Source organism: Ambystoma mexicanum, chromosome 5q, assembly GCF_040938575.1.
Source record: "Ambystoma mexicanum isolate Mex_15411 chromosome 5q, UKY_AmexF1_1, whole genome shotgun sequence".
NCBI classification, from domain to species: Eukaryota; Metazoa; Chordata; class Amphibia; order Caudata; family Ambystomatidae; genus Ambystoma; species Ambystoma mexicanum.
In genome coordinates this window covers 1,364,205,149-1,364,349,327 of record NC_090933.1, presented here as the reverse complement: position 1 = coordinate 1,364,349,327, position 144,179 = coordinate 1,364,205,149, and positions in this window count along the sequence as shown.

The following is a 144,179-nucleotide window of genomic DNA, read 5'->3' as shown; positions in this document are numbered from 1 at the left end:
GGTAGCATTGTAGAGCTATGCTGCGGTGGTTGTAGCCAGGGCCTTCGGCCATGTACCCAAAACTCTAGGCCCTGGCCACAATTACCGCAGCAGAACACACCCATAGAAACAAACACCTACCAAATGACCACAACCCAAAAACATAATACATCCACCTCAAAACTATCCACTTCAATTAACATTCTAAAAAATAATTACAACCAATGTACAAACTCTTCAATACATACCCTCTTCACCCAATGCTCGTCTAACGACCCAAAACCAACATCATACTAAAGTAAAATATCCAGTAGTGTGCCCAGTGTTAAGTATGTCCGCAGACAACTGCAGTGACCACGGACACTGCAAACACATCACACCCCAAACAAATACAGCATTTGACCCATCTCTTGCTCCCCCACCCGCTCCAAACAGTCATACACACCAACACACTCCCCAAAATTGGATTCATGCGCACTTCCAGCGCATGTCCATGCATCCAATATGGCGGGTGCATCAAAACAATTTGATGCACCTCACACCTTATCCCAGCCAATCAGAGAACACGTCACGTGTCGTGGACATGACGCAAGCCGATTATCGACTCTGTGTCCTGTCAAGGAGCAAACAGGGGAAGTGTGTCTATGAAGCGGACATAGATATCACACATTTTTTTGCCTTACGTTTTGGTTGTTTTAAAAAAAATACCATATGGATTTACACCAAATTGACAAATGCATGCTTTCAGGACCAAGCCACCGCTCCTGCCGCAAATTTGGTGAAAATCCATCCAGCGGTTTGGGCTGTAGGCGCGACAGAAATTCTTTCCCATTATGTCTATGGGAAAAAAATAAATTTTGGGACCCCCCTATAACTTTGCCCCCCTTGACCAAACCTCACCAACTTTGCAAAGACATTCAGAGTGGGCCATATACATTCTTTGCAAAGTTTGGTGAGGATTTGTCCAGGGAGAGCGAAGTTATAAGCCACCCAATAAGTGCTCTTCCTATGGGTTAAGCAACTTAACCATAACTACATGGCCTCTACCGCAGGCCATGTAATGTGTTGAAAACTTACCATATATCATTCCCAATCCATATTATTCTCGAATTTTTAATTTGTCATGGGTCAAATCCCTGTTGTAATTAAAGACATATGTAGAGGTGGTCATCTTATTATTGTGACATGCATAACATGTTGGCATTCACCTACTCCAATAACATATCTACTTGTTATATATTGCGCTCCTTAAAATGAGTGGGTCATTGTTGCCCTTTAGAACTCTAAATATTGTGCTCACATGGTTCGCTCGAGTCGTGCATTCTTTGTCATGTATTTAATATATTTCACTCAACCACATATTCTCGGAACGCCCTTGTACAAGATTCTGACATTTCTTACATTTTCGCAAATTAGAGGTATTCCGCATTTTTATTTTTATTGCGGTGCAGATATATATCAAAATTAGCCTTACACATCACATATTATCGTTGAAACGTATAATCAAGCACATCATCTTACATAACTACTCAAGTTGTCATACGCGCTGGCTCTTTCCTCGTTGGACGCTGCCGCCATGCTGACATTGTATATATCCGTTGTCATGGTGATTACTCCGTGTTACAACTGGTCGTCATAGGAACCACACGGGTCGCTTGCCGTCGACAATTTCTATTATAAAATAACACTGCCATCTTGGAATGTTCTGTTTATCATTACAAATCGTACACAGTGTTTGTGTTACCTGTTCTAATGTGTTGTAATTAGTCTTTTTAGCATTTGTTTATATATTATGTGTAATCTCTAATTTCCCCATATATTGTATTGAATTAAGTTACTATATTGACCTATGATCGTATCACATATAGCTTGATTAAAAATCCCTTCCCAATTCAATATAAAAAAGTGTCCATTGTATTTTCTCTACACTGAAGGTGCTAACTCTTATTTTAGAATACTTGATCTCCATAAATTGATAACTAGTCTTATGTATGCATAATACCTATATCTCGAGGTTTTTCTATCCATTAACTTCAGACATAATATTTATAACATCACATTGATTTAACCATTTGTACAGTTCCTTATATCTCTGCGTTACATGCATAACAATTTTATACTATTCTAATTAGAAAAATAACATGTACCAAGAAACAAAGTTCATAAACTGCTTCAGAAAAATAGAGGATTAGTGTTCTCATACACGCATGGTTTTTACTGTTCATATTTCAGCATACTTTTACAACATATTTTGCCACTAGGATGAATATCCGTTCTATCAATTCTTTCTTTCTTGGCAGTTACAGTTAGTCATACTCGTGTGCAAATAGGGTAGTCATTTGCTAGTTTACTATCTTCTTCTCTTGATGTTGCTTACTCAGAGCACATAACTGTTGTTTTCAATTGTTTTCAATTGACAAATATGTATTGCCTCTGCACAACACAAACCTGCACCTCTCCTTGGGGCCATACCCACTCCAAAGATCAGGCAGGATTCTGCAACAACGGCTCCTGGGGATTCCGCGTTCATGGGGCTGGTCGCTGTAGGTGGGACGCGGCCCTTCCAGAGATGTTGCCTGGATACCTCCGAATGTAGGGGGGTACTTGGATCACATCAGCAGGGTCACCAAAGGAAGGCAAGTCCCTGCTAACTCACACCAGAAAGAATACAACCCTATAGGGAAAAAGGCCAAGAGATTGCTTGCAAGGATAATAAGGTTAAATTGTACAAAAAGTAAAGATGTCAGCAGAGGACTCTGCTGCTCGAGAACGTTCTGGTTCCGTCCTCATGTACAGGGTATTATGAAAGTTCACAGAATCCCTAATGACGTCCCCCATAGGTCTAAACCCACACGGCTGATTGGTAAAACAGTATACATGGTCCTGCTCCATAGGTTTATGATTGGTTCTCATCTTTGTCCTCAGTCTTTCTCCACGTGGGTCAGCTGGGCTCATCTCTACAGGGACTGAAGGTCAGGTGCTACACATGTTACTTTTCCAAGGCTACTCTTGTGAGCTAATGCTACTACTGCATCATTATGGCATGCACCTGGGAAGCCCAGGGACTGGCAGGGGGGAGGGAAGGAAGACAATCATGCTGACCCACACATTCTGTGCTCTGTCTATATCACACTCCTTGCACCCAAGACTTCCACCCTTGTATGATCTATAATGTATACCTCCCTGTACCTCGTACTACAAAGGGTGTTTTTATGGGACAAGGTGAAACGGTTGCACATATTCAGTACTTTTAGGACCATATGGCTGATGGGCTGAGATCACTCACTATTGTGGAATGAAGGGATTCTTGGACTGGGTCAGTGGTGGGTGCTATCATTACTGGTGGGCTGGGTGGGGGTTTGAGGTCTGCCGTTGGCCTGGTTGTTATGAATGGGCCTGGTGATGTCTCCTGGCCTTGCAGGGCACATTCCTCTATGTGATCCTAACAATTGTAACAGTCAGGGAACAAGGGGAAGTTTGTGTGGGAATTAGCAGCGCAGACTCATCTGTCCTCTGCGTTTGGCCTGTTCATTTATCTCCATCGGGCCTACGTTTACCGTGCAGTCATGGAGGGTTGCATGTGTTTTTCAAAACTATTAAATGGCATCTCTTTATATGTGCACACTAAGTCGATGTTCTATAATTCCAGTGATAGTGTAGCTGTGTCGGGGTTCTTAACACAGTACTTTCCCCCTAGCACCTTGCACGGCTACCTATGGGATTTGCCTTACATTAAAGTGCCTAGGAGGTGGGACAGACTAATTTCCATTCCAACAAACCCATTTATTTTGGTAAAGATCCCACTGCCATCATGCTATTCAGGGCAGGCAGCAGAGCCTGTAGCAATAATGACATTAGAAATATTCAAGGGGACATTGGCCACCATCTGATCAGATTCAGCTTGTGTCATACCCAGGCTTATCAAAGTGGCAAATCGGAAGGTTCAATAATCAGATCGGGAGACCTGTTCAGCATGCCTCCCTACTCTCTAGACTGATTGATGCATTAGCACTTCCAAGAGCAGTAGCAATAGTAAAACACACAGCCCACACAGATCCATTTGCTTTTGGCATTTGTGCAGATGATTTGTCTGTGAAAGAATCAGCATTTTTACTGGAAAAGGAGGTCTCAATTCCCACTGAATTATCATGTCAAATGGTCATCCAAATTAAAGGTCCCTATACTGTTCTTCCTCTGGACCAACTTATTGATTTACAAGCACACGCTCCTCTGCAGAAGAACACATTTTTGACCAAAACAGGATGTTTTCTCTCTCCCACTGACTTCATATGGTGACAAAATGTTTCTGGGAAACCAGTAATGCCACAAGAGCTGCTCATGGTAGCACTCAAGCAATTGCACTACCCAATGTACACTTCAAGAGAATAAATTGTAGCAGACATGCAGGAGAACTGTTTTATCCCAAACCTCCATGAAAATGTTGAGAATTTCATAAGTAATTGCATCACATGTCAACACTGTACCACTACTAGTACCCTTAATGCACTTAGAGCAACATTCCCCCATCCCTCGGGGCCCTTTCATCATTTGCATATAGACTACGTGGACATGATTAACAGGTGTAGTAACTATTGTTACCTTATTGCTGTGGTTTGTTCTTTTTCATGATGGTTCGAAGTGGGTTCCTGTTTCAGCCCGATGCTAAATCTGCGGCCAGAATTTTTGTGCACAAAGTTGTTCTCCAATGGGGTATTTGTGATGTTCCCTGGATGGACAACAGGACCTAGTTCTTTAACAAGATGTTTCAAGAAATGCCCCTGTTTTTGGGAATTAAACAAAAATTATGTTCTGTTAACCATCTCCAGGCCAATGGAATTGTAGAGAGAAAGAAGGGCATCCTTAAACAAAGGCATGTCAAGCTGTGTGAAACAATTTAAAAAATGGTGGTTATATGTGTCCCAATTGCCCTTTGTGTGCTCTGCAATCAGCCAGGTACAGACTACAACCCACTCCCCACTAAATAATAACAGGAAGAAGGATGTATACACCACTCACACCTGTACACCCAGCCTCAAATGCACACAAATCTGCAGGCATTTTGGGTGAAGAGTTTCAGGGATATCTTAGGCAGTTAACAAGATCTGACACAGAACACCAGATTGACACACACCGCCAAGAACTGGTTCCACCACCACCATATACATCATCTCCAACACAGCTACAGAAACATTTTCCTGGCAAGAAGGTCTTTGCAAGGAACTTTGTCAGGAAGTGGAAAGAGTCGAGCTTTGAGGGCCTATTTGAAATTATCTATGCTAATCCTACTGATGTCAAGGTATTGAGGAAGAAGCCATGGATCCACGTGACCAACATCAGAAAATCCAAGATCCCCATCTCCCCCCACTAACAAAAGGTTTCATAAGAGGAGGGAATTGGAGTTGTGATAATCCTTCTGATAGTGTCATTTTTCCACATGGGTTAAACACCTTTCCATGAATCTAAGCAGGTGTGGCCGCTAACCAATAGTCCCGCTAGGGGTAGTAAAATGCCGGAGGACCTCATGGGCAGGAGCTCCTCTCATGGGGACAAGGGCATAAGTTGGGGACACAGCCCCTGTAATTCCTAGCCCCCTGAGGTAGGAACATCACCCCAAATTTTGGTTCCTAGACTAAGTTAAGAAACCATTTGTTGCTGTACAGCGTCTGAAAATCTAGACATTGAATTAACATTATGCCACGGCGGGCCTGGCTCTATCAAGGCCCCGAAAACAAATGACAGCGATATAGAAGAGACAGAGACAGAGAAGAAGATAACATTGGAAAGGATGGTCCAGGTTGAAGGAGATGTAGAAGCAGAAGGAAGAATCGAGAAGTATGAGAGCAGGACATTGAGGGTGTGGTTCAAGTTGGCAATAGTAGAAGCAAGAGCAGAGGTTGTAGAAAGCACCCCACATGAAGGCAGAACACCAAGCGTTACAGAAATAAAACTTGGAGGCCTGGGAGCAAAGGTGAGAGTGAGACAGAGAAGAGGTGGTTCCACACCCGGAACCAGAGGGAGAGAGAGAGAGAGACTAGACATGGTTTCAAGTTTCCAGGCAGAACAAGTGAATATCCCATCTCCAAGAGCAGGTAACAAGAGTCTTTTAAAAGTCTGAAGCAGAGCCAAGGCAAACTGGGGGTTCCCCAGTTTGCTTTAATGCAAGTAGCAATACCCAGGAGATGGATGGGGATGCACATTTTTATTCATACATCAATAATCGAAATGACTTAGGTAATTTGGCAAAGGGAAACTGTTTTATTTTCAATGATCTAAAACAGGGAGAACAACGAACATCAACACACTCGCTCGATCCACTTACTCAAAGCATTTAGAAAAAAACTGAGATCTCATACGCAAAACTCATCATCAATGACATCAAACCTGCCTACTACCAACGTCATCCTATGTGACAAACTACAAAAAACCTATGCGCAGTAATGATAGGTTCTTGAGTATACATTCTATACTAGCATGTGTTAGTGAATGAAAGCGAAAGGTTACATAACATCGCCCCTAAAATGAAACCTATGAATGTCACTAAATGTACGATGTCCCATTGGCTACAAAACTATAGGACCCATAATGACGTGGCTGCTAACCTCTGCCAGTACTTTTCCACAATATGTCTAGCAGCAGGCAGGCTGAACATCCAAGTGCTGGTGAGCTCGTCTTAACACCAGCTTCCCACCAATTAGCTTATCAATTCATCATCACCTAATTGTCCACTTTGAAGTTCGGCCTTAAGAGTGTTCTTAGCTCTGAGAAATTCAGGGAATGAAAGCACGGTCTGCTCTCATGCGTAGGTGTGACCACCTTGTTCGTGCAACGTCATCCTTCCACGTGATTGGAGACCATGGAATCGAGCTTCTGGTGCATTTAAAATTCTATTTTCTAATAGACCTGATGTCTTTCTTGTTCTACTCATGCCTTTGGAACAGGAGTTCTCTGCTTTCACACGATTTGTATCCAATGTCAGTTTGCTCCGGTTTGATAAGAACTTGGCTTCTTTAGCAAACTCAAACTCCCCTTTCTGAGATTCATTTTATGAATTCAAGTGTTTTTTAACTGTTCAGCACTGCTATAATGCCTAGTGTAAACATCCATCCTTTACTTCATCAATTTGCATGTATGTATCTATATGTTAGGCAGAACACTTTCAGTACTCTTTGGGAACACCACAAACAATAAAGACTACAAGCAACCGTACAAATTCACCTTTGGTACAAGCCTGTACTACATAGTAATGTGGTAGCGATGGCTGAGCAGCCAGACTTATCTCAAGAGTAAAGTGAGCAGTATCACACGTTACACAAAGGACAGCAATTGCTATGGTTCAATCAAACACTGACTCTAGGTTTCTAAGTAAAAGAATATACATGTATTTACACAATCATTTGTAAAACAGTTCACTAATGTAAAGCAGCAGAAAATCACAATCTGAATACACTACATACCACCCAATGAATTCTGGACAATTTAAGCTCAAAATAAAGTGTGAGCAAAATGGCACTCCACCAATTTAAAAAGGGTTGGAAAGACAAAGTTATTGAAAATCAAGCAGCACCAACAAGTAAGTAGGCATGGCAATCTAGAAAAGGCTTACTACACCTAGTATTCAAATCAATAGGCCTGGGCCAATGTTTATGGTTCAGAGTAGTTTGCGGTTAAGTCTTTGCCAAGAGTTGAAAACGAATTGGTCGGAAGAAAAGTTATTTAAATGAGAACAGATGGACAAGCCCTTGGATTAGCGAAAGATTTCAAACACTTTCACTGTGGATGGATGGAACGAACAACCGTATTTGAACAGTCCCTTAATAGAAGATTAATGCTGTATCTGAGGCTGAAGTTCCTGGCAGATCCTGCAGGCTCATGGTTCCTGAAATGACTGTGGGACTGACAAAAAGGAGGAAGACTGGAGGGTCCTGTACTGTCCAGGGAAGAAACCAGCAGCTGAGCAAAGCGACGAATAAAAGGTGCGCTTGTTAAAACCCAAACAGGGTCTGGCCCTCCTAGCTATCCGGTTCACTGCAGCTATGCACAGCAAATTCGACAAGGGGAGGGAGGCCTTGCTTGGTGTTTGTGGAACTGGTTGGTCCCACCAGTTGAGGGGAAGAAGATCACTTGCAGATCTTCTCTGTCGTCGAAGTGTAGGAGATTCGGAACCACAGCAGGGCTTCACTGGGAGGTTCAGTAGTTGCAGTAGTCCTCTTCGTACAGCTTCTTTTTGGTTCTCTCGATCCAGTGGTGACTCTGCCTTCCAAGTTCCAGAGACCTGCTTTTTATGCAATTTACCCCCATTCACCCACCCTGGCTGTCAATCACACAGCAGGGTGGTTGTCCTGGTAGAATAGTCACCTAGCCAATCAAACAAGAGTGTGACTTGGGTCTAAAAGGAGACCATGTGCAGGGGGCCTAAAACCTCTCCCTCACATCCTGTCTATCTAGACTCTCAGGCACCTAATGAGGGCTTCTGTGCAGAAGCCCGCCAAAGGATGGCAAACATAGGAACCAAACCTGGTTTGGCGCACAGAGTAAAACACGAGAAAGACCTTTACAAAAAGAAATGGCAAATAAACCCAGCCAGAACCAAATAAAATTAAAAGTGGTCCAGCAGATTAAAGTTCGAGGCTACTAACTTAGCCTAAAACAGTACCAAGGGTATATTCATAGTCTGCCATAGGGAAAAAATGATAGATACCACTGCCACCAGCCAAATCTTAAAGAAAGGGGAACAAAATAATGTTCCATGGGAGACAGACAAAAAGGGATAATTATTAACCCTTTCCAGTACTCTATGGAAGATAGTTTGTAATGGGACTGTGGATTTAAAAAGACTAATAAAGTCAATGGCAACTTTACATGTTCTGGGAGACAGTAGTCAGTCCCAAATAAATGGAGTTTAAAGTGGTAAGTCTGAAAAAAGCCACCCTGTGCCACTGCACGAAAGGTGCCGTGTGACATACAGTAAAAAGATGCTGCCTATGGAGTAGGTGAGGCTCCACAGTCTATGAACACAAACACATTTAAAACACACAGCAAAACACATGTACGAGTGGGAAACAAATGCTTACACTCTTACCAGGTGAAAAAAATATATCCTAGAAATCCAGCAAAGCTGCTGAGGGACTCAGTCGGTAAGGGAAATTAGCCATCTGGAGAATTCTCCCTAACAATATATTGGCGCTTTCCGCAATCTATTCACTATTAAGCATATGCTAGCTTCATGATTACTTTGCTGCTTGCGTTTCTTGCATCTGTATACGTGTAACCGAACTTGAGGTTTTCATCATCTCTGTGGCATAAGTTTCTTCATCTTGATCCCAAGATGTCACTTATCCTTGATACGTTCCTGAAGCCTTATATAACATTTTCATTCTTTTATATGTCTGCATCGTTTCTATCTGTCAGCTCAACTCAATATGACGTCACCACTCATCTTTACCGTTTATCTGCTCTGCTTCTTCAGGAATCTCATTTAAACGATCATCACACTTTTTCGTATGCAAATACGGCTTTTTCAATGGGAATCTTGCTTTTAAGAATCTCGTAGGTTTCAAAATATTTAAAGTTGGTGCACGATTTTCATACTCTGTCTTTTGTCGTCTTAACTGCTCCGTATACATCACATACTCCAATTTCCAATCCATGGGTAGCAGAGGCAATGTAGGTGTAGTTGAGGTGGGGGTACTTGGGTCCTGCTCTACAAAGGTAAAACAAGTGAGTGTGAATGAAACTTGGAATCAGCAAGTTAAACCCAAACTTCCCGAAATCATGTTCAAGGGTTAATCTATTCGAACTCTGACAAGGGAACAGAAACCCTTTGGAGGGTCTTCAGAAGCAACATTGGTAAGAACAAAGTTTGGCAGTGGGAACTTTTGAGAACATTCCTTGACAAAGACATAACACCCTGAACATGGGGGAGATTGAAGGCCCTCACACACACCCTTAAATGTTCTTCAGTTGCTCTATGGAGTGAGAGCCAATCACCATCTTTTAAAAAACTGTTTGAACTTGTTAGTGGTCGATACCTAACTCCCGTTAAGAGTAAAATCCATGCGTTTTTGAAATAAAGAGAAAATCATACATTACTCTTTGTGAATTAATTTCTTTTGGAGAAAGCTAATAATCAAACCCATCTTCTTGTTTGAAAGTAATCCGGGAACAACCGACAAGTTGAAAATACTTAAGCCTCTAAAGTACAAAGAAGCACAAGAACGTAGTGAACCACAAGACGTTGGTGCTGAAGAGTTGAGAGGGACTCAAGGAGCATCTTCTTGTTGCTGTGAGCACAAAAGCACTGGTACCAGGATCTACATGTGACATACATGCAGCCAATATGGAGACAATGCACCTCATATAAAAAAAAAACGCACTGTGCAGGACACAATTGACAAGTGAGACAATAACACACCCAAATGGACACAGTCACAGATGCAGCAAGTAACGTAGACTATTAGACAATCCATAGCAAAATCAAAAGTGAATCATAACAGTAAGCAGCATGGCACTGCACCATTCACCAACACAGTCACATTAACTGCAAAGAACAGTGTACATGTAGCACACCAAAAACAACACATCACAATAGACAAACTACCTGACAACTGGAACATGGACAACAACTGTACTGCATGTAGACACCAAACCTGACACATGAGTCCACAAGTAGTAAGGCACAGTACTATCTTGAAGCCAATTAACCCATGCAAGGAAAGCCCTAGACCCACAATACGTGACATGCCAAAAATACATACACTGCTCTATCCATTCCCTGACTGCAACAATGCACACAATACTCAGTGACATCAAAGTAGTCCTTTTTATTATTAACAACGAAAGAGGAACAAAAGTGCACTGCAAGAGAAATGCATGTCTTACCTGTTTCCTGTGCATGCATACGACTGCAAGTATCCCCTCAACCTCATCACCCATCACATCATGATGAATGGATCTACAGAGAAAGACAAATCAATGTGAGTGCAGCCAACACATCCATGCACTCAAACACACAGCCATATGTGCCCCCCCCGAGTGACATCCAAAAAATGCAAACAACTCTCATGCCGACCTTCACATGTGTCCTGGCACACATGCCGCCAGATCTGCATACTGCCTGCAAATCCAACACACAAAGCACACACACTTCCTCAACCCCCAAGTGCCTTGCAGTGAATTTCCATGTCACACCCCGCCCCCATTATCAAGCTGATGGCACATACTCAACACACACATCTGGCAACAGTCAGCATGACAATGATCGGACCCACATAAAGGACATCACTGAGATAAATAAAAGGCTGGATCATCCTGGCAGTATATCCCATGCCATGACATGGCATGCCATCATCAGCGTAGCACTGGGACAGTGCAGTGAACACTGGCAGGGGAGCCGATGATGCGAAGCCCAAGAATGGCTGAACACAAATACTCACCAATTGTACTGAAGACAGGATCTTGCAGAAGGCAGCACTTCACAGAGGCAAATGTCAGAGAGGAAAGCTTCCCACCGAGGTAACTGACATCAGAGGCGTTGCTAGGGGGGGCTAAGGGAGCTATAGCCCCTGGTCTTTTAGTTGTAGCCCCGGACAGAATCTCAGGAGCTACAATCAAAAGGCTAGCTAGCCCCGAGTTCTGACAGTCCCAACATTAGCATAGCCCCAGGTCTTTTCCAGACCTAGCAACACCCCTGACTGACATGAAACACACAAGCAGACATGACAAAGCAATGTGAAACAGAGACAAAAGACAAATGCACACAAAAGGGAGCAGGCTACTGGAAAATATGAGGCACTGCAGACTTCACTCCGACTCAATTGCATTGGGTCAAATGTGCATTGAATGGAAGGTAGCATTGACATGCAGCCAGCAGCTGTCAACATGCTACTGCAATCCTCATGGTGCACTATGCATGGCACATGCATGGCAAATAAAAAACACTGCTCAATGTAGTGTGCTTGGTTTCTGTTGACAACATAGCATCCTAAACCTGTGCATCAATGGTGTCATATGTTTGGATTATTCTTAGGACTGCACAACAAGAATGGTGAACTCTGATCAAGAAAGGCTAAATAGTGTCTTCCGTGTACATGAATCAATATTAGTTCATCATTGTATGGGATGCCGTGTGTCAGGCAATACACATGTGAAAAGTTCAAGGGAACACACACCACCATCAACATATGTCACAGCCCACAAAGAGCTGGCTCTGCCACCCTTCTGACAACTCAACAAGAAAGGCCCTACAGAGATCGCCCACCCACAACTACGATCCTGCAACCTGTTGCATCATGATATGAGCGTGAAAACAGCATGCACAGACACATGACCATAAGAACACCATGTGACACATACACCCACGAACTTGGAACCATGCCCCACAAAACAAGTTAAACAAAAGTGAATGCACACAGTGCCAGACTCCCTGCTAAACACCACACCACAAGTGACACCCTAAGTACCCTTACTTTACCTGCACAGGGTACTCACCTGGCCTGCATACACTGCATCCCAAAGGTAAACACATACTCAAAATGTAAAGGCATGCATTGCAACAACTTAAAGACAGTGGAGATCCGTGACAACCATTTATGGAATCAGAAAACAGGCATAGACCACCCAGTGCAAGAGGGAGACAGGACACCGATTGAAGATTGCCCAGGAGTGGAGAGAAGCACCACAGAGAGAGTGAGGTAGAGAGTTTGAGAGAGGGAGAGACAGAGAGAGAGACAGAGTGGGGGACAAGTGAAAACCATAGCAAGGAGTGCACTTTCTGTAGTGGAGACGGGGATGGACATGCCCAACATCACTGTGGGTGAGGACACATAGAAGTTGACCCAGGGAGGATGAAAGTGATATCAATACCTTCGGACGTACCATCATGCCATGAGATCACGGAAGGGACATAGAAGGAAAATATCCACATGTAGATTACAAAAGTGGTGTGCGGTGAAGGACAGACTGGCAAATAATAGGCACATGTGGAGGGTCAATCAGTAGCCCTATCCCACACAAACCAAGGCAAAAACCCACCATGGCATGCATTACACAACAAGACACATATACCCCACTTCCACGCAACTATGGAACTGAAAGCATGTACCCCTACCCTAGGCTTTGAACTGTGGAATCATGCTGGCACCTTTCTCCACAGAACTTTTGCTGTTTATTACTGGGCTCTGAGAGCATTGCGAGCGTTCTGCTCTTGCTGTTTTCCGGAGGCGGGCCCTTGCTTGATCACGTGACTGGGTCACGTGACTTCATAAGGAAGCTTAAATTGAGCACACAGTCCCCCTTGTGGTATTATGCCCTGGAGCTGTAAGGGCTGGAGCCGCTGTTTAGCTGTTTGGCTGTGACCTGTGCACTTGTCCTGTGGGCAGTTTCTCGTTCACCTGTGGTTTTGTGAGTACCTGAAGACTGGGAATTCAGTTTGCCCTATTGATGCTCTAAGTTATACTAGTCATCAGGGTGAGGGAGGAGAGTCGAACTCTGGCAGCCCTCAAGCTGTCTGTCATTCCTTACCCTGTGACTGTGACTTTGGTTAACGTACTACCTACTCGAATAAATGTTGATGTGTGGGACTCTTGCTCTCTTATAAGGTTTATATATTACTACCTAATTGATATCTAATATTACAGCTCTGCCTTTGCATTTACAAATGTTTACGAATTATATCTGCTTGTTTCTATGTATTTTAGAGTTAGCACTTATTGGGCCTCATTACAAGTCCGGCGGTAACCTGCCGGTTTTTCCGGCTCGGTTACCGCCGGACTCATTTTACCATTCCGCCTCCGTGATTCCCAGAATTACTGGAGCATTACGACCCCGGTAACCCGGGAATTCCGCGGCGGAATTTGGTAAATCCCCATTCCCTTTGAGTCCCATAGGACTCAATGGGAATGGGGACCATGGAAACACCGGCACCATCTCGTGATGGTGCCGGTGTTTCCACGTCTGCCTGCAGGCAGGCGGTGTTAAACCCACCAGGTCAGACCTGGCGGGAATGCCACCTCCCACCTGCAGGACTCGAGATCGGGCGGTCCAGAAATAACAGTGGCGGCGGGTTTACCACCACTGTTATTTCCGGACCGCCCGACCCATAATGAGGCCCATTGACTTTTATCTTTTGATTGAATTTTAGCTACCACCTATAATCAGTGCATTTTTAAAGTTCCTATTTTTTATATTGCTTTTTATTGCTTGTGACATTGATATTATGTATATACTGGTGAGATCTCGACTTTGTTAACTAGGGAATTGTCTCCTCTGCTGGTACCCATTTCTACTGGCCCTTTAGTTCTTAGTGCAGTCCTCTTTTTTGGATGACTCGTAAGTGTCTCATGAGTCAGTCAGTTATGGAGGCAGCTCTGGACTCTTTGCAATCTGTCGTGGAGGTCCATTCACCTGATTTTAAAGAACCCATTCTCCCTTTGAATCTCCCTTCTGTTTCTCTGGGTAAGCCCCCTTTCACACAACTGCTTGACTCTTTGAACCCTACTGTTATGAAAAGTACTGTTCATGCTCAAATTCACTCTTAAGATAGGAGTGAGGTTTTTAATACAATGGGCACCAGTCCACGCATTTTAACTGCTAATAACTGTACCTTCAATGGAATCCACAATATTTCCATTGATGCTCGGGAAGAACGTTTAGCAGCTACTCTAGCTATGAACTTGGATGATGGCGGCAGCCCTTTAAGTTTGAGACGTTGTTGTGATCAATGGAATAATTATATGTTGAATACTATCCATTTGACTCCCATTCCTGCACATTCAAAATTGCTTTTGTCTGGCTCCATGGCAGATGGCTTTGGTCCTAAGTCTATAAAACTATCTGTTGCCCCCAATGCTGCTATTGCCCCACAATGCCCCTTATTAGAGGGTAATATTAATCAGACTATCCCTCCCTCTAAGTTATCTGGGGTGGTGCCCTCTTCTGGTGGGGTAGTTAAACATACCTCTTATATCCATTTCAATCTCTCTGTTTGTTCTGTTGGGAATTCTGCCTCTCCTACTATGAAATCCATAGTTTAATATTCCCAAAATAAAATCTAAGCTGGGTACGTTAGGTGAACCAATCCATGGGAAAAAAATCTCCAAATATTTTGGGGAAAGAACAGCGACTAGTACCATTATTAAACCAGCTCACTCAGCTTTAACAGTGCCCACCTTAGATCATTTGCACTTGGCAGACGTAGCAAAGAAATTAGATACAGATGATCCTGCAGACAATGATATTGATGATATCAGTATTATTGAATGTGCAGATAAGGCAATAGCTGAGAGTGAGTTGGAATCCAATCAGACCGATACTAATAATGTAACCCAACAAACTTGTGATGCTTCTTTTGTGTGCTCTCCTTCTGAACTCACAAAGTTCATGGATGAATACCTGAGAAGCAAAATTGGCTAAGAGAAAGCGGTCTATTGCCGGACTTGAAAGAAGAATATGCACCATACTCTTATAGAGGCTGATGTTAGGATAATACTGACTCAAACTACAGTCTCTGCTCTGAATATGGTGCTAAGCTCTTTTGTTAGTCTCTATGACAATATCTGGGCAGAGCTTAAATCTCATTCTCTTCTCCTCTCTGAAATGTATGCCAGACTAGAGGGGCTTGATATGTTTGAAGAGTTGGTAAAGATCATTAGGGAAGATAATCCTTCCATAACTAAGCTATGCCCTGAAACTGCCGTGCCGTTTCAAACAATTTTGGAAGGGGGTGTAATTAAGAGGGTCCCCAATCTAGAAATGGCTAGTGCCTCCGGGGAAGATTTAAATAAGAAGCAATCACAGTGAAACCTCGGGAGAGATAAATGCGACGTTTGCTATTGAATGGCTTTCAGACTTACGTCAGGTAAGCATTTAGTGCGGTCGAGGGGGTCGTTATTGGGGGGATGGGTGGGGGTTGGACGTACAACAGTTGGTATAGGGTAGGATAGCACTTGTTGACCCGTGTTCGGAGGGCCGTGCTCTTAGGATAGTTGTAAGTCGAGCGGGTGTTGCAGCGCCACACAGAGCTTAGAGGGTTGCAGAACTCTCTGGGCGTGCTATGTGGCAGCGACTTACCCTGATAGCGCCATGTTGTAAGGTCCGACTGGGCAGGGGTCCGGGCGATGGTGTTTGGAAGGGCTGGACAGGGACGGACAGGCAGTTGTCCTTGTCCCTGTGGTCCTTCGATCCTGTGGGCCGGCTCACGCCTTGCTGGCGTGCTGTTGGCTAAGGTAATTGCACCAGCAGCCAATCCGCGTCAGCAAAGACCTGGAGGGGGGTTTGCAATCATGGGCAAACCTATGGTCATGGGGCAGCCATCTTTAAGTGGATGTCGACCTTGTGTGCATCAATGGTTTCCCAATGGAAACAGCTCCAGCTATATGATTGTTGGCACGGTCTTTCGTCGTCTCTTACTTTCAGGGCAGCCAGTGCATCGGGGAGAGATTGGAAGCCAAATCCTGCAGGCTTTGTTATTTCAGCAGCATGGAGGTCGACCAAAGAAAGGTACTCTGAGGGCTTACCTCAGAGCATGGGTGTGCTGCATGTGCAGCCACTGCTCCGGCAGTGGTATAGGAGCTCCTGCTCCTCTACTGGACAGCGTGGGATAGTGTAGGAAGGGCGACAGGGATGGACAGGCAGTTGTCCTTGTCCCTGTGGTCCTTCGCTCCTGTGGGCCGGCTCACTCCTTTCCGGCGTGCTGTTGGCTAGGGTAACTGCACCAGCAGCCACTCCGCGTCGGCGAAGACCTGGAGGTGGGGCTTGCAATCACGGGCAAACAGATGGTCATGGGGCGGCCATCTTGAAGTGGATGACGGTCTAATGTGCATCAATGGTTTCCCAAAGGAAACAACTCCAGCTATATGATTGTTGGCACAGTCTTTCGTCATCTAGTACTTTCAGGGCAGCCAGTGCATAGGGGAGAGATTGAGAGCCAAATCCTGTGGGCTTCGTTATTTCAGCAGCATGGAGGTGGACCCTAGAAAGGTGCTCTGAGGGCTTACCTCAGAGAGTGGACATGCTGCATGCTATCATTCACATTTTATCTAGATTTGATGCAGGCCAAAGTTCCCAATTTCATCTAAGTGTGGTACATGTTATCATTCACATTCTATCTAGATGTGACTCAGGCAAAGTTCATAGTTTTGTCTAAGCCTAGTATATGCTATCATTCACATTCAATCTAGAGGTGACAGAGGCTGGACGTCACAATTTCATCTAAGTTTTATACATGCTATCATTCACAATTCTAACTAGATTCGACACAGGCTAAAGTTCACAATTTCATCTAAGTGTGGCAAATGCTATTATTCACATTCTATCTAGATGCGACGCAGGCACATTTCATAGTTTTATCTAATTGTGGTAAAAGTTATCATTCACATTCTATCTAGATTTGATGAAGGCCAAAGTTCACAATTTCATCTATGTGTGGTACATGCTATCATTCACAATTCTGAGTAGATTTGACGCAGGCAAAGTTTATAGTTTTATCTAAGCGTAGTACATGCTATCATTCACATTCAATCTAGATGTGACAGAGGCTGGACGTCACAATTTCATCTAAGTGTGGCACATGCTATCATTCACATTTCTAACTAGATTTGACACAGGCCAAAGTTCACAATTTCATCTAAGGGTGGCACATGCTATCATTCATATTCTATCTAGATTCGATGCAGGCCAAAGTTCACAATTTCAACCAAGTGTGGTAAATGTTATCATTCACATTATATCTAGATTCGATGCAGGCCAAAGTTCACAATTTCATCTAAGTGTGGTACATGCTATCATTCACATTCTATCTAGATGCAACAGAGGCTGAACTTCACAATTTTATCTCAGTGTGGTACATGCTATCATTCACATTTCTAACTAGATTTGACGCAGGCCAAAGTTCACAATTTCATCTAAGGGTGGCAGATGCTATCATTCACATTCTATCTAGATTCGACACAGGCCAAAGTTCACAATTTCATCTAAGTATGGCAAATTCTATCATTCACATTCTATCTATATGCGACAGAGGCTGGACTCCACAATTTCATCTCAGTGTGGTACATGGTATCATGCACAATTCTAACTAGATGCAACACAGGCAGAGATCAACATTTCTTCTAAATGGGGCACATGCTATCATTCACATTTCTAACTACATTTGATGCAGGCCAAAGTTCACAATTTCCTATAAGGGTTGCACATGCTATCATTCACATTCTATCTAGATTTGATGCAGGCCAAAGTTCACAATTTTATCTAAGTGTGGTAAATTCTATCATCCACATTCTATCTAGATTCGACGCAGGCCAAAGTTCACAATTTCATCTAAGTGTGGTACATGCCATGATTCACATTATATCTAGATGCGACAGAGGCTGAACTTCACAATTTCATCTCAGTATGGTACATGTTATCATTCACAATTCTAACTAGATTCGACGCCGGCCAAAGTTCACAATTTCATCTAAGGGCAGCACATGCTATCATTCACATTCTATCTAGATTCGACGCAGGCCAAAGTTCACAATTTCATCTAAGTGTGGTAAATGCTATCATTCATTTTCTATCTAGATTTGGCACAGGCCAAAGTTCACAATTTCATCTAAGTCTGGTACATGCTATCATTCACAATTCTGAGTAGATTTGACGCAGGCAAAGTTTATAGTTTTATCTAAGCGTAGTACGTGCTATCATTCACATTCAATCTAGATGTGACAGAGGCTGGACGTCACAATTTCATCTAAGTGTGGCACATGCTATCATTCACATTTGTAACTAGATTTGACACAGGCCAACGTTCACAATTTCAACTGAGGGTGGCACATGCTGTCATTCACATTCTATCTAGATTCGATGCAGGCCAAAGTTCACAATTTCATCCAAGTGTGGTAAATGTTATCATTCACATTCTATCTAGATTCGACGCAAGCCAAAGTTCACAATTTCATCCAAGTGTGGTACATGCCAGCACCCCTGCCAGAAGCACTAGGATGGAGAGCTCATCATTCACATTTACCAGGTGAGCCTTATGGGCTGGTACGTGCCCACTAAAATCGCACCTTTGCGTCGAAGAGGAGATACGATAGTCACCTATCACTGCACTCACATTTCCCCATATCCACACAGGATCAGTGTCACTGATTTCTGCCACCCACAGCTGATTCGCAGGGGATGAAACCTGAAGAGGGTGATCTAATTCCAGGGAGGGCTGCATATGTGCCCCAATGCCTCCGCAGAGACCAGGTGAGAGTAACAGAACGCAAAGCCTTAACAACTCTCTGCCTGGGTGTTATGGAAACTTCTGAGACAGATCGGTTATGATATGATATGATATGATATGGTATTTGTAACGCGCCTATACACAAGTGTTTCAAGGCGCGACGAGGCAGGGAGGGAGGGAAACAAGGGTAAGACAGACAAACGATCCTACTAGGCCAGGTGTCATTCAGATCGGGCAAGTGCAGAGGTAAGGGGAAAAGGGGAAAGTGCAGGGGGAGGAGGTGGGGGGGAAAGTGCAGTACACGGTAAGTAGCCTAATAAAATAATAAATAATAAATAAAAGGGCCAGCTGGTGGCAAGTGCGAGGTAAGTGCAGAGCAAGTGCTAGGAGGGGGGCTGTAGGGATACAGTGACAGTCCCACAGTGCAGGGGGAGCCAGGGAGGCAGTGCAAGTGGAGAATGGCTGGGCCCTGGACCGAGGTCGCTGAGAGTGGCCAAGATGCAGGTTTAGTGCAGAATTTCAGTGGGGAACTACTAGGGGAGTTATGGGCCGAAGTACACGCCTCACGACAGGTGACTAGTGCATTAAGACAGGATCTTATTGTAACTCGGGAAAGAACTGACTAGTTAGCCAGACAGGTGCTACAGGCACAAGCAGGACAGGTTCCCTTGCCTGGAATAAGCCAAGCTACACCGCCACAACAATCCACACTGGTTCAAGTAGTCCTTCCAGGGGCAGTGCCCTTAGCTCCGCCTGAACGCTTCAATGGCGGCCCAAACAAATTTGCCATATTAATGAACCAATGACGCCTACATTTCTTATGCAGACCAGTTGCCTTTCCTAATGATCAAGCAAAGTGGCATTTGTACTCTCATAACTAGTGGGTAATGCGGTGGACTGGTCAATACCATTGGTAACCCAAGATGATTCTTTTCTTCAGAACTTTGGGGGCTTCCAACATGAGATGGAGAAATTGTTTGCCCGGCATGCTCAGGGATAAGGCCAGGAAAACGAGCTACTGTCACTCAGACAATGAAATCAAGATCTATTAACCTACATTGCAGCTTTCAATCGTCTCATAGCTCAAACCAACTGGCCAGAAGAGAAAAGGACTACACTCTTCTATCGATGGCTACGTGGGGAACTTCAGGATGTGTTGGCTCAAATTGTGACTACATTGACATCACAGTGCAACTCGACCATAGGTTACAGAATAGGAAAATGGATCGACCCAGGACAGAAGGTAGGACAGTTTTTGTGCAACCCCACGAAACCCACACCAAACCACATGAACACTCAGAACCAATGCAAATCGGTGGGCTACGGAGCCCTTTGACCAAGGCAGAAAGAGAAAAAAGAAGACAACAACAACTCTGTCTATATAGTGGGAAAGCAGGCCATTTCCTCCGAGACGGAGGAGGAGGAGGAGGAGGAGGAGAAGGAGAAGGAGAAGGAGAAGGATAAGGAGAAGGAGAACCAGACTCAGGAAACGCCAATGCACGGCAAGCATAGGGGTCCACATACATTGACAGTGGAGCAGTAGGAAACTACATTGACCAAGATCTGGCAACACAAATAGGCCTTCCTCTTCAACAAAAGCAGAAATCGGAAAATGTCAACTCAGTGGATGGATCACAGTTATCATCCGGCCCAGTGACACAATGTACCGAGAAAGTCAAGCTTCTATTGCAGGATGGGCATCAAGAAGACATCACCTTTGATCTCATCAGTGCTCCTCAGTTCCAGATGATTTTGGGAATGCCCTGGCTTGAGACCCATAATCCTAACATCGACTGGCGAAAATGGATTTTGACCTTTTCTCAAGACTGCGCCGACACTTGTTACAACAAAGACATTGGCCCTCATTACGACTCCGGCGTTAACCAATGGCGCTAATAGCGCCATGGTTAACGCTGGTAACTTACTGATTCCGCCAATGGTGAATGGGGAATTACCACCCCATTCCGAGGTTGGCGGGGCGGTAATTCCCCATTCACCATTGGCCCTTCGCCATTCCCATTTTTGCCCCATAGGGCTCAATTGGACTGGGGAAGGCAGTAATTATGGTACCGCAAATTGCAGTACCGTAATTACCTCGAAAGTCCCTTTGCGGGTCCCTACTTTAACGGCTGGTCCAGACCAGCTGTTAAGCTCGGGAGCCGCAAAGGGACCTCGTAATCAGGCGTTAAGGGTTTAACAGCGCCGACACCTTTTATGGCACCATTAACCCCTTAGCGCCAGGGTCGTAATGAGGGCCATTATCAACCAAAAACCCAAGAAAAGTATTGTGCTGGCCCTCACTGGCACTATTCCACCTGAATATCACTGTTACTAGGATGTCTTTCAAAAGCAACAAGCTAATGTTTTGCCCCTGCATAGTCCCTGCGATTGCCAAATAAACCTCGTGCCCGGAGCCCAAATATCGTGCAGCCGGATTTACGCCCTAACGGAGCAAGAAATCCAACATCTTAAAACTTACTTGGATCAATATCTGGCAATTGGTTTTATCCGGCCATCTAAGTCTCCTGCCTCCTCGGCCCTCTTCTTCGTACCTAAGAAGTAGGGAGACGTGAGGACCTGTATTGACTACAGAGTGATCAACCAGATTAAGGTAAAAAAGATACCCTTTACAACTTATACCTGAGCTTCTGGACCAAGTCAAACATGGCAAAAACAAAGAGGTGATGGCTGGAAGGTTTAGAATTAATCTTAACCACTGGCAATGCTCTGGGCAACCCTCCAGACCACCGTTCTTCGCCTGCTAAGCCATTACAGAAGGGAAAGACCATATGCAAATCAGGCTTGGCCCCACCCCTAGCAGTTCGGGCTGGACTTCCCCTTTTGGGGTGGGGCCAAGCCTGATTTGCATATGGTTTTTCCCCGTCTGTAATGGCTTGGCAGGCGAACAACGATGGTCTGGAGGTTTGCCCCGAGCAATGCCAGTGGTCAAGATTCAGTCTAAACCTTCCAGCCATCCCCTCTTTGTTTTTGCCAAGTCAAACATGCCCAGATTTACACCAAGTTGGATTTGCGAGGGGCCTCCCACCTTGTGAGGGTAACAAAAGGGAGACGAATGGAAGACGGCATTCCGCACGAAGTATGGCCTCTTAGAATACCAAATCATGCCTTTTGGGGTATGTAATGCCCCTGCAGCGTTTCAGTTCTTTATGAACGATGTACTCTGTAAGTTGTAGGACATTTGTGCACTTGTCTACATAGATGACAATCTCATCTACTCTAATTCCAAGGAAGAACATGTCGGTCACGTCCGAGCAGTTCTGGAAAAACTGCGACAACACCAATTATATTCCAAGCTGGAAAAATGTTTCTTCAATGTGACCGAAGTCAAATTCCTCGGTTTCATGCTCACACCGCAGGGCGAGCATATGGACGCACGAAATGTTGACGCGATCCTCCAGTGGCCCTCACCAACCTACATGAAACGAATACAAAGTGTGCTCGGCTTCACACATTCTACCATTGATTCATTCCTGGATTCCCGCAAATTGTTCATCCAATCACTTCTTTGCTAAAAAAATCCATTGGTCCACATAGGCGGAAGAAGCCTCCCAGAAACTAAAGTTAGCATTTACTACAGCACCGGTTCTTTGACATGCCCGTCCAGACCTACCATATGTAGTGGAGACAGACGCTTCAAACATAGCCATGGGAGCGGTGCTATCCCAAAGAGACCCAGAAACCGGACAGTTACATCCCGTCGCTTTCTGGTCCCGCAAATTCTCTGCCCCCAAACTAATCTACGCAATCACGGAAAAGGAACTACTGGCAATTAGGCTGTAGTTAAGGCATGGAGACATTACCATCTTGGGGCACGACACACGGTCACCGTGATCACAGATCATCATAACTTACAGTATTTAAAGACCGTCAAAGCGCGATCCTCATGCCAACTTCGTTGGGCACTCTTTTTTGCTGAATATGACTTTTTTATTGCATACAGACATGGAGTGCGGAATGGAAAAGCAGACGCATTATCACGCATGAGTGAGGAAAAAAACGCCTTTACAGCATCTGATCCCGTGGCCATAATTCCGAAAGAACAAATCCAAACCACGATTGCTGCTACCACGTGTTTAGATGGCTTAAAAATCAGCTTACAGTCCCAGATGGATCAGGTTAAACAACAGGAATTGCTTTTAAAGGGAGACTGGTACACAATCGATAACAACCTACCATAGTTCCAAGGACGGTTATATATCCCAGACAAGAAACTGCTGTTAGGCAGAATCCTGTACAGTTCCCTTAGGGAGCACTACAGAAGATTAAGACTACAGGTATATGCAAGAAATCCCCTTTGGTATCAGTCCGCACCACAAAGATTTAGTTGGTAGCTGTGGCTAAGCAGTCAGACTTATCTCAAGAGATGAGCAGCATTCAGGGTTTACACATTAGGACTACAATACTATGGAACAAGGAAACACTGACCAAAGCTTTGTATCAAAAAGAATATATATATATATATATTTTATACACTCTGATGTTCACACACAAATCACCATTATTAAAGTAAGTTAAACAGTCTGGAAAAAGTATACACACTCATTTTTTAAATTGTAGACAAGTTTGAGCAAGAGTGAAAACTGAGCAAAACGGCACAGTGTAAACTAAGCAGACATGGCACTCTAACAATTTTTTCAGAGGGAGGGAAAGGACAAGTCATACAGAGTTAGACTCCAAAACACACCAGCAACACTTCCCAATTAGATTGTGAACAAGTTATGCAAGGAAATACTTTAGTATCAGCAATAATTTGATGAAAACCGAGCAAAATGGCACTTCAGCAATATAGAAAGGGGAAGGAAAGGTGGTTATAAGAGTTTAGGTGCACACACACATTTCTTAGTGAGAATCAATTTAGAGAAGGCAGTTGTAACAGATTTAGCCAGAGTCAATGGTACAAGGCAAGTGCCCAGCATCAAACTGTTCTAGTAGCTGCAGTCAAGTCTTTGGTTAACAAGTTGAAATGTTAGACAAAAGGGGCAGCCAACCCAGAAGGTAAGTTTAAAACACCTTTAGCAGTACCCACCGAACCAGGAGGCCTGGCGGAACAATGTACTTTCAAAGTGGAAAAGCCTCCTGCGGTGGCGGTAGTTCCTGGCAGCTCCTGCAGTTCGGGAGATCCAGCAGAGAAAGAGAGGCTCTTGTCGTGGAGGAAGGTTTGAGTTACTGCACTGCCCAGGGATGAAACCAGCTGTGGTGATGCCAAGATGAATAAAAGGTACGCTCCTTTAAATCGCGGTCATGCTGGATGGGTGCCTGGCTATCCGGTCTCCTAGTGCTTGGCACTGGTGATTCAACCGAGGCAGGTCCTGGAAGGTGATTGTCGAACTGGTTGGCTCCACCAGCTCAAGGAAAGAAGACTCTTGCAGAGGAAGATCTTCTCGGGTCGTTGGAGAAAAGTGGTGAGGATCTGCAGCAGGGCTTCACCAGTGGTTCAGTCGTTGCAGATGTCTTTGGCTTCTCTCCTGATCAGCTTATTAGTTCCAGTGGCGATGTCTTGTCCTCCTGTCCTCAGGACCCTGCTGTTATGGAGCAAGACCCCCATTCATACAGCCTAGCTGTCACTCACACAGTGGGGTGGCTATCCTGGCGAGATAACCCCCTAGCCTATCAGGGCAGTGTGCGACTTGGGTTGCCTAGGTAACCCTGTCCATGGTGCCTATTCCTCCTCCCACACATCCTGTTTACCCCAGACTCAGTGCCGCTGAGAGGAGGGCTTCTGTGCAGAAGCCCACCAAAGGACGAACAAATGATCCCCGACCCGGGTTAGGATTTCAGAGAAAGACACGAGAAAGAAATATTAACAAAGATCTACCAATAAAAACCTACCGGAGTAAAGTTAATATTAAAATAAACCAGCGGTATGTTAGGCGCTGTCAGTAAAAGTGGTATCCTCGAACAATGGGAAAATCCGATAGGAAAATATTTGCGGTCGAATATTTACAGTAGTAACCACTGCCACCAGCCAGAAACTTTGGAGAGAGGGACTGTACGTACCCTCTCGAAAATGAACACCAGGGAAAAACTATTAACCCTTTCCAGTACTTCCATATTAAGATGGGTTGTACTGGTTTTGTTCATAATTATTGACTAGTAAAGTCAATGGGGACTTTACATGCCCTGGGAGACAGTAGTCAGTCCCATGGTGTGGAGTATATGTTTGGGGGTCACTATGACACTCCAATGTCACTGCACTGAGTGTGCTGTGTAACACACATGTTAAAAAGATGATTCCTATGAGCGTGAGAAAAACCCCATAGGCCATAAGCACACAAGATAGCCTAATACACACACTAGCAAACTGTCTAAGAGTGGGAAAAAGAGTCTCCCTCGTAGAAGGAGAAAAAAAAATAAACCATTCAAATCCAGCAAAGCTGCTGGGGGACTCTATAGGTAAGGGAAATTAGCCCTAGAAGAGAATCTCCCTAACATTTGTCCCCCCTACAGACAAAGGGACAGGAGGATCTATTCCACTCCTGGATGAGTCTCTGACCTTTAGTTGGTTAGAAACATCCTAGAGAGAGCATCAGCATTTTGCTGGTAACATCCTGACCTGTGCTCAATGGTAAAATCAATCCCTTGGAGGCAGATTGACCATCTTAACAGTTTTGGGTTTTCCCGTTCACTTGGATCAACCATCTTAAGATTTGGTGGTCAGTCTGAATAGTGAAAGTAGAACCATACAAGTATGGCCTACATTTCTTCAAAGACCACACAATGGCAAAACATTTTCTCTCAATAGTTGCCCACCTTGTTTGGGGTTCATTCAGTTTTCTACTGATGAAGCAAATGGGGTGTTCCCTACCTTTCTCATCCAGTTGACTAAGGACTGCACCTATACCTGTATTGGAAGCATCTGTTTGCACAATGAAGGGTTGGTGGTAGTCAGGAGCTCTTAGAACTGGAGCTTGAAAAAGGTCTCTTTTCAGGCTTTCAAAGACCTGATTGCACCCCTCATTCTCTTTGACCTTTTGGGGGAATTTCAGAGAGGAGATTACATTCAGTGGAGAAGTTATGGTCCCACAGTTCTCAATGAAATTCCTGTAATACCCAGTGAGGCCTAGGAAGGTTCTCACCTGGGTTTGAGAAGTAGGTGTTGTCCAATTTTGCACAGCTTTCTACTTCCTTATTTCACCACCTCCTACCTCATGTCCAAGGTAGACCACTTTACTCTGACCAATTTAACATTTGCTTGCCTTTATGGTCAGTTGGGCCTGCTCAAGAGCCTGCAAAACATATCCTAGGTGGTCAACATGTTCTTTCCAAGTAGGGCTGAACACTGCAATGTCATCCAAGTATGCCATGCAGAAGTCCTCCATCCCATTCAGAACCTGATTAACCATCCTTTGGAATGTAACAGGTGCATACTTTAATCCAAAAGGCATAACCTTGAATTGGTATAAGCCAACTGGGGTGGAGAATGCAGTTTTCTCATTGGCATGGTCTGTCAGGGATATTTGCCAATAGCCTGATGTGAGATCAAATGTGCTGAGGAACTTGGCTGAACCAAGTCTATCCACCAGCTCATCTGTCCTTGGTAAAGGATGGGCATCAGTCTTAGGAACTGCATTTAGAGCTCTATAGTCCACACAGAATCTCAACTCTTGGATCCTGCCTTTGGTACTAACTCAACTGGGCTAGACTATGGGCTAGCAAAGCCTCTCCTTTGATGTGGGTTCTTACATTCTCTGGCATTCTGTAACCCCTGCTTTTGACAGGTAAACAGTCACCAGTGTTGATATTATGTTGGCCCCAAGGGGTCAAGCCTGGTGAAAGTGAAAACAAGGGGGTAAATTGATTTAACAAAACTTTGCGCTCCTCCTGTTGTTCAGAAGTCAGATTAGAAGAGAGATTAACTCCTTCTATTTGCTCATCTAAAGGTCAGGCAGAGGTTCAAGCTCCTCCTCCTCTTGAGCTTTAGCTAGAATCAAAGCTCCCAGTTCTTGTCTCGAGTCATAACCTTTTAGACGGTTGGTGTGAAAGACTCTGGGAGCCTCCTTAGGATTGCCTAAATCCACCCGATAGTTCACCTCTCCAAGTTTTCCCACAATCTTAAAGGGTACTATCCACATGTCCTGCAAGGCCCTCTGCCTTGCTGGCACCATAACAAGAACTAGGTGGTCTTGAGCAAGCTCAACCATGTTGGCCTTCTGGTTATGCCAATGCTTAACAAGATCCTGACCTGCTTTCAAGTTATCACTTGCCTCAGCCATCATGTGTGACATTCTCCTCCGGAGTCCTATCACATAGTCAGTCACTCTTACTGGCTTGGGGGAAGGAACACTCTCCAACCCCTCCTTAATCCGGGCCAATGGACCGCTGACTGGATGGCCATAGAGAAGTTCAAAGGGACTGTAGCCCACTCCCTCCTGAGGGACTTCTCTATATGCAAAGAGAAGGCATGGCAGTAGAAGTTCCCACTTTTTCTTAAGAGGGTCTTCTAAAGCTCCTATCATGCTCTTCATGGTTCTGTTGAACCTTTCTACCAGTCCATTTGTCTGAGGGTGATATGCAGTTGAGAACTTGTAGGCAACTCCACAGTTTTTCCACATGGCCTTCATGTAGTGGGACAAAAAAATTGACCCCCTGTCGGATATTACCTCCTTAGGAAACCCAACCCTGGTAAAAATACCAAGAAGGGCCTTAGCCACAGCCTGAGCTGTAACAGTCCTCTTGGGATTTGCTTCAGGGTACCTAGTAGCATGGTCTACTACAAGGATAAACTTGTTGCCTGAAGAGATTGGAGGGTCAAGAGGACGACAATGTCGATTCCCACCCTCTCAAATGGGACTCCCGCCACAGGGAGAGGCACAAAATCACTCTTGGAAGCACTATTACCGGATGTTTGGCAGGTGTGGTAACTCTCGCAATACTTATCTTCCTCAGCCCCCATTGTAGGCCAATAAAAGTAGAGAGAGAGCCTTTCCTTGGTCTTCTTGAAACTCAAGTGACCAGCCAAAGGTATCTCATGGACTAGTTGCAAGAATTGGAGTCTGTTCTCTTGGGGCACTACAAGTCTTTTGTAGTCTCCAGGGATTGACTCAGTTGGTTCACTGTAGAAGAGGCCATCTTCCCAGTGCAACCTATACTTCCCAGGCTCTTGCCCTTCAAGATGAGAAGCTGCCTGGTAGCGAAGACCTTCCAGAGTTGGACATCTGTTTGCCCCTTACTGAAGTCTGCCCTGTTGGGGACACCTTCTGCCAGTAAAGACTGCAGCTCAGGTTGGTCCAAAGGGTCCAGATCTCTAATAAGATCCTGGCCTTCTACTAGATCTGAATCCTCAGGCTCTAGTTCAACCACACAGCGTTGTACCTCACTCTCAGCCTCAGCTGGAGGAGGAATCACAGGTGTGATTTTGGACAACCTAGGCGATTTCCTGGTTGGAAGCACAGGAGTGCTTTCTGCTGGTTTCTTCTTAGAAGTCTTGGGTTTCCCCTTTGCTTCTGGTTGCTTAGAAATTGCAGTTAGTAACTCCAGTTGAGTAGGAGTGATTTATTATTCTATGATCTCCTCAGGAGAGCCTCTCAAGGTCCTCTCCCTTTCAGGTCTGGTGAGCTTCTTTAATCTTTTACTAGGAGGTCTGGGAGTACTTGACACTGCTCCAAGATCTTTAAGATCATTGCCCAACAACACCCTTCCAGGTACTTCAGATTGCACACTAACAGGTATCCTGACAGTCATTTCATTGCACTGGATGAGAGCTGGTAACTGGGGAAACATCTGCACAGGCCCTCCAGCTAACTTGGTGAGGCATTTGGTTCCCTTAGCAACATCCTCCACCTTGAAAAAAGATTCATCCTCCACAGTTATGCTGGCTCCAGTGTCTCTAATGGCAGGGGTCTCCTGACCATTAACTATGACACTGTCTTTATAATACTCTTTAGTATTATTTGGGATATAATTATACACATCTAAATTCTGTTTGTTCCCACAACCCCAAGGATACTAAAAATACACTAGCTGAGACTCATATGGGGTCTTCAGCCAGTAGTTGAAAGTTTCCACTGACCAATTGTACATCCTCCTCTGGAGCAAAGGCTAAGGAGACAGTGTGGACCCTGAAGGTTTACCCTTACATCTGGGATCCCCTTTCACATGGTCAGTTGAGCCACAAACATAACATTTTCCAAATGTCTTTATGAATGGTGGTTTGTTCAGACCTTCCTCTGGTCTGGGACCAGAAGGTGCACTAGCCTGATTTGGTTTCCCTTTTGTTTTTCCCTTAGAATTTTGTTTGTGGCCCTCTTTGGAATTGGAATTATTTGAATTCTCTTTGTTGTCTTTCTTAGGCTGCTTTCCCTCATCCTTTTTCTGAGTGACCCTTGAATCTTGTGAGTGGCCCTGTTGGCACCTACAAGTCAGCAGCCTTAGCTAGTTTCTTGGTATCTATTTCCTTTGAATCACCCAAATGATGTCTGAGCTCAGGAGAGCAGGCATCATAGATAGACTCCAACATGACAAGATTTCTCATTCCTTCATAAGTGGTCATTCTGTAACCCTTAATCCATCGCTCTCAGTTTTTCAAACATTCATTCACCCAAGTTGTCATGAACCGTCAGACGCGTCCCTTTTGGACTTCCTTGTCCCTGACACATCGGGGCTTGCACTCTTCAATACTCCCAACATGGCTGTCATACACGGAACGTTGTTTACCAGCTTCCGTGTCTGACGTAGCATGTTCTATAAATAAGCCACGCCCCTGCGGCTCGCACATCTCAACGCTACCGCTTGCAGTGGCTAGACGTGTGCTGCCGTAGTTTGCTCTCGCTGACTTTTTGTTTCCTGGCCCCTATTTGTCCCTTCCTCATTCATTCCCTTCTTTTCATTACCTCCTGTATCCTGGACCTCTCTGTACCCGTTTCCGAGTACATTTCATAATTTCCTGGATTTCCAAGACATTCTGAACGTTCCAGGAGTCAGAACGCTGAACGCACCCTGGAACCCGAAGACGCTCACACGGGGTTATACAAGACCCGGACTGTGTGCAAGAAGACTCCTTCAAAGAGCTCCAGTACACTACTTAGACAGGTGAGAAGGGGTGAAACCTGCAACAGATTGAGACACCAACAAACTGAAATTAATACGGACATGGAGGCGGCACTTCAAGATCTCATGTGCGGCATGCAGGAGTTAACAACTGAAGTACAGAATCTTAAAACCGAGAATGCCGCATTAAAATAATTAATCTTGTCCCGGGATTCCGCTACCAAGGAAAGCGTATTGTTGGGCGGAGTAGTTGATAAATACGATGGTTCTTCAAAAACCTTGCACGGATACCTTGGCTCGTGTTTAGTCCACTTTACCTTTAAGCCCTACTACTTCTCTACCCCCAGGGCAAAGGTGGGCTTTATGATTTCGCATCTTTCCGGGAATGCATTGACTTGGGCCACGCCTTTGGTTAATTCTGTAGATGCCCTCCTGGATGACTACGACGGATTCGTACAGGCTCTAAAGACCATGTTTGACCACCCAGAACAGGTCTATAGTGCCTAGGAACGCCTACTGGATTTCCAACAAGGTTCCCAAGATATGCTTACATACATGACATGCTTTAAACAATTGGCTAAAGAAGCAGATTGGTCCTCAGAAGCCTGCTTTACCCATTTTCGAAGAGGACTAAATAAGAAATAAAAGATGAGCTAGCCAGAGTGGCCCGCCCAGGTTCATTCCAGGCTCTTATGGACCTCTCTCTACAGATAGACTTCGTATCCAGGAAAGGAAGGCAAAAAAGAAGAAGACCAGAATGCCTTTCCAAAAAACCTCCATAGAAATATCCTCGAAGGCTGAGCACACTCCTGCCCCAGCTAATGAACCTGAACCCATGCAACTCGGGGCCTTCCGTGGACCCATATCCCCGCAAGAAAGAATGCGACAGATTCTCACTGGGCTTCGTATGCATTGTGCCTCAGATAAACATCAAGTGTGGGAGTGTTCTTTAGCTCATCCACAGCGTTTGGGAAACGCCAGCTCCCGATCCTAGATGGAGCACAGTGTCGGGAAAGAGACGTTTGCTCCACATCTATTCCATCCTTGAACTCCCCTGGACAAAACAATCTTGTGATTTTATAGGCCTTTCTATCGCCATCTAAGAACGAAACCTACCCCATTTTGGCATTGGTGGATTGTGGAGCAATGCAGATATTTATCGATCAAGATTGGTTCAAGAACCACCACATTTCATGTGAAACTCAAGGCATCAAGCAACCTGTAGAGGCTATCGATGGAAGACCTCTCTCCTCACGACCCATGACCCTACAAACCAAGGAGTTGCAATTCTCGATAAATCACCATCGAGAGGTGATCAAATTTTACATCATAAAGCCAATGCCCTGGTTACAAAAGCATAACCCATACATCAACTGGGCAGCAGGATCCTTGATCCTCGGTTCTGAGCATTGTATGTCTCATTGCCTATTCCTGGATTCCTCACCGAGATCTTCTGGGGGTACGTTGTCAGACCAGCAAGGCCCATTCATGGTCTCGAATATCATCCAGGTTCCTAGGGCCTATCAGGATTACACCAATGTGTTCTCAACTGCCATAGTTCAGGCCCTACCACCTCACAGACCTGAAGACTGCGCTATTGACACTGAACCCTCAGACGTGATTTCTTTTGGAAGAATGTTCATTTTGTCCGAACCAGAGAAAAGAGTCCTCCATGAAAACCTGGATCCCAACCTTGAAAATGGCACTATACGACCGTCCAAATCACCAGCAGGAGCTTTGTTGTTTTTTGTTACTAAAAAAGATACCAAAGAGCTTATGCCTTGTCTTGATTACCGTGGGTTGAATCAGTGCACCATGAAGGACCGCTATCCATTGCCCTTAATCTCAGATATCCTGGAAGCAGTGAGAGGAGCTGTAGTCTTCACAAAATTGGATCTCCGAGGTGCCTACCATCTGATCCGTATTACGGAAGGTGACGAATGGAAAACGGCCTTTAGAACACCCTTTGGTCACTTTGAATACCTGGTCATGCCCTTCGGACTCTCCAATGCCCCAGCGGTCTTCCAACATTTCATGGATCGGGTGTTCTCTGATATGCTGTTCCTTTTCATCATAGTATACCTGCACGATATCCTAATATTCTCTAAAGATCATCTTAAGCATGAAGAGCATTCTAAGGCAGTGTTACAGCGGCTACATGAACACAAGCTCCTGGCTAAACCCGAGAAATGCCTGTTCCACATCTCTACTGTTCACTATCTAGGATTTGTGCTTAGCCCTGAAGGAATCGGAATGGACCACTCAAAGGTAAAAGCCCTACTATCCTGGCCTGTTCCAACTACCGTGAAACAGATCCATTCCTTGCTGGGGCTTGCCAACTTCTACCGGAAATGCATACCCTCCTTTTCTGAGATAGTTCAACTAATCATCACATTGTTAAAAAAAGATACTCCCTTTCTCTGGACAGCACCCCAGGATGAGGCATTCCAACGGTTAAAGGCAGAGTTTACACAAGCCCCCATTCTGGCTCAACCTGACATCAATCGACCTTTCCTAGTGAAAACGGATGCCTCTAACTACACCATTGGAGCAGTTCTAAAACAGGAATTCAAGGATAAGCTAGAACATCCCATTGCTTATCTTTCATGAACTCCCAGCGAAACCCAGTATTCAGTCTTGGAAAAGGAACTGTTAGCCATCCCTCAAGCCTTCACAGAGTGGCGTCATCTACTTCTGGGAGCAAAACATCCTGTTCAGGTCCGCAAGGACCATCGGAATCTTCAGGTCTTACCGTCTCTGGAATGTAGAAATAGCCGTCAAGCCCGCTGGGGCTTCAACTTTGCCCAGTACCAATTCCAGATCCATCATGTCCCTGGAACACAAAATATAATTGCTGACGCCTTATCCCAGCGTCCCGACTAGGAAACTCTTGAGGATCGGTCCTTCCCAAAGATGTTTCCCCACACAATTTTTGTAGCCTAAGCAATCAGCCTCCTGGAAGACGTTCAGATACAAACCCACTCCTCCGACCTCTGGAAGGAATTTACAGGGAAGAATCGATGGAATCTAAAGACAAAGGAATGATATCTGTTCAGGAGGAGCAGGTGAGTGTGCCACCCATAGGCGACCCCATTTCTGTGGTTATTTTTGTTGAAAATGCACCCCAGGCTCTGTGTTGCCCCATGTCCCCCAGCCTCCCCTTCCTGGTCTGCTGTCGCCCTCCTGCCTCCCAGCCCACCCCTGATTGGCTGCTAACAACAGCCTGCCTGGGTCTAGCGACCCGTTCGTTGCACCTGCTCCCCTTTTCCATCCGAGGAGCAGGTGAGTGTGCCACCCATAGGCAACCCCATTCCTGTGGTTCTTTCTGTTGAAAATGCACCCCAGGCCCTGCGTTGCCCTGTGTCCCCCAGCCTCCCCTTCCTGGTCGCCCTCCCGCCTCCCAGAACGCCCCCCACCCCTGATTGGCTGCTAACAACAGCGTGCCTGGGTCTAGTGACCCGTTCGTTGCACCTGCTCCCCTTTTCCATCCGAGGAGCAGGTGAGTGTGCCACCCATAGGCGACCCCATTTCTGTGGTTCTTTCTGTTGAAAATGCACCCCAGGCCCTGCGTTGCCCCATGTCCCCCAGCCTCCCCTTCCTGGTCTGCTGTCGCCCTCCCACCTCCCAGCCCACCCCCCACCCCTGATTGGCTGCTAACAACAGCCTGCCTGGGTCTAGCGACCCGTTCATTGCACCTCCTCCCCTTTTCCATCCGAGGAGCAGGTGAGTGTGCCACCAATAGGTGACCCCATTTCTGTGGTTCTTTTTGTTGAAAATGTGCCCCAGGCCCTGCGTTGCCCCGTGTCCCCCAGCCTCCCCTTCCTGGTCTGCCATCGCCCTCCCGCCTCCCAGCCCACCCCCCACCCCTATTGGTCCATCAAGGCTCCTAAGCCACCTTCCCAGGGCAGCCCCTGCCCGGCAGCCCCTACGCTAAGGACCCCGAGGCGAAGGACGGCTACACGAAGTGTCTGCAGGTGTCCGCAGAGGGTGCAAAAGAAGCAAACAGACACCAACTAAATTGTAAGTATGGCATGGGTGGGGAGTAGAGCAATACTCAACTCCAGAAAGCCCTGGTCATTTTACCTTACCTCTCCTGAACGCATACTGCCATAGAATCACAACATGCATACCTAGAGAGATTTGTCATCTCCAGCCTAACTCCATTATTCTCCTGACGGTAAATGTTGTAATACATTACGCACTAACACACAAGCCAATGTTAATTAGCACCATATCGATAGAGAAATGTCATGATTAGCCTGCATCTCCTTTAGACAGGTGTAACAATATTAGCACGTACCACACTTAGCCGGAAATTCTCAATTTAGCCTGCGCCGCATCTATATAGAAATGCGATTGTTAGCATATGCCACACTTAGATGTAATTCTCAATTTAGCCTGCGCCGCATCTAGATAGAAATGTGATTGTCAGCATAGACCACACTTAGATGGAATTCTTAATTTAGCCTGCACCGCATCTATATAGAAATGTGATTGTTAGCATATGCCACACTTAGATGGAATTCTCAAGCTTAGCCCATGTCGCATCCAGATAGAAATGTGATTGTTAGCATATGCCACACTTAGATGGAATTCTCAATTTAGCCTGTGCCACATCTAGACAAATCTGATTTTTAGCATATGCCCGTGCTGCATCTAGATAGAAATGTGATTGTTAGCATATGCCACACTTAGAGGGAATTCTCAAGTTTAGTCTGCGCTAATAGCGTGCCCTGGTTGAATTTAGAAGTGTGCCTAATATCCTCTCTGGGTAAAGTTGAATCTAGAACTCTGCCTACTAGCCTGATTTTAGAAGTGTGCCTAATAGCGTGCCCTGGATGATTTTAGAAGTGGGCCTAATTTCCTCTGTGTGTAAAGTTGCATTTAGAAGTGGGCCTAATATCCTCCATGTGTAAAGTTGAATTTAGAAGTGTGCCTAATAGCGTGCACTGGTTGAATTTAGAAGTGTGCCTAATATCATATGTGTGTGCCTAATAGCGTGCCCTGGTTGAACCTAGAACTCTGCCTAATAGCCTCTCTGTGTAAATTTGAATTTAGAAGTGCGCCTAAGTGCGTGCCCTGGTTGAATTTTGAAGTGTGCCTAATAGCGTGACCTGGTTGAATTTAGAAGTGTGCCTAATATCATCTATGTGTGCCTAATAGCGTGCCCTTGTTGAACCTAGAACTCTGCATAATAGCCTCTCTGTGTAAAGTTCAATTTAGAAGTGCACCTAATTGCGTGCCCTGGTTGAATTTTGAAGTGTGCCTAATATCATATGTGTGTGCCTAATAGCGTGCCCTGGTTGAACCTAGAACTCTACCTAATAGCCTCTCTGTGTAAAGTTGAATTTAGAAGTGCGCCTAAGTGCGTGCCCTGGTTGAATTTTGAAGTGTGCCTAATAGCATGACCTGGTTGAATTTAGAAGTGTGCCTAATATCATCTATGTGTGCCTAATAGTGTGCCCTTGTTGAACCTAGAATTCTGCCTAATATCTCTCTGTGTAAAGTTGAATTTAGAAGCGTGCCAAATAGTGTGCCCTGGTCGAATCTAGAAGTGTGGCTAATAGCGTGCCCTGGTCGAATTTAGAAGTGTGTCTAATAACGTGCCCTGGTTGAATTTAGAAGTGTGCCTAAGTATCCTCTGTGTGCCTAATAGTTTGCCCTTGTGAAAATCGAATTTAGAAGCGTGCCCAATAGCCGCTCATTGAAAGGTGCATTTAGAAATGTGCCCAATAGCCTCCTGTGAAAATCAAATTTAGATGTGTGCCAAATAGCCCCTCTGCGAACTTAGAAGTGAGCTCTGTAATACCTCTGGCCAAACTTGAATTTTGAAGTGTGCCCAATAGCCCATCTGTGAATTTAGAAGTGTGCCCTGTAACACCTCTGTGAAAAGTTGAATTTTGAAGTGTACCGAATACCATCCCTGTGAAAGTTGAATCTAGAATCGTACCCAATAGCCTCTCTGTGAAAGTTGAATTTAAAAGTGTGACCAATAGCCTCTCTGTGGAAAGTTGAATTTCGAAGTGTGCTCAATAAACTCTATGTGAAAGTTGAATTCAGAAGTGCATTTGGACGTTGAATTTAGAAGTGCGCCCAATAGACTCTCTGTGAAAGTTGAATTTAGAAGTGCATTAGAAGTTGAATTTAGAAGTGTGCCCAATAACCTCTCTGTGAATCTAGAAGTGTCCCAATTGGCCCTCTGTGAAAATTGAACTTAGAAATGTACCCAATAGCCTCTCTGTGAAAGTTGTATTTAGAATTATACCCAATAGCCGCTCATGGAAAGTTGTATTGAGAAGTATGCCCAATATCCCCTCTGTGAAAAGCTGAATCTGGAAGTGCATTTAGAAGTCGATTTTTGAAATATACCCAATAGCACCTCTGTGAAAGTCGAATCTAAAAATGTGCCCAATAACATCTCTGTGAAAGTCGAATCTAGAAGTCCGTAGAGTGGACGAGACAGATTGCATCCAGTACTGATGAGTGCGTAGAATAGATGAGTACGTAGAAGTGCTGAATGCGGAGAGCATGGGGCAGACAGGAGCCCATGCGTGGGACAGACAAGAGTGCATACGTGGGGCAGACAAGAGTGCATGTGTGGGGCAGACAAGAATGCATGCGCAAGGCAGACTGGAGCGCGCGGGGTGGACTAGAGCGTGCAGTGTGGGCTAGAATGCATGAGTGGACCGGAGTGAACGGAGCATACTCGGGTACATGGAGTGGATAGGAGTGCATGGAATGGACTGGAGCGCATAGAATTGCATGAGGTATATAGTATGGAATTTGGTTTGGAATGCAGAGAACGTTTGAAAGAGCATATAACCCATCATATCAGACCGCCAGGCTTACTCTCTCCTGTACATCACCACTCAACTAGAACACAGGGATCCTATGACACCATTCGGTATAACTGTTCTCATACCAACATCCGCCGCTCACTCCATATCATTCTAACTAAACACTGCTGGTTTCACACCCCCCAGCCAGGAGTTCTCTTCAGGCCTAACACAGCCACATCCGGTCTGGATAAATCCTGCCAGAATGAACACATACTCTTGATCTCTCAACCACCACACCTATCGCTAAGAAGCAGCTATTACACAAATACTGCACAAGCTGCACACATACCCGGTGCTCACACGCACCTTTTGACTCCCTCTACTCTCTCTACTGATCTGAACCTCGGATCCCAAGGGCGTTCAACCTACCAGAGCCTTCAGACTATACCAATGGTATATAAGGCGCTATATACATGCAAAATAACAATAACAAGGACAATGGCCGGTCACTCCTACACAGAGACTACAACAAAGGATTATAAACCTCTGTCATGATACCCTTCACTCAGGACATTGTGGAATCACCAACACCCTCCGTCTAATACAAAGACAATTTTGGTGGCCAAGAATGAAGACTGATGTTCAACTGTATTTCCAAGCCTGTGCAGTCTGCAATCAAAACAAACATGATAACAAGAGACCAGCGGGTCTCTTACTTCAACCTATGCTACCAACAAGACCCTGGGAATTCATTGCTACGGACTTCATTGTGGAATTGCCCCCTTCCAGGGGATACACGACTATCATGGTCACCATTCACTTATTCACTCATTCACTTATTCACTCATATGGCTCATTTTACACCATTGTATAAATTGCCATCTTCATCAGAACTTGCTCGAATATTCCTGGAACACATATTCCGACTTCATGGACTCCCTTCCATGACTATATCAGACAGAGGACCTCAATACATTTCCCATTTTTGGAAACACGTATGCCGAATACTAGGGATCCAAAGCGCCCTCTCCTCAGGTTATCATCCACAGACCAACGGATCTACGGAGCGTGTGAACCAAACCCTGGAGCAGTATCTTCATTGTTTCACCACCAAGGTCCAGGACGATTGGTCACTTTTAATACCTGTGGCTGAATTTGCCTACAACAATTCGGATCACTTGGCTGTCAAGACCAGCCCTTTCTTCTGTAGCCAAGGATTCCACCCTTCGGTTCTACTATCCATTCTCCCACATCCCACACCAATTCCTACCGTCGATTCCTGGATTGAAACCCTCATCAATGTACACAAAGAAGCCAAAGAACACCTTGAAAGGGCCAGAACTAACACCAAGCACTATGCGGACTCCAAAAGAAGACCAGGGCCTTCCAATGCAGTGGGTGATAAGGTCTGGCTATCCTCGAAACTACTGCCTCGACACTTACGACCTAATAAGTTGGCTCCTCAGTACTATGGCCCCTTTTACATAAAGGAAATCATTAACCCAGTGGCCTTCCAACTCAAACTACCAGATTCCTGGAAGAGGATCCACCCAGTGTTTCACACGTCTTTAATGAAACCATACATCCAGTCCTCACGGACTGCCCTCAGGCCTAACCCTGTAATTATCAATGATCAGCTGGAATACAAAGTATCCAGAATATGTGACTTCAGGTACAAACGTGGTCAACTACAATACTTGGTTGAATGGAAAGTGAACGCACCTGGGAACCGATCTCAAACCTAAATGCCCACAGATTACTTAGAAGGTATCATCTCATACAACCTGGCAAACCCAGAGGGACAAGTCTTTGCAGGAGGCATGCTGTCATGAACCGTCGGACGCGTCCCCTTTGGACTTTCTGGTCCCTGACACATTGGGGCTTGCACTCTGCAATACTCCGAACATGGCCATCAAACACGGAACATTGATTACTAGCTTCCATGTCTGACATAGCACGTTCTATAAATAAGCCACGCCCACGCAGCCCCGCACGTCTCAACGCTACCGCTTGCAGTGGCTAGACGTGTGCTGCCGTAGTTCGCTCTCGCTGACTTTCTGTTTCCTGGTTCCTGGCCCCTATTTGTCCCTTCCTCATTCATTCCCTTCCTTTCATTACCTCCTGCATCCCGGACCTCCGTGTGCCCATCTCCGAGTACATTTCATCATTTCCTGGATTTCTGGGACATTCTGAACGCTCCTGGAGTCGGAACGCTGAACGCACGCTGGAACCCGCAGACGCTTGCACAGGGTTATACAAGACCCGGACTGTGCACAAGAAAACTCCTTCAAAGAACACCAGTACACAACTTAGACAGGTGCGAAGGGGGGATACCTGTGACACAAGTAGCCCAAGGGGTACTATCATGCTTTTTGAGGGTCCTAAACCACTTAAGGTACTGAGAAGGGGTCTTCCCAAATCTAGCAATTAAAGCTAGCTTCACACACTCATAATCCATCCTATCCACCTCGCCCAACTCCATTACCACATCAGATGCAACAGGAGGGAGCCTAGAGAATAACCAGGGGATCAACTGATTCCCTGTGATTTCCTGGAGCCCATGATTGTATTCAAACATAGCGAGCCATTCTAATACATCCAACTTAGGTTCATACATACCCACAATCTCTTTAGGCATCTGGGGTCTTTTTGGACTGGAAGATCTAGAGGATTCGGGAAGAGAAGCATTTTCCATAGACGATTTCTTCATCTCTAGCTCATGATTGAGCTCCATTTCTTTGAGCCTTAGTTCCTGATGTTTCTGTTCAGTTTGGGCATTAATTCATTTGAATTCAAGTTCAAGCCTCATTTTTTCTAGTGAGATAAATTCAGGACTTAATGTGGGACCTGACAATGGTCCAGTAGCCAAAGGTTGAGGCCTTTGAGCAGGCAGAGGGCCAGACGGGGTTAGATTGTTCATCTCCTCTTCGTCATCTGTTTCAACAATAACATCATCAACATTATCATCCTCAATGTTTGCTACATTTGCTACATTTGCTGGAGGGGTAGGCACTACAGCCCCACTCTCCAGTCTTTGTTTTTCTAACAATCTAACAATCTTTCAATCATTTCTGATTTCTTGCATTTGATAGGAAGACTTTTCTGTCTGCACAGATCCCTTAAATAATCAGCAGTATTTACAAGGAAGGTCTCCTGGCTATAGCTTTCCATTTTTGGTGATTGCTAAGCCCTGTGGTTAATTGAACCAAGGTACTAGCAGCACTCTAAAATGTAAATCCAATACTTTTATCCCACCGCTGCCACCAGTGTTAGGAAGAATCCTGTGCAGTTCCCTTAGGGAGCACTACAGAAGATTAAGACTTCAGGTGAGAGCAATAAATTCCCTTTAGTATCAGTCTGTACCACAAATATTTAGTTGTTAGCTGTTGCTGAGCAGTCAGACGTATCTCAAGAGGGAGATGATCAGTATTCAGGGTTTACACATTAGTACTAAAACAATATGGAACAAGGAAACACTGAACAAAGCTTTGTATCAAAAAGAATATATATATATTTATTGTATACACTCTGATGTTCACACAGAAATTACTATTATTAAAGTAAGTTAAACAGTCTGGAAAAAGTATACACACTCCCTTTTTAAATTGTAGACAAGTTTGAGCAAGAGTGAAAACAGAGCAAAACGGAACAGTGTAAACCATTTCTTCAAGGGAGGGAAAGGACAAGTCATACAGAGTTAGACTCCAAAACATACCAGCAACACTTCCCAATTGGATTGTGAACAAGTTAGGCAAGGCAATACTTTGATAAAAACTGAGCAAAATGGCACTTCAGCAATATAGAAAGGGGAAGGAAAGGTGACTATAAGAGTTTAGGTGCACCCACACATTTCTTAGTGAGAATCAATCTAGAGAAGGCAGTTGTAACAGATTTAGACAGAGTCAATAGGCCTGAGCCAGAGTCAATGGTACAAGGCAAGTGCCCATGATCAAACTGTTCTAGTAGCTGCAGTCAAGTCTTTGGTTAACGAGTTAAAAAGGTGGTTGCAGATGTAAAAAGAGTGGGAAAAAGAGTCTCACTCTTAGCAGGAGAAAAAAAAAAAAAAACCCTTCAAATCCAGCAAAGCTGCTGGGGGACTCTATAGGTAAGGGAAATTAGTCCTAGAAGAGAATTCTCCCTAACACTTGCCCCCCCCCCCCCACAGACTAAGGGACAGGAGGATCTATTCCACTCCTGGATGAGTCTCTGACCTCTAGTCGGTTAGAAACATCCTAGAGAGACCATCAGCATTTTGGTGGTGACATCCTGACCTGTGCTCAATGGTAAAATCAATCCCTTGGAGGCAGATTGACCATCTTAACAGTTTTGGGTTTTTCCCGTTCACTTGGATCAAGCATCTAAGATTTGGTGGTCAGTCTGAATAGTGAAAGTAGAACCATTCAAAACATTTTCTCTCAATAGTTCCCCACCTTGTTTGGGGTTCATTCAGTTTTCTCCTGATGAAGCAAATGGGGTGCTCCCTACCTTTCTCATCCAGTTGACTAAGGACTGCACCTATACCTGTATTGGAGGCATCTGTTTGCACAATGAAGGGTTGGTGGTAGTCAGGAGCTCTTAGAACTGGAGCTTGACAAAGGGCTCTTTTCAGGCTTTCAATCAGACTCATAATGTCTTTAAATAATCCTGTATATAAAAGTGTTGCAACCGCTATTATTTTTTATGCTATATTGCTGTACTTGACAGTGAGAATACAATCAAATAAATGATATGTGCAAAAATAAGGAGCTATCAAAGACGTGGTACACACAGAAAGTCAAGGCACATTTAAAGATGGTGGTCATTTATGACTAGATGCAGGTGAGCGTTGGTTTGATTCAATTGAATAGTATTGATTATTAAATTTGGGGTGCAAACAAACTAAAAAGAGTGCCTCTGTGATGTAGCACTGTGTAATCAATGAAAAAAGGACCTTGGCCGTGAGGCCAGCGGTGTGGGCTGCACACCCTAGAACCACAGTCATGTGGTGTAATTGAGTAATTCTTGTTACTCAAATGTGAATGTCGTTTTCAAAGATGTTCTTTTTATTTCCACACATTCTTTCAATATAATTCCTTTCGACTAACATTAAGTGTTGCTTCATATGGCAGATATGTCACATAATTGGCCTATGCATTTCGGGCAATCGTGTCCTTCCTCAGGGCTTGTGATCATATATCTTTATGTACAATTAGTGAAATCATCATAAATATATATATGAGAGTCCATAAACAAACAAACAGTGTTTCAACAAGATATCCCATCCGGATTATGCATTTGTAAATGTTACAAGTGGACACATCATTTTCAAAACATCAACAGTTCCTGTAACATCATTTGTTGCGCATAAGGAGATTTCCAAAGTATGCATGCATTGAATAAGCATCATGGTATACATTACCGAGAGTCCAGTCGCATGATAGGTTATGGAACCGAAAGTCCCCAGAGCTGAAAAGGTGGGAAAGGGGAGGAAGAGAATGTAAAAGAATAGTGAGCGAGATGTATAGACGCTGGGCTCTGTTTAATATACTTCATTAGAAGTTCAATGTTCATATATTTGGGTCTCACTAACCTGTGGGTAGCGTTCGTATTGTGCTGTATACTGTGAGTATCGCAGACGGAAAATGCCGCACAACTCTAAACAATCAGCATCATGATCTAGAAGAAATATACACAAGTTCACTAACTGTGCTGCTCGATTAAAGCTAATCATAGATCGTCTGATGCCGGACGTTTCTCAAAACGTTCTCTTACCTATTAGATGATTCTTTAGAGAATGCAGCTGCAGAATGCCGTCAAGCGCATGCACAGCATTGCTCCTGCTTTGTGGTTTTAGGCTGCCTAGGTGACCGTTGGGACTACGTGGCAGCCATGTTCGAGAGTGTCTCATACTGATGTTTGCGTTCTGGTGGCATGGAGACGACTGCAGATCTCCAGGCGGCCATACTGAAATGAATTTAGGTAAAAATGCAAATGTGCACTTGCTAGGGTAGAACCTAGCTACGGAGGTATGCTTGTGCTGCAGATAACGCTATGTACGTGAATGAAATAGAAAGTGAAAAAAAGTAATAAACACCTACATATGTAATCCATGAATACAGAATTACTGTGAGTGTGTGTGTTAAAATGAAGAAAGAAAAAGAAGGAGGAGAAAAAAAACTAGAAATCCAAAATCTGTGATAGAAACATAAAGCCTTAGGAGCATTAAATCAGATAAATCTATTGTGTGGATTATTTCTAGAATCCACTTCATGTTGCTGGCACGTGTGGCCGGCACATTTTGCATAGCAGACGACAGACTATTTGCCTGATGTATACGGCTGTGCACGTCTGCAAAACCTTTGAGCTAACACGTGTATATACAATGGTACATATACACTCTAAAAATGTTCTCATTGCATTTTGTATGATGAATAAAAGACCATATACTAAGCGCCAGTGAATACACCACCGGCAATGTCAGGGTTCAGCGTTGGCTACCGACTGCTCTTGTAATGTTTTGAATCCTCTGGAATCATAATAATGTTGCTGAATGTAATATTTTTCCAACTAATAAATGCATATGTATTCCTGATGTATCATTGCTTTGATTTATTGATTGAGAACATTCTGAGTCAGCTGTGTCCACCACATGCGCCTTCCATTTGGCGGTGGAGGTGGCATCGTCCAGACGCAAGGGGCGCCAGAGTCGCAGAACATCCTCTAGGGTCTGGAAATGACTGCTATAGATTGAAATTGATTTGGAAAGAAAAGGATATTAGTGAAATGTTCCAGGGCAAATTGAAGCAGCTGCAGAATTCTAACTAAAGGTGATATTGCAATGTATGAGTTGTATTTGTGGCAAGGTTCACTGTTACTCCTTATTGTTTCTATCTTGACAGGTCCTAATGACATCAGATTAGTGAATGGACCTTCGCTTTGCTCTGGGAGAGTGGAGGTCAGAATCAACGGACTCTGGGGGACAGTGTGCGATGATTCCTGGGATCAGAAGGACGCCTCAGTTGTCTGCAGATATCTCAGATGTGGATTTGTGGAAAGATTCACAGACAATTCAACATTCGGCACCAGTTCTTTGCCAGTCCTGATGAATAATGTACATTGCATGGGAGATGAGGCTGATCTATGGAACTGTGCACAAGGAGGCCTGGAACACAAAATCTGCCCTACAGGGAGGCTCGCTGGAGTGACCTGCACAGGTAAGAGAGAAATCTCATCTCCAATAATCCTTCACTCATGATAAAAAGAAATCTGTAAGGGTGCTATATATCGGGAGTATTTGTAATAAAATAAACTTCAAGATATGAGCTTCAAGCAAACAAGAAACTCCCAAATTTCTGCTTTAAGGCACTGCAATGAAATCATGTGCAATGCCACGACACATGACAATGGTTATGGCGGGCATGGCCACCCATCTACAGTAATGTGATTAGGGTGCAGGGAAATCACAAGGGATACAATAAGCAGTGGTGCATAGCAATTTGCTATGCAATTCTGTATGTTTGCTAATTAAATTGAAACTTATGAGCACAGCTAGCTATTAAATTTCCCTGTTCAATGAAAGCACAGCTCATCCTGCATTCCTCTTTTGCCCTCAGTGCTCCCTTCACACTCTTTTCTGTACTCACTGCAAGTAAATGGCTAATAGAAAGAGAGTGCAGCAGTAATCATCTCCTCCTCTCTCAAATGTGCCAAATGTTTGCGGGGGAGTTCTAAGCAAGAAAAGTTCTTTCTTTTTAAGTTGTTCCATAATGTATAATTAGAGTATTGCCACTATAACCCATTGGATTGTCTCCATGTGTTTCAGTAAAGTGCAGGTCAGTGCTTCTAAATCTCATAGTGTCTTCTATATTTTTGGGGGGACTGAACACTTTTCAAAATGTCCACGATCACGCGGCCAAATGCTTTTGATGGCAAACCTACTTCTGTGACCTGCTGCTGCCTTCATCTGTGCAAGTGATGCTGAATCCATGCGCTGATCCCATACTCCTTCACATTCTAATAGATGGCAGCTCCCATTGCTAATATTGATAAATACTGCTTTCATGGGGGGCCAGGGCTGCAATGAATGGTGTGGTTAAACCTACCTAGCTTGGGCTTGAGGACTGTTATCAGCCCTGCCCTCCCCAAAAAGTGGGATTTAATGCTAAATTGAAAACATTGATATCATCAAAGACAGACAAGGCCCACCATTAGTTGACACTGACCCTGCCTGTGGCAACATCATACTACATACTAGCTTCATGCTATGACTTGCCTTTAACACTGTGAACTTTCTGATTTATGAAACCTCTGATCTTTTCCTTGCACATCAAATGATGGGTCATGCATACAATATACCGGGCACTGCTTTGTACGACCTCAAATGCACAAAGCTGCTCAGAGCATTGCACCAAGAACTGTTTTCAGAGCCTTTTAATCATGCCTATATATTTGAGTCCATTCATGCAGCTAACCTTTACATTTTACACACACTCATCTCACCAATAGTAAACTCTGCTAATCAAATTTTGAAAAACAAATCTATGCCTTTAATTGTCAAAGACTGCAAATTAACAACCATGATTCTCAATTCCTATCTTGCAATCCCTTTTCAGAGACAAGTGGCAGTATGCCTAATATTCCGGGCCCATGAAATTGATTGATCAATGATCTGAAAATATATTAAATACGGCTGAGGAAAAAGCAAACAGGCATGTATATTGCGATGTAGCCCCAATGCACGTCTGTAGTGTTTGGAGCCAAAGGTTTAAGTTTACTACTAGGTAGCGTGCATGCACACAGGAGTTAACAACCTACATCTAAGAACTCCAGGAAATGCACATCAAATTCCAAACAAACCATGCAGTAATTACGTACCTCAAAGCCACAGTGTACCTGTTGTTGACATCACCCTTGGCATGTATGATTCTGCCCTTCATGCTACTCCTTAGGAGGTTATAGGGGCAAAGGGAAAGATTGGCTCTATACGTTCTGTTTTTACTTCATGAGTTCCACTCCTTTCCCCAACCCTAGGACATCAGATGTTTCTACATCAGTGGTGAAGGATTAGAAGAAGGGAAATGAGAGGACAATAGTCTCTGCATTGTGATGGAAACAAGAGAAAACGTCTCCATGCTGACTGCATTGTGCATTCTGTGTTCTGTGCACTTTCCTTTAAATACATATCATATTTTGGAATTTGCATTATTTTCAAATATGTGGCTACTGAGAGTACTGACGTCAGCTACAGGCAAGTGATTAGTTGGGGAAAGTGTAATAGAAATGCACTTGACAGCTACGCCCCAAACTCTGACTGGCTAAAGTGTGACCCCAGTGTAGAAATGGTTTGTGTTATGTCATATCTGGTGTCATTGTCCTGGCAGCCTCAGTGTTGGATGCCGGGCACATATAAATACACAGCAGCTCATGTCCACAATATTTTGCTACCATGTGCACAGGACTAATGTAAATACTGAACCTTCCCTTTCAGTGCCTGGAGCTGAGTTAGTCTGAATATTAGTCATGTTGCCCCTGCTTCTCACAGACTTTCTTCAAGCTATCCAGGATACCCTGTGCTTCCTAGTAAGTCATTTTCACAATTCATCTATATGTGAAGGGGAGACAGATAGGGCCAGCACTGGACTACTGGGCAATTGTGACCCACAGACCACCTGTGGGTTATTATGCAAAGTTGTTTCAATTGGAATCAGAATGTTTTGTTCTTTTAAGAGCAGGATATGGTCGGAGGTAGGACAGTGTGGTTGCTTTTCGCATCCTTTGCTAGAGTATTTCTAGGAAAAAAGGCAATCTGCATTTCTACATACGAAGGATTTATTTGTTTATTAATATTAGTATTATTATTAATGATTATTTTATAAATTTGGCAAACAAATGCATACAGAATTTACCATAGATAACAGAGCGGGGGACATGGGTCCTTTACAATGGGATGAGAGCATGGAACTTGAAGACCAGATGTTGCAGGGGAAGGGGGAATAATAAACCAGGGCCGAGGACAGGACAGAATTACATAGGAACAGGAGGGAGGAGAAAATGCAGAATTAAAGATGTGGGGTGACAGAAAAGTGCTATATAGTTGTCCATGATGGGTAGGGGGAAAGGAAACAGGGTGATGCAGTAGCACAGCGTGCAATGAAATAGGTTTTTTGGAAAGAAGGAGAGCTTTAAGTTAGGATTTAATTAGTGGTAGAGTTGGAGTAGTACAGAGATGGAAGGGAAAAACATTCCAGAGAAGGGGAGTGGGGAGAGAAGGAGAGAGCATACACCCCAGGGAGCATGGAATGCCTAAGTGGTGGCAAGGAGGTGAGCTGAGGATGAATTTAATAAGGGAGGAGGAGAGTAGGCAGTGTGATGCGCAGATAGGTGGGGTGAATAGTGGATAGCTTTGAAGCTGAGAAGAAGTTTATCCTTAGCCCTTTGTTTCATAGATAGTGAATCAACCTGACGATGCACAGAGGAGGCAGAGGTAAAGCAAGACAGGCTGAAAAGTGTGCAGACTGCGCATTTGTGGAATCTGTCTAGAGGGGAAAAAGCAGAGTTAGGAATCCCATATAGGAGACTGGCAAGGATTAAGAAGGAGATTTGCGGGTTAATAATACTGAAAGCAAGATGACAGATTCACCTGATATTGTGTTACACTCAGCTTGTCGCTGCGTGGCGTTGGAGCACGGTTGCAGCCCTCCCTGAACTTGAATCACCCCCTTCAGGCCTCTCCATCAGTAGAAAAGCTGTGAGTGGTGATACGTGGTGATACTGCTCCTGCGTGGAGATAAGAGTGGGTGAGTGCGCCAATCGGTGATTGCTGTAACTCTCAAACCCTTCACCCCAAAGTACGGTTTCTGTGAGCATACGCCGGCCCATAAAGCTCACCTGTGAATTATTGAAGATAAGCTCTCCGTCCTGCTACTACTGGCAGGGGCACGTCAAATGGAATCTAGTTCCTTCACTGATCCCTGATAAGGATTAGTCCAATCCAGCGGCGTCTATGCTTCTCCTTATGATTGGTAAGTTTTTCTTGAGCTCTTTTTCAAGATCCCTAGCTGCGCACGCTCTGGACATTGCTGATCTTATCAAAACTCAGGAACTCGACTTCAACGCCATCACCGAGACCTGGCTGCACGCGGCTTCCGGCCCGGCACTCTCATTGGCCATCCCCACTGATTACTCCATCATCAGATGTGATCGCACCTCGAGAGGTGGAGGAATTGCTTTCATCGCTAGAAACTCATTAGGACTTAGAACCATCCCAAGCACTAAGGTGGAAACTGCAGAGTTACTCTGTGTCAAGCTTGGACTCTCAGCTAACCAAACGGCTACCATCCACCTAATATACAGACCCCCTGGTCCACCCACATCCTTTGTGGATGATATCTCTACGTTAGTACTCAACAATGCTAAATCCAACTCCCAAACCATCATTCTCGGCAACCTCAATCTAGGACACCAAGACCCTAATGATCCTGCGGCCCTCGACCTAGCTAATACCCTAACAGATTTAGGTTTCACTCACCACATACAGGAACCCACCCACATTAAAGGGCGATCCCTTGACTGGCTTAGTGACACCAATTGCAATATTAGCGTAATCTCCAATGCCCCTTGCTCGTGGTCTGACCACCATGTTATCACTTTCAGCATTGAAGCAGCCCCACCACCCAGGCCTTTGGTCGCCCCAGCCACCCTCACTAGAAATAAAAAGAACATTACGACAGAAAAAATACTCCCCCTTATCCTTCCCACACTAAATAACGCTCCTGACACTTGCTCAGACCCCAACCTAGCTGACATGTATAACCAGTCACTGCTTGCAGCCATCAACTCTATCGCCCCGCTCAAACTGAGGAAACCCAAACAACGAGCACACCTTAACTCATGGTTTACTCCCCAGCTTAGAGTGTTACGCAAAGAGAAACGCTCAGCAGAGTCACGCTGGAGAAGTCACCACTCTGACGCCCACAAGGACAGTCTTCTGATAGCCACCCTTAACTATAAAGAAGCTGTACTCCAGGCAAAAAAAGATTCTTATAATAACCGCATTATGTCAGCCCAGTCCAATACTAAGGAACTCTTTAATATCCTTAAGGAACTCGAGATACCTGCAGCCCCCCTGACTCTTGCTCCAAAGACAACACTTGGTGCACCAATATTCAGTCAGCACTCCTGGGTAAAATTGCTACCCTCCAATCTAAAATCAGGGACAAACAGAAATCCCTACAGCCTGACCAACCACCGACCACACCTACACTTAATACACATTTAACCTATCTGCATAAACCTTTCTCCTTCTCCCCACTCACTACTCTCGAAGTAGAAAACATCATAAACAATTTAAAACCTTCCAATTGCCAAGGCGACCCCTGCCCAGCACCTATTATCAAGGAAGCATCTCATGAGCTAGCCCCGTTTATTACAGCATTCATAAATGCTTCTTTCAAGAAGGGTATTGTCCCCAACAACCTAAAGGATGCATGGGTTATCCCACTCCTCAAAAAACCCTCCCTTGACCCTAATATCCCAACTAACTTCAGACCTATCACTACAGTCCCATTCCTGCTCAAGATCCTGGACCGCGCAGCCTACCTGCAGATTCAGGATTACCTCGAACTAAACAATCTCCTGGGCTTAAGACAATCAGGGTTCCGCCCTAAACATGGCACAGAGTCAGCTCTGATCGACTTGAAAACTCAGATGGAGTCACTGAAGGACAATGGGAAACTATCTCTTCTCCTTCTCCTCGATCTCTCCGCGGCTTTTGATCTGGTCAACCACCAAATACTCTGCCAGCATTTCAAATCCGCAGCCCACTTCTCCGACTCTGCCAATGCCTGGATCCACTCATTCCTGAGCAATAGATCCATGAGGGTCTTCTCACCGCTGGCATCAGCGGATCCCTCCCCCAGTCACTGTGGCGTTCCTCAAGGCTCGTGTGTATCCCCTACGTTGTATAACGTATTCACCAAGCCCCTCTTCGATGTGCTTGACTATCTGGGTGTCTCCTACACTAACTACGCGGACGACACCCAGATACTCATCCCTATCACAGGAGTCTACACAGCTGACACCAAAGCCCTTAACGATGTTTACTCGGTCATCCAGGCCTGGATGGCACAGCACGAACTTTGCCTTAATCATGATAAGACTGAGCTCTTACTTTTAGGATCAAATCATCGGCTCAACAAACTAGACCAAACCTACAAGTCCTTCATTATTGACGGCAATGACATTAAAGTCTCCAAAGATACTAAGACGCTAGGGGTCTATCTTGACTCCTCGCTTTCTCTGAACAGACAAATAAATGCAGTTAGGTCAGCTTCGGCCTATACCTGCAAACTTATCACTGCCTGTAGACCCTTCCTAAACCCCACCAACTGTATCACACTCATCAGACCTCTTGTTATGGCCAAAATCGACTACTGTAGTGCTCTCTACCTAGGGACCAGTCAGTCTAACCTTAATAAATTGCAAACTGTACAAAATAATGCCTTAAGGGCAGCCTTAAACATCCCGAGACGCTCTCATATCTCCTCCGTCAGATTGGACTTACGCTGGCTCCCAGCAAAATGGAGAATTGCCCTGAAAACCCTAGCTTTGACCCACAAATGTCTGAACAACAACGCCCCACCTTACCTGTCCACTCGCTTCTCATGCCACACCTCCACTCGACCTACCAGAGCAGCCCAAACTCACAGCCTCATCGTGCCTAGATGCAAACTCCAAAAAGCTGGTGGGGTGAGCTTCCCCCTCCTGGCCTCCAAACTCTGGAACACCTTGCCCACACCTATCAGAATTGAACCATCATTCCACTCCTTCAAGAACAATGCTAAAACATGGCTGCTCTCCCAAGACTCATGAGACCTTGACACAGTCCAGACTCCATGTGGGGTACAGAACTGAATATACATTTTCTCTCTGCTCTGTCCCTGTATTATACGCTGTTAATGGTACCCTTCGGTACATGTATATATGCTTTATATTTTTGTAACTCACTGTAACTACTGCTTTTTGTAACATGTTTAAGAGTATGTACATGTATATATGCTGTATATTTCTGTAACTTCTGTAACTACTGCTTTTTGTAACATGTTTAAGAGTATGCGCCCAGTTGCCCCTGGGCCTGGTTTTTGGCGCTTTATAAATAAAATCAAAATCGAATCTTGTGATGCTCTTTGTTCTTTTATATGTTGCTCCCGCAATGCCCGCAATAATGTCTCTCTTCTGTTTTCTTCGCTTAGATGGAAATGCGGCCTCAATGCAGCTGTGAGACGTGAGACGGGCCCGGATGAAAGATGGAGGCTACCGCAATGTTCAACAGCAGGTAAGTGATGGTTTAAGGAAAGCACGAAGTATGGCGAAGCACAACCACAAACTGACTGTTTTTTCTATGTCTAACCTTGTCTTCTGTTTTTCCTTGCAGGCGCTGCTGTCGACGATGGAGCGTGTCATGCTACGGTGCCACAATGAAGATTTTGGCATTCCGGAAAGTGTAAAGATGAATACTTGGTTTGCCGAAGAGATGTACAGGTAAGAACAGCTTTCCCCAGTTGGTAAGTATGCTGGCAGGAAGCAGGATGTCCATGAAGCAGGATCGTCAAAGGTAAGTCTGACCTCAGGCGACGGTGAATTTTACACTGCTTGCAAGTGCAGAATAACGTGAAGCGTCTGTCTTGAGTATCGGGGCAGCTTATATGGCTGACATTGTTGACACACCCATTAGGGCCGGCTTACCAGCCACACCTGGCACTCCTAGACAGTGAGCACGTGCAAAGGCAATCCATTAGCAGCCACACCCAAGAAAAAACTTGGGGCTGCTTAATGGATGGAATGTTCAAGGTGAATGTATCTGAAGTGCTATATCCATAATGAAAGCTTTTTGGTGTTAAATGGATGTTCTTGTTTACTTTTGTTTATGAGCGTGGTCCAAAGGCACCAGAACAGTGTCTACCCAGGTCTCCTGCGCATGCGACCCCTGCATGCCTGTGACCCTGACTTCATGACCCATGACAGACAGTCTTCAAGCCCCACACACAGCTGTTCCTGTGAAGGAGGAAGATGGGACTAGAAGACACAGGTCTGGAGGAAGGGAAGACAAAGGCTTTCCTGATGGTGGCGGGAGCAACTCTCTCTTTTTTCTTTTTCTGAATGTTAAAGCCATGAAATTGGATTCTGGCCATTTTTAAGCATTTTGAGTCACAAAAGGACTCTACCTATTGACGTCTGAGCAGAACTTGGATTTAGTTTGAGATGCTTGGGGAACACCTGTTTTTTTTCTCCCACAAGGCAAATCAGCTCACCACCTAAGAGCAGCCATCTTATTTTTTTATTTACTTGTATGTAATCATATTAGATTTTTACAAGGACGTTTTCAACAGCAGAGAAAGAGGAAAAAAAATCATAAAGTACAACAGCATCCATTGTTCAAGACTGAAAAGAAAGGAACGCACAAAAAGTAGGAGAAGAAGATCTTCCATTCTACTATGTTTTCAGGTGGGAGTTGTAGGGAAATCAGACATAATTTGGTCTTATCCATAGCAAAGTTCGGGTGTTTTGCCGTCACTATAGACCATCTGGTTTGAGCTCCTGTAATGAGACGGTTCCACCATGTTTCTTTGTCATTGACAAAAGAGTTTAAGAACAGAGGGCTGAAAACCCTTTCCTTTCTTAGTTCAGTGCAGGGCAATTCATCAGAAGATGCCTGATTAATTCTGTCTTTTGTGAGTCTTTGCAAAGTCTACACATTTTCTCTTCACTAGCTGTCCTGATTGCTAAAATTTCCTGAGTAGGGAGCAGGTTGAGACACGCATTCAATAAAGTTTTCATTAGAGGTTTGCTCTGTTATTTTGCACAGTATGCCATAGGTTCCTTCAGTTTGTTAAAGGTCTTTGGCAGATGACTTAGTAGTTTGTTTGAGACTGCTTTCTCGTTTGTGTCGATCCAATCTTGACATTCCATTTTTGTTTTAATTCTTAATGGGTTTTGCAGTAGCTCTTCTTCTGAGCAAGCAATCTCCCATAGTTTGTGTTTTTGGGCATTAGCCCAATCATTGAGGAAATTGTTGCTTCCTTTGATAATTTCTTCTGCAATCATTCGGTAAATTGGGAGGCTCTGTGGGTGCTGGATTTTTCTAAACAGTTGCATAGTGCTTTGGTCCACGACTGCATTTAGTGTGAGTAGACATAGTTCTCTTCTTATCGCAGCGAGGGATGTAGAGTTAGAAAGCCCTAGTACTGATCTCCCGATTAAACATTCAAGTTTTAACCACAGTGAAGGCGGGATTGCCGGAGTTGCGTCTAACCCGTAGGTCAATGACCGCATGACTTTTGCCTTATAAAACTGGATAGCTGGTAGTAGGGCGAACTTACTGTACTTTCTATCAACTGCTCGTAATTGGGCCGTTAGGTTCTTTGTCTTTGCCAGAGTGTTTGCTGCATGCTCAGTGCTTTCTTGGTGCTGTCAATTTGGACTCCCAGATACTTGAATGTTGGAACAATTTTAATTTTGGTCTGGTGTAGATACCACTGTAGGTGCTCTTTCTTTTTGTTCCCCGGTTTTTGAAAAATCCGGATTTTGGTTTTTGTTGTATTGATCTCCAGTGTATTGTGTGAGATTGGCAAGTTGGCGCTGGAGACCAATCTGGGTGTGGTCCAACAGTATCAGGTCGTCTACGTATAGAAGTCTTGGAACTGTCTCCTTTCCTATTTTGGGTGCAAAAGACATGATCTTGACTTGACTACCTTTGAAGTCACCAAGGAAGGATATGAAAATTGCGGGTGCCAAAGGGCAACCTTGCTTCACTCCGCAATGAGAAGGTATTGGATCTGAGAGTAGGCTTTGGTGGTTTAAACAAACAGTAAAGTTGGTGTTGGAATGAAGGGCAATTATGGGGTCCAGGTTTGCTTCAGGACAGTTTCACGCCTTTAATTTAACCCATAGTTTTTGTCTGTCGTCTATGTCAAAGGCTTGGGATAGGTTGACACATGCTAAAAAAACCCGCGGTACTCCTGACAGAACTTTTTCCTTGATTATGTTCAATAGCATTATGTTGGCTTCTGTGCTGGCGTTCTTCTGAAACCCCGTTTGAAGTGGGTCAGCGCTCTGGGATGTAAGTGCCCATTTATGGAAGTGGCTCAGAAGTATCTTTGCGAAGACCTTACCAATGATATCATGAAGGGCAATAGGCCGGTAATCGGAAGGCTCTTCTCTGATGCCCTTGTTGAAAATCGGGACAATTACTGCTCTGGTCAAGGAATCTGGGATTAATATTCTTTTTTGCAGTCTTTAAAGATCGTGCTGATTAAAGTTGACCAGTCATCTGTATGTTATTTTAAGTTGAAGTTAGCTAGGCCATCAGGTCCTGGTACTCTCGATAACTTCAGCCTTAGTATGACTTTCTTTATCTCTTCTTTGTCTGAGAGGTCCACCCAGTTTCCGTCTGTTGATCGGTTGGTTGGATTATTGTTCTCTGTGGGGAACTCAAAGAGTTGAGAGAAGTGCTTGATCCAATTTGCTTCTGAGACTGAGTTGATCATTGGGGTATTAGGGTGTTTGTTTGATTTATTAATGAGTGACCAAAACTCACAGGATTTTTTGTTGGTTAGTGCTTTGAGCATGTCTTCTGCGTCTGACTGTTATAGGGCAAATATTGTGTTTCTGAGCCACTGTTTGTATTTTCTTGTCTCTGTGTGGAAAGTTTCCCACAGTGTTGTTGTGTTCAGGGTAACTGCTTTTCTCTTTGATTTCCTCAAATATCTTCGTTTAGCTACCAAATTCGTGTTGTACGTATGGTTGTGCTTGGAAGTGATTTTATGAGGATTCCTCCTGGGCTTTTTGAAGGCGAGGAGCAGGGGTATGTAGCTAGCCCTGAAGGTTGCCTCTTGAGCTTCAGTGTCAGACGTTAAGCTTTTATATTTGTTTGAAAGCTTTTCAATGTCTGTGATGGTCATGGGCAGACGAGTTTGTTGGGAGTTAGTTTCAATAGATGCTTTGTAGATTTGGTGAGATTGTTCGCTAGTGCTGCAAGTAAGATTCAGCAAATTATGATCACTCTCCCTAGTACTGATTACCTCAAAGGAGTTTATGCGAAGATGCACAGTTTCAGACTTAAAAATTTAGTCAAGCGTGGCTGATGATCTGTCACGCTCCCACGTAGGTATGAAGGTGTGGTTGCTGCTTACGGTTGCTGCATTAAGGAGGGTCCTAGATTTCATTAGGTTTAACCATGCCAATCCCCTGACTTCCATCAGAGTGGTTGGAGTGATTTTGTCATAGGCAGATTGGGCTCAGTACATTTTGAGTTGAGGTCTCCACAGATAAGGATATTTGAGGTCTGATGTTTAATCGCAATTTCGTCAATGATGTTGGCTACTGTGTCACAGAAATTCACTGTTGACATTTTTGGGGGATTCCAATACATTTTGATGATAGCCAAGGAGTCAGAAGGAGAAGTCCTTTCAGCTGAAGTTGCATGAATCTACGTAGTAAGGACATCCAAGAGTTCATAGCATTCTGCTATTTTCTTTGTGATGGTTATACCTGATCCTAGGTGGGTATCTATCAGTAGTCCAGATGAAGGGTGGCCTAGCGGCCCTTTAGATGGCGGTGAGATTTTGATAGTGAAGCCGTCAAGTGCCGATTTTCCAGCAACCAAGTTTCCTGGAAGCATAGAACATCATAGGCTCCCAGTTCGTGACTGTCAGGTTTAGTTAGGTGAACGTGGCCTCTGGTGTTCCATGAGGCTATGCTCAGGACAGTTTTTGGGTGATCATCATGATTTGGTGGTTGCTATCTTTTGGAGCCGGATGTCAGGGCATTGCGAATCCATGACCATCTTCCCTTTTTCAGTGCTTCTTCTGAACGGATTGTAGGCGGCTCTGGTGTTTTTTTTCTATCTCTTGCGTGTTTCAGTGATCTTCTATGTTCTTGATGCCGAAATGGAGGTGAGTTTAAGTGGGCCTGATGTCTCCTGGAATCGTTGTATTTTCTGTTTTCTCATTTTGATTGATCTCTTCCGTTTTCAGTTAAAGCGTGTTTCGATCGATTGGTCGAGTTTGTCCATTCCAAAGCTGGTCTGTTGTATCTGTAGACAGGTTTTCCTGGTGGTTATGGACTTCTTCCCCTTCTGTTGGATCTATATAGGTCCTCCGTTCGTGATTTGAGGTCTTGAATATAGGGCTGTCTAAGAGCCGCTGGAGATACTGGTTTTGTTTGTGAGGATGAATTTTCTTTTGGTTTGTTCAAATTATTAGGCGGTGGGAGGGTCTCCCTCACCTTTAATTTGTTTGATGTTGTGGTTTTGTTGGGTTGCTCCATACGCGTTTTCTCTTCGGGGCACTCTGAACCTGCTTTGAAGTGCTCTACTTGGATCATCATATGGTATACCATCATTTCATTGCCGCACTTTTCGTCGCAGGTTTTTTTGCCGCAATGTTTTTTTTCAGAAAAAAAAACATCTAATTTTTTGGGGGGGATACATTTTTTAAAAAATCGGTTTGGGTGTTCGGGATGTAAAAAAAAAGAAAGGGGGTTTGCATTTTTGGTAGCATGAAGTGGCTCTTTAAGGTTTGAGCGACTTGCAGTGTCTATTGGTGCTGCAGGATCAGAAACATGATGATTTTCCAGAATATCTCTGTTTAAAAAAAATAAAATAGACGAGTTGGAGCCAGTGTTGTTCCGAGTTGGAGATTCCATTACAGCGTGGATTTGAGCTGAGACCTGCATTGTCACTGGTTTCAGGTCAGTCGCTGTACCCCCTTGGGAGCCCCCCAGCTGGGCCACAGCCAGGTCTGTGTTTGGCAAAGGCTGATGGAAGGGGTTTGGCTCCTGGGTGATGCGAGGGGAACACACAGCCTCAAGGGGTGTGTCCAGCTGCCGCTGATCCTCAAGACCCATCTCCAGGTCTCCAGCGCCCCCACCGCACCCACTCACCCAAGTCTGTGGGGGCCACTGCCCAGCATTGCCAGCACAGGGGCCGAGGCCAGCGGTCCTCCGACAGCCGAGACCTGGGCGCCCCTCGCCACTGCGAGGATCTGGCATGATGGCTGAGCAGACTGGGCAGAAGGCGCGTCGCACGGGGAGGAGGAGAAAATTGCTGATACCAAAGCCCCCCCGGTGAAGACAGCACAGGAGGCGAGAGGGAGGCCTCTAGGTCAATGACCTGCGGCACAGGGGAGATGGGCATGGCAGGGGGCAGGGCGGGCTGGATTGTGTCAGGTCCATTTGTTGGCCGCGTGAAGGCTGAGTTGTTTGAGGGGATTGTAGAGGGAAAGATATTGACGTCTATAGAGTCGTATTGATATTTGTCACTTATACTCTCTGAAAGTGGTTTCATTGCAAAAGTAAAAGGTGATTGTTGATTAGTGTCAAAAGGGTTTTCAGGATCATGCAGTACGTTTTTGGATGTTTTGATTGTAGAAGTGTTGGTGGTTGGTCTTACCTCCTTTACTCTTTTGGATGGCGGTTTCTGTGGTTTCAGTTCAGATACTTTGCAATTACTCCCTAGTCTCCGGACCTCTGTGGTCGATTCTGGAGAGGTTTTGGAGAGGTATGATGGGATGCTTTCGGCAGACTACATCCGGGTCCTGCCAGGTCCTGCCCTGGACTGCTGTAGACTGCTCAACCTCTGCTCACAGCTCTGCTCACCGCTCCACTGTGTACACAGACATATGTGGGTCCTCCCACAAAGAAAAGAGTAGAAACACTGCAGCCTGCTGTAGACTGCTCAACCTCTGCTCACAGCTGCGCAATGTTGTATTGGATACATGCTGGCACCATTAATTCCATTGGACATTCAATTCAATTTTTTAAGAATGATATCCTATTTTGGATAATGTTTTGATGAAAATATCATGGTGCCTTAATGGGTGGCTTTACACTATTTTTGGGCATCACGTCTTCTCCAGCCCTCTCACCTTCGTACCCTATACAGGTAGTGAGTATGAGAGGCCTTTTACCCTTCATTGATATCACTTTGAGAAAGCTATTGCAGTATTCATTCAGGCAGATGCTTCTAAGAGGTTGCCTAGCACCACCTGGTGAGGCAGGTAGTTGGTTTCTAAGGTGGCTATGATTTCTTGGATAAGGTTGACCAGTCTTAGACTTGATTTGAGGTATAGGCGATGCCAATGATTTCATTTTTTTCATTAATGACATTTTTCATTTTAAATGTTTTGTGTATAGTGACAATAATCTGATGTTTCTCTATTTTACATGTCTTATAATAAAAAGATGCATTTACATGACAGTTTAAGAAGCATTAATTGAGTGTTTATTACTGAGTATTTCAACATCACCTTAAAGAATGGGTCATTTATCTAAATGCACGTGTTACATATGGCATATGTCTTTTTATACACATATGAATGGTTACTGGATGGTGAGAGCAGTGGATGATCAGTACAAATTATATGTGAATTTGGTAAACCTATCCTGTGCCAATGAATGGGTAGCAGCCCCCACTGGAGGGGGCTGATCGGCTGCTCACATTACTGATGCGATTGACAGGTGAATGATTTTCCTTACCTTTTCTTTGACCCCAGCCCCTGCTGGTGGGGTCTGGGGTTTTGGACACTCCCTTAGGAGTGGAGGGAAGTTTCTGGAGGTAGGGGTGATAAAATAACATAACTTTGGTGTCCACGGCAGGACATTCCTCACCTTTCTTGCACCCTATTATTATTCTCCCCACCTGGCTACTGAGGATGGGTCAGTGGGGTTGCTACAGGCTGGCAAAACATAGAATATAATACATGCTAGTGACAAGCATGGTGACATTTCAAGCAAATATTCTTGACAGCTATCTGGCATTACTCTTGGCAGCTGTCTAGCATTACTCTTGACAGCTATCTAGCATTACTCTTGACAGCTATCCAGCTTTAAGGTATTAGAATGGCTAAACCACATGAATACAAACCTATACCTGTGACCTATCCCCGTGCAGAAACCTGATTGTTACAGGGAGGCTGTGTTAGGAATATCTTCACACGGTTCACAGTGGCAGTGTTAGTGCTTGGATGATTTCCAGAGAAAATCCTATTCACATATTTGAAAACAACTGGTACCAAACCAGGAGGTGTGTTTGAGACCCTACCCATTAGGAGGGCTGTAAATCAAATATAATACACACCATATGGGTATCCTGAATTAGTCTTGCAGCAGGTAGAGCACCAGAACTGGTTTCAAAAGCGCTTGAAATACCCCACCTAGGGCTAGACATGATCCTTGTGCAATGAAAGAGTTACCCTTAGAACATAACCTTTGGCTCCACAAACATAGAGAGGGAAATGACCCAGATACAAGGGAACACAATGGCATTTGGATGAAACAAGTTGACACTGTCTGGGCTCCAGCTGTACAATATAGAGCATTGGGAGCTCCTCCAGCAGCACCCAGACAAATAAATGACTAATAACTATGACTAAAATTCCAAAAGATTGGTTAGTGTTCCAAGTGGACTCTGGCACAAGTCTCCATTTTCAAAGAAGGACACAAGATGCTTTTACACCATATACCTACTACCAAAACGTAGAGGTTATAACTGCCACACGAGAAATGGTTGAGGACAATTATGTGTATATAGTTACAATTCACCTTGAGTGGGAACACCTAAAGGAGATAGAGGTGCTGTTCTGAACTAACTTTCATATAACACTTGACATCTTTTTAGCAGACCATGATGGTCCCAGGCTATATGTTAGGGAAAGTTCTAGAGGGGAAGAGGTAGTTAAATCAGCTTCTTCTGATGAAGTTGAAAAGAATGTATTGAGCTCCCTTGCTGCCTCATGGGCTATTTAGGGGCAGCACAATGATGCAAGAATCATGTAGGACATGACATAGACTGTCCTCCACAAAAAGTTCCATTGTTTGCAGCCCCAAAGCCTCAGATACAATATCCAATAAAGGCACAGGCAATATCATGTTTGAATGTAACCGTGGATCACTTATTAGATGAAGTGTTCCAATACAAGAGGCAAGCCCATACAATACAGCAGTACTTCTCAAACCAGATGGCTCATATTGGTTAGTTTTTGAGTTAGACTCTTACATAATAATACAAGCACAGAGTCTGTACAGCAGAGCATGCATATCTCAGGCCTTTAAGAAATATATAGAGATACAGATATAAGACTGTATAGGATCTGAGTAATGTTTTTTTTTTTTGCACAACCTTTGTATTCAGAGAGCTAAATGTACACAGCTATAACCTTTTGTAGAAACCCACAGAGGTACCAGAGCAGTCCCAGACTATTTGCTAGTAGAATACACTCCCTCTTAGAAGGCATACAGGACATATGCTGCACAGATGATGACTTAGATGAACACTAAGCAAAGGTGGGCCAGATCATTTGGATGTGCAGAAGGTTGGCAGAGAAGGGACAGCAAGGTTCAGCGCAAGGACTAAAGAATTTGGTGTGGTTCGGATGGGCTGCAGGCGAATGCAGTAGTGGAAACCTGCCACGTTGCCACTAAATGATTATTGCAAGGAGGGTTGGTTGCAAACACACTGCACACACAAACAATGTAAAGGTAAATTAATTAGTAATTTAATCAGAAAGGTAATGCAGCCTGACACTTATTTCGAGAAACTAGCTCTTCTACGGAGGCTGCGTGTGAAATATACAGGCAACGAATCAAGTGAAATTATAGCCATGGTGAGTAAAACAAACCCAACCGTGGAACAAACAAAATAGATGGACTAATCCGACCAATACAAAACACCAATAAAACATGATTTGACAACACATAGTGCAGTTAAATGCATTGCAACAGTTCAACCAATTTTTAGGAAAAGGATATGCAAACCATGTGGTATAAATGTTTCCAATACGGGCATTGCCACAATTTGAGAAGAAGAAAGGAGCAATGTTGGCCATACAGTTAGTCAAATGGAAATCAAAAACTTAATGACGTACCTGAAATCTGGACTTCCCTTTGTGATCACTACAGAAGAAACAATATATTTGCGAAAACAATTGATTTTTAAATTTGGTGGCAAAGGGAACAGTAAAGACATGTCGGTTTTCTGAAATTTAATAAAGTGTAACAGCAAAACTGAGCACACTTATCCATTAATTGGTGTGGGATTGAATTAAAGTTTTTAAGTGTGGGCTCCTAAGAAAATAAAGCATGAGTTGCCTTAACGTTGTGTCCAAGTTGAATAAATAGATTTGTGCCACAGAAATTGTACTTAATTGATAATGTGGGCTACGAGAGTTCGTAACCACATACCTGTAATTTGCAGTTGCAAGGCTGGCGTTAAGTGTAAGAAGTTTCAATGGATCCGCTGAGGTGGATGTGTATGTCGAAAGATGGGTAGCCATTGTGCAAAGAAAAGGAAAAAAGAACAGACACACTAATTAGCTGATCTGAAAGACCGTCTAGACGGTCAGCTGTACACGCGTAGACCCTCTGAGCACTCTAGGGGTCTATGCGAAAGTGCTACAGCTTACCAGCGTTTCCGCTGTGTCCGAGGAGCAGGAGCCAGCCGTCTGTGGCTCCTGCTGTGTGTTTTGAATAGCAGCGCTACATTAGCCCGGAGCCTTGCGCGGCTGTGCGTCTAAACATGGGCGCCATCTTGAGTGTACTGTTATTGCGGTGAGGTTGGGAGAGGAACCACTAGGGTCAAGAATGAATGGTGCCAAATTCAATTATGCTATAAAAAGGGGCACCTGAGTCAATTGTATATAAAATTAAGATAATATAATTGCGGAATGGAAATCTCAGATAATTCTTTCGCATGTGGGACAATTATCCTGATATTAATGACGGACATGGACTTAGAGTTATGTTTAGAATCAATTCATTGAGACGAATGCATAACGGCCTGGATTTGGTGACATGAAGGTATGGAGTTCACTAGAACTAGTCAATGTATACGTGATTCTAAGAGTTGTGTATATAACTGGACAGATCAATGAATCAATACCCAGAATTAGGGTAGTGATATGACCTGATGGTATCGTCGTGTTGTCCATAAGCTAAGAGCAAATTAGTCTGTGCTGGTAAAGTAAAAAACTTAACTGGAGTCAATTGAACTAAATGCGTTGCCAACATTAGGTGAAAAAGGAAATTGCATGTTTGAAGACACAAAACGAACATATTGTTGAAATTGCATGCTATGCATGATAACAAAAATACAGATAGTTCGTGGTCCGTATTGAGACCATGTGCGATAGTGTGGTATTGGCAGATAAGACAGGCTTCCAATTGCCTTAAATTGAGAACTAGGTTGCCACCTCGTTGGGGTAAGGTGACTTTAGCCATTCCAGCAAATTGAATCAATGCTTTATCGTCCATTTGGTGGACTTGTTGCCAATGTACAGACAATGGGTATTTAGAATCAATCTGAGAGATGGATGGCAAGTGCTCCCTTATTCTTTTTCCAAGGACGGATGGTACTGCCAATATAGCACTGCCCACATATACATAAGATGCAACATACACAATATTTTGTGGTACAGTTGATAAAGGCATTCATTTTGTGCGTACCCAAGGGCCAAATCCAATTTTGGAAGTTTCATATGGATAGGTACACATTGAACACCCTCCACATTTATGAAAGCCTTTATTAGGTGGTTGATATAGCCAAGTATGTTTGTGTTTTTGAATAGACATAAAGGAGGGTGAAAGAATGTTTTTGAGGTGGTTGGCTTTGGTGTAGATAAAGTTAGGTCCAGTATCTAACCATGGACTGATATCTCTGTCCAACTGGAGAAGGTGCCAGTGTCTTTTGACTGTATTATACAGACTAAAACTATCTGAATTGTATCTAGTAATACATTTAAGTTTGTTACTGTGTGTACTATGTGAACATACTTTGTGAGTAAGCAAATCCCTTCTCTTCATCCATTTAACTTCTAGTTCAGCTTTGTCAAGGAGGCTTTGAACATATCCTCTTGCCAGGAATCTTTATTGTATTAATGCACATTGTGTGACAAAGTCCTCATTTGATGAGCAAATCTGTCTGGCACTGACAAATTCGCCTTTAGGTCTGTTAGTTGTAACTGATTTTTTGTGACAACTAGACGCATGTAATACTGCGTTAACTGATGAAGACTTCTGGTAAGTCTTGATTACAAATTTATTGTCAGAAATGCTGATCGTAAGATCAAAAAAGTCAATGCTAGTATAACTGAAGGTGTGCGTGAATTGTATGCCCCAATTGTTAGTATTTAAATAAAGTACAAACTCATTAAGACAATCAATAGGATCTTTCCAAATCACAATCACATCGTCTATATATCTTGTCCACATATAGATATGCAGCAGAAATGTAGCATTAGAAAAGACAATCTGCTGCTCAAAATGGTGCATGAATATATTGGCGAGAGCTGGAGCGTAGCTAGCTCCCATCGCTATGCCTATTAGTTTTTTGTAATAGGTGTTATTAAATAAAAACACATTGTTAGAGAGTGCACATGATAAAAAATCTTTAACCAACTCAATGTGTTCAAAGAATGAAGCCGAATGTTCGCGAAAAATATAATCAACACTGGCAAATGCCTGCTGGTGATCGATTGAGGTAGATAAGGCTTTCACATCAAGCATCACTAATAACAGATTTGGCAACACTGAAAGCTGGTCCAGTATATGTAAGATATGCATGGTATCACAAATGCAAGTAGGAATGGTATTTACCAGGGGTGCAAGACATTCATTAATATAAATTGAGATAGGCTCAGAAATTCCACCACAACCACTCAATATCGGTCTCCCTTCTGGTATTTGTGTGAAAGATTTGTATATCTTGGGTAAAAAGTAGGCTGTCGGCATGACTGGGCCATCGACAATTAAGAATTGTTTCTCCACATCGGTTATCAGACCTCTAGTATACCATTTGGACACTAATGTGTGGACTGTAGATTGTAAGTGAGGTGTAGAGTTGGATGCCATTTTCTCATAGAATCCAGGGGAGTTCAGATGTTCCTTACCCAAGGCAATGTAGTCAGCTTTAGCCATAATAACCATATTGCCACCCTAGTCTGCCTCCTTGATGATTAAGTTATCATTAGATGCTAGCTTGCGCAAGGCCTTTTGCTTTTTGTCTGATAAGTTGTGTTTACATGTATTCTTCCTCTTGGAGGTGTCTTGCAATTTGTGAATGTCATTAAGGACCGCTTGGTGAAATGTGTCAATGAGGTTATCTTTAGGAAACACAGGTACAAATTTCGATTTGGTTGATAACTCTTTTATTTTCAAGCTTTGCTGTTGGATGTTCAAATCTTGGAGTAGGTCAAAGACATTAATACTCGGGTCATGCTAACATTCATCAAGGGATATGAGCAGGTGTGTGCTGAGCATGGTCTGTAATGTAATGTCTGAAAGGACAGGTGGTTGGGGCTTTGTTTTGAAGTACTTAACTTGAGTTGCAAACATTTTTTTTAATTTTATTTTGCAAATACATTTGAACAGGTCTATCTAGATCTGAACATATTTGTTGGTTCCAGTTGGAGCGAACGACAATCCTTTGTTCAGGACAGAGCGTTCATCAGGGGAGAGAGGGTAGCTATTCAAATTGTGTATCAGATCTATCTTGTCTGATTCCTCAATTTTTGCTGAAAGGATGCCCTGGTTACTCTGCGTTGCATGGGAGGGGCATTTGCGTTGGTAGGATTGACCGCCCTTTGTGCCCCAAGGCTTGGGTCTGGGGTTGTATCTGTGACCAGAGGTATCTGGAACCTGACTTTTTTCATAGCCGCTATCGCAGATTGGCGGTTGCCTTATTTGTATCTTCAAATCTGTTCTAAAAAAGGGGTGGATTGAGTAGTTATGGCATGTTCACCTGGTCATCCAGAGTCATCAGAGGGATTCAAATCTGTACCAGTTGAGGCATTGGTAGGGTCTCCATCATTGTCTGGTCTTTAACCATCACAATCTACTTCTGAGCAGATCATTTGGACACTAGCAGCTAAATGTGATATGTTCAAGTTTAAGAAGTCTTAAATAAGGGATATAGAAATCATATTTCTGGTGTTGTCATTATCTGATGAGGGAAAGGGACTTGGCCCACAGAATTTCTAGAGAAACGTGCACAATTGCAAAGCCCTCAAATGCTTAAGCAGTTTCAGGCCACACTTGGCCTTTTGAACTTTGGGCAATCATATGTGACAGACTACGCAGCATTAGTGAAACCACAGTATGATTTGTTGAAGCCCACCTTCCATCCAACTGACTGGAAAGGAGAGCACACATGCATCTGCACCATGTCTACCAACAAATGACTCAAAGTAGTCGTCTTCAGGACGGGAACACAGACATGGACATAAGTACTGACAATATTTCAAAGTCCAAAGCCTTTTACATATGTAGCATGTAACTATGGGGAGACAAAACCATAGCATACCGTTGAGGTACAAATTATAGTGCAAAAGGAATGTGCAGTAGCTGCAAACAAAATCATGCCCATAAACACACCATTACTGCTACATATTCTAGTATTAGGAATGTCAAGACACTACACACCAGACGTAAAGTACCACTATAAAGCATACTGCTACAAATGTATGATCTGGAATGGTCTCTACAATAAGAAGCAGAAGCATCAGTACCAGACATCCCACTTTGGATGTTTGCAAACGTACTGTACTGTATTGGGAGTGCTGTTCCTGCAGTTGGGACACACTCTAAGTATTCTATTGCCTGTGCTGCTGTGAAAGGGTGATTCAGCCATAGCAATGTGTTTGGACACCAGGAGGCACAAATAAAACATTTAGGAGATACATCAGCTCAGATTGGTGAGTTACAAGGACTCCTCAATGCACTGAAACACATTGTGTATGATTCAGACTATATAGTATGAGGTTTTACACTTGTCCTACAATGGTTGCACTCCAATTCATTCAGAGATTCTAAAGGCAAGCCAATATTGTCAAAGCAAGTTTGGGAAAAAAATATAGGACGTCAAGAAGACTGGACCTCTGGGCTATGCATGCAAAAGCACACACAATTCTGTGTACAGTGCAGGCAATGCACTTGATGACAGAATGCAAGACAGCAGACTGTACAAAAGGTGATAGTGGCTTTAACATGCTCTGCCACAAACATAGATCTGGACATAAAATAATGTCTTGATGCAAATAATCCTAACCCTCTAGGGTTCCACACTACTTATACCTATGCTGTAGAAGAGAATTCAGTGCTCGTCTCTAAACCGAGGTCAAAAGAGGCCCCGCTGACAGGGTAGTACCGAACCAACAAGATACATTAAAAGTAATCTCCTCACCACATGCAAGTGTAGCCTCAACACACATTGGGATTTCAGCTACTGCTTGACTCTTGCAGGAGAGACACTGGTGTTCAGGGCTTAGAAAATAAAGTATGACAAAACATAACAAATTACGGAGTGCGTACCAAGTGTTGTGCAGTCGAGCAGTTGGAACTGCATTGTCTTGGACATTGTTGGACCTTGGAGCCCTGAATCAATAGCACCACCATTGTTAAAACACCCCCATTCATACATCATGCAGTGTGGAGTGTTGTGCAGTCAAGCAGTATGGCAGGTTGGCAGCCGGGTGGGTGAACGATCCCTGCAGGATAATGTTTGCATGTTTCTGGGGCATTCACAGAAGGAAGGAAATTAGCCTTTCCCAACCCCCTAGGCACTTTAGAGTGACGCGAGTCCCATAGATAGACGTGCAATGTGCCAGGTGAGGAAGGGCTGTGCTTAGAAACCCGGCACAAACACAATATTGCAGGAATTATAGATGTATAGACTTAGTGCACACATGGAAAGAGATACCATTTTATAGTTATGGTAGATGCATTCAGTCTTACATGGCTACACGATAAACATAGGTCTGGCGGAGAATCTTGAACAGGCCCAAAACCCTGTGGGCAGATGAACCTTCACTGCTAATTCCCATAGAAACTTCCCTTTGTTACTTAACTGTTGCAATTACTTGTTATCCCAGAGAGGATTGTACCCTGAAAGGCCATGCCATATCACCAGGCTCCTTGCAGTGCACATTCATCACAGCCAGGCAGGCAGCAGACATCCAACCCCCACCCAGCCCACCAGGAGTAATGGCACCCACCACTAACCCAGTCCAAGAACCCCTGCATTCTGCGATAGTGGGTGACCTCAGACCACCACCCATAAAACCAATGGTCATACAAGATCTAAACAAACATGACCATTTCACCTTATTCCATAAATACACCCTTTGTAATACGAGGCACAGGGAGGAGTACATTATAGTTCAAAACGAGAGTGGAAGCCCTGGGTGCGGAGAGTGCGATATGAACTGAGTAAAGAATGTCTGGGTCAGCATGATCGTGTTACTTCCCCTGTACCAGTCCCAAATGTTCAAAGGTGCATGCCATAATGATGTAGAAGTATTATCTTGCAATAGTTAATCTGTAATAGCAACATGTGAAGTGCCTGACCTTTGGTACCTGGACAGATGAGCCCAGCCAACCCCATGTGAGAGAAAGCAAAGGGGCAATACTGGAACCAATCGAAGCCTGGCATCCCCTCTGGGCAAGGCCCATGTGTATGGTCTCACCAACCAGCCACGTGGATTTCTACTATATGGTGATGATGCTTATGTTTGTATCACTTGATCCCAGAATGTTCTCTTGCAGCAGAGTTCTTTGCCTGCACCCTTACATTTTGTACGATTAAAACGTGTTATCCTTGCAAGAAATCTCTTGGTTGTATTTTTTCTGGTGTGAGCATACAGGGGCATGCTTTCATTTGGTGACCCCGACATGATCTCAATGCCGCCTGTACCTGTGAGGTTTCTAGGCTACCTCTCCAGAAGGGCCATGCCCACCTACAGCGACCAGCCCAAAATCGTGTAGTTCCCAGTGGACTTGCAGGAGCCGTCAGGGACAGATGTATGGGGCAGTGTGAACACACAGAGATTGAAAATGAGAGTGTGGAAAGCCTGTGGCTTGTTTTGTTTTTTGTTTTTATTAATTTTTTAAGGAGAATAATAAGGAAAACTGGGAAGAGTGAGGGGGGAAGGTGGCGCCACAACTATTGTTTAATGAAGAAGTAAAGAGGATATACGTAGGAGCTCCATATAATTAGAAAGCTCGGGAATAGTAGTTTGACTTATTCATGCATTTTTATTGTGTAGGTAGGAGGCCCAGGAGGGGAGTTGTGTGGTTGCCATGCGTGTGAGGAGAGTGTGGTGTGTGTGACTAAGGAGACAGAAAGAGTTAACAGGGGCAGTGGGGGAAGAAAAAAAGAGTATTTTAGATTTTTTGTGTTGACAAAGAGGGGGCAGGATGGACATTTAACTGTGTATTAACAGTATCTCCATAACTGTGTGGCACATTAGCAAAGGCATATCATTACTAGCAGGCACACAGGAGACGCAACCATGGGGGGGAGAAACATTGATAGAGTACACGTGCAAGACTCTTCCATTGTACTGTGACAGGATCAAGAAGTATCACAACCAGTGGGTGACTGAGACTAGTGGAGGAGGGATGCCCTGCTCCTGGCCAGAGCAGGGCTCTTTGACAGAAGAATGCTAGAACACATGTCCATCTTTTTGACAGCGAAGTACAAAGGGAAACAATTACAGAATAGAAGTAATATATTGAACCTCTGGAAGATGTTCAAGGATACAGAGGAGCGCAAGGGGGAACGAGGGGTATGCAACATTATTAAAGGCGCGGGCCCAAGTGAATATGGACAGGCCTCAATGGAAAACAAGAGAATATATCCTTTAGCAGCCTGTCCTGCAGTAGGAAACACAAACCCAATGTATGTGTCAACAGTTTCATAATGACTACAACCGGAGGGAATAGTTTCCCCGTCAAAACAGCCCAACTGGTGAACTCCCTCCTGCCCACCTTAAGGACTGACCAATCCAACCCACACTTTAGATTAAACATCATCAAGTGGTTTAAAGAAAACTGCCTCGATTTCTAGCTATATAGAGTTAATTGACTAAGTAACCAAACTGGACCCTGCTTTTCTATTGTGAATCCATACTTGTAAATGCATATGTACTACCTGCTGTATTCATATTGATCTGTATTTATGTGACTGTGTAACCCTGTAACTTGTAAGCCTAAAGTATTCTTGCTCTCACGCCCTGGTACCCTCGGGTCTGGCGTGTGCTACAAATAAAGAAACAAACAAACAAACATCGCAGTACACGCAGATGTTAGGCCAAGAGATCTAGAAATAGCACTGGGTCGACACAAACAGAACTAGCCAGACTGTGGGTGGCACGTGATGTAACAAAGTCATATCCGCCCGTGCAACAGGGGATGGATAAATGGAAGTCAGGAGATTTTTTATTCAGAATAGACATCGCTCCCATAAAAGTCCTATACATTGAGTGTGACAGCGACAAGGAAAACTTGGGTTATTAGAATGTTGAGTTCCGTAGGGGAAACGAAGATGAGTGAAGCGAGTTTGATGAGGTTGAGGATGGTGAGGTTGGAGAGGCAGAGCAAGCGCCTCAACACACCCCGAGGTTGGAAAGCTTATGGGACGGCAGGTTGAGGGAGAGGTTTGGCCGGATGGCAGTAGCAAGAAAAAAGGGAAGTGCAACAAAGGGCAGAAAGAACAGACTGAAACGTAATGTCCCTAATATACAAGGGGGCAGAGAGGCCGCACTATGTACCATGGGCACAGATAGACAAGAATAAACTACTAAAGGCGCTTTTGGCCCTTACGGCGGACACAGGTAAATGGATATATGCTTTTTAAAAGCACACAGCAGGACTTCCACTAGCAAAAGGAGAAATGAAATGTTTATTGGTGGCTGTGATTAGGGATTAGTCTGCAGATGTGTGGGTGAAGCCGGGGTGCTCAGGAGTAACTGTGAGTAACGATGCTCATGATGAAGCATCATTTAACAACATCAGAGCAAAAGTATGGGATGCGCTGCAGAGAGCATTCCCAGACATGCCAGATTTGCAGTCCATCATGCAATGCACAATGGGCAATGATGAGGACACCGCACAATTCATTCTCAAGGTCCAAAAGATGCAGAGGTCAGAAACAGGTAATGCCTGGGGACCAGTCAATACCCTTTTTCTATTTTATAGTAAAACAAGGCCTGCCCAAAGAATTGCAAAAAGCGCTCAACAAAACTGTGGGGGTCGAGGCGAATGGGTGGCCTGAAATTCAAAGCATTATAGTGCATCATTGTAGGAGAATGAAAGAGCGTGAGAAAGAAACCCTTCATAGGCGACAGTCAGAGGAAGTGAATCTGGTGCAGAATAAATTAGCCTAAGTGGGACTGATGCCAACACAGATAGAGAAGGGAGGATATATCCCTAGCTTTGCAAATGCCAGAATAGCCCCAGTCTGGGCTGAAGGAGGACAAGGACAGTGGGGCGGAAACCCACCAGCAGCGAGTATGATGTGGGTTCAGAGGATCAAGCGGAGGAGGGTTCATGGGAATGGGACCCAGTGGAGGAGGAATGGGGCAATGTTGGAACTGTGGGAAGTGGGGGCACTTTTCGAGGGAGTGCTGGAGAAGACAAGGTATAGGATATAGCTATAGCCAGCAAAACTATGGCCCACCACCCCAAGGGGCCCCTCAAGGAATGACCGCTAGAATGACCTCAATACCATGTGATATACACCAAACTTACACTCAGTTACCTCCACAGATCCCAGGCCCAGCTGTGACACCCCCATCAGGCAATACAACTAAACCAGCCTAACACCAACATGCAGCAGGCGGGGAACGTGAACGCCTTCTGTGGCTTGCCCAATGGTACAGTGGCCCTGTTTCAAGGCGCTACAGTGGTAGGGGAATCCCTTTCTCGTTCCCAGGAACAGACACCTATCATGACTAGGACAGCCCACAGAGAGCACTTGCGTGTCCAGTCTTGTCGATAACCATAAACCCAGAAGAGGAAACCTTGGTGGGGGCATAAATGGGAAACAAACAATTCATATTTATGGTAGATTCAGGAGCAGAGAAATTGTGCATCAATAAAGTTGACTTCCTGCTATCTGGCACAACTTTCGACAGGCAGGGATTCTCTGGGGATATTTTAACAGTTCCATATACAAAACATTTAGATATAAAGGTGAGAGAAAGGGTAGTACCTGCTCTCCTTCTTCATTCTGAGCACTCTCCTGTCAACTTGCTCGAAAGGGATCAGTTAGCAAGTTGAACATGACGATCTCATTCATGGACAATGGCATTGTCAGTGCAGTGCTGCAAATTACCAAAGCCTGCTGAAGAGTGTCAACTGATTTCATTTTCCGCCCTGTAGTGTCCCCAGAGTTAGTGGATGGAACCAAACTGTCCCTAGATCTGCAAGGGTTGTTGGTGCCAGCAAAAAGAATTGTCGTCCTCGGCACAGACAGCCATGGATACGAGTGACGCATTGGATTGTGCATTGATCTCACTGTACCGCTCGAACATTTTGAAGACAATGATGATGATGGAAAGATAATGCTTGAGCTATGCATCCCCTGCAACATTATGGTGCAGTACAGGAGAGTGCAGAGCCCCCTAATGGCCGTTGTCACACCCCCTTGTTTCACCCAGGGTGACACAAAACATGTAGCAACACACTTATGGACAACTAACCCACATGATGTAGGGCTACTAAAGGAGTGATCCCAGTGCAGATCACACTAAAACATGGAGCAGTACTACCCTGAGTGAAACAATACCCACCATCAAGGGAGGCAGAAGAAGGGATAAAGGACATCACACAGGCCTTTCTGCACCAAGGGATCATAGTGCCCTCTAACTCACCATGCAACACAGCCATATAGCCTGCCAAAAAGGCGATGCAAGGTAATTGGAGAATGATCCAGGATATCGACCCACTTAATGGCATAGTACAAAAAGAATTTCCCCTAGTTCCGAACCCGGGCTCCATTTTGTGTATCATTCCCAAAGAAGTGACGCACTTCACAGTGTTGATTTAAAGAATGCCTTCTTCTCGATACCATTGCACCAAAACTCACAGTACCTCACAGTATTTACACATGGCAGGAAGCACTGTGAGTACACTTGTTTGCCCCAAGGGTAATGCAAGAGCCCTAGCATACTTAACAGGATACTGCACAAAGACTTAGGTAACATCCATGTGCCCACCCCGGTCATCCAGTACATTAATGACTTGTTAGTATGCAGGGACAGTGAGCAAAATTGCTGCAGAGAATCCATTACCTTACTGCAACTGTTAACCCGCAAGGGGTACAGAGTTGACAAGGCAAAGCTCTAATACTGTCAGCTTGAGGTACTCTATTTAGGACAGCTCATTTCGGCAGACAGCAAGATAATCATACCAGGCAGAGCAGCGACGGTGCGTGCCACGCCCAAGCCAGTTACAGTAAAGGACATGCAAAAATTCCTGGGGTTATGCAACTACTGCAGGGCTTGGATTCTGGGCTATGCAGCATGAACAAGACCACTCATACAGGACCTCAAGGAAGCACAAAAAAGCAGCCATAAGATAGAATGGACAGCAGACATGATACAAAGTTTCAAAGACTTAAAATAAGTGATTTCCAGAGATCCAGTTCTCACCACTTCAGACTACATGCAGGTGTTTACATATATTCACCCTCAAATGGCACACACATGACTGCAGTATTGACACGGAAGAGCACGATGGGCCATAAGCCACTGGCCTACTACAGCGGTACTCTAGATTTAGTGATGCAAGGACAGTTTGAATGATATGATATGATATAATATGGTATGATAACGCGCCTATACAAAAGTGTTTAAAGGCGTGACGAGGCAAGGGAGGGGAAACTGAGGGAAGACAAAGACAACAATCCTACTAGGCCAGGTGTCATTCAGATCGCGCAAGTGCATGGGAGGGGGGAAAGTGCAGGGGGAAAGGGGGTGGGGTGGTCAGGTAACCAGTGCAGTTACAGTATCAGTCAGGAAATTCAGCAGGGGAGAGGAGGAGAGAAAGCAGAAGCAAAGAGAAAGGTTTTGAGGTGCTTCTGGAACTGGAGATGGTTCTCCTCAAGTGTCAGGGAGGCTGTCCAAAAGAGAGGCCCCAGCAGAAGAAAGAGATCTACCACCAATTTGTTGCTTGGAGAAGCGACTGACCCTGAGGGAGTTGGAGGCGGATGAGCGAAGATCTCAAGAAGGAAGATATTTAGGAAGAGAGAGATGAAGGTATTGAGGCTCCAGGCCCCAGAAGTCCTTGTGGACAATGCAGAGGGTTTTGAACTTAATCCTCCCAGCCACTGGGAGCCAGTGTATAGATTTCAGTCCTGGAGAGATACGATCCCTCGGCTTAAGGCCAAGGACAAGTCTTGTAGTCCTGTTCTGGATTAGTTGCAGAGGGCGGAGAGTAGAAGGTACTCTATTTCAAACAAGTTCTCGCTGCAACTGCCTTCGCCATCGAGAAGAGCTCCACAATTGTGATGGGGTGCTCAGTAACATTGTACGTGGAGCACTCAGTATTTGCGATCTTAGAAAGATTGAAATCCACCATCACCACCCAGAGAGCATCACCATACGAGATTATCATCTCAAACCCAAATGTCCATGTAGTACGATGCAAAACAGTAAATCATGCCACGTTCCTAAAGGAAGCATGCACAAAGATTTGGAACAACATGACTGTGGGCACTCTCGAACCCTCTCCCGGTCCCTTGGTAAGGCCTCTGGTTAAAGATGGGTCTTAATATTGTAAAAGGTGGATTCTCTGTCCTGCTCCTCGTGGCAGGGGCGCGTAGATGTGGGGGACAAGCAGCAACCAAGTTACTTCACTGGTGCAAGTCCCCCTCTGGGAATCCAGGCCTGCTGCGACTCTGTATGTTTGCTGCTTTACAGTCTTTATATGCAGTTCTTATGTTTGTCTTAGTTAGAATAATAATGTCTTGCTTCTTTCCTTTTAAATATGGAAAGGTATTTTGGTGTTGTCATGCAGATTGAAGATGAGCATGGGACGGTAGGCGAAAGCGTGGTGAGCGGGATGCTGTCCGGTGAGTAATGCGCGATGCGTGTGTAACGCTCACCTGATTCCCACGGAGGCGCGGGTCTTGGCAGGAAGGTGTCTGTGACTCGAAAAGTGATGTGCAGGACTCGATTGGCTTCTGGGGTCGAACCTCTTCGCACTGTGTGTCGAACTCGAAGGGTGAGGTTTCTGCAGGTGAAAGAATATGGGGATTAAAGGTCTGGGTTGTTGAATGTCCCTATCTCTCTCTCTTCCCAGCTTGTCTTTAGAGCCCCCCTCCCAGGTCAACGTGCTCACCTTAAATAGGTGAATGCTGGGCTCTCCATCTGCGTCTAGTGCAGGGTGCCGTTGCCAGTTCCTTCACTGGTGAAACATTGGCCTCTTGACTTCAGAGGATGGTTACCGTCGTTGTCTGCACGACCGGTAAGTTTCTGGACACCTTTTGTCTTTATAGTCTTTTAGTGCGTGGCAGTGAAGCGCCTGGAAATTCGTAAGTATGACATGCGCTCTAACTGTCTCTTTCCTTGCAGATTAGTTAGTGTTGAAGAGGCGCCGGAGTATTCGAAGGCGTTTGATTGCGACAAGCGTGATGGGCGTGAGTAAGTACCTGCTTAATGTCTCTTTCTTTGTCTTTGCAGGCGACGATGCAGAATGAAGAAATCCAGAATTCGCCGCATGCCGGTAAGTGTAACAATGCTGTTGTCTTTGCAGGTGAAGATGCAGCGTGAAGAATCCGGAATGCACAGCGTGCCGGTAAGTATATCAATGCTGTTGTCTTTGCAGGTGAAGATGCAGCGTGAAGAATCCGGAATGCACAGCGTGCCGGTAAGTATAATAATGCTGTTTATCTTTGCAGGCGAAGGTGCAGCGTGAGACACGGCCGCTGCCGATGGATCAGGTGAGTAAGCACTGCGTGTAAAGTTCGTCTTGCTAACCTGTTGTTTCTGGTCTTTTGCAGGTGCTGATGTTGATCGGGTACAGGAATGGTAAGTATAATTCTTGCAGGTTCAGGATCAAAAGAAGAAAGGCCGGAACAGACTCGGTGAGCGTTCTGCTGCAGATGCAGAATAACGCAAAGCACGTTTCATCAATCGGGTGTGGTTTAAATAGCCTTGGAGTGATGAGGCGTCTCCTTCCACGGCCCCGCCTAGGTAAGAAAAGAGTTCCTGCTTCCAGAAGAGTTCCAGTGCTGTATCCAGGGAGTGGAGCTGCCCCACCCAGGTAAGAAAGTAGTCCCTGTTCACCGAGGGCTTCTAAGAGGCTGGTAAGTAAGCAGCATGGTCTGCCGCAGGTAAGTCCACCCAAGCACCTTCACACCAATGATGAGCCCGGCGCTTCCAGTGCCAGGACCGATGCTTCTGATGAGCCTGGTGCCACCGGCGCCAGGACAAGGTCCAAAAGGTCCCTGTGGGGACCGGCTGGTGCCTAGGATTAGGGTTAGGGGCCTGCTTCCAAGGACGTTGGGCTGATCCTGGCTCCTTGGAAGCAGTGATCATGACAGCGTGGAGCTGTTTCTTCTTTTATATTGCTAACCTTTGTCTTTTCTTTCCTTGCAGGTTGTGATGTTCCTCGCCGAGCGCCGTAATGTTCCAGCAATGATACTGACCAGAAGTTGACTACCCAGGTAACAATTGTGTGGCTTTCTTCATTCGGGAGGAAACATGAGTAAATGTTTACTAATGCTCTCTTTCTTTCTCCTCTTTCCAGGTTATGGTATTCCAGGATGCATGCGGTGCCGGATGAAGGAGTTCGTACCTTCAGGTGACTGGAACTGAAGTCAGCAATGGATTGATTGGATACTGTTGCAGGTAAGTTTCGTAGTGTTCTTTCTCTCTCTGCAGGTCCTTGGTTTCAGGTAAACTGGCATCAACGAACTGGACACGGTGAGCATTACGCTGCCCACAGCAGAATAAATTAAAGCATGTTCTGCTGTTTGGGTGTGGTTTAAATAGTCTCAGGTAAAGTGGTCAAGGTAAAATAGTCACAGGCCTACCACACCCAAAGTATTCCAGGTAAAGTAGTCCCAGGCCCGCCACACCAAAAAGACTTGACTGCATACCTCAGTTCCTTGTAACTGAGCTATGTGTTCGCCTCTATATTGGCTGAACCCCCACAAGTTAAATAGTCCCAAGTAAATAGTCCCATTCTAATGTTGGTCTTCATGATGGTTATGAGTCTGGTGCCAAAGGCGCCAGGAATGACTCCAACAGAGTCTTGGATGAGGTTTTAAGGCCTTTGGCCTGGCCCTAACTGGAAGGCTGACTTGCCAGTGAGGGCCAGGGGCATGGGCATGACACCTTCTAACAGTTCAAAGCAACACAATGCAGCAGACATCCAGGAGGACTGATTCATACCGAACCTCCAAGAACACCTCACAACGATGGTTGTACAGTACACAACCTGCCAAGTATTCAGCACTGGAATGATACTCTGCATGTTACGAGGGACTCTAGCCTGCCCATCGGGCTGTTCCACAAGCTCCATATTAACTGTGTGGACACGGGTGAGAGATGTAACAGAGCTATATACAGCATTACAGTAGTTTGCCCCTTCTCGTAGTGGGTTGAGGCTGGCCCTTGTGTCCACCCAGTTGCCAAATGTGCCACAAAATTCCTGGTCTATGAGGCTTTCAAAGAATACTCGACTAATTTAACACCTGCAACCGAATCCGTATCACGACGATCGCTCCACCTCACCATGATAGTCGTCAAAGCACTGTAGATCAATCTGCTTCAGACACCACACCCACCCAACCATTGTTGCCAGGGGAGCTAGTGTATGTAAGGAGCTTTGTGCAAAAGTGGAACAATCCTTGGTTCCACAGGCCTTATGAAGTGCTGTTTTCCACCCCTCTCGCAGTAATGGTGAAAGGGCTTCGATATTGGACACACCAGTCAGGCATTCGCAAGGCACCACCAAATTCATCACAAGTATGCCAAAAACAAAAAAATATACCTAGCTCATTATGCTTAGCTTAATGCTGCCAATATAAGTGCATGTACATGCTACCAAACATGCATTGTCCGCTTGGAGAGAGGTGAGGCTGCCCTTAGTTGGACATCCATTTTAAAGCCCCTCTGCAGCTAGTTACTCACATTGCTTTACTGTGGCAATAGTGAAGCTTTTAACTTTGTATCACTTTGCTTTTATTATTGTGAAATTGGAAACAGCTATTAGGACCTCATTGGCCGGCTCGTCCTCTTTCTTTATCTTACAGAGGCGTTCCTCCCATCTCATTTCCATCCCGTTCGCAACATATGTGATGGAGCGTGCGCCCGCGCAGCGGCCGGGTGAATGCGCGCTTAAGGCAAGCCTTTCTGTGCCTGTCAGTGGTAGCAGTTGGAGGAGTCTATCTGTTTTTCTCGGCCTTAAATCCTGACTTTGGCTCCTTCTGGTACTCACTTTCCTGCCGGGTGGTATGACTCTCTTGCACCCTGTCTGTTAACTGATTCTCAATCGCCATTAGTGCAACCTCTGAAGATACTCAGCCCATGTGGCTGACATATACCAGCTGTTATCTGCTTGTCAACCTGACTTATTATTCCTAACTGAAACATGGTTGCAGGAGTCTTCGGCACCTGCTTTGGTTCAAGCCATACCAGCTGATTTTGGAATTATTCATGTCGACCAAACCAATTTGCAAATGGCAGGTGGGGTAGCAGTGACTAAAGTTCTCTAGGCTGGAGTTTTCCCATTTCCTGGCAATGTAAGCCTTATTGCTTCGTTGTGTCTTTTCCTCTTCTTTTAAATGTCACTTCCTGGTTATCTATCAATCCTCCTGGTTCATATGCTGGGTTTCTTGAGCGCTTACTGGATATTGTGGCTGACTTACATACCCAATTTTCTCATTTTGTGGTGTTGGGAGATCTCAATCTGAAATTCAATAACCCACAAATTCCTGCACTTAGCCTCTTTTTTGAGAGCATGGCTGATTTGGGTCTTACTCAATCAGTCTCAGCTCAGGACCTACCCAAAAGTTGGGGAACACCCTAGACCAGGCTCTGGCCAATGAAGCCCTACTGACCCTCTTCCACCTGAGCCAGTAATTTGGTCCAATCACTATCTTGTGACCTGTTTGCTCAAAGCAGTCCGAGTGCAGAAAAAGACTGTGGCCCTCATTCCAACCCAGGCGTTAATCCTTAACGCCTGATTTCCACCTTAACGCCTGCTTTTAGCAGGTGTTAAGTACCAAGGCGCTAAGCGTCCTTGGCGCTAATTACGGCACTGTAATTTACGGTGCCGTAATTAGCACCTTCCCCACTCCCATTATGCCCTATGGGGAAAAAATGGGAATGGGGAACGGTAAATGTAAATGGGGATTGGGATTTACCGCCCCACTCACCTTGGAATGGGGCGGTAAATCCGCCATCCACCATGGTACGTTTACACCATGGTGGTAAAGTAGGGAACTTACCACCTGGGTTGGAATGAGGGCCTCTGCCTCTAAAAAGATAGCAGCGGTGTTGGTGCTCAGATGACTTATTGGACCTATTCTCATTGGTCAAAGGTAAATGTATTGAGGCTTCAGCAACTACTTTATCGCGACTTACTCGATCATGGCTTGAAGCAGCAGATATGGTGGATCCCCTACGGCTTAACCAGCCTCGGTGGCTTCCTTTGGAACCTTGGTTCTCAGAGAATCTTAAGTCACTATGTCTAGCTCTGAGACAGGCAGAACGCAAGTGGTGAATAGCTTACGACCTGAGCCTTAGACTGCACTATAAATCGGCAGCTATTGTGGTAGATGAGAAGACTTTTTATGCCAAGAAAATTGAGTCATTGATATGTCAACCCAAAGCCCTTTTCTCGTGGTGAGATCTCTTTCCTCCACTGTTAGACTGACTCTGTCTGTTAGTCCTACCCAAGACCTTTGTTATACAATAACACCATTTTTGACTATAAAAAGTGAGACCATACGTGCCAACATTATGCTGGCTACGATAATATCTGCCCCTGTGACTGAAATTCAAGCTCCTATGAGTTTGACAGTTCCGGAGGGATGGTGTTAGGTATAATTCTCCAGAATGGCTAAATTCCCTTACCTACTGAGTCCCTCTGCAGCTTTGCTGGATTTCTAGGATTTATTTTTTCTCCTGGTAAGAGTGAGAGCCTTTTTTTCCCACTCTTACATGTGTTTTTGGGCTATGTTTTGTACATTTTCGTTGTGTTCATGGACTATGAAGCCTCACCTACTCCCTAGGCATTACTCCATTTTTCTGGGACTGACTATTGTCTCCAAGAAACATCTAAAGTTATAATTGACTTTATTAGTCTTTGTAAATTCACAGACCCAGTACAAACTATCTTCCATTGAGTACTGGAAAGGATTAATAGTTATCCATTTTTGCCTGTTGGCTGTGGCAGTGGTATCTATCATTTGTTCCCTAACGCAGTCTATGAAAATAGCCTTAGTATTGTTTTAGGCTAAGTTAGTAGCCTCGAACTTTAAACCTGCATGACCCCTTTTATTTTATTTCGGTTCCAGCTGGATGTATTCGCCATTTCTTTTTGTAAAGGTCTTTCTCGTATTTTACTCTGCATGCCTACCAGATTGGGTTTCTTTGTTAGCTGTCCTTTGGTCGGTTTCTGCTCAGAAGCCCTCCTTAGGCACCTGAGAGTCTAGATGGGCTGAATGTGAGGGAGGGGTTTTAGGCCCCATGCACAGGGTCTCCTTGGAGACCCAAGTCGCACTATGGTTCGATTGGCTAGGTCACTGTCCGGCAAGACAGCCACCCTGCTGTGTGATTGACAGCCAGGCTGAGTGAATGGGGGAAAACTAGATTAAAAGCAAGTCTCTCGGACTTGGAAGGCAGAGTCACCACTGGATCGAGAGAACGGAAGAGGAGCTGAAAGAAGAGGACCACGACCAGGACTGAACCTCCTGGTGAAGCCCTGCTGCGGGTCTGAATCTCCAAACTTTGACGACAGAGAAGATCTGCAAGGAATCTTTTTCCCTTGAGCTGGTGGGACCAATCAGTTCACCAAACACCAAGCAAGGCTCCCTCCCCTGGTCGAATTTGCCGTGCACAGCTGCAGTGAACCAGATAGCCAGGAGGACCGAATTCTGTTTGGGTTTTAAGGAGCGCACCCTTTATTTGTTGCTTTGCTCTGCTGCTGGTTTCTTCCCTGGGTGGTGCAGGACCCTCCAGTCTTCCTTCTTTGTGTGAGTCCAACAGGCTCTTCAGGAACCGTGAGCCTGCAGGATCTGCCAGGAACTTCTGCCTCAGATACAGCATTCTTCTTCTTTCAAGGTACTGTGCAAACCCGGTTGTTTGTTCCATTCAAAAGCAGTGAAAGTGTTTTAAATCTTTAGCCAATCCGATGGCTTGTCCTTCCCTACTCTCTTAAATAACTTTTCTTCTGACCAACTTCATTTCGAACTCTTGGCAAAGACTTAACCGCAAACTACTCTGAACTGTGTGATCCTCTGCAAAGACTCTGAACCATTAACATTGGCTCAGGACTAGTGATTTGATTTCTTCATGGTAGCCCCCCTTTTCTAGATTGTCCTGTCTACTTACGTATTGGTGCTGCTTAATTGTGCATAACCTTGTCTCTCCCTCCCTTTTAAATTGCTGGAATGCAATTTTGCTCTCACTTTGTTTTGAGCTTAACTTGTCCAGAATTCGTTGGGTGTTGTGTAGTATATTAAGAGTGTGATTTTCTGCTGCTTTCCTTTAGTGAACTGTTTGACAAATAATGTGTAGTTAAATGTATATTCTTTTACTCAGAAGCCTTGAGTCAGTGTTTGCTTGAACCATAGTAATTGCTGTCCTTTGTGTAACTTCTGATACTGCTCACTTTACTCTTGAGATAAGTCTGAGTGCTCAGCCATCGCTACCACTTTACATTTATACTGTCACTTGTAGTCTTAATTGTGTGTGGTGTTCCCAAAGGGTACTGCATGTGATTCTGCCTAACAGCTGTCCACTGTCCCTCTTTTTACCGAGTCTCATGAGTCAGGGGCCACCTCCGATTTCATCACCCTTGCTGTGATTGAATATATTTCCCCATAGCTGTTGTGTGACATTACAGGGGCAGTCCTCTGCTGCCTTCTAAATATCGTCTCACTTTTACCGTTTCTTGTTGTCCTCGTTTATGGAATCCATAGAGCTTTTTGAACCCCCCCTAATCAGGCATTAGGCCGGGTCGGGGTACGGAGAGTGTTCTGGTCTCAGTCCAGGATGACATGGCCCAGCTGGTGGATGCTGGACGGGTCGGCGTCCTGATTCTATTAGACCTCTCAGTGATGTTTGACACCGTAGATCACCCCATCTCGCTTGCCCGCCTAGCTCAAGTTAGAATCTCGGGTCAGGTGCTTACCTGGTTCACTTTGTTCCTGGCTGATTCTTTCGAGTTCTCCTTTCTTCTCTGCTGCGGTGTTCCGCAGGGCTCCTCCTTGTCTCCCATTCTCTTCAGTATTTACATCTGGCCTCTTGTGTGTCTCATCCGCTCCTTTGGAATCAGGTGCTATTCATATGCTGACGACACTATGATCCTCATCTTTTTAGATCATGACCAGGCAGAGTTGTCGTTGTGCTTGCATCAGTGCCTGGCTGCCATGGGGGCAAGTTGAATGGAGACAGGACGGACGTTTTGGTGGTGGGTGCTCCTCCTGGTCCTTCACTTTGTTTGTCCTCGTTTTGGCCTTCCTCTCTTGGCCCTCTTCCAGTCCCGGCTGTTAAGGTAAAGAACCTGGGTGTGGCTGTCTCCACTTCACTCTCTATATAGGCACAAGTTGCTGCAGTCTGCCAGGAGGGCCATTTTCCCCTTAAAATACTAAAGAAGGTCCTTCCGCTAATACCTCCACTCTTATGCACCCCCTGTAGTTGCAGCCTTGGTACTTAGTCGCTTAGACTATTGCAACTAATTATATCTGGCCCAGCCAAAGGGTCTAGTCCAGTGGCTTCAGCGCCTACAGAACATGTCTGCTCGGGTGGTTACAGGCTCCCCTTACGGAGCCCACATTTCACTGGTGTTGCGCTCTTTACATTGGCTGCCTGTCTGTTAGCGCATTGTTTTCAAGGCCCTCTGCTTGGTACATCGTGCCTTGCATGGTCAAGGGGTTGAATATCTTTGCAACAAGTTTACTCATTATCTGCCTACGTGGCCATTACGATCTGCCGGGTCTGCTTGTTGTCCCCCTCATTTCGCCGTTCCTGCATTGGAGGCCGAGCTTTCTCAGTCGCCTCAGCTCCATTGACTCTGAAAACATTTTCAACTCACTTGGCCTTCAGGAAAGCGCCAAAAACATATCTGTTTTAGTAACATTTAACTGCAGGTGGTCTTTTACTTCCTCTCTGCTCCTCCAGAGCCATGATACCTTTGGGTAACCAAGCGCTTAACAAGTTCCTATAACATAACATAACATAACAAAATCATAAACTCTGTAAATTAAAAAAAAACTCTCTCTCTCTCTATTTCTCTATTTCTCTCTCTCTCAATCTCTCTCTCTCTCTCTCTCTCTCTCTCTCTCTCTCTCTCTCTCTCTCTCTCTCCCTTTCCCTATTTTCCCCACCTGTTTTTGTTCCCATTACAGGAGGAAGAAAATGGAGCGTTCAACATCAAACTATTCATTGCATAGCGATAGAAATGTTATTAGTTCTACTAGATTATATTCATATAACTACGGCTTGGACTTTACCACTATCCTGTTTACCATACTCACTGTTTATGTTAGGAATTTATTGGGGTTTGTCTTTTATCTGGGTAAGCCATCTAAAATAGGGGGGGAGTAGGAACCTGAATAAAAGTACACATCTCCTTACACTCTTCCTGAATGAAAGTACACCTCTCAATAAAACCAAACTGTTAAACACAACTGTAAATAAGTAAAATATGTCCCAAACAAGTAACACCAGTACCCGAATGGTATGGTAATGGTATGGTAATGTTTATTTGTAAAGAGCCTACACAGCACTGTACACTACTATGCGGCTTGGGAGAGCCTAGTTCCGTATTCGGCCTAGGCCCCTGATAACCTATCCTAAGTGATAGGCTAATCATCTAGAAATCTAAGACACATTTGCCACAGCTACTTAGTATGTTCCCCTTGGCCACTAGCCAGTTTGCCTGCCGCTTGCTCTTTATATGCAGCATCTCGCTGCTCAGCATTTTACCGCACTCACCTACCACCATGTACTCATCTATACCCTACAACAAGTCATCTAGTAGATCACCTCTAGATATAAACGACTCACAACTGACACCACCTACCTGTATCCCTTAACCTACTATTGACAGGAATTTAAGACTCAGAGCTAGATTAGCTAAAATCCATGAGCCCCTCACCCGCTCTATGCCTACTATACAGAGACTCAGAACCACATCAGCCTGGCCTTGCCAAACTACTCGAAAATCTAACCCACATCAGAAGTCTGACCCCAGACTGCCACATAGTCCCCCTAATCAGAGCAACATAAAATAACCCAAGCCCACCACCCTATTGCAACTACCGCGAGTCCCCAGATCAAGGGAGCCCTAATCAACACCAGATCGTTAGTAGCTCACGCAACAGAAATTGCAGACATGATCCTAAAAGAAGACCTCGACCTCCTTGCCATCACTGAGATTTGGCTACATCCGGCAGCATGCCCTATGCTCATACTTGCAGTCCCAGATTACTCCATCTTGAGACAAGACAGACCTAACTCCAGAGGAGGGGGTGTTGCTATTATCCATAAATGTAATCTCACCATGAGATTAGCTACCCCTATTAATGTCCTCTCATGTGAATTACTCTCTGTTAAAGTTCCACTTACTAATGCCCAAACCCTCAACATCCAATTGATCTACCGTCCTCCAGGCCCAATAGGCACTTTTGATGAGGACATTAACATAATTTTATCCAGTAACCTCAAAATCTCCACACAAGTACTTACTCTTGGGGACTTTAATATGGGCTTCAATGACCCGTCAGACCAGCCTGCCAGTATCACAGTCAATACCCTTTCTGAACTAGGATTTACCTAAAGAAGTACCGAACCTACACATGCCAAAGGCAGAATACTCGATTGGGTGTCCGACTACAATTGTCTAACTAATATCACTGCCATTTCTCCCTTAGCCTGGACCGACCACCATCTGGTATCGTTCATGCTTTCCACTATCCGACCCCCGCCCCTGCCAGTCATCAGGGCTCCGCCCACACTTACAAGAAATAAAAAGAGTATCACTGTGGGGAGACTTATCCCGAACTTACTCCCCACACTCAACATACTCCCTGACAACTCGGATCCTGAGACTTTGGTCGAAGAATACAATAAAATCATGTCCACCTCGCTGGACCTAATCGCCCCCCTCAAACTCAGATCAAGTAAGCCTAAAACGCACCTGAATAAATGGTTCACACCATTCCTTAAAAACCTAAGGCAGCAAAAAAGAAACTGTGAGGCCACCTGGAAAAAACTCCCTTCATCAGCTAATAAACTTAAATTGACTAAACTCTCAGCCCTCTACAAAATAGAAATGTGCCTAGCACTCCCGCATATCTCAAGCTAAATCAAACATGAAGGAATTATTCTCCATCCTCAAAGAAATAGAGACCCCTTTAGCACCACCTGATACTTATACGAAAGATAAAAATTGGTGTTCAGAGATCCAAAATGCTCTAGCAAATAAGATTGCTACCCTACAAAACAAAATATCCTGCAAAAGCACCTCCTTGAATGACCCCCTATCATCCAAACCTACTGAGAACCCCACTACTATTGAATCTACCCGCTTTAACTTCTCCAAAGTCACCATACTTGAAGTAGAAAGAATCATTTTGTCACTGAAACCTTCCAACTGTCAAGGTGATCTGTGCCCTGCACAACTCATTAAGGATGCTGCCCGAGACCTCTCCCCTTTCATCATGAAGTTAATCAATGCCTCCTTCTCCTCTGGCTCTATCCCTACCAATCTAAAACAATCCTGGGTACTTCCACTACTAAAAAAACCCACACTTGACCGAGCCACGCCCACAAACTATAGACCTATCACGACCGTACCATTCCTTCTAAAAATTCTGGATAAGGTTGCCTATGTACAAATACAGAAGTACTTGGAAGAACACCATCTACTAGGAGCGAGACAATCAGGCTACCGTCCCCAACACGGGACCGAGACTGCTCTTATTGACCTTAAGACACAGGTTGATGAGCTTAGAGACAACGGCCAAGCCGCCTTACTCCTCCTCCTAGACCTCTCTGCAGCATTCAACTTGGTTGACCACTCTGTCCTATGTACCCACCTCAATACATCGGCTCACTTCTCTGCTGAGGCCATTACTTGGATTAGATAATTCCTAAACGGCAGAACTATGAGGGTCTTCTCACCCACAGCAGCAGCAGACCCCATACCCATCACCTGCGGTGTGCCACAGGGCTCTTGTGTCTCACCCACACTGTACAATATATTTACCAAGCCCCTTTTCAATGGTACGATGTCATTTCATCGCAGGATGTTTTTTCGCTGGGTTTTTTACCGCTGATTTTTTTTCAAAAAAACTCATCGATTTTTTTGGGGGGTTAAAAAAATTATATAAATTGCGTGTGGGTGTACTGGAATATAAAAAAAAATAAAGGGGTTGGGGGTCTGGCAGGGGGTAAACCCCCTCAAAAAATCAATGAGTTTTTTTCGGAAAAAAATCTGTGGTAAAAAAACCCCACAAAAAAACATCCCACGATGAAATGACATGGCACCTTTCTGATGATCTGGATCATCTCGGTATCACCTAAACCAACTACGCAGATGATACCCAGATCCTCCTTCCGCTTTCTGGAGATTATGGAAAGGATTTGGCCTTGGTGAATAGAGTGTACATCATGATCCAGGCATGGATGGCCACACATGGACTATGCCTGAATGATGATAAAACTGAATTTATCATCCTGGGCACTACCTCTAGCCTAAAGAAACTAGGTCCTGGCTATTCTTCATTCATAATCGATGGTAACGTCATTAAAGTAGGACAAGAGGTAAAAACGCTGGGCTTTTACCTGGATTCAAACTTCTCTTTTAACAGACAGGTGAACTCCTAAGCATCCTCCACGGTTTACACGTGTAAACTGATCCATGCAGCCAAACCCTTTCTCTTCGATACTAGCTGCATGACCCTCGTTAGAGCCCTTATATTGTCCCGCCTGGACTAATGTAATGCTCTTCATCTTGGGTCCTCCAAAGCCACCACCAGCAAAATACAAACTCTTCAAAATAACACTCTCAGAGCGACTCTAGGCATATCCAGAAGAGACCACATCACATCATATAGCCAACAAAATAACTGGCTCTCTATCAAAGATAAAATTCTCCTAAAAACCGTGTCACTTACTTACAAATCGCTCAATAACGCTGCTCCGACTTATTTGGTCGACAGATTCCACAGACAGACCTCCCTGAGACCCACAAGAACAGTCTACAAAGGCTGCCTTCCTGTCCCTAACTTTAAACGCTCCACCATAGGGGGCAACAGCTTCCCAGTGAAAGCAGCTGAACTGTGGAATTCCCTACCTACAACTCTCAGAATGGACTTGCCTTATCAAAACTTCCGATCCAACTTTGTATTATGGTTGAAAACGTAGGCTTTCATATACAATCAGGTGTTAAGTCTTTCGTATCCCATCCCTCTGCATAGTTTGTACCCACATGTGTATAATTATATATCTGTATATAAGGCTGTTATTACTATTACTCTGTGTATGTATATATTCCTGTTGTTGTAACTAAGCTTTGCATATACTTGTTACTGCTGCGCCCTGTTACCTGAGGGTATGATTGTGCATTATAAATAATAAAACAAACAAACATAAAACAAACAAACACATGTTTCAAGGCGCTCAAGGAGGGAGGGACCAAGGGGAAAAAACAACAGTCATTCAGAGCTCTTGAATTTCTGAATGATACAAATCTGCACAGGCAGAGTAAATGCAAATAATACAATTAACAGTGGAGATAACAGCAAATAGGCCTGATGACGATTCTGCAGTTTTTCCAAGTGCATTGAGTTGCCTCCATGCAAGGAGGGGGGACAAGGGAAGACAGGTAGACGATCTTCAAGGCACGGTATGTTCAGATCGTGCAAGTGCACAGACAGTACAGGAGAGGGGAAGTGGGAGGACAAGTGCAGGGGGGAGTCCAAGTACGCCCAGTCAGTCAGAAGATGGGGTAAGTGCTGAGAAATACCACTCTCATGGGTCATTGACCAAGTGCAGCAATGATGAGGCAAGTGCAAGGCCCGGAGGCAAGTGTGGGAGGACTGGCGAGGGTGCAAGGGACCTGTGAGACTCTGAGGTACACTCGACAGCCATTCAGCAAGCTGTGCGGAAAAGGAGGGGGAAAGGGATAGAGTAGAGAAAGAGAGGGGTTAGCAGGGTAGAGGGAGAGAGACGGAAGAGGAGAAGAGGAATGTCTTAAGGAGTTTCCGGAACTTAAGGAGGTCAGGCTCATGATGGAGGGTGCTAGGGAGGCTATTCCATAGGGAGGCCCCAGATGACTATAAAGATCTTCCTCCAAATCTCTGCTTGGTGAACTGTCTCACTCACAGAGGTTTGGAGATAGATGAGCGGAGGGCTTGGGAAGGACAGGATTTAGGGAGGCATTGTTGCAGAGAGATAGGTCCAAGGCCCCAGAAAGACTTGTGGACAATGCAGAGGGTCTTGAACTTGATCCTTGCAACCACGGGGTACCAGTGGAGGGGTTCTGGCCCCCAAGAGATGCGTTCCTTGGGCTTGAGGCCAAGGATAAGTCTTGTGGTTATGTTTCTGGATGAGTTGCAGAGGGTGCAAAGCAGAGGCAGGGAGGTCGAGAAAGAGGCTGTTGCAGTAGTCAAGTCTTGAGAGAAGCAGGGCTCTGGAGACAGTGAGCCGCTGGGGGAAAGTGAAAAAAGGAAGAGTAACTCTGAGGAGGTGCAGCTGGTAATTGGACTTTTTAGAGATGTCTGAAATGTGAGTGTAGAAGGAGATAATGGAGTCAAAGATGACCCCAAGGTTTTCGCCTTGCAGGTGGGCGCGAGTGCAGAGCCAAGGGAGGCTGGCCAGAGTGAGAGTGGGAAGGTGGGAAGGTGGGAGCAGGGGTCCCGATGCAAATGATCTCAGTCTTACTGGCGTGGAGGAAGAGGATGTTTGCAGCACACCATGACTGGATTGCAGAGACTCCGATTTGAGCGAGGTAGAGGGGGTGGCTGAGGGAAGCCTGAAGGAGAGTTGCGTGTCATCTGCATAACACTGGAAGTTTGAGATGAAAGTGGCAATCACACATGCCATGGCAGCCATGTAGACATTGAAGAACCAGGGGATATGTTAGAACCCTGGGGAATCCCACAGGTTGAAAGAGTGATAGGAGAGTGAAAGGACCCAAGTTCCACCTGGGATGGGTGGTTGGAAAGGAAGGAGGTTAACTACCTCAAAGCCTGACCTGTGATTCCCAGGGTGTCACGCAGACGTGCTATCAGGATGTTGTGGTTTACCATGTCAGAGGCAGAGGAGAGGCCAAGAAGAATGAGGACAGAGGGAGTTTTAGTGTCAAGGTTTCAGAGCAGGTCTTTGCAGGTGTTCAGAAGAGCAGTTTCCATGCCTTTGTATGCTCTAAAGCCAGACTGATGCTCGTGGAGGCAACCAACAGATTCAGTGTGGAGGGTGAGCTGAGAGCTAGCCAGATTCTCTAGGAGTTTGCCCAGGAAAGGGGTGATAGAGAACGGGCGGTAGGTTTCCAGAGGGATTCTTAAGGGTTTCTTAAGCAGAGGGTACCGAAAGGAGTGCTTAAGAGTGGTAATGGACCGGACTTGTCTGGTAACCTCATCAGGTGTGACAGGAGTGAGAGAAGAGAGGAGAAGTGGTGGAGGGGCCATAGGAGGCTGAAGAGATGTTGGTGCATGATGTGGTGTAGAAGTGAGAGAGGAAAGGATGTCTTGGGTTTTTGCAGTGAAGTTTGCACCCACCCAGTGCCGAGCAAAGGTCCTGGGTGGGTGTGACAGAAGAGGAGGTTGCTGCAGGATTGGCCATTTCCTTAAAGACTTTGAAAAGTTTGGGCATGTTGTTTGATGCCGTGGAGATACAGGCTTGAATAAAGACTCTTTTCTTGGTGTGGATGCAGAGTCGATAATGCTTTAGAGTGAGGTGGCAGGCCAGTTTATCAGAGGGTCTGTGTGTTTGAATTCCATTTCCGCTCAGCTGCCCTACACTTGTGTTTAAAGGCAGTCAGATCAGAGTTGCACCAAGATTGCAATTTTTGGAAGGCTTCCGTGGGACCCTCATGACACGGGCAAGAGAATCTTCAGTGATGGAGATAGAGTGATTGAATATAGCGATGGCTGTGTCAGGGTGGAAGTCTGCCGCAGGCGTAGGAGGAGGAGAGTAGTTGGAGGTAAAGGCAGCTTCTGTCACTCTTTTCATGGGTCTGGTGACATTGAAACCGAATGGTCATGCCGGGTGTGTCAATGCAAGAGGAGAGGAGAGCTTCAGGTGTGAAGAGAGAAGAGAGTGGTCCATCCAAACGAGGGAGGTAGCGAGGGGAGAGAGAGAGGGATGTCGGTAGAGATGAAAGCATCCAAAGTGTGGCCCGCTGTGTGTGTGGGGCCAGAAGGTAAGATGGAGAGGGAGAGAGAATTGCATAGGTTGCAGAAAGGTAATGAGGAGTCAGGCGAGTCCAGATGGATGTTGTGATCACCCAGCAGAAAGAGATGGGAAGAGGAGGAAAGTAGAGAGCAGGCCAGGTCTGGCCATTCTGAGAGGAAGAGAGTGGACTGTCTTGGTGGCCGATAGAAGGTAGCCAGAAGGAGAAAAGATTTAGGAGAGAGTGAGAGCCTGCAGACTAGGCACCCGAAGGAGGAGTACGCCTGAGTAGGGATGATGGGCACAGGTATCCATTCTGGGAATATCTGCACCATTTCCCCTCCTGTCCTCTTGATCCTGGGTACAGAGATTATTAGGCAAGATTTCATAATTGTATGTGATTTTCCCTCCATGTGTCAACCCCCACACTTTTTGCTGCTGTTTAGACACCATTGACTCACTTTCAATGGTGCCTTCAGCTGCACTCCTCTGTGCTTTCGCTCACTTTTTATGGGGAAACTGACATGCCCTAAAGACAGTCAGTACTGGGAGACTTTGTTTCCCTTAGTCCTTTCCTCATGTTGCAGCTTTTGTGCAACATGTAACAAGTGTGCAATGTATCTTACAATACAGCACACTTGGGTCTCTAGTTATTTCCAAATGCCCTAGAAACTCTCGCTGGAATTTTATATGAACTGTGCAGATGTGTCAGGGACAGGACTGGTGGCAGCTATCTTTTAGCATTATTTTTAACCCTTTCCTGCTATGTTAACAGCATTAATTGTGTTTGGCACTAATAGGTGGCCTGGCCCCAAAATGGCCATGCCACGAGGTTCTTTGTCCTGTCCTTTGGGCATCTTGCCCCTTCACCTTTCCCAGGTCGAGTCGACCGAGGTCAGTCCTTATTTGGTCATGCACTTTCCCGCGAATCCCAATGCTTTCGCGGGATTCTGCATGCCTTGTGTGTGTGCCTCCAGGATGTGGGCTGGGATGTCTGATGCCAACACACATCCTGGGTGCCAGAGAGTCTGGAATGCCCTGAATGCCTGGGACCACTGTGGTCCATGATTGGTCCACATATGGAGTGTGTGTTTGTGAGCAGATCTCCCATTGGGTCCTCTCCGTTTTGGCGTAAGGGGAACGTTGGATAAGAGGAGGCTGAAAACACCACTACCATGTTGATCTCCTGAGTTCACACACGAAGCCGAGTAGAGGAACCGCTGGTGACCCATTGGAAGGTTTGGCACCCTGAGCCCACTGTCATCTCGTGGGACCCCTCTGCATCTGGTCTTCCTAGAAGTTCTGCAAAGATGTTTTGACCTATTAGAATAGTGGGACCAATTATTCTCGGCACCTTCATCAAACCCTGCAAGTAAGCTTTCTCAGAAGTGTCCCTGGGCCAACCAGTGGGCTGACCAACTTACCCAGTTACTTTGCTCTGTCACCAGTGGAGGCCCTTGAAACTTGGTATACTGCTCGCTCTGTGTCCACAGCACCCTCACACCGAATTTTGTACACTTGGCATTCCCAAGAAGAGAGGCGAGTGTGTCCGGACCAGAGTAAACGTGGTTACTGTGTTGCCCTGCTGCGGCAACAACCTGTTTTCACTGCATTTTTGACCCTCTTGCCCCTGAAGCCTGCTGCAGTGAAATTGGGACAATTCCTCCACCCGGAGTGGAGAAATCGCCACTGTCCTGTTTAGGAATCCTCGCTGTATTTTAGGAACTGAAAGGTGCCGAGACGTTGTTTGTGCCGCATACAAACCTGCCAGCGAAGTGGACTGTACTGGTGAAGTTTGGGTCTGCCTGTGTCGGGGACCGGTGAGTACTCCTTACCCCAACCGGTGGACCCTAGCACAGGAGCCTATATTTACGCACGAGTGGCCCCTGAGGGCCCCTTTCCTTTCCACAGCTATTGCTGAATAGTGACTCCATCCCACACTCTCAAACTGCCTCTCCCCTCAAGTGAAGGTCCTTCATGAATAGTGGGAACCTGTTCTGCGTCGTCTCATCCACCTTCCTGAGCTGCTATAGACCCTTGAAAAGACCCTATCCTGCCCATTGGCACAAGTGCGTGCATGTACTATTGAGCACACGGCTCTTTTCTTCGTAAAGCTTGGACTGCCTCTTAGGTGTATTATTGATGTGGAACTGGGTCTAAAGATTACTTGCACGGCCTGTTTGCTTCCCCTCTAGGTTGTCAACATATTTCATGCGTTTAACCCATTAGAACTCATTGGTCTTGTATACATATTGTATATATTGTATTGTGTGTGATGTATTGGTTTACTTAGTGTTACTGCGATTTTTTGCTATAGTCTATGTTACAAAGGCCTTGTAATAAATGTGTCTATATTTGTAATATCACACCTGTCTGGAGTAATTTGTAAGTGTCCTTGCTTTGTATGCTGATTCAGGTCTTTCATTCACCCTCAGCCCTCCTGAGACTTAGTCTTCACCACCTGCCATAGCCACCCTGATTGGTCTGGCTTGTCCAGAGTTTACCTTGTTCCAAGAAACTACGCTGGTCTTCTGAACCTCTGCTCCTCCAGAACAGAATTTAGAAATCGTTCTTAACAGAGAGGATCTTGTATACTTCAGGGAGGAGTGTGTCAAAGCTTGCGACACAGCAGTCCTTTATCCACGTCTCTGTGATGGCAAGCACATCAAGATCCATGAGTTTGAGGAGGCAGCCGAGGAGCCAGGCCCACAAGGGAGCCGGGACAGTGAGGGAAGGCAAGGGAACTTGTGCAGAGGACGAAGAAGGTGCAGCAGGCAAGGGAGCCAGTACAGAGGAGGAAGTATGCACGGTAGGCAAGGGAGCATGACCAGAGGGATAGGTAAGGTTTAAAATGAAAGGTATGAGCCTGTCAAAGAGAAGGAGGTTGGGTTGAGGACCCTGCACCATGATGTTTCCATTCCGATAGACATTAATGATGACCCTGAAAATGGCAAAGAGGTCAAGGAGTATCTCCTAGCGGGTGCTACAATTAATGGGGGAAGAGGCGATAGGAAAGAGAAAGCCGACCATGTAACAAGTCCATAGGTCGGGTGAGGTAACGACAAAGAGGATGTCTGTGAGAGTCTCTCTGGCGGAAGCTGTGACATAGGTGTCTGCAATAGGAAGGCCTGGGTTGGAGCCCAGTATGTCCTTCTTAAGTTTCTTCTGCCAGTTTCGTAATAGGGGAGGGATAGGAAATAGAGAAGCAATTAAAAAAGAAAGGAGAGATAGATAGTGACATGGCTAGCTGCAGTGGTGAGGAGGACACTTACCTGGCTGAGGTGATGAGGCACAAGGAGAAGTGAGGGGGGAGAAAAACAAAAAAAAAAACACAACAGGGGTGGGGGAACAGAGGGTCGGGGTGCCAGCACTGAGGACAGGGTAGGACGTTCAGGGTAAGTAATGCAGGATGTACTCACAGCAAACACTTTAAAAAGGTAGTCAGTTACAGTTGTGCACCCTGCTAAATTCGCCAAGGTACACACTGCTAAGAATCAGTTTTAGCTAAGGCACGATAAACACAATGAAGCATGTGTGCACATGCAAGTGTGAATCTAGCTAAAGCAGAATGAGACACAATACAATGAAGAATGTGTACACATGAAAGTGTGAATCTAGCTAAAGCAGAATGAGACACAATACAATGCAGCGTGTGCTCACAGGCAAGGTCGGATCTAGCTAAGAGCAGAATAAAACACTGTACTGTGCAGCGTGTGCACATAGGCGAGTTTTATTTGTGCAAGAGGTATTGTGACCAGAAGTACCGGTGAGACAGAGTGAGGGGTGGAACAATCAATGGATTGGAGGAAGAGAATGTGTGTTTATAGTTGTGAGGGCTAACTTTCAGGGAAGTAGAAGAGTGTCCCATGGTTTTTAGTGGACTCGGAAGGCATGGTTGAGCAGCTCAGCCTCCATAAACTAATGTTAGTAGGGGTTGAGGAGACCACCAGACCCGGCCAGGCAATGGACAGCAACAGACAGGGCCTTGGACAGGGCTTAGACTAATTGGGCCGGCTTACGCCTCTGGCTTACGCCTACGGCTTGCCCATTGGCCCATAAAAGAGGTGAAGATGGGTTTCGAGTCTTGTGCCTGTTGCCTGCATGGAAAGCTGCTAGTCTTCTTTCTACCTTGCTGACCATTGTGTCGAGAGCTACATAACCCAACCGCTGCTGCGGAGCGGCCAAAGAGTCGGGTGTTGAGTCTTGTGCCTGTTCCCTGCACGGAAAGCTGCTAGTCTTCTTTCTACCTTGCTGAACATTGTGTGGAGAGGTATATAACCCGACCCCTGCTGCGGAGCGGCCGCATAGTTGGGTGTTGATTCTGGTGCCTGTTGCCTGTACAGAAAGCTGCTAGTCCTCTTTCTACCTTGCTGAAATTTTGTGGAGAGCTACATAACCCGACCGCTGCCTGAGAGGGGCCACGTAGTCGGGTGTCAAGTCTTGTGCCTGTTTCCTGCACGGAAAGCTGCTAGTCCTCTTTCTACCTTGCTGCTCATTGTGTGGAGAGCTACATATTACGACCGCTGCTGCGGAGCAGCCACAGAGTCGGGTGTCGAGCCTTGTGGTCTATGGGCTCGTCGGGCGAGGCTTGCAAGGTGACGCAACCCTGGATCTAATTCTTTCATCATCCCAAGATTGTGAACATCGGGTGAGTACCTAACATATACAGACTTTGAGTCCTAATAAAACCTGTAGAAAACACTGTAAATGTCACAGTGACGCTCATGAATGGCCCACTCACTCGGCAAAGACTTAAAACACTCTCAGCCGCTGATACTTCGCTATCGCTTCCTAGCAACCCAGGCTATGAGGTAGATTTGAATGCCGACCCAATTAGAACCTGGGAGGTAACCCGGAAACTTGCCACCTCAGGAACAAGTGATGTTGGGTCTCTAGGAGAGTGGGACTAAGCGGTCCTAGCTGTATTGACTCACTTAGTGACGGAGGGAAATACGATGGAGCCCCTGCCTCCTATGCAAGCGGCTAGTGCCGAAAAGTGAGGTACGACAGTCACGTCTGAAGTGATTGTCGGCTCGCATCAAATGAACACTCAGAATACAAAGAACAGTGTGCAAAATATAATAGAAGATACTGCCCCACAGCAACATGAGAAATTGGATAGGATAATTAATACAGCTGTGGACCCACGGGTGAGCCCCTCCTCAGAAGAAGATGCAGCAAGTAAGAGAACACAAGAGGCAAAGGAAGATGAAATGGAGCCGAATTATACAGACAAAGCTCCTAACTAACCCTATGAAGGAGAACAGCAAACGCAGGCCTCTAAAACTGTCAACGAATATTCAAAATAAATCAACTGCTAACAGCAGCGATGAAGGGAGTAACCTTGCTGCTGCGATCTGCATTTATGACCCTGACTTGAGCTATTCACTCCCGCCAATTAAATGGGAGATGTCACAAAAAAAGAAAGCTCTGTTGGCAAAACAATGATGGCAAATAAAGCAGGAGCAAATAACTAAATCTGAGGATGTAAGACTCTCTGCCTTCGACACGCCGAGCGCCCGTGGGGCGCGGCTATCGCTCGACATCACAGAAATCGAGCTACTCATGCCCAACCGTGACAAAAGAAAAGAGTTTTTTTTCTGAAATTGGAAAGAAGGATGCGAGAAGTCAACAGTCCACGCCAACGCCATTGACTGTCAGTCTCGAGTGTCAACCTCTGGAACAACAGTTGAATCCAACACTCAAATACCGCTAAAAATAATAAAGAATGAGACCTCAAAAAATCTAGACATGGAGCCCATTCCATCTAGGGAGAAGCTAAATGAAAAGTGCCAATGTACTCCGCCAAGAGAATGCTTACAGAATCCAATTCCAACAAGAATGATGGACCTTCAAAATATATTGGTCGCAACTACATCGCAAGCCCTGATTCCACTCTGGAAGCTTTATGAAACCAATGTAGAGACAATGAAGGATCAAGCTACATTATTGCCACTAATTCACTCAAAGCAGATTAACATGGAAGCATTCATAAATAGAACACAAGAACGGACGAATATTGAAGCAGAAGCAAGCATACGCTGGCAGAATAGATTGTTCGACCTTGTAGGAAATGATTGAACCGACAAAACAGAACTGAATAAGACATTATTAACCATGTTGAATCCAAATAACATAGCTGAAGAATTAGCACTGATAAAAAGAATCATTGGTCAACTTAATCAACAGCTTAAAAATCAAGTTATTGATGACCCGACACTGCCCAACATGAATCAATGAGGAATAATTCCAACAATGAAGAATCCAACAGAAATGGGGAAATGGAGCAAAAAGTAGCAATCCATAGGACCATTATTCATGTGCCCAAGGAATCAGAAAGCCAAATTACCTTGAAAAAAGCTGATGAAGCTTTACAGCAACATCTGGACGCATCGCAAACAGTAGCCCAAAGAGCGAATCTGAAAGAAAATTATGATATTTTTGTGCCCAAAATGGGGCAAAATAAGACCAAGCAGAAACAAGATGTTAAATCTAAAATAAAATAAAAATCAGAAACGCTGAAGGGCCTTTTTACGTCATTTGTCACTACCGGAGAAGGATCTGAAAAAACAACAAGGTAAAAGAAATTCTGTACTGAAACCAAGATATAGTTCAATGAAGATCATAAAACCAGACTGTACAGTACAAAAAGCAGATTCAAGTACGCATGAGGTCCAGCCACAACAGGATTCAGACAGCGAGGCACTTCAATCGCTGATGAGTAGAAATGACCCAAATATGAGTTCTCTGATAATCATTGACCAGTATGACGAGGATGAGTCGGGAGAGGTGGCGAAGACCCATCTATCCTGTGAAGATTTAACAGATGACAAATTTGGGGACTGCATTTTGGATTACTCATGTGAAGTTAGAATGCCCCTACGGATATCAATCAGAAATTATTGATTTAACTTCCAACGATGAAAATTCAGTAACGAAGAGCACCTTTGACAATACTCTAAATCAACAAAATCTGGAGATGAAATTAAATGGAAAACAGCAGATATTGCCCAAATGTATTGATCCTAGAAAGAAACAAGTCGAAAATAGAATATAGATACAACGAATATCAGAGGCCAATGAAGGACTGATACTAAATAAAACTAATATAATATGCTTGTTGCATGCTATACCACAGTTGAAGTCTATAAGTTCAAATGACATAAAACTAGTTCAGTTCCTCGAAGAACACTCTCTAGATGATGAATCGGTGGATCTTTATAATAGAACAGTAATGAACACATTCTGGCATATGAAAATTTATCACACCAACTGGGCTTCCTTTGCACTCTGTATAAAGAACACCAGGTTGATGAAATGGAAACTAGTAACAGATGGAAACAAGAACGTGAGCCTGATGTAAAGCAAACAACAAGAAGCGAGGGAACAAATATTCCAGTGTCACTCTATAATGAAGATGAGAGAACATTGAGTAATCATCAGCATGAGAAAAAAGTAAACACGCATCTATGGAAGCATCCTACATGGAGAGTCATGGACTATATGGAACGCTTGCGATCCCAGGCAAGTACTTCCCACTATTAACAATCAACTAGTGAGAGAGCCTACGAGAACTCTATATGCTCATGGAACTCCCGAGGCCATACTCATCTTCAGCAAAATAAACAAAACTTCAATAATTTCCAGATTATCTGCCTACAGGAGACATGGCTCATTCAACAACCAGTATGCAAAGGTTTCTTTACTTTTATGAATCAGGCGCTAAAAGGGCTGAAGGGCTCCCCTGCGGCAGGACTCCTGACATTGATAAGTGTGGATACAAACTTCAAAATCATTGATAATAACAATGTGAACCCTTGGATCCAAATCACCACCTTGAGCTACCAGCCGGTGAATTGTAAGGTAGAAGTAGATGGGTTTAAACCTCAGAGAAAAAGATGCTGACAATCGTGAACTTATACTGGAATCCGCTGGCGATGAACAACAAGGTATTCAAAGATGCCGTGTTTATGGCTATTGACAACGCCACAGGTTGTTTTCATCAAATAGAACTTATTATATGCAGTGATCTGAATATACATCTCCTTGTCCACTGTGGAATAAGACCTTAGGAGAGAAATGTCACCCCTAGAGCGAGACGCTGAACTAAAGAGATGGACTACCAAAACCTTTCACTGATAATTAAATCTTTAAATAACAAAGGGGAGATGCAGCCAACCTGGTCGAAGGGCTCCTTAATGGCAATCATTGACTACAATTACACTTCTCAAGGGATCAGCGAGAGAATTGTCAAAACTGATACCATCTACTCCAACAAGAGTGCCCATTGGATGAAATAGATAACCCGGTCAACATCATACCAAATAAGAACAAAAATGTGTCTACCATTCCTGGAATTCGATGGTAGACTAACGAGACTGCGGCTGAATAACAATAATATAAAATCTGTGCCCGAAACCTTTCTTGTGACAACATGGAAAGCAACAGAGAAACTAAACTACGAATGGCTCCTAACCCCTTTCCAGCAACAAACAACTCGTAGAAACAAACCTCGACCAGAACATATCCATTGTTTCAATTCCCAGAGAAAAGGAAGAAAGCGGAACTGAGCTGGAATATTAAAATCATCATCAAGAAGAAAACGGAAAAACAGCGATACACAAATTGGAGTAAAAACAACAGATCCATGGCAGCCCAACATGATGCAGAAAAAATGCTTGAAGCTTTAAGGGATAAAAACACTAGAAACCTATGGAACATCCTCAATCAACGTGCCAATATTAACGATAGATTGATCTTAGATGTCCCAGAATCAATCTGGATTGGCCACTCTATAGATCTATATAAAGCACAAGAGTCCACCTTGAAGGATGATCTGAGAAAACAACCAAACAAATGGACATTAGAGTACAATCAAGATGACATCTCGGCAGTCATTTCCAAACTGAATATGTCTCGCGCATCGGGCCTAGATGGGCCATCTAATGCGGTCATAAAGCAGAACTCTCAGTATTGGAAACAATTATGCATGCAACTGTTCAAACTGATTGCAGAATCAAATGCCAGTCCTTCGAACATGGCAATCTGCACTCCTTGTACCCATCTTTAAGCAGGGTGATAGAAAACTGCCGAACAACTATCGTCCTATCGCCCGACGTGACCCTCTTGGGAACATTTTTGCTTTATATTTGTTGCAAAAGCTATCTATTTGGGCCGTGACGAATAACAGCAAAGCAAAAAGACAAACTGGTTTTGTAAAAAAGGTTGGCACAAACATTAATTTAATCCTACTAAATCTCTTAAAATAAGAGGCCATCCGTGATAAAATTCAGATATATGCAGTTTTCATTGATCTGAAGCTTGCGTTTGACATGATTAATAGAAAAGCACTCAGGAGGAAATGGGAAGCTTGGGGATGTCCTCCGAAATTCTGGAGCCAGTCAACCTACTGTAACGCAAAACCAGCATCCAAATACGTATGATGGCAGATGGTGTAGTGTCTGCTCCGATTGAAACAACTAAAGGCCTGAAGCAGGGCTGTCCATTGGCAGCGATACTTTTCAACCTTTTCCCCTCTGATGTTGATGATTACATGAATATCTTGAATCGAAATCCGCCGAAAGTCAAAATCATCGTATTGCCGCAGATGATGTATGCAGGTGATATTGTAGTTTTTGACAAAACATAGAGTGGTCTGCAGATATGCTTGGATCAAATGGAAAGCTACATGACGTTGAATGAACTAAAAATTAACACACGGAAAACGCAGATCACGCAGCTAACCAAGAAATGGATGAAGTTGAAATTCACCTGGTTTCTCGAGAACAACAAACTAATGGAGGTTAATACAATGAAATACATGGGTGTATGGATCAACCAATCAAAATCTGAAGCAGAATGGGCCCTATACCTAAAATCTAAAGCACATGCTTTAGCTAGACAAAGTGTTTACATCCACAGAAAATATGGGAAATATTCACTGAAACCAGTGTTAGCCTTCTTTCGACAGAAAGTAGTAGCAATCCTAGCCTATGCAGCAGAAACAATGATCAATCTTGATCTGGACATATGAATGACAGCTAGAAGCTATATTATGGCACAAGGTGTTATCACTGCCATTCACGTTTCTGAAGGTATGGATTTGCTGTGAAATTGCAACCCAGTCACTGCAATCCATAATAATGTTGAAACACCTTGATATGTACTGGAAAATTCAGAGTGAGGACCAAATTCACGCAATTGAGATCCTCCATCAGAACTCTGCAACAACCAATAAATATGTGTTGAATGATTGGAAAAGTGAAAAAGGAGCACCAACTTCAGAAGTCAGAAATCTCAATGGAAATGTTGAACCGACCCCCGCAGCATTCGAAAAAAAGAATAATGCTAAATGATTGGACACTTACAATGCAAATCAAGACTCAGTACCACATGAATCTTAACTGTGATTCAGAAATAAGGCCAATTAATCAGCTCACAAATTATTTGAAATTGTTTCCAGATAAAGATCTACAAGATTCATTTCTGCGATTACTCCTCAATTTGATCCCTACACGGGAACGATTGGCCACAATCAAGCAAATACTGAAGACACAGGCCTTTTGCAGATTTTGTAAGGAACCAGAAAACACTGAATCTCTCTTCCATGGAATAATGGAATATGCGAGGAACTGACCGAAAAGAGAAACCTTCATAGAGGAATGTACTTGAGGTCCTAGTTACAGTTGGATGCAAAGGAACGGTGGGACCACATTTTGCTAGGAAATAATAAGAAACTAAATTACACGATTATCCAATTCTTGATTCTTTGTTGAAACAGTATTTTAATAGGAACATGCAGTGTATGCATTGTATAGAAATTAAATGTTTAGAAATAAACTATAACATCTTAAATTAAAAAAAAGAAAAAAGAGGTGAAGTGCCCAATGGGAGCGTATTGCAGGGCTGAGCACACCAGACAGTGTTATGAGGCAGGCAGAGCAGCCATGTTGGAAGGTGCTATGTAGATGCACCACTAGGTAGGGCACACATTAAATGAGTGCATGAGTAAAATGTTTGAAAAATGACTTCACATGATTAAAAACCTTGTTTGTAGTGCAAATAGTAGCAGAAGCAGCAATGTTAGCAGTAGTATACAAACAAGAAGGTACATATTGCGCCATGACAGAATGAAAATACAGGCACATAGGTCCAAATAAAATGCATACTATGGCCTAGGCCTGGATGCTTTCAAGGATATTCATCATCCTACGCACTGAAATAGTTGGTATTCTGACATGAGTGTGGTGGAAAGACGAACCACCAATAGCAGTTGCTATGTATGCTCATTGATACTGCACGCATCAGGGGCACCCAAGGCTTTAGTACCACAAGACGTTCCAATTATGAAGACACAATGCCTAGTTCATCTTGCGCTATATAGGCTAAAAGGCACCTCCCAAGCACACAGCGTGCGGCTAGAGCTTGTCGACCCAGATGCCCTGAAATGCAAAAACAACCCGACAAAAATCAACTGCTTAAAACAGCCATATTTAGTGATTGACGGAACAAAATATGTAAACAACAAGTGGCAAGCAAGGACACTCAGTTACCAAAGAAAAAACTGTGGCCTTTGTGGAAAGAACGTGTGCACAAATATGGACAGAGCATGGCACAAAACTGACATGGATTGCAGCAATGGAGAAGCCAGTGACATTTCCCCGAGAGGAGAGCTATGAACTGTGCTTCCACATCAAAAGATCTGTCTTTGTCGGCTCCAACGGGCTATGTAACAAAACAGTGTTGATTCCAGATCTGAAGAGGGGCATGGCAGCGCTGATTGACTGCTACTGGGTGTGTGGCCAACAAGCATATTGTGCGCTGGGAATTGGTCCAGTTGGCAAATGACACTGAGCAGGGGTTCAACGTCATAAAGGTCGAGTGTCACGCCCTGATACTGATGAGAATGCCGAACCCCTATGTCTTGGATATACTGACGGCGATGGAAGGAGGCGTGTGCAAAAACATTGGGAGGTCATTTTGCACGTTCGTGCCTTCTGAAGGGAAATTTACAAAAATGTCGCCCTCAGTACTGTGCCCTGGCAGTTACTGCGACTTTGGGGGCACACAAACTACTGACTCAGTGGTGTCCCACGCACTCCTTGGGCACAGTAATGGGAGTCAGGGGTTGCGGGGGACAAGAAAGTTACAAAACAAAAGAAAAAAGAAAAGCACTGTGCGGCATCAGGTCTGACCCATGTAAGTGGGAGGAACTGATGCTTCAGGGATAGCGGGGTGCAGGCAGTGCACACAGAGTGTGCCACCATAAAGGTAAGTGGGGTCCTGGGTCAGGTAGGGAAATGTAGGCTGGGGGACACTGGCAAAATGATCTATCTGCTAACTGACATCAACATTTTATTCTGCGCAGTTATGGGCAGCACAGTGATCACATAGATTCTTCTAAAGATGCAGATAATGGGTCCCTGTCACACGTCATATCTGCAGTGCACATCCTGGGGATCAAAATGGAAAAAGAAGTTGGCATTCAAGAGGAGGCCTGGTTTACAATGGCGTTCAGTTAGACCCCATCCTGGCTGGGAGCACTTGTGAAGATGCTGATACCTGTCATCATGTTAATCCTGGTCCTTTTTCGCACCTGCCAAATTGGCCTACGGTGTTGTGCCAAAGCAGTGCATAATAGCGTAATGATGACGGTTTCAATTGGCATTTCAAAGGTACCTCATAGCACAAAGGAGATAGTAATTCAAACTCACCACCCCATTCCCCCATGACCCCCCTACCCTATGGAGATGAAGTAGACAGACTATACCACACAATCATTGTTCCTCCCCCAAACCTTGAACATTATAAGGATGTATGGGTCGATTTAGCAGGGGATGCATCTATATGACACGTACTCCTGAAGGGTATGCGAAAGCGGGAGAAAGCCTACAAAATGTATGTAGGGTGTGGATGTCAATAAAGTGAACACCCCCATATGAAGCTGCAGTCAGGAGGGAAAATGTGCACAAGTATGCCGAGGAATTTGTCACTGTAGAAGTAACAAAAGGGGGGAATGTTGGGAATGAAATGTGCCTTTCCCACCCTCAAGATGCTTTAGAGTGAGGTGTGTCCCATAGATAGACGTGTGATCTACTCGGGGGGGGGGGGGGCTGTGCTAAGAAACCCGGCACAAATGCAATATTGCTGGAATTATAGATGCATAGACTTAGTGTGCGTATATAAGATGCGCCATTTTATAGTTAGGAATACACATTCAGTCTTACATGGCTGCACAGTAAACGTAGGCCCAGCGGAGAAACCTGAACAAGCCCAAAATACTGAGGGCAGGTGAACCCGCACTGCAAATTCCCACAGAAACTTCCCTTTGTTCCTTAACTGTTGGAATTACTTATTCTCCCAGAGAGGATTGCACCCTGCAAGCCCATGAGGCATCACCAGGCCCATTGCTGTACACATTCATCACAGCCAGGCCAGCAGCAGACCTCCAACCCCCACCCAGCCCACCAGGAGTAATGGCACCCACCACTGACCCAGTCCAAGAACCCCTGCATTCTGCGATAGTAGGTGACCTCAGACCACCACCCATTAAACCAATGGTCATAAAAGATCTAAACGAACACGACCATTTCACCATATTACATAAATACACCCTTTGTAATATGAGGTACAGGGTGGAATAAATTATAGTTCAAAATCAGAGTGGAAGCCTGGAGTGTGGAGAGTGCGATATGAACCGAGAATAGAATGTGTGGGTCAGCATGATCATGTTCCTCCCCCTGTGCCAGTCCCCAGGTTTCCCAGGTGCTGCCATGATGATGTAGTAGCATTATCTTGCAATAATAACTCTGCAATGATTTGCCAGTGGTGGCTTCACAAGAATATTCTAATCATTCAAGGACCTTGAGTGACACGTCTAATGTGTTTGATGCTGAATCTGAAGGGGAAATCCAGCCAATGAGTAAAGTGAGGAGCCGAGGTTCAACACGAGGCTCTATGATTTGCTTTATAAATTATATTAAAAATGATGGCAAAGTTGGAGTATAAAGTCACCAGCGATACTAATATTGCTGTCTAGATAGTAAACATGGAGCTGAAGGTGGTGAACGTAGACCGGCATGGCTCTCTAGACGGGGATCTGGTAATACCACTCCGTCAGGGTAATGAACCCAATGAATAGGGTCTGGAGAACATGAAATTGGAAGAAAATGCTGAGGCTGGAAACAAAGTTGCACTGGATAATTTTGATGAGAGCATGCTCTTGACTAGGAATAAGTGATGTAAGCATAACAAGGCCCAGGAACGAAATAATGTTCCCCAATAGATTTCAACAGTTGAGGTCATTCTGGAGTTGGTTCAGCTGGTAAGAACAAAAAGGAAAGTAAAAAGGGCATGCAAAAATTCAAAGCTAAGGACAAACAAGGATTTACTGGGGCAAGAGTTTTGATGAGCTGGCTGGTTAAAGAGGATGAAATCAGAGCCAGGTCTAATGAAGAAAGTACATTGAACTCATCAATGGATAATTCTGATGACAATGATATGACGGGTCCAGACCAGTCATACCATTGTCATCAGAAAATATTGAATTGAACCCAGGACACCCCCTTAGGCTTGATTTTGCATTAAACCTGGACAGGGTTGCTTTATACCGACACTTTGAGTTTTCACTCAAGTGATTTTCACCTGCTTGACCAGTTTGAGACGGACTGGTACCCTGTGATGAGAGGGCAATAACACACCAAGCTTCAACCCTCAATTGGGTGGATGTACAGGAATTTGCAAGCGATAATGGCCTACATAGGGAATATAGACGACTCGATTGTCACATATTTACAAAATTGTTTGTCTCTCAATAAGATTATAGGTTGGTTGAAGGACTTGATGGCCCACTTTTTGGCAATCATAGGGGGTAAAGTTCACCCTGATATTGTCATAGTCATGAAATCAGGGGCACAGGCATGCATGGGACGCATGCACAGGAGACCTGGGTGGACACTGTCCTGGCGCCTTTGGCTCAAGAACACAAGTAAACAAGAACATCCATTTAACACCAGAAATCTTTTTATTATGGACATAGCACTTCAGATGCATTAACCTTGAACATTCCATCCATTAAGCAGCCCCGACTGTATTCTTGGGCGTGGCTGCTTATGGATTGCCTTTGTATGTGCTCACTTTCTAGGAGTGGCAGGGTGTGGCTGGTAAACCGGCCCTAATGGGCATGCCCACGATCTCAGCTATAAAAGCTGCCCCTATCCTCAAGACAGACGCTTCGTGTTATTCTGACTTGCAAGCAGCATAACGCTCACCGTCACCTGAGGTCAGACTTACCTTTGAAGATCCTGCTTCCTGGACATCCTGCTTCCTGCCAGCATACTTGCCAACTGGCGGAAGCTGTTCTTACCTGTACATCTCTTCGGTGAACCAAGTATTCATCTTTACATTTTCCAGAACGCTGAAATCTTCATCTTGGCACTGCAGCACGACACGCTCCATCGTCAACAGCAGCGCCTGCAAGGTAAACAGAAGACAAGGTTAGACATAAAAAAAACAGTCAGTTTGCGGTTGTGCTTCGCCATACTTCGTGCTTTCCTTAAACCATCACTTACCTGCTGTCGAACATTGTGGTAGCATCCATCTTCCATCCGGCCGCATCTCGCGTCTCACAGCTGCATTGAGGCCGCATTTCCATCTAAGGGAAGAAAACAGGAGAGAGACATTATTGTGGGCATAAACAGGAGCAACATATAAAGACATTAAACAGAACGAACAGCATCACAAGAGCTCAAGAAAGACATACCAATCATAAGGAGAAGCATAGTCGCAGCTGGACTGGACTAATCCTTATCAGGGATCAGTGAAGGAACTAGATCTTATTTGGCGCGCCCCTGCCAGAAGTAGCAGAACGGAGATCTTATCTTCCATAATTCACAGGTGAGCTTTATGGGCCAGCGTATGCTCACATAACCATACTTTGGGGTGAAGGGTTCGAGAGGTTCAACAATCACAGATTGGCACACTCACACACTCTTATCTCCACACAGGAGCAGTATCACCACATACCACTGCTCACAGCTTTTCTACTGAGGGACAGGCCTGGAGGGAGTGATTCAAGTTCAGGGAGGGCTGCAACCGTGCCCCAACACCTCTGCAGAGACCAGGTGAGCGTAACAGATATCAATGATAAGGCTATTGTCCTTAGAAAAGACAAATGAGACAGTAGATGATTAGGGTGAGAGTGTTGGTGGGATGGGCAATACGTAATCTATGAAACAATCAGAAAAATCAAAAATAACTACAGAAAGTGTATACAATCCCATAAATTTGTATGCATTTATTTATTTATTTATTTATTTATAATGCCCCAGAGTCCGCAGTCATCAGGGCGCAGAGGATTTAAAGAAGAGGCTACAAGAGGCCAAAAAGAACAGAAATGGGAGACTTATAAACATTATTCAAACAGGACAGTTTTCAGTCGCTTCCTAAAGGTTGATAAGGTACTGTAGGCACGCAGGACCTTAGGGAGCTTGTTCGGGGCCAGGGCTGCCTGTACCAGAAATGATCTGCCATTGCCTCTGGCCCACTTACTCCTTGGGCAGACCAAGGGCATTGCATCACTGGACTGAGTAGTTCTAGCAAGGTGTTGCGTAGTGATACAATCCTGTAGATACAGAGGTGGTTGTCCATAGAGGCATTTATATACAATGGCTTACTTTGAAACAAATTCTAGCTTCCACAGAGAGCCAATGTAAATCCCTTCTATGGAGAGAGATAGGCTCGTGTCCGGGTATAATTTCACGATACGTGCTGCATTGTTTTGCAGTATCTGCAGCTTTCCCAAACAGCCCTTGCTGGCATCAGCCAGCAAGACACTGAAATAATCGATCCTAGTCATAAGGATAGCTTGGACCAGTGTAGTGTAGTTCGCTTCCGAATCATGCGTTTTAACTGGTCGCAATAGTCTCAGTTGGTATTGGGCCTTACCCATGACATTGTTAATATGTGTATCATAACTCAGGGAGGGTTGTAAGACAACCCCATGGTCGTCAACTTTGGGTTGTTTTAATATAATGATTACATAGAGTAAAGCCAGAGCTCCATTGAGACACATCCCATGTGTGGCCATCCAGTTTTGGATTGATTCGTAGGTTAGAGAGATCCTCTCAACATCTTCAGCATAATCTGCACTCAGCTCCATATTGAGCTGAGTATCATCGGCGTGGTTGGTAAAACACACTCCTAGTTTGTCCAGAAGATCACACAATGGGCGACCGTATACATTCAATTAAGACGGAGAGATACATGTGCCCTCTGGCACACCACATTCCATCAATTCCAACTTGGAACAGGCATCACCCCAAACAGTTTTAGAGATCCTATTGTTTAGGAATGACTTGATCCAATTTGTTGCTTCTCTGGAGCAGGTTCCTATACTTGTAAGTCTCTCAAGGAGCTACGCATGGTCAAAAGACACTTTCCGTGACATGGAACAATCTAAAGCCAGATTGCCTAGGATGCAAGGCTTCAATAGTCTCCAGATGTTCCTGTAATTGTATAGTAGCCAATGTATCAATGATCTTAAGCAAAAAGGAACATTATTTATGGGCCTGTAATTAGTTTATTCTTTATGATCCAACCCAGGCTTCTTTATCAGGAGAGTATCTGACACATTTTTTTATAGGTCTCGTACTTTATTATCCGTGAAAGTGGCACTGGCGAAATGAACACAAAATTGAAGATAGAACTCAATATTTTACAGAATTTCTTTATACTGGAGGTTATCCCCAGAGCATGTAGTAGGTCTAATTTCTTTAAGGACCATTAACTCTTTAGAAATTAGTTTAAAGGAAAAGACAGATTTACCAGGTTGGGCTGGTTCCTCATGACCAAGGGTACGGCCGTATGTTCAGTATTTCGTAAATTGCTCATGATGTTAGCGTGAGCTGCTATAATCGTCTTAGTGAAAGCCTTCAGGATTGCTTCGGAGTCTTCATTTAGTGGGGTCAACTGATTTAGTTGCGCTTTAGGCTTCTCCACATCACTAAGAATCTCAAAATGTTTCCGCAAATCAGTTTTGGATTTGAGAATTTGGTTACCAAAGTAATTTTTTTGCTGAGTGAGATACTCTCACAGAGAGAAATAATGGCAAGCTATGTACATGATTTCAAAAAAGGGGACAATGAAAAATGATGGCATGTCCTCGCTCATGTGGGCGCCCTCCCCGTCTTTAGACGTGCAAAAGAATAAATGAGACACTCCCCGGACGGGGAATAAGGCTAAGAGGACAGGTTGCCACCAGTTCAAAAATATTTTATGTATTTGGCAACCAAAGAACTCTGCTGCCTGAGAGCGCTCTGAGAAATATTACAGTTACATCACATTATAAGGGTACATTTTATCATACATGACGTAATTAGTGTAGGGTGTCAAAGTGGTACATGATTGGTTGGACAATATAGGCACATATGGCGATGACGTTATGGTTCTATCTGGATTGGTTGTTCCTTTGCCAGGAGGATGGACTTCGCATGATCTGTCGCCGGTGTCCAGGAGGGGTGAAGGTCAGGTTGCTGTGAGGTGGGGTGATCACTCGACTAAGCTAACATAATACATCTCTATGAACATGCACTAAATAATTACTTTGAAATGTGTTTGAACAAATCACTGTAAACCGATAAATGTCTTATACAAATTTACATCGTCAATATCAGTGACTTATACGGAGCATCAGGTTGAAAGGGGTTTGACCATTACGATAACATTGATTGAAGCTCAGGTCTGGACTCATAAAGAATCTAAGGCATGCTGGTATGTGTTAGTATTGGGAAACGATATATGGTGACAGAGGTGTAATGTTAGTTGGGGGATTGCTTGGTGGGCATGTTGGTGGGGTCACACATTTGGTACATCAAGTGGATTCATTGCAAGGACACAGGGTTACATTAGCAGTAATTTTCCAATGGCAACAGATTTGTGGAGATGGATGCTTGACTCTAGTTAGTTCACACGCAGGGCAGTGATCTCAGAGGAAGAGTGGTTTGTTAAATTAGTATTTGTTGCAATTACCTCCGGCTTCAGCGTGAGAATGGAGCCGCAGAGTTTTCCAGACACAGTGAGAGAAAAGGTGGGGGCTATGTGTGTTGTGTGTGCGGTGCTGCAAAGGGGAGAGAAGCCTTTTTCGTATTATCGCAGTGAGACCTAGTTACCAAGATGGCGTCAAGGGGCACAAAGATGGATGCCTTGTGTCCTGCGTGATTGCCCCATCTACACAGCTGCCAGCCAGTGCTGACATTGCATAAGGGCATGGGGCACCCCACGCCATTGGAGGCACATGGGCCAAGTTTGTACTAAGGAGAGAAGAGAAGGGGGGCCTATTCGCCACTCACTCCCACACACTCGCGAGCACCACACGAGTAATCAGGGTACATTGGGAAATGGGGTTGATGAAAAGTCTTGGTATTAGTAAATTAAAGAGAAATTTGCAGGAACAGTGAGTTCTTGTCATGTTGCCATCCCCTTTAACTATGTCATTGCATATGATGATATTTTAGAGACCATAAAGAGATTGAATTTGTCAAGAGCTGGAAATGCAAGATTGCAAGAGGCTCTCTCAGTCACTTGATTTGGTTCTGTCCAAAGACAAGGCAGTTCTGGTAAAGAATATGTGAGAGATTAGGCTTAGTCTTGAGCTGTACGATCCCCATGACTGCCTCTTTGTTGCTTCTGGGTAATATATCTCAGATGGATGAAATCACCTTTGGCAGGATAACTTGGTTGCTCCGTGCTTTGTCGCTAAGAAGATGATATTGAGATCCTGGAAGTCAAGCAATTCTTTCAATATCGATGACTGGGTGGAAGTTCTGGGACTTATGGAGAAGCTTCCTTGAGGTTTATGGATGAAGCAGGAATTTTGTTTGGATACGAATGTCTCTGGTTTTGACCACTTCTATTGTAGTATGTTTAATTAATCCTTTTTGCAGTTGTTGTGTGGTATTTCCATGATTGCTACTAATAACATTTACAATGTTATATGTTGGTACTATGTTTCAAGACTGTCTCCCTTTTCCTTTTCGTTTCTCCTTTCCATACTTCTATTCTTTTCTTTTATTTCTTTATTTAGAGTTAGTTGGATAATCGTTCGATTGTTATGCTCAGATTTTAGTTGATTCGATGTATATTTAATTGGTTGTCATTGTATTATGTTCTTATTTGTTGTTTTGAAAATAAAAATGTTGAATTATAAGTATAGCATAGCATATGATGATATTTTAGAGATCATAAAGAGATTTAAATTGTCAAGAGCTGTGGGTCTCAATGGGATAGCTAATATCGTTTTGATGCAACAGCATGAAGTGTTGACTAAAACACTGCTGTGTTTGTATAATTAGGTCATTTGGACAGGGATAATCCCTGCTTTCTGGAAAGTTTCACATTTATTTCCCATTCATAGTAGAAAAGATACAGACAACTATATGTTCATCTGACTACTTGACATGACAAGTAGGGTGTTTGCAGTGTTGTAGCTGAAGGACCTAACTATCTGGCTTCATCAGTCATAAATTCTGCATTACCTGCTCTCCTTCCAATTTAACATCTTGGTTTTGAACTTATCAATTGAATGTGGCAGACAGAGGGATAACTCTCTGCTTCATGTCATTTATTTAGATTTTACAGCAGCATTTCTTTTGGTTATCTGTGAAAGAACTTGGGCAGCATTTAGGATTCCAAACAATTGGTTGCAGATAGTGTTGCTCCTACCTTTGGAAACCACTGTCATTATCCAATCATATTGAAAGAGTTTCGTCTTAGCTCGTAGTGGATTGTCTGATAGAAGGTCCATGGTTATATCTGCATTGCTTAAGATGCTCAATAATGTTCCCCTCCATTTAACCCTGAAATCATGGGTTGCGTTAGTTAGATGGAGCACCAGAAACGCTAGTAGTGTGCTTTGATCTGGGGCAGGAATACACTTCCTTAGGAGATTGCACAACTTCCAAGAATAGCTGGCATTTAGAGATGTAAGACATAGTTCAAATCCTATAATTGCTACTGGGACACAGTTTGGCAGCTGCAAAACTCGTTTCAAGAAGCATCCTTCTATTTTGTTCCAAAACGTCTGTTGGAATATATTTTAAGTCGCAGACCCATATAATAAAATTGGTACTGCCTTTTGCTTATAGTACATCAGGGCAGGCAGACATGAACATTTGCCATATTTGTTGAGTATAGTTGTTGCTTGAAATATGGCTGTTGTAAGATTTGTCTCAATATTTCTCAAATATGGGTCGTCATTACGTCGGTCATTGATATCAACACCCAAGTAAGAGTATTCATGCACCAGTTGCAATTGTTCCATTTGTAGAGACCGAGTCAAGGTCTTGGTCACATGACTTGGTTTAACACAGCGCATCACTTTGATTTTGGACACATTGATTAAAAGGTGGTTCTCTTCAGTATATGAGCCTAATTCATTTAGAAGCCTTTCTAGCCCTTTCGTGGTTCTGGATAGTAAAATAAGATCATCTGTATACAGTAACCATGCAATGGGGTGATCTCCGAGCTTGGGTGCATCTGTGAGTATGTAAAACAGTTCTAAGGCCAGAAAGCAGCCTTGTTTGTGGCCTCTATGAGTTGAAATGTATGTGGAAAGCATAACATCGAGAGTGAGTCGACCCTGTATGGTTGTGTCGGAGTGCAACATTTTTATGAGATTTACAAGAGAGGACGGGCATTTGCCTCGATGTAACTTGTCTACGAATAGTTGCCTCGATATCGAGCCAAATGCAGACCAAAAATCTACAAAGGCTAAAAACAGTGATTGTTTGGTCAGAATACAATGTGCCTTTATAAATTCTATAGTCAATAGATTGATGTTGGTGCCTGATCCAGCAACACATTCTTCTTGGAATGGATCTCGTTGTGATATAATCGAAGTCCATTCATTAAAGCTTCTCAGGACAAATCTCGCAGACATCTTTCCTGGTGTGTCAAGAAGGGAAATTGGCCTATAGTTAGTTGGACATTGTCAATCCCCCTTCTTGTAAATCAGGATAACTATAAAATGTTTCCAGGATGCTGGAAGAGAGTTTGAATTAATGTCATGCTTGAAGAAGGTATAAAGGATTTCCATCCACATGTTTGGGTGTTCTTTGAAGATTGCATTAGACAGTCCGTCAGGGCTTGGGGCTCTAGATTGGCGGGATTTCTTAATAAAATGTAGAACATCTTCTTTGACAATTTGAAGGAAAAGTCTTTTGTCTGCAATCAAGTGCAATCAAGTGCATACACTTTTGTCAAGTGTAGTACTCACTGGGTTTCGGACACACCATTCATCTGAACTGGCTCCTGAGATATATGATTGGTTTGATTGGGGCTGAATTTTTCTGCGCTATTGACTTGAGCATACATTCACTATCTTTTTGTTACAAAAAGGCTTTGCGCTGACAAAGCCAGTTTTTGTTTTTTAGAGTCATGAGAGTGTCTTTCCGAAATTCAATGGGAAGTAGGGAAGCTATTCTTTTGTCATGCAGATATTTAGTTTTGCCATCTTTCACTTCAGCGTTAGTCATGTCAAGGTTCTTACATATAGTTTTCCTTGTTTTTGAAGGGTGGATTTTGAAAATGTGTAATATGTTACAATACTGTTTGGATTCTGACAACCCACTCTCAATTGTAGGTGTGTATTCTTGCATGAGATGGCTATTTATTTTATGTAGCACTGGTGCAGACCTTTGCAAGCGATTGTGGCCATTGTTTAGTTTGAGAGTACCTTTTTGTTGGATTGGTGCCGCGGTAGCTTGAACGGCAAGATGAGGCCACATCAGAACAAACATCTCATGGTCACAGTAACTCTGGCTACTTCCTTCCATACTAGTGGCTTGAGCAAATAGATTGATATCAACATGGGTGGGATCTATTGTGGTATTGTGAGATGCTCTTTTCTAAGTGCTCTTGGGTGGAATGTCACCCGGCATTGACCCATTTGGCATTACCATGTTTCTGTCCTCCATGAAGGAGATCCATCTTTGATTGATTGCGCTTTGTGGAGTTTCATTAGTAGAAAAACAGTGTATGTTTAAATCGCCTGTGAGTATAATGTAAGTGATAGTGGAGGTCAGACTTATTAGATCATAAAGCTTCTCTAGATCCTGGAAAAAAGTATCTGGGGATCTTCCCACAGGATCCCAGTAAATGTTAATCACAGTGAAAAGGTTTAAATGGTTTAAATGGTTGTCAGATTAGTAAAACCTCTTGTATTCCAGCTCGCTAATGTTAAATTTGTCGCAATGAGCTCAACCAGTTATGTGGCATGGCTGTTACAATTGCACATCAGATTTGCATTTCTAGCCTTGTCATTCACCCTGTGATTTATGAATCTGGAGCTATATTCATTTGGCAAGGTGGTCTTGCGTAGGGTATCATTTGCAGCCCTTGGAAAGTTTTCTTTCAGGTTTGTGGAAGTAATTCTGAGTCTTGAGTTATTGTAAAGCCTAGGCAATGAAGTTGTAATTTGGCTTTCTAAATGGTATTAAGCACCACTCCTGATCCAATCCATAGTCTTGCGATGGTAAAATCCATGCCTTCAAAGAACTCAATTTGCTTTAAATTGGAAGAGCTAATATCTTACAAATATTGCCAAAATTGAGGTTCTGTTAAGATCGTAGTTAGGACGTGGGCCTAAGCAACACCTTATAATGAGGTGATGGAACTGGCTGTATGGTGGATTAAGTCACCTATTCTGCTGTTGGTTATTGCAGCGTTTCGGAACAGAAAAAATTCTATTAGTACCCCGGTCTGGCGGGCTGGGGTACCCCGGTCTGGCGGGTCAGATATTTGGCATCAGAGTTTAACAGGGAATTAATCACAGTCTTACAAAAAACAGAGAGGGACCTAAAGAATAGTGGCAGTTACCGACTCATCTCTCTGATAAACAGTGATATTAAAATCCTCACCAAGATACTAGCATTGAGGCTGATGGCAGTGATAACAAACCTAGTGTATGACACGCAAGTGTGGTATATGTCGGGGCGCACTGCACAGGATATTTTGAATATGCTAATGTATGAACTGTGGCAAGAGAGAGCTGGCAAGCCAGGAGTGCCGCTTTCACTGGATGCAGAGAAAGCGTGTGATAGGGTGGAGTGGGGGTACCTGTTCCGAACACTGTGCTGCTTTGGTCTAGGGGAGGACTTTATACAGAAAGTCAAGTTACTGTATTCCTCTCCGAGCTCTAGGGTGAACACAGGGGGGGCACATCTTGGAAGCATTCCAAATCACAAGAGGCACTAGGCAAGGCTCCCCATTGTCACCACTCTTGTTTGCTCTGGTGCTTGAACCCCTTTCAGTAGAAATTAGGGCACATAATGGCATAAAAGGAATAAGTCACCAACAGGCAAAGAAAATGCCTTATTATATACCTATGGCATCATGCTAACCCTTGCCAATCCTGGTTCCTCCAGGGAAGCGCTAGCGAAAGTGGTGAAAGACGCTTTCTCCTTTGCAGGATGCAAGATCAACTGGGATAAGTGTGAGGTGTTGCCGCTGAACAGGAGTACTACTAGAGCTAGTGCTTCAAGCCATGGTTTCAGATGGGTGGACAAGGGAGTGAAATACCTAGGGATGTCACTGAACACGAGTACTACTAGAGCTATTGCTTCAAGTCATGGTTTCAGACAGGTGGAAAGGGAGTGAAAAACCTAGGGATGCCGCTGAACAGGAGTACTACTAGAGCTAGTGCTTCAAGTCATGGTTTTCGACGGGTGGACAAGGGAGTGAAATACCTAGGGATGCCACTGAACAGGAGTACTACTAGAGCTAGTGCTTCAAGTCATGGTTTCAGACGGGTGGACAAGGGAGTGAAATACCTAGGGATGCCGCTGGACAGGTGTAATACTAGAGCTAGTGCTTCAAGCCATGGTTTCAGTGGGTAGACAAGGGAGCAAAATACCTAGGGATGCCGCTGAAAAGGAGTACTAGTAGAGCTATAGTTTCAGACGGGTGGACAAGCCATAGTTTCAGATGGGTGGACAAGTGAGTGAAATACCTAGGGATGCTGCTGGGCAGGAGTACTAGTAGAGCTAGTGCTTCAAGCCATGGTTTCAGACGGGCAAACAAGGGAGTGAAATTCCTAGGGATGCCGCTGAACTTGAGTACTACTAGAGCTAGTGCTTCAAGCCATGTTTTCAGACGAGTGGACAAGGGAGTGAAATACCTAGGGATGCCGCTGGACAGGAGTACTACTAGAGCTAGTGCTTCAATACATGTTTTCAGACGGGTGGACAAGGGAGTGAAATACCTAGGGATGCCGTTGAACGGGAGTACTACTAGAGCTAGTGCTTCAAGCCATGGTTTTGACGGGTGGACAAGGGAGTGAAATACCTAGGGATGCCGCTGAACAGGAGTACTACTAGAGCTAGTGCTTCAAGCCATGGTTTCAGACGGGTGGACAAAGGAGTGAAATTCCTAGGGATAAACCTCAATCAAAGTTTAATAAGTGTGGTGAGGGGCAAAGCTTATATCTGTTAGTGGAGATGGCCCGCTTGAAAGCGGGTAACATATATCTGTGGGTTGGAACACAAATTGTGAAAATGACAATAATAGCAAAGCTGATCTATGCTTTAAACATGTTGCCATAGAAGTACCACCTCTGCTCATATAAAGATAATGAGGGGAATCAAGGACTTTGTGTGGGGGGACTTGATGCCACCTCTTGAACTTGTGAAGTTATATGCTCCCGTAACTGTAGGAGGCCTTAACTTGCCCAATGTAGAGCTGTATTATCTGGCGCAGCAGCTGTCGCAGATAGGAGACTTGTATAGGGAGCCAGACATGAGATTGCTTCGGGTGCGGCTTGAGTAACATACAGGGCATGCAAGAGGGAGGGTGATAGCACATGAAACATCCAATCCTCAGGGCTATGGCCAAGGCATGGGACGGGTACACAGATTACTCAAAGTGGATGCTCATTGGCAGGAGGTTGCCCCTCTCTGGCATAATAAGACCATCACAATAGGGGGGACTGTGAAAACAGGGCAAGGGGCCAGTGAGCTCGCCGGTGGCAAAAATGATGATAAGCAGAACAGGGGAGACGGCCCGTGGTGGGAAAATATACAATGCTCTTAGGGACTCGTTGTGTGCTGAAGGCACGCAGGAAGGTATTGATCACAGTATCATACTATGGGGTCCAAAGAATAAGGCTCAAGTTACTAAAATGTAACAATGTACAGGGATGGTACTGGACTCCCAACAGGCCACGGCTAGTGGGTCTCAAACAGCAGGAGACATGCTGTGGAGGCGAGGTGAGCCAGAGGTGAACATTCTGCAAACTGTTTGGTCCTGTGCACAGCTTCAAGGGTATTGGCAGAGCATGTGTATCTCAATACAAATAGCACTGGGCTTAGGGGTCTCCTGGACTCCAGCAATGGGTATACTAGGGGATCTATAACAAGAATGCCACCTCACAGTCCAGGAGGTGAAATGGCTCAGCACGGCTTTGCTGGTAGCTAAGCAAGGCATAGTGAGGATGTGGGGCACGTAAATAAAGCCGACAGCAGATACCTGGGAGGTAGAGATGTTAAAGACAGCAGCATATGAAAGGTTAATATGTAGGATGCAGGACAGAGATGAAGAGTTTATGAGGCATTTGGGGGAATTGTTTAAGGTTGGCAGCAGAGACCAGGACACGTGATAGGCAGCCTCAGGGTGCCAAAGGATCTCCCTCCTCTAAGGGGTGCATAGGTGTGGTGGAAACATCCCTCTCGACCACAGTTAGTAGTAACTATAGCGGGAGGAGGATAGCTCGGATGTGATCAAGGATAACTGCTTGCGGGCATAGGTGGTTAGTTGAGTTGAGGCTAGCTCTGTGTTCATTAGTTAGTTTGTCTCAGTTCTTTCATGATCGGGTTTGTTTACTTCTATCTGGGTCACGGATTGGACTAGTATTTGTGGGCTTGAATTTCATGTTTTCAGATTTTATAATTAATTTCCTGACACTTTCTTCACTGGTCAGTCAGCTTTTAAAGAGTGTGAGCAGGCAAAGGGAGGGGAAAAGGGGAGAACAAACAAAATGGTTTTACTAGGCCCAGTGACATTGAGAATGCGTAAGTGCATGGGGAAGGGAAAAGGGGAAAGTGCATGGAAAGGGGAGAGGTGGAAAGTGCAGAAAAGAGGAGAGAACAGGATAATAAATAAGTAAAATAAATAAATACATAAACAGTGGTAGTGCAGCCAGCAAGTGGCAAGTGCTAGGTTAAGCAGATAGGGTATATCTGATAAGTGCAGAAGAAAAGTGGGTGGGGGTTGTATGGGTACAGATACAGACCCCAGTACAAGGGGTCGCCCATAGGCAGTGCAGGAGGGTGGCAGGGTGAGCAGGTACCTGGGCCTGAAGGCCAGAGGGTGGCCAGGTGCATGGTGCTGAGAGAGAAATAGATCAGCAGGGGAAAAGAGGGTCAAAGGCAGAAGTAAAGATTAAGATCTTGAGGTGATTCTGGAACCGGAAATGGTTCTCCTCAAGTTTCAGGGTGGCAGGGAGGCTGTTCCAAAGGGAGGCCTCAGCAGAAGACAGAGATCTACCCCCAGCACATTTTTATGAAAAACGACTGACCCTGAGGGGGATAGAAGTAGAGTCATGAACACATGGATGTTTCACTTAGTGGTTGTTGGCAGCCAGGAACCCAATCCATTATTGAAGATGTAAGCGAAATGTGATCAGGAGCTTGTGAGGACACCGTGCATTTGACTTTCATCTTAGACTTGCTTTTCACAGTTCCTCTAAAATGGAACCAAGTTTCAGTTTAAATTCTTTCAAGGTAGCTTTTAGCGACTTCATGTCATCCTTGGTGTTGTCACAAAAGCCTGACAAGAGAATGTTGAAAGAATTTTTGTGACATTACAGACCCCATGCCTATGGTAGAGGCAGGTAAGGAGGAGTGTCATAGGTGAGGCTATGAAATCTGGGCCCCAGATTCCAAATGGAAATCATTAGTGGTGTTTAGAAAAGACATAGAAGCCAGAACCTGGTTTTGCTCATCCCTCTAAGACACAGGACTGCCAAAGTTGGTCAAAGGTAACATGTCACCACAAAAAGAGGGGCTAATCCTTCATAGATGCTTAGAGCATCTTAGCTAAAAACATTTCCCCAGAATCCAAATGGACATCATTACGCCTCATTATGAGTTTGCTGGTCGAGATACAACGGTACCAGTAAGCTTGCCGGTACCGTTGTATCCAGACCGGAAAACTCTAAGTTGTGCTCATGGGTGCCTTTCATTCCCCCAGGTCTGACCTGGCAGAATGAAAGGCACCCGCGAGCACAGCATTTCGGATGCACGGGCACTGTTGATAACAGTGCCCATGCATCCGGTTTCCCCATTCCCAATTTAGCCCTAAGGGGCTCAAATGGCAATGGGGAAGATTTTTTTCTGATGCCCAGGAATGGGCAAATACCGGTTCCGGCAAGGCCGTAATGACCTGGTAATTGCCCAACTCTGGGCGCCGGAAAAAATGCAACTCCAGCGGCAGTCGTACCTTTTTTACAAGCACGGCTACTGCCAGGGTTGTAATGAGGTCCATAGAAGCCAGAACTTGGTTTTGGTCATCCCTTTAAGATACGGGACTGGAAAAGTTGGTCAAAGGTAGCATGTCACCACAAAAAGAGGGGCTAATCCTTCATAGTTGCTTAGAGCATCTTAGCTAAAAACATTCCCAAAACTTTTCATTTGCAAATAATTTCACCTATTAGGCACAAATAATGACACAATGTGGTTTAGCTACTGAATGAATGTATTCACTTCCTACCTCCAAATTATACCAAAGGTTTTCTATTCAAGTAAAATGTAGGTGGACCTTCTACAAAACGACTGCACCTTCAGATTCAACCACTCAGTGGACTCACTTTTATAAAGGGGTTTTAAGACTTTTTATTGGCAACTTTAAAATCAACGAGTATTTGGTCTAGCCAAAAAAAGAAGGGAAAGAAGGCGCAATGTGTTACAGCCACCGAACATGTGCCCTTCCTGCCTCCAGAGAATTCTAAAATGATTCTATGAAAACAAGGTCCACACATGGAAGGTAATGCAGAGCCTGAAAAACAATCTATTGCTTTTGATTCACTAAAAAAAAAAGTATTTGCAAAAATTTGATATCATTTACAACATTGCAAGTATTATACACCAAAGGGGGGTCTGGGAATCTCTCTACCAGCACGAACACAGCCCAATAACTTGTTCTTGGGTGAATAACCCCTGGGAGAGACTCTACCAAGTCTTTAGCTCGCTATCCCTTTCAGAGGAGAATTGCCTAGCATTTCGGCGCTGGACTGCCCCTGGGCAGGACAAAGGCTGATGTGCGGGGAAATTTCTTCTCTGTGAAAAGGACAGTGAGCTAAAGACTTGGTAGAGTCTCTCCCAGGGGTTGCTCACCCAAGAACAGGTCATTGGGCTGTGTTCGTGCTGGTAGAGAGATTCCCAGACCCCCCTTTGTTTGATTGCAAGTATTATGTTTGTCGCTCAACACACATATGGCAACTCAGCAGCAGCACTAACAGTAAAACGTGGCCTTCAAATAGAGAAAACTATCTGAGACAATGTACCAGTTACTTCCAACAAAAGCACCCTCTGCTGAAAAGAATTTGAAGATATTATTTCAAAAATTATTCTAAACCTTTTCATTTGCAAATTTGCAAGCAGTAAACATGTTATCTGGTCTCAGAAGTATGATGCACTGAGTTATAATGGAATCTAATTCCACCTTGTTTCAAACAAGCATTTGTATGCAAACAATTAGAACAAGGCTTGTTGTACACCTGGGGTTGATGCCCACCTCACACTCATTCATTAAGTCTTCTCCCTTATGCCCCTCTGTTCACAGGTGGTGCTGATGAGCTCCGTCTGGTGAATGCCGGCGATGCCTGCAGCGGGCGGGTGGAGATTAAACACGAGAACCAATGGGGAGCGGTGTGTAGCATTGGCTGGGATTCCAAGGCTGCAGAGGTGGTCTGCAGAGAGCTTGGATGCGGGTCACCTGAACAAGTAATAATAGAACATCGAGGTGTCTTTGGTGAAGGCACCCGGCGGATTTGGCTGAGTAATGTCCACTGCAGAGGAAATGAGACTTCTCTCTTCCAATGTCCACATGGAGGCTGGGGGAACAATGACTGCACATCGCACAGAAGAGAAGCTGGAGTGGTTTGTTCAGGTAAGAGAAGTACAAACACAACCACTGCAGAAACATAATGAGAATATGCCATTATGTATTAATCCCATAGGAGCACAACATTGGGAGCATTTCTTGGAAAATCTAAATTGTCGAGCTATTAAAGATAATCGAGTGGAAACACTTATGGCACCAACTAGACCTCCATTAAGTGTGATCCATGATGAATTGCTAACCAAGATCCAGAGACTTAAATCCTCACGGGCACTTTGGCCCAATGGCCTGGCAAACATAACACTCAAGAGCCAACTGGAATTTTGGGCTGGATTGATAAAGTTTTAATTAAAGGTACTGTACCACCATCATGACAGACTGCTTTCTTATTACCTATTTTTAAGAAGGGCGACAAGATGGACCCTAGCAGTTATGGACTGCTGTCCATGTTTCACTGTACGGGCAAGTTTTATGCATCTATGTTGCTCGACGTTCTTCAGGCATGGGTGGACAAGTCAGGATTTCTTTGTCAGTTTCAGTCAGGATTTAGACGTGGGTATTTGACTCTACAAAACCTGGTCATTATGGATACACTGTGCACAAAAGCTAGATTGAAGGGTAATCCACCCCTATATGCTCTATTTGTGGATTTTAAAGCAGCTTTCAATCTAATACCCAGAGAAAAGTGGTGGGCAAAACTCAAGCTAATGGGTTGCCCTGGGGGTTTGTTATATTACCTTAGATTATTGCACCATAACACCAGTGCTTCCCTGAAATTAGACTTGCAAGGGAATGTGACTAGGTCAATAATTCAAAATAGAGGGGTTAAGCAGGGGTGTTTTACAGCCCCCTTAGTATACAACTTGTTTGTTTTTTGATTTGCCCATTGCTGTAAGGTCTGTCCATAACTTGCTGCCAATTATAGATTCTGCTTATTGTCCAGTTCTGGTCTATGCAGACGATTTGGTGATCCTAGATCATACTTTTAGTGGTCTACGTATATCCATGGAAGAGCTCTGGCCATTTGCAGACTGTGATGGTCTAATTATTAACCGTGATAAAACACTATTGATGGACTATACCAACAGGAATATTGCTTGCCCTAGGTTAACGATAAAAGAACTCAAGATCTCTTATACGCCACAGTTCACATACCTGGGAATTGAAATTGATGATAAGGGAGATTATTCCTCATGTAAACAAGCTGAAATCACTAGAGCTGCACAGATTACAGCCATGGTGTATAGTTTTACCATCGATTATGGGGGATACACTATTTGGGCAGCCCGTCAGATATACATCCAGGTATTGGCCCCGATGATAACATATGGACTGGAATCACTGTTAGCTATGGAATTAAGGTGGCTACAGACCATAGAGGGCAAATACTGGAGGAGAATTTTAGGTCTCCCAGATTGCATCCCAATGGCTTTAATTAGGATGGAATTAGGTATTATGTCATTTAAATCGATTGTGCTAAAGAAAAGGGGGCAGACATGTACATCAGAAAAGAGGGCAGACATGGACTGGCAAGGATGTCTACAATATATGGGTTTTGATGTATAAATCATTGCATGGACTGGCAAGGATGTCTGCGTAATATAGGTACAGGTCTGTTCCAGGGACTGGGGCACTAGTATTGTTACCTTTGTCCACTTGCCTCCAATTTATTAAGTATTTTTTGTTTTTTATCACACATAATAAAGTACTTTTCTATGAGAATGAACCTCCTCCTTCATGGTGTCGTACATGCAATGCAGATATAGGGCAGGGTCCTAGCATCCCCTAGAGGGATGCTCCCAGGTATCAGAGTCTGGTAGAATCCTTGCCTCTGATTGAACATGAGAGAAAAGGGATCTACTGTGGTTGAGCTAATTTCTTATAAGCCGTAGGCTTGACTGAATGGTCACTGGATGGATTTAGATCAGTGTCCCCCATAGGTCCATGCAAAGTCTCCAGAATGACAAATCCAGCACTGTTGGTCCATTCAAGGCTGCTCTTGAATTCTTAATATCAGCAGGAACCTTTGAGAGCAGAGAAGGAAGGTCAGGGGCCTTTTGCATACTGTACCAGGTCAATCTTTCCATGTGGGTACCTTCAGCAATGATTGCTCCTTTTCAATAGATGCTTTATGTGAGTTTTACCCTGTATTCCCTTCAATCCCTGTGTCCTTTTCTATGGACTTCGGGAGATAACTTTATAGTTGGGGTAATGGAATATTTTCAACCAATGCAGAAGAGAAGCGCCAGGCTTTTCTCAATGAAGCCTTAATTTGAAACATTTGCCTCATCACAGGCCTTCATTGTATCATTTAGTAGACCAGTAGCCTGCATTGTCTTTCTAGTACCATGGTAGCCTTCTGTGTAGTGTGCCACACATGTCAAGGATATTTGAAGCCTCAAGCATTGCTAGTTGAGGATTCACAGGTCTGTGGGGAAAAAGTAAAGAGCTGTCCTATTTGAAAGCTACATTAGACTATGTAATTCTTTGATGCACTTACATCCAAAGCTCTGCACCTGGTGATGATTTTTAAAGCATTAGGCCCCTCTTGTTGTAATGTCTTCAAAGGTCCATGGGGAAAGCACAGTAGGCGCACAGAGTTCCCTCACTGATAGATGCGGTGGACTGTGCACTTCTTCACTGCACTTCCGTGCACACCATTTAAGAAGTCATACACAACCTTCTGCCAGCCCTATCCCATTTTGTGAAGCCCTTATAGAGAGCTGTCAATGCCCCCCTTTGCCCGGGTGGCAGTGGACCCACAATGCACACCCAGATGAACCTTCTCACTTATCCACTGTAATGCTCGATGGACTACTGAGAGTGCCACTCGTGTATATAGAATTATATCCACCTTGACTCAAAACCATTTACTATATAGCACAGAAACACACACAACAGGCTTCTTTTTATAGTAAATTCTTTGCTGGTAAAAAAATCATCAGAAACAAGAAGTACAGCTCTTGCACAACCTGCAGAAAGAGGACACCGGTGATGGGAAACACCGAACAAAAGTCCAGTTACTGAAAACTGTGACTTGAAGTCTCAGTAAACCACTCCTGTGAGGTATTCACTAAATTCACTGCCAGTCTAGGGACGGGCATGACACAACCCAAGAAGTTGGGAAACATCTACACGGTCCCACCAGAAGAGAACTGAGCTTTATCCTTAGCTACAAAGATATCAATGAACCAACAACATGACCATGAGATGACAGATTATGGGACCTTTATGTCCCAATGGGAGGACACATTACTCAATGAGATTGGGGCCAATGGATAGCTTGTCATATCCCTATGCTCCCACAGTGCAGGACAGAAGTCCAATATCAGCTTTAATGGTGGGATCCAGGGTGGCATCCACCAGGATCCCTTTTCGGACAGCTATATTCAAATGGCTGTCATCCAAAATGACACCTACGTTTGGCAATTTTCCAACATGTCACCAACAATGAATCCAACCATGTAGTATGTACTCATTAAATTGCACCTGCTGCACCATGTGGGTAGCTAATGCCACGGCAGAGGACTTAGCAAACCAATGGGCAGCAGGCAAAGATTCACTGACTCTGTGAAAGTCGCCTACAATCCTGTCTCCACTCAGCAACATCACAGGTGTGCACCAGCATCTCATCTTCAAAGCAGAGGGGAACATTACTTAAAGTTCAGAAAACTCTCTTAAAGAATGCAACTGCACACAATTGAAGTGGTGGTCCTTGCCTCCGAATACACAGCACACTTATGTCCACTACAGACGCAGGCCGTTGCTGAATGACCAATGTTCCTCCTCCCTCCCCAGATGTCCACCTAGCAATGTTACTCCTGTCTTGAGTACCACCAGACTGCCATGGACAAGCTGCTGACCTCTCTGAACTGCCACCCCAGATGTTCACCAAGCTGTGTTCCTTCTTCCGTCCCTAAACACCACCCAACTGTGCTGCCACCAAAGATGTTCACCAAGCTGTGTTCCTTCTTCCTTCCCTAACCACCACCCAACCGTGCTGCCACCAAAGATGTTCACCAAGCTGTGTTCCTTCTTCCTTCTCTAAACACCACCCAACTGTGCTGCCACCAAAGATGTTAACCAAGCTGTGTTCCTTCTTCCTTCTCTAAACACCACCCAACTGAGCTGCCACCCAGATGGTCTTCACTATGTCCCTTAGCACCACCAGCCTGCCCACTGTGCCACGTTTTTGGTTCTCACACAGTAGCTGTGCAAGTTATGTTATTTTGGCAGTCCATGGCAAATACTGTTTACATTTCTTCCATGATCTGCTTTATGCATCTAAGGTTTACCTGCACAAAGCCTTTACTTGAATATAATGTGAGGCATCTCTTGGTTCAGAGACATGTAATGGCCATCATGTTCATGATAACATTGGCTGCACATATTTTACCTTTGACCTCTTTTGTCTTTGCAGAGAAACGGATATTTGATCCACGTATCTACAAAGGTAAGTTACATTTCTATTATAAAACAAGGGAATTTCATGTACTTATGTAAACAGAAATTGTGCTTCCAATAACTATTGATTTGTAGATGTGCACCTGCCATGCTGGTCTGGTACGAATAATATATCACAGGTATCTTTTATGAGACCTCCATCATCCTGTATTTATGTTCTTTGTATATTGCGGGATATCTTTAGTATTCTCCCCAACTTCCACTTCCCCGTCATTCTGGTAGCAAAGTGCTGGCGTTTCCAGGGGTATTATGGCATTGATCCACTTCATTCTCTACCCACGTGAACAGGCACGGGAGACACGTCTGAGTCTGCTGGGCCTAGAGACCCAAGCTACTCCTCACTGATGATGCCCAACAAGGCTGAAACATGTCTGAGGATGCTTGTGGTCTCGTGCAGAAGGGATGTGACCTAGCAGTTCGGGCTGGACTGCCCCCTTTTGGGGTAGGACCAAGCCTGATTTGCATATGGTTTTTCCCCTTCTGTAATGGCTTGGCAGGCTGAAAAACAATGGTCTGGAGGGTTGCCCAGAACTGTGCCAGTGGTTATGATTTATTCAAAACCTTCCAGCTATCACCTTTTCATTTTGCTAGCTTCATCTAACTGCCAGTAATTGTTCATCATGTCGAGTGTCTTTATGTAATTATCTTCATACGGGAACGTTGCTCGAGACATCCATCTCAATGTTGCTGTCTACCCTTCAGGTCTTCCTCTAGTCGTTAGCATCGACAGGCACAGCAGGCATTGTGCTCTTGCAGCGGGCTTTTCAGTTGCTATGAATGTTCTGGAGGCACTCATGGCATAGGGAATTAATGAGCAGACGTAACAGCTCTACCCAGTGGTTTCCTTACCTACTTTTGTCATGTGCTTATACCACATGTTATTAGACACTCAAGCAGTGTTGGTGAGAAAACGATCGACCCCCTTTGTATCTGTGTCAGCACTGCACTTACCTCTTCTTAACGTGCTTGCAGTGCTCTCCCGTCCACCTAACATGGTTGTTCCACCTACTTGGGTCTGGGGAATGTTAGTAGAGGAAATAGCTGTGGCACTAGCAAGAAGTGAAATCCTCCAAAATAGTTTGCTGCCTGAAAAGTAAATAACCGTTGTCATTTGTCTGGCAATTGATCTGAAAACATTTTTTTCAGTCAAATTTAATTGAATATATTTATGGGGGTGGGAAAATATATAAATTAGGTTGAGGGGAATTGCAGGGGAGGTTGTGGGGATCTCCCGCTGCATTTTACACCTAAAAAAGATCAAATAAATTAGATCAAATGTGATTAAGTCAAATGTCTTAGGTCAAATAGACCCAAACCTGCTCCTGCACTCTTCTAATTGCAGGGTCTCTCAGAGTGGCGAGAACCAAAAGGTTTCCATGCTCTAGTTGTGGGTATGCTTGGACCGAATATTCTACAAATGCAAGAAAATACACTCTAGGGGAATTGGTGTGAAATCTGCTGGGCCTTCTCACACTTTGGACAAACTGGTCCGACAAGGTGTCAGGGCGGAAGTCAGCGGGTAACATAAACAATCAGTAATATCACAGTCGCCTTGCTCAAAGAATACATGTAGAGAATAAAATAATAAACATACAGTTTGTCCTCACTCCTAATCTATCAGTAGTCCGTTTCCTAGTGCTACTGCTCATGAGCGAGTAACAATTGGGTGTCATCCACTTAGCAGAGTAAGTTCAGAGTTATCTCGCTACTCCTCCCGATGCCGACCGTTGGCCCTGTGGATCTCATTGCCAGGTGAGGCCTCTGCTATGTAGGGTTTGTTGTCTGACAGTGGTTCCAGGCAGTCTTTCCTTCCAGTCGAACAGCCTTATCTGCTACTGCTGGGATTGATTTGGGGCCCCTAAATCTATGTGCATCCCACATTCTGATGAAATTACGTAACAGAACCAAATCTCCAACGTTAACCTGTCTTTTTACTTAAGAGTATTTTGTTCCATTGTCAGTTTTGCTCTCTCCACTGTCTTCTTAGCCTCTCTGTTGTCGCTGTATCTGGTGAGAGATAAAAGAGGCACTAACAATCAACAAAGTAATGTAGTCATAGATTTCATGACCTAACACATCTGCACTACTCTAGCATCTTTCAAAGCCCTAGTGGGAGGAGCCAGTGGGAGTTCAATGCACCATCCTGTCACCACCTCATGGAATGTTAAATGGTGGTCGACCCAGGTTTATTGCACAATACAAACAGTGCCAGGGGTAGCAGTGAAGCCAGTTCTTTTTTCTGCTCTGTTTTGTCCTAGTTATGGCCTTCATTTAGGCGCCTGCACACTCCATTTTCTTGCAGGTGATAAGCACACAAAAACTTATGATGAATGCCCAGCAATGAAGTGATGTGCTTGAACTTCTCATTGGCAAAGTGATGGCTGTGGCCAGACTGCAGGACCTTACACACGTCCCATCATGGGAACACGTCCCACATAAAGAATGTTGCTGCCCTGAGGGCATCAGGATGAGAACAGGGACCTGCTTCTATCCATCGAAAGAATGTGCATACAACCACTATCATCTAGCGGTATATTAGGCAGAATCCCGTGCAGTGCCCTTAAGGACCACTACACACGATTAAGACTACAGGTGGCAATACAAGTTCACCTTTGGTACAAGCCTGTACTATGCAGTTAAAGTGGTAGCAGTAGCGGAGCAGCCAGACTTATCTCAAGAGTAAATGAGGAGTAGTAGAGATTACACAAAGGACCACACCTACTGTGACTCAAGCAAACACTGACTCAAGGTTTAAGGTAAAAAAATATAAGTACATTTATCTTAAACCATCTGTTCACAAAACACTTCACTTCTATAATTTCAAAACCACACGTAAAATACACTACACACAACCAATTCCACTTGTTCCAGCAAATTCAAGATAAGTATAGGATTTGATAGACCGGTGTTGCGATACTAATGCGTACCCACGAATAGAAATGCTCACGAAGTTAAAACACACTTTGGGCCTCATTACGACCCTGGCGCTAAGTGAAAAATGATGGCGGTAAATGGTTACCGCCATCGTTTTCCACTAGGTCCGATCATGACCCGTGACCGTTAACTACGATGCCATTAGCGGCATCGTAGTTAACGCTGCCGCTAACTGCGACAAGGGCGCGCGCACGCGACCTCCCACACCGTACTTAGCGCCATGGCGGAAAGGTACGCGAATGCCGACCCAAGCAGGCATGCACCTAACGCCATTACCCAGCCCGTTAAGTACCTTACCGCCATGGTGCTAATTACGCCATCGCGAACCAACCGTAAATGGTCATGTAAAGTGAATGCAGCTGCCACAGGTGCACAGAAGCAGCACAGGTGAAGGCAATGCAGACTCAGGAAGTACAAAAAGAGCACATCCCACCCCTTTCCACACCCAGTCACACTCCACAATGATACCAATATGACTAGCAATGTTGGGGCTAGAGGACCTGATAGCAATGCAAGTGCTACAACAGCAATAACAACAACAGGCAGCACAGAGGAGACGCAGGAGGAGAAGGAGGGCAAGGCAGGCCCAGCAAGCCCCACCAGCACAGCCAGTGCCACCACGCAGGCAGCCCCCAATCCCACGCATCAGAGCCAATCCATTCAAACTCACTGCTGAGCAGATCCACACCCTGTACCGTTTGGACCGGGACACCATCACCGCCATCGTAGACATGACACACAACGACATTGTCAGCATGATAGAAACTCCAACCGCCATCCCACCCCGACTGAAGGTAGTGTCTGTACTCCACTTCCTGGCCACAGGCACCTACCAGCACACAGTGGGGCACTTGCATGGCATTTCATAACCATTATTCTCACGGACACTCATCCAAGTGCTCGATGCCCTCCTCAAGCACACAGACGACCACATCTCATTACCACGTACTGCCCAGGAGATTCCAAACACCAAGTGGGTTTCCATGCACTAGCCGGCATACCTGGTTGCATTGGTGCCATCGACTGCACCCATGTGGAATTGGTGGTTCCACGTGCCATGGAAGTACCGTACGGCAACCGGAAACAGTTCCACTCAATCAACGTGCAAATAGTCTGTGACTCCAACAAGATCATCACACATTGTTGTGCCCGATTCCTCGGATCAACCCATGATTCTATGGTCCTGAGGAACTCCACAATACCACGCTACATGGAGCGACATGCAGGCCCAAGATCCTGGCTACTCGGTGAGTCCAATGTCATGACCATGGAAATGTGAAGTGGGTAGGTGAATGACGTACCAATGGATACTCCACCTGGCTGAAAGGGGGGGGTGATGCATACTCCACCTGGCTGAAAGGGGGGGAATGATGCATACTCCACCTGGCTGAAAGGGGGGGTGATGCATACTCCACCTGGCTGAAAGGGGGGGAATGATGCATACTCCACCAGGCTGAAAGGAGGGGGGTGATGCATACTCCACCTGGCTGAAAAGGGGGGGGAATGATGCATACTCCACCTGGCTGAAAGGGGGGGGGGGGGAATGATGCATACTCCAATTGGCTGTGAGTAGCAGAGAGAACGGAGACAGATGATACCCTAAAGCAACCCAATCTCCACCCAACACCAGTAAAGCCAATACCCAATGTATGCAGCCCTACCATGTGAAAGAGGTTGTGTCCCAACCATGACACAACCATCTGCAAGTGCATTCTACCAATTCAGACCACATTGTCAACAATGAAATGCACCTACATGCATGTCACCAAACACCATCAACCGATAGGCCTGTCCCCCATAACTGCCCACGAAGGAGGCACATGACCGACAGAAACATCAACACACCATTACACAGACAGCAGGGCCCCCAAAATGTCGCTGTCTACATCAGCATTGCTCACTGGGGTCATGATGAGGCCCACAGCAATGTTGCAATGATGTGCACATTGCCATCACAGGACATGTGCCAGGCCAACTAATCAAACGGCATGAACGGACACAGTGGATGGGCACTCACAAGGCACTCCACCCCTCTGCATACATTGGGTGATGGCATGCAAAACAGGCCATGGGAGCCATGAGCATATATTGGTTTCATTGTGTGAATCAAATAGTGCATTTAGAAGTGGTCCAAAGTAACAGTTGGATGCAAGCCATGGTGGCACATCATGTTCTTGATCAGACGTCATGACTGACACAGACATTCTCGCCTACATACAGGTGATGCAGGCTATCCCCTGAAGAGGTGGCTCCTTACACCAGTCCGGAACCCGCAGAACCAGCACGAGGAGGACTTCAACCGTGCACATACACGTACCCGTGTGGTCATAGAGCAGACATTCGGCCTATTGAAGGCACGGTTCCGATGCCTCAGAAGGTCTGGTGGGGCACTCCTGTACCGCCATGAGAAGGTGGCAAAGATCGTCATGGCATGTGTCATGCTACACAATATGTGCGTCAGACGGAATGTGCCTCTGCCCCTGACGCAGAACTGCAACCACCTGACGATGAGGATGAGGAGGGTGCAGATGGGGCGGCACCTCATGGAGGAGGCGATGCACAGGAGGGGCGTGAAATGCGTCAAAATATCATCGACCACTGCTTCGAGCACAAACGGCTGGTGTGTATCACATGGAGACTGCACTTGGGGCACTGTGTGTCTCTGGGACATGCACACTGTGGACTGTACACCAATAAAGCACACATATGCAATGAAAATGTCCACACATTTCATTTCGGAAAAGGAAAAAGTGTATTTCAATCATAAAACGTCGTGACACACCCCCTCCCACCCTCCCCCTCCCCCCTGCACACCCCAACACACCCCCTCCCACCTCCCCCTTCCCCCCTGCACACCCCAGCACACCCCCTCCCACTTCCCCCCTCCCCCCTGCACACCCCAACACACCGTCTCCCACCTCCCCCCTCCCCCCTGCACACCCCAACACACCCCATGTAAGTGTCAACAGGTGCCTGTGACAGTGGCCACAGGCTGTTACGAGCCCCCTCTCCCGGCCCCCGGGGCACCCCTGGCTGTGAAGCGCAGGTTCCGTCCGGAACGTCGGACGGGGCTGCTCTGTGAAGAACTGGCAGCGGAGGATGTCCCTGCCTGCTCCCGTGCATGCACGTCCTGTAGGGTGTGGGAGAGCTCAGTGATTGCACGATGCAACCCGGCAAGTTCACCTCAAATGTCCCTTGACATGGCCTGCATAGCATCCTTCAGGGTGGCAGTGCTCTGCGCAATTTCGGCCCTTAGGGTCTCCGTGGCCTGTTCAATGGTTTCCCTAGCCCCCACACATTCCGCAGCATGCTCAGTCAGCATCGTGGACAGATGTTGCTGCCTTTGTATGATGTCCTCGAGGGACTGCTGCCCCTGCTGGGCCATGCCCAGTGCTGGTGGTGTGATGGAGGGGCTGCTCCACTCCTGTGGACTGAGAACTGGGCATGGGGTAGAAGGCCACTCCTCTTCCTCTGTGTGCCCCTGTGTGTGATCCTCATGGGGGCTGGCATTTGACAAACAGGGGGAATGTAGAAGGTCAGTGGGGCTTCTGATTTCATGCTCCTCAATGTCAGAGTCTGAACATGCAGCAATTGCAGCTGTTTCACCCATGTTGCTGCTGGCCGCAGACCCGGTGCCTTCTGTGGCTGGCAATGTTGGTACAGGTGCTGCTGCTGGCCTGCTGCCTACTGGGGTACTTGCCGGTGGGCCGTCCGGTTTGCTTCCAGTGGATTCTGCTTGTTGTGGGGTCTGCCTCACTGCAGCTGAGGTTGAGGGTGCGGAGATGGTATTATTGGCCTTCTTGGCTCTCTTCGTCGCAGGGGTGTCCTGGTCCTCGGGGTGTGATTCTGTGCCTGTGTTGGAGCAAAGGAGGGAGGGCGTTATTGATGGGTCTGCAGACTTTGGAATGACAATGATTGACATGATTCTGGTCAATAGATGAGGCAGATTTCAGGCAGGGCCATGCAGGTTGTCTCCTTTTTGTGTGGAATGTGGATGGAGGTATGTGGGTGCCAGCAGTGTATACAGGGTGGAGCTCGCATGTGGCTATGGGCAGTGTCCAGCTAATGTGTTGCATTTACACTCTAGGGCAACATTGTGCTACACATGAATGGACTGCAGTGACTATGGCATGTCTTGTTTGAGGCACCTACCTTCATCGCCTGATGTCGGAACTCCCCTTTCCATCCCTCCGACGCCTTCAATGCCTTCCATGCCAATCGTGGTTGCACATATTTCCTCCCACGCTTGGAGTTTCAGTGGGAATTCAGAACCTCCACCGGTACCCAGGGCAAGGTTGCGGTTTGCGAAGGTCATCCCAACGCTTCCTGCACTGCTGTGGGGAGCGGGGTACGGTCCCCACCGCGCTTACGCGCTCGGCCACCAGGGCCCATATGGCCTTCTTTTTTGCTAGCGCCGACCTGGTCATTTCCGGCAAGAAAACGACAGCTGCATTGTCTTGCAGGGTCTCTGCAAGCATGCAGAGTTCCTCCCGGGTAAATCTTTCCTGGCGCTGGCTGTCACATGCCTTCTTAACAACTTTAGGCATTTTTGGGTGGTTGAATGGGTGGGTGATGGGTTGGGACAGGTGTCAGGGTTGGATCTGGTGTTGTTCGGAAGGATGGCAATGGATTGTGTTTTTAAAGATGGCAGATGTTCTGTTTCCCGTTCCGCCGCGATGACGCTATTTCCGGTTCTGCTTTTTACGGTGACCGCTAATTGCGGCCACCGCTAATTACGGTGGCCGCTACTTACGGTGGCTGAAGTGCACCTTGCTCGCCCTACGATGCCGCTAGGGGCCCTTTCCGCCATGGCGTTATTTACATTACCGCCATGGCGTAATGCTCGTGCGCAATGGGACGTAATGTGGCGATCTTTACGCCATCGGCCCACGGTGTAAACGCTCATTAGCCATGGCGGTAATGTCGGCAGATTACCGCCTGGGTCGTAATGAGGCCCTTTGTACTTTAGAATTTCAAACTAGGGAAAAGTGGATAAAATCCCAGGCAATACTTTTGTCAAGGCATGGGAATCGGAGGACTTGTCAAAAGATACGGATTAAAGTCAATAGGCCTGCACCAGTGTCAATGGAGCAGATGCTCAGTTGCTGAGGATCACACTTTGAAAAGTTTGAGATTCGAGGTGCCAAGAGTACTTGGATATTGTCAGATGGAAGAAAAAGTTATAATAGGGAAGGAATAAAGGACAAATCTTCAAGGAGGAAAAGGGTTCACCCCGATTCCGGATGGTCAGACGGAGAGAACAACCAAATGTGCACACTACCTTATTCCGTTGGAGAAAAGTTGGTGCTACAGCAGTTGTTCCTGGTAGTTCCTGAAGACTCACAGTTCCTGCGGCTTCATTCGTGGGGACAAGAAGGAGGACCTCTGGAGCGATCTGCTCTACCCATGGATGAAGCCACCAGCAAAGAAACAGACAGCAATGAATAAAAGCTGCACTCCTTTAAATCAGGAGAGGGCTCTTCTGATGGCTATCCGGACAATTACAGCACAGCAGTGATTTCGATCCAGGAGAGGATTCTCTGACTGAAGAAAGGGTGAGCTGGTTGATCCCACCAGGCTCAAGGAAAGAAGACTCCTGACTGGATCTTCTCTTGTCGTTGAAGGGTAGATAGCTCAGGACTGCAGCAGGGCTTCACTGGGACTCGGGGTTGCAGCAGCCGTCTTTTTCTCCGCTTCTCAAAGGAGACCCTGTGCAGGGGGTGACTACACCCCTCCGTCACATTCAGCCCATCTAGACACCCGGACGCCAGAGGAGGGCTTCTGGTCAGAAGCCCGCCAAAGGTCAGCGAACAAAGGAGGCAAACCTGATTTACCGTGAAACGAAAGACCCAAGAAGGATGTTAACAAAAAGAAATGGCAATTAAACCCAACCGGAACCGAAATAAAATGTATTTGGGCAAGCGGGTTTAAAGTTCGAAGCTACTCAAATAGCCTAAAATGTTACAATGTTATGTAATATAATCGCGGTAGGAAAATTAGGGTAGATACCACTGCCACCAGCAAAGTCTTAATGTTAAGGGAGGGAAACAATGCTCCAAGAGGCACAGATAAAAAGGGCTATGAATTAACCCTTTCCAATACTCCATATAAGATGGGGTGTAAGGGATCTGTGGTAAAAGTGACTATGTAAAGTTAATGGCAACTTTACCCTTTTCTGGGGGACAGTAGTCAGCTCAATGTATGATATGTGGTGTACTGCCTACATACAAGACCATTTCTCACACGTTCAGCCACGTGTTCTGCCAAATTAGGACAAGACCATGTTTCTCCAATTTGGGTGGCAGGGACCTCTTTCCATGTGTGTTTTGGATAGCGTAACTGTGTCAGTGCTTTGTTCAATAGTGACAGAGGCATCACCACTGTTAGGCAGAATTATATGCGGTACCCTTTGGGAACACCACACACAATTAAGACTACAAGTGACAGAGTGACAGTACAAATTCACCTTTGGTACAAGCCTGTCCACACAGTAAAAGTGGTAGTGATGGCTGAGCAGCCAGACTTAACTCAAGAGTAAGTGAGCAGTATCAAATAGTCACACAAAGGACAGCAATTACTATGATTCAAACAAACACTGACTCAAGTAAAAGAATATACATTTATTTACACAGCAGTTGTATAACATTTCACTAAAGTACAGCAGTTGAAAAATCACATTACTAATACACCACACTTCTCCCAATAGTTTCCAGACAAGTTAAGCTCACAAAACGAAGTGGGAGCAAAATGGCACACTAGTAATTAAAAAGGTAGGGAAAGACAAAGTTAGGCAGAAATTGAGCAGCACCAACAGGTAAGTAAGCAGGGCAATCTTGAAAGAGGAACTACAGTGATGGAACCAAATCAAATAGGCTTGGGGCCAAAGTCAATAGGACAAAAGTCTTTTGCTCAAGATCACTCAGTTCAGGATAGTTCTGTCATGATGCCTACCCCCGGGGACCCAGACCAGGTCCAGCAACCCCGGAAGCAGGCATCAAGTTATTTTGAGCAAGCCCAAAAACCCCTGCTAGGGGCTGTTTGGGTGCGGTCCTGGCGTCTATGGCGCCAGGCTCATGTGGAGAGTCAGTCCTGGCGCCATAGGCACCAGGCTCATAGAGTAGAACTTACCTGATGCAGACAATGCTGAAAGCTTACCTGATGCAGACCATGCTGCAAGAGCTCCAAGCCAAATGAGGCTTGAAAGGGACTATATTACCTAGGGACTATTTTTACTCGGGCAGGGCTGGGGAGGAATACTTACCGTGGACTACTTTGGAGGCTATTTAAACCACGCCCAAAGAGCAGCACATGCTTCGCGTTATTCTGCATCCAGCAGCGTAACGCTCACTGTCCCTGCAAGCCTGCATCCAGTCTTCTGCACGCCCGCCTCAAGTTTGGAGCTCCTAGAAAAAGGGAGATAGCAAGAGAAAAGGTTAGAACAAGAGCAATACCTTTGATCCTTCCCTGAATTCCCGATCCATCGCGTCTTGGAGCTGGAAGAAAGAAGTTATGTTATGCGCGTCACCTCGCCTGCTGCAGCGCCGCGCTGAACTCACCGCCTTCGCAGCATCTTCACATTCCACTGCATCCTCCTGCATGTTCCTGCCACGTTCCGGCACCTAAGGAGTAGACAAGAAAGGCAAGGTGAGCCAAGGGAATACACAGGGGAATATAAGTTACCCCCCATAGACTTACCTGATTTTACCACCGGGGGTACTATTCCTCTTCACGGGTCGGCGCAGCTTCCACTGCATCTTTGCCGAACCCCGGCCCCTAAGGGGAAACAAAAGGACAGCAAGGTGAAACAAAGGGACTATCAAGGGGAACCCTCCTTACCACAATAGACTTACCTGATTTTACCGCCCGAGGTATTATTCCCCGAGACTTCATACTTTCTCTCAGCTCCTGAATAAGGGAGAAAGCAACAGGTTACATATTGACATTATTTATCGAACTGTGTTGGAAATACAAATCCTTACCAGAATATTACAGGTTGCCTCGAGGAACTCTTCACTAGGGTCATACTGCAATCTGCAAGGAATCGGACAAGAGTGAAAGTCAGGCATTTGAAGTCTTACGAACTACATACTTTTCGGAGTCAATATTGTTCTGGAACTCACCAATTCCTTCAAACCACTGAAGCAACTGGTTATGAACGCGCCCCTGCGCTCAATGCGAACTCACCAATTCCTTCAAGCCAGTGAAGCAACTGGTTATGAACGCGCCCCTGCGCTCAATGCAGGATGGAGAGCTCATCTTTTCAAACCATCAGGTGAGGCTATAAGAGAGGACATCAAAGGTGATCTGTGGGGAGAACAGCAGGGGTGGGGGGATTTACACTCAAATCCACGGGTGGTTAATTCCCTCTCTCCATTTGCAGAAGAATATTCCTACAGGCCAAGCAAATAAAGCTAGGTGGGCCAGTCCAGTCCGTCATCTCGGCCCTACACGTCACATTGGTGGAGACCGCAGCTGTCCAGTTCAGATCGATGCCTCTGTGGGAGCCAGGTGAGCGTAACAAGTTTGTGTTTAAGTCTTTGCCAAGAGTTCCAGACGAAGTTGGTCAGCAGAAAAGTTATATTAAAGAGAAGAGAAGGACAAGCCCTCGAGTTGGTGAAAGGTTTCACACACCTTCACAAAGGCTGAACGAAACGCACAACTGGATTTGCACAGTAGCTTGAAATAGAGAAGAAGCTGTAGCTGAGGCGGATGTTCCTGGTAATTCCTGCAGGCTCATGGTTCCTGAAGTGACTGTTGGCCCAACATGAAGTAGGAAGACTGGAGGGTCCTGCACTACCCAGGGAAGAAACCAGCAGCAGAGCAAAGCAACAAATAAAAGGTGTGCTCCTTAAAACCCAAGCAGGGCCGACCTTCCTGGCTATCTGGCCCACTGTAGTTCTGTACAGCGAATTCGACCAGAGGAGGGAGTCCTGGCTTGCAGTATGGGCAAACTGGTTGGTCCCACCAGCTCAGGGGAAGAAGATTCCTGGAGTATCTTTTCTGTCGTTGGAGTTTGAGGATTCAGACCTACAGCAGGGCTTCATTGGGCGGTTCAGTCGTGGTAGGGGTCCTCTTCCATCAGCTCCTCATTGGTTATTTCGTTCCAGTGGCGACTCTGCCTTTCCAGACCCAGAGACCTGCTTTTTATGCAGTTTTCCCCCATTCACACAGCCTGGCTGTCAATCCCATAGCAAGGTGGCTATCCCGCCAGGAAAGTCACTACAGCCAATCATTTCAGATTGCGACATGGGTGTCCAAAGAGACCCTGTGCAGGGAGTCCTAACCCCTCCCTCACATCCTGTCCCCCCAGACATACAGGCACCTAAGGAGGGCTTCTGCGTAGAAGCCCACGAAAAGATGGTGAACAAATGAATCAAACCTGGTTTGGCAGGCAGAGTACAAAAAGAAATGGTGAATAAACCCAGCTGGAACCGTAATAAAACATATATGTTCTAGCGGGTTTAAGATTCAGGCTACAAAGATAGCCTAAAACAATACCAAGTTTATTTAAGATAACCGCGGTAAGAAAAATAGGGTAGTTACCACTGCCACGAGCCAAGTCTTGATGAAAAGGGAGTGAAACAATGCTCCAAGAGAAAAAGACAAAAAGGGATAAGTATTAACTCTTTCCAGTACTCCATGTAAGATGGTTTGTACTGGGTCTGTGGTTTTACAGAGGCTAATAAAGTTAACTCCAGCTTTATGTGTTCTGGGAGACAGTAGTCAGTCTCAGAAAAAGTAGTCTGAGTTGGGAAGTCTAAAAGACAACCTTGTGCCACTGCACTGAAGGTTCTGTGTAATGCACAGTAAAAAGATGATGCCTGTGGAGTAGCCGAGGCTTCACAGTCTATGAACACAGAAATATTAACCACACACAGCAAAAACACATGTAAGAGTGGGAGAAAAGGCACACATTCTTACCAGGTGAAAAAATAAATCCTAGAAATCCAGCAAAGCTGCTGAGGAACTCAGTAGGTAAGGAAAATTAGCCATTCTGGAGAATTCTCCCTAACACTCGCACCCCCCCAGACTAAGGGACAGGATGATTTAATCCACTCCTGGATGAATCTTTTCACTCTAGTCGGTTAAAAACATCCCCTAAGCCTGCCCTGATCTGTTCTGTGGCACACCTGCCAAGTACTTTAGTGCTATTTGGCACTGGTCGTCCGCCCCTCCTATTTTGTCACCTCCCCATCCCGTTGTCCACCATGTCTTTACTGCCCTTATTTCAGACTCATCCTCTTCTCTGCATGCGCACTCTCTTGCCAGTCTCTCGACCTGCAACATTCTTTGCTCTCTTTCTATCAACTTGCATTTTTTATTCTCCGTTGCTTCCCTCTGTTTCTCTCCTCTAGTTATCTTATCCTCCTGTCCCTTTCTTCCCGATCCTCTGTCCCCCTCTCTCTCGCTCCCATTATATCCTCTCTTCTCTTTCCTTCCTTACCTGCTCTCTCTCTTCTTCTTTCCTCCTCTCCCTCTCCTACCTCTTTAACCTCTCATCTCTGTCCTTCTCCCTTCTGTCTGCTTCCTCAATGATCTCAGCCCAATCTGATGCTTTGCAGATCCCCTCAATCCTTCCATTGCCTTGGTTGCCCCCTCTGCTTCTGCATTTGTCTTTCCTTCCAGCTTCAGGGGGATCTGTCTCCTATTGACTTGTCCGTGGCTGTTCCCTCTAGCCCCTCATCTGCGCTCCTCTGCGTCTCGCAGTTTGTGCCCCTCTCAGCGGTCTGCTGACCTGCGCCTTGTGGTCCCTCCTCCTGAGTATATGGTGGTGGCTTATACACCGGATTTCAATACCCCTCTGCTGCTCTGTGTTATCAGAGATCATGCTCAGTGGTAGATAGGGGGAGCGTAAGGTGGGCCTTGGGCCCCTGTACCTCCTGTTGGCTCAGCATCCACTGATGCCTCACCATGTCCCCATCACCCTCTTGAAACTTCTGCCAGAGTTGGAATATAGCCATGGGGCTTACTAGCTTCTTCCCCTTATAGGTACCCTGTATGTGTGTCAGTCGTGATTGCAGCACATCCTTGGAGAAGTTCCCGCATGGTGGCATTGGTTTAGTTAACTTTCCATCAGTGCCTTTAGTCCCTTCTATGCTATATTTGCATATATTCTCCTTATAGGGTGGGAGCGTCTTACACAGGTGCTGAAGGGACATGCCCCCCCGCACTTCCCTTGATACATTGCTCTTTCATTTACCTGACCTAAAATCTAGGGTATTGATGGTCCACTGTTAAGGGAGAAACACAATGTAATCATGATGTTATGAGTTTACTACAAGCCTCTCTGGCTCCACAACCTGTCATGTGTGCGCCGCGTACCACCCTCTTTTCAACGTCGCTGCAGCCTAAGACACACCCACATTCTTGCGCATGCGCCTTTCACGCACCACCACTCTTTCACCTCGTCTGCCAAATCCGAGTTTTCCAATGCTAGCTCCTCACAGGCTTGTGTTCTCCAGTTCCTATGCACAAACCTAAGGGTGACATCACCAATTCACTTACCACATAGCTCTAAGAAGTCAAATACTGCACGCAAAACGTTATATCCCATTATCAAAAAATACTCAAACCCCAACACAAACCCCACAGCTGTCTATCTGCCTCCATTGTGAGTATACCACTTACATTTGTGTGTTCGATGTGTATTTGCTGCGTCACCAAGCAAATAATACGCCTTCATGAGTCTTAACCAGTCAAATCACCTTCCGCATCTCGGCCAGCTCTCTTGCTAAGATTTACGGGGATATTTATGTAACTTCTGTCATCCGTGTCTTTGAGTCAATAGTCTAGGTAGTTCAACAGAACCACTTACCTCTAACACTGAATGTGCACTAACCAAAGGTAATGATGTATACCTCCGCTCCTGTCCCTACTAAACTTTGATAGTACTAGACAATAATTTGACAATACTCAACAATACTTCACAATACTCGATACCCACCCCACACCTACAGTTGCCATGTGACTGGGTCAATACTTACACTCCGTGGTCTGCTGACGCTGCTCTGCTACTGCATCCTCCAAAGCTACCACTTCCCCATCCTGTTCTGGCTGGATGCCTCGCTGACTTTGGGCAGGATATTTTCCAAGCTGGCTCCTGATGGCCTTTCCACTGGTATGTTTCCCCCGTATTTCTCAAAAATGTGAGGGTCCTTTACCCTCTCATGTTCTGCGGTGGAGGAGACGGCTTTGTACCGGGTGGCGTAGCGAACCATCAACTCTGCTACCAACTTGTTAGGTAGGACTCTCAGGTATGCCAGAGAGATGCTGGGAGTCCACGGACTCGGATAGCCTAGCACCCTCCCCAGAATAAATTGAGGACTCAGTCAGATGGCAAGTACAAACTGCATTTCTTTGCAAATACAACCAACAGGGATCAGTACAAGAACACAAGATGATTCAGATACATCACATCATTTCATGGCACACAGGCCAGTTTTGTTTGATTTCTCCAGAAACCTATTGGGCCGAGGGATTCGGTATAGAGCGTGTTATAACCTATACAATCACCTATCCATGTCATTCTACTGGCTCGTATATGTCAGGTGTCTGGCCTAGCCAATCCCCCAAAGCTAGCTATTACATTGTTGCAGAGTACTGGGTTTACCATTGGTTCTTGCCCTTTGCCATTCTAAGCTGTGATTGGTAAGTGCTGATGTCCCCACACCTGGCACCCGATCAAGTTCTCAGCTTGCTGTGCATCTCTCCAAGGTGATGTGAATGATTATGTGTCTGTATTGTACCATGTGTGTACCACCTTTGCCTATGAGACCATGTTCCTGACATTGCAACACTTGTTGCAGTCTGCATCTGGTTGGCTGGGATCCGTTCTTCTTTCCCACCGCTGTTGTCTGTCCATTGTCTGCTTCGTTAGCACCACATGTCTAGAGACAACACAATGGAGCTCTTGAGGATTTATTTGTATTTTCTGCAGCTGTCCCCTTATCGTTGGGAGATTGTAATGTGTCTGCATATCTCTGACCTTGGCTGTGAGCTTGTCTTTGCACGTCTGGCTCTTCGAGCAGCCTGAATCAGCTCTTCTCATCTCATGCTCTGTGGCACTGAGATCTGTTGTAATTTTCCTAAAACCTTTATAATATGGTTTCTACATCGTCCATGCTATGCTATATTCCTTTATACGTTAGCAATATGCGGTCTGACCAGGTTCCATATATACTCCTGTATGTCCATGCGGTTATTAGCTTAAGTATCAACAAGCTTGCACTGGATCTTTTGCTCCTTGTGTTTCTGCATTACTACATTTGGCTAATGGCAAAATAATAAAAGCATTGACACTATGTAAATGTATCTGTCCTCTAACTATAGAACTGTATACTCATGTTCTCTGTGTCTATGAGTGTATACAAGCGTGTTTTTGTGTGACATGGTTTCTGAAGGGCCGCGAGTATGCTTCATGTCTAACGCTGCTACGTCGTGGTGTCACTAATAATGTCAACATCATGGCTTCTTGGTGCTTGGTCGAGACTGTCCATATAGGCATCCCTTTCCATGATCCCTGGCTCTTCTTGTAAACAGGGAAAGATTTGCATTGTATTTGGTCTGTATGGCTGGCTGGGAGGATACCTTTCAGTGTACTTGTCGATCATGGGTGCACTCAGGATTTGTCCAACATAAGATGAATGGCAGTGAGTGTGCCTTCCTCTTCAGCCTGACAGGAACTTGGGCGCATGGAGAGGTAGTCTCGGGACCCTCTCTTCAGTTGACTCCCAGTCTCTCCATCCAGTCCCCTTGCTGAATGAATCAGTCTATTCTGGTTAACAGCTGTGCCACGCTCCAGAAGAAACCTGCTTCATCCAAGTGCACATGCATCTGTAGGTGTGGCTACAAACTTTAGGCCAAATCAGTATTTTATAGTGAACAATTATGAGGGACAAAACCCCATAGGCAACACAACATACAGAGTCTTAATTGCTTTCAGCAACACTGAGGTAACAGTATGACCCATACTATGAAGAGGGGACAACTCTGCATGTCTTCTGGTGCACTGTGACCAGTCTGGAACTCAACAGGTCCACATAGTTTGATTAAGATATTGATATTTATTTGTATTGTGCTCGTACACAAGTGTTTTAGAGTGTGACGAGGCAAGGGAGGGGAACAATAGAGAGACAACACAATGTTCTTACAAGGCCCAGTGACATTGATAATGTGCAAGTGCATGAAAGAGGGAACAGGGAAAGTGCATGGGAGGGTGGAGAAGTGGAAAATGCTGAGCAAAGGAATCAACGCTTATCCGCTTCTAGTTACCTACCACAGCATCCATGGGTCATGGACTGACATCATTTTCCAAACAAGCCGCCAATGTTGTCACCAACGTTTAACCTCTTTGAATGCCAGATGTAATACTCTAGGTACTGAAATGACTCCAGTGTTGCCACATATTTAACTGTTGCTTCTAAAATGGTGTATTTGCTTTTCCTCAGAGAGTCCTGCCGCTCTGTCTAAGCTACATATCAATATCTGCAGTTTGTGAAATTGCCCTTGAGTAGCCAGCTGAATAACAAGGATTTTTGCAATACGGTTGCCACTTGTGCTCCTAGGTTTCTCATGTAGCTTAAAATAACACATTCTAGCATTCCTGGTGGCCCTATGTGAAATCTCAACTGATGAGGACTGTGACACTTTAGGGAGCTGTTCAGAAGTGAATACTTGAAATTAACCATCTCTTAAAACTGTGAAGGGCACTGCTGTCTAGGCTGTCTCCCCAGCCCATACCTAGATGTTGGAGGAGGCCACGTCCCCTTGCTGGAGGAGGAACAGGAACCTGCTACAACATCTACAGCGGCTTGCCCTTGAGGCGCAAGCCCGCTGGTGTGAAGGGCGCTGCTGTCTGGGGTGCCTTGATTTCCGGGGAAGATGGGGTTTCTCACCAACATACACAGTCCTCTGCTCTTATGCCCTGATGACTTCTGAACGGTGGGAGTGGACAAGGCCAACATTGCATACATCATTGTCGCTGACAGATGATAGACGAAACCGTGAAGCCTGGAATAGAGCAGAGCGTTACCTGGCAAGTGTGGGATTATAGTAGCAGTTTATGGAGTTGGAAGACTGAGTGGTGTTGTGCCTATAGGGCCCTTCACCCTCATTCCACCCTGGCAAATTCACTTGGTGGGTCCTTGTGGTGGGTTGAGGCCTCAAAGATTGTAAATACTTGTTGACTCATATAACGGCCCGGTGGAACAGGGGGAGGAGACAGACTATGGCTGCCTCCTGAGCAATAGGACGTGCCCTGTTCACACCAACCCGCTTGGGGCTCAATTGGGCTTGCTTTGTTTCAATACTACCCTGTGGTGGGATTCCTTGTTCGACCTTTGCTCGCCCATTGACTTTTGATTATTATTTGACTGCTGCATATTGGTTCTCTATTCACCTCCCTGCTGACCACTTTTGCCGTTGCGATCAACATTTCTTGGTGTGCTTTCTTGCGCCTAAATTAATTATTTGTTGACATTGATCATGATTTGTCATTTTTATTGTTTGTGTCTTACATTGTATATCATTCTCTTTTCTTGTTGTTCTTTCTCTTGGTTCATTATGGTCAAAAGTAAGCCTGAAGGGACAATACCCGGGGCGTGGGGGGCAAACTAAAATCTCTAGGCTTTTCAAACCTATAAAAGAGGTCAACTTATAAATCACTGAAATCAAGGGGTTACAGGATGATATTGACGACCAACTTGAGGGAGGGTCGTATGCCAGACGAAAAGGGGGGAGAAGGGGAATCATTAGTCCTGCCTCTAATTGTGTGGTTGAAGATGTTGGAGACCTAATCTCCTTTGATGAATCTACCCCAACTAAATGGAGGAGGGTGGTCCGTTCCCTCCTGCATATTTCAAGGGTAGACCATATGGCGCCCTTTTGAGTCCCCTCCAATTCCACTCAAGAGGGCGGTCGAAGGTTTTTGTTTCGTGTAAACCAGCTAGGTAAAGTACCAGGGACACTGCCGTTAAACATTGTGGAGACTCCTCTCCCTGGCAGTGCAGCTCTTTCTCTTTTTGTTCATGAGGAACAAAGCCCTTGGGATGCCCTTATGGCACCCATGGGTGGGGGTACAACCCTGTACCTCTAGTGTGTGGTTTTGGGCACCTGTATGTTGCCCGCAGGGCAGGGTATGGTGCTGGTGTGACAGGAGCTCTGAGTATCCTCCATTTTGGCATACCCAGGTCCTGCCTTAGGAAACACTACATTCCTGATAAAGGTAAGAGTGCCCTTGGGGCCACTTGGTTTCTATTGCCTGTTCCCTTGTCTTCCCAAAGTCCTGGGTATTTCTGACTCTGCCCAGTACCCGGACTGGATGTTGGGTAGAAGAACCGAATATGGTATTGTGGGAAAATCCAGGCCAGACTGGCTGGAGCCTTCCCAGTGACTGTGTGTTGTGGGTATACCCTTGAGGTGGTACCTGTGTGTGACCAATATACATTCTATGTTATGGATGTCTGGTTTCTGTGTGTGTGAAACAATGAATGAGACAGCCCTGCCTGAAACTGACACAAATGCAGTGTGCTATGCTGAAAGGCTGAATGCCAGCACCAATCTACATTCCTTGTTATGGGTATCTGGGTGGAATTGAATGGCTTGAATGCCTATGAGCCTGATTGGCTGCCTGCCTGTATGAATGCCCTTCTGTGGGATTGGCTGACTGAGCCTGGCTCAGCCAGAGTGAATGAGGGACAGATGTGTATATATGGGGACCTCTTAGTTACCAATTTGTTCAGAAGCTGAAATTAAAACTTGAAGCTCGTCCTTGAAGCCCAGCTGGAAGAAGAAGAAATTTGCTGCTGCATTTCCTTCGAAGAAATCTAAAAGCTGTCGAGTCTGTCGAGGACTGATACTCAAAGAGAGGGATCTTGAACTGAAGAACAAAGACACTCAATGTCAGGGAGTACAGCAAGAGAAAGCTAGAGTGGGACTTCAGCCAAACGAGTTGAGAGTGTCAGGTCCCCTGCCGCCAAGTTTATGAAAGATTTGGTTGGTGTGTATGTGGAGGGTTCAGAGATCCTCCAATGGATAGATGTGTTTGAGATGGCTTGTGGAATCCATGATGTTGATAAAAGAGACGGGGCTAAGTGTTTGTTAAGCAGAGTACCTCAGACTGGTTATGGCTGTATTCTGAAACTGAGTGTGGAAGAAAGAGGCCAGCATGAGTGCATGAAATCTGCTTTTATTGCCAGGTTTGGCAAGACACCTACCCAATACCTTAAAAGCTTCAGGGAATTTAAGAAGAGAGAATGTGTCTTGGGTTAACTGGGTGAGTGCTGTGCATATGGACATGATAGGGTGGATTGATGGATGCAAGGT